We start from the raw sequence: 144,179 nt of genomic DNA, 5'->3' as shown, positions 1-144,179 counted from the left end.
GCATGAATTAATTAAGTGAAGTGAAAAATTGGACTTTCAAAATAAACATCTCCAATGATTTGTATCACTTGGAATGGTTCAGAAATTGCATTTGGAGTTTGTCCAAGGCCCAACTCGTGCACTTTCATGCACCCCATGTGATTTGGCTTGGTTTTAGCAAAATTGGTCCAAACATGTCATTATGCAAATTGTGCTTAACATTTCCATTAACCAACTTAAGCCAACCTTAAACAGAGGATATATACCTCATTTTGACTCTGAAAAGCCCTAGCACACAATTGAAAACCAGATCAAAATATCAGTTTCTCTCAAACCCTCATTTTGGCATTGTGGAACTTTTCTTGAAAAAACTCCAAAGAGCACGAGCTGGTCTTGTTTTGCTTCATCAATCACCACCATTTTGAGCTCATTACAAGTGGCATATCTCAGCTGTAAAGCCTCCTTCATGGACTGCATTAAAGAAGCTCTCCCATGGCAGTTCAAGTTCTGAGCACAACCAAGCATTGCTGAGCTAAAACATCTTGACCATTCATCATCTAAAGCATATTGGGGCATCTGTTTCAGCTGTTTGGAGCCCAAGAACCATTGCATCACAACTGCTCTTCCAACTTGGTAAGAATTCGACCCTCTTATTTCACTAAATTATTGCATGCTTTGTGAAGGTCCTTTTATGCTGATTTCAATGGGCTTTAAATCACTTAAAATGGTCGAGTAATTAGGGAGAAATGTGGAGTTGAAACTTGATGTTCAAACTTGTTTTTGTATCATGCATGCTGTGAAGCTCGATTCAGTGAAAATGAATGTTAGTTTCTTGATGTGTGTTGTTTGATGGTTCTATTGGTATGCTTATTGTTCATTTCTGGGCAAATTATTTTTTCACGATTTGGGATGAAGATGATGATGTACTGTACACATAAACCCTAAATGCAAATTTCCAGATTTTCTGTTTTGAACGCGTTTGCATGGAGACACTATTCCATTTGCCCATGACCAATGGCCGAGCGACACGTTTACGTCCCATACGCTGCGTTTCATTTTAAGTTCCACTTAATTGCAAAAATGCCATTCCGTGCCACCTTGTCCCATTAAGTCATGTTATTATTTCAATTATTATTTCATTTTGTTACCCGACTTACAAAATTCATAAGTCATCCAATTTTAATCCAAAATTAATGAGACTTTTTGCAAATTGTTCATCATGATCCCTAATTATTTATCATATTTTTTCCAGAATTTTTGGATGAATGGATTTTTAATTGTGCTAGGGTTTGTGACATGTGCTCATTTTTTGTACACTTTGCCAAATCAATTGTGAAATGATGATGCTTTATCCAATGGCTTCCAAATTTTTTGTGCTTAAACTAGACACATTCATGGTGATTTTGGTGTAGAGTTTGTGAATTTATCATTGCTGGTTTGTGAGTTATGATTTTTTGAATTAGGGTGTGACAATTTGTGTCACACCATTGATGTCCAATTTCATGATTTTATTTACCTTGCCTAATGAACTCAATTTGGTCTGATTTTTTGCATGAACATACTTGTGAGTGTCTAATTTACACATGATTTTTTATGGAATTATTGATGGCATTTCCTAATTGTTTGGAATTTTCTCCTCTGTTTTACCAAAATGTTGACTTTTGTGACACTTGATGCCATTTGATTTGTGAAATTCTCATACATTATTGGATGGACATGAAATTTGACATGTGATTAGTAGACATCTTAAGGTTTATCATGGTTTTAGTCCCATTCATTTATCATTTGCTATCACTGATTTATGACTTATTGAAGTTGATGTATGTTTGGTTGACTTCTTTGAGCATGTTTGAACTTGCCCTGCCTTTCTGATTTTCATTTCCCTACTTCCCATGATCCAAATAAGCTGAAATTTGATATGCATACCATGCTATGGATTAAGTTTGATCATGAATTATTTGAGATTTTTTTTGAACTGTTTCTGATTGGTTTTGAATTGAGTCTTGCTGTTGACTTCTATGAGCTTCCATATGCCATGCCTTGACCTATTTTGCTTATGAAATGATGATGATGAATGATATGATTGTGGAACCAATTGAGTTTGTTTCTTGATTGTTTGAACTTGATTTTAGACACTTGCCACTTGCTGTTTTGACTTTCTCATCCCCTTTTGACCCTAGGCTTGTCCTAGTGGTCCTGTTGCTCATGTTTGAGTTCATTTTTTCAGGATAAGAAGCAGTTGCCTTAGAGAGATCAATACAAATTGATTGATGCTTGATTGATTATCATAACTAACTTGTTTGTTTTTTAGCTTGCTTGGCTCATATGCTTGAGCCTTGTGCATTGCACAGTTAAACTGATTGTGTAGACTGTTGATCCTTATCTCATTTTGCTTTAACTTTGACTTGTATACTGATGTTGTCTGACTGGTTTCAGGTACCTTTAGTTGCTTATAGTTCCTTGTGAACTTTGCTTTGCTTTGCTTAAGAGCAATTTGCATTGAGGTATAATTTCTTATCTTCATGTAGTCTGGAAGACCTGGCCTGTTACTTGGCCAGGCAACTGTCTGAAGTCCTCCTTAAGAGGCAATGTTTGTGATTGTTTACAATTGTCCTTGTACATATTCAAAGACCTCCTAAGTGAAGAGGCAATTGGCAGAACCCAAGGGATATGCAATCTATCCCCTGCTATTCTGTGTGTCACTCACCTTGCTCACACTACCTGTGTTGATGCATAATGAGTAAAAACCTAAGATCTATAGAGTCTAACTTGTGGAGAGAGTTCCTACTTTCTGAACTCCCACACCTTCTGATATTCAAATGCTCTCCCTGACCAGGGATAAGAGCAATGAGGCACACCCCTCATCTCCTCTCATCTGCTTCACCTTAGCCCCTCAATGGCAAGGTTAAGAGCACCATTAACCCTATTCCAGTTGGTTTCAATGCCTAACCTTTGTATGAGCCCATTGCTTGTGTATAGTGTGTGCTACCTGTGCTTGTGTGTTTGTTTGACTTGCTTCCTGTGCAAGTTAGGTTGAGTTTAGCTTGCTTCCTGTGCAAGTTAGGTTAGTTGTGGCTTGCTTCCTGTGCAAGTCATGTTTAGGATAGGCTTGCTTCCTGTGCAAGTTAGCTAGAAACCTTAACTTAGGGATGATTTGCATGATAACATCTAGGCTCGAGTCGTAGTCTCCCTAGTTGTGTCTCCCTCTGTTATCTGGTTAGGCTAGTCCTGTATCCCTCCGTAGGGGAACTACGTCGCCCTGATCCTCATACCAGATGAGGTACGTAGGCAGGAGATGAGCAGATCTCTCCGGGCGCCCTTTTGTTTTGTTTGTGTGAGTTGTTTCTCCTTTTCTAGTTGGAGTCCGACGTAAGTCCAGCGATTGGCAGTTGGTTTCCTGTGTGTGTTTTGGTACGGATGCTGATGTAAGTCCAGTGATTGGCATTCAGGCTCCCCGTTTGCCTTTTCCAGTGTTTGTTTGTGTGCGTGTCAGCCGAGCTACGAATGCTCTGATTCTCCTTCGTCCAAAGGAGATACGTATGCATAGGATGCGATATCCTAGCGAGCATGTGTCGTTTCCCAGTCCGAACTACTTTGACTCTGATGTCTATGCTTGATAGACTAAGTAGGCCCAGGATGCGGTATCCTGTCGAGTCAGTTTCAGTCTATTTTCTTGCGTCTCTTTCAGCCAGTGTGTGTGTGAGCAGTGTTTTAGCAACCATTTTCCTTCCTATTGTGCGTGGATCCCGTCGAGTACGACGGATGCGTAGGGGTGCTAATACCTTCCCTTCGCATAACCGACTCCCGATCCCATTCTCTTTGGTCGCGAGACCATGTCCTTTCCAGGTTTACTCTGAGCGTTTCCTTTCCCTCTTTTGGGATAAATAACGCACGGTGGCGGCTCTGTTGTTTTCGTTTCCCGTCGGTTTTTCACGTAATGCGACAATATGGGAGCCAGTCCAAGCTGAAACCAGAGATGTCAAAGCCTTGAGCTTCTAGATCTTGCAATTAACAAGCAATTCTGGAGGATCAATCTTTGATAAGAGATACATATTATTCACTCTCTCTCTCTATCTCTCTCTCTCTCTCTCTCTCTCTCTCTCTATCTATCTGTCTCTCTCTCTATGGTCCTTCAGAGCTTCCCAAGAGGTAATTCTGGTGGGTTTGACTCTGACCTTATCAATCGGACTCATGCTCTTCAGATTCCTCCACTGAGAGGTTTCCTCACATCCACAGTGACGTCTTTCATCAAATTCAGAGAGATGAGATGGTCCACCAAACCACTCTCAATCAGACCATCGAAGATTAATCGTCCCAGAGGGATGTAGTTCCTGGGTTTCATGTTTTTCCTGGTGTCTCTGATAGGATCTTTGAGATATTTGAATAGGAGAGAAGAAAGGTTGAGTTTCAGACCTTTGTGCAAATAGTAGAGAATGCACTTCTGATCTGTGTTGACGTAATCAAAGGAGATGGATGAAGGACGGCGGTGAATGCATCCCAGAATGATCTTGAGCCACACCCTTAACTTTTGGTGAAGCTCTTGATTCTTGGGTGTTCTTCCTTCAAGGTTCTGAGAGAAGATGGTGGGGATAACTTCCTGGGACATGTACTTGGCCCTAGGGTTTATGTTGTAGATTTTTCTTCCCCCGGCCTTTTCCATATTCAAAAGCGCAACTATTGATTTCTCAATGATTACCATATTGATTCCAAGAATGTGAGAAACAATGTAGTGATCATCGTAGTCAGTGAATCTCTAGAATTCCTTCACCAAGTTTGTGTAGATAGGGCCATAAAGACGGTTAAAGTAAGTAAGCCACCCTTGATTCTGCAGTTCTGGTGTTAAATCCATACCATTTTCCTTGAGGTTGTCGAAATTTACCAGTAACTCACAAAGAACTTGTTGATAGGAATTTGTTGATGGAGTAGTAGTAGAGGATTCAACATCTTGTTGAGCTTCAACATGTTGTTCAATGGCATTCATTTGTTGAGAGAATTCAAAAACCTGTTGTTCTTGAGCATTCATGATGATGTTGTAGTGAAGTTGAAGAGAAGTTGCAGAAAAAGTTTGAGGTTTGGGTTTGTGTAAGTTGTGAGTAGAGAAAGTATGAATGTGGGAGTCGTGGGAGTATATAAACACAAGTGCAAGTAATGCAAAAACGCCAGCGTTAGCTGAGAGGGAACATAAAATTTTATTATTGCTAAAACCGAGTTTTTGACAAACGTGGGAAGAATTAAAAGTAGTTAATGATGGGTGTCTAATCTCAAGATTTGCACACTGCTCGAGGGGATCTCAACAGTTTGGCCCTTGAGTTCTGAGATAGACAGGTGTTTAGAAGTTCCATAGCCACACATTTTAAGGGACCACGTGTTGATGTTTCTGGAGTCAAGAATACCAAAAGGTTTCTGACTATAGAGGTTTCTGATAAGGATATCTTCTAACTTGTAAAAGTATCAGAATTAGAATCAGATAAGCATCATAAGGTTGAGTCAAAATCTAATTTTACATCAAAGATGAGAAACACAGGTTCAGAGTCATTCTAGGCAATTAGCCATATTTAAAATTTTCAGAATGAAGAGAAATCTATCTTCAACTAAGGGTTTTATAAAAGTATCAGCCCATTAATGGTCTGTATCTATAAATTTTAAAATAATTGTCCCTTTCTGAACATAATCTCTAATAAAATGTTGTTTAATTTCTATGTGCTTCGCTCTAGAATGTAAAATTGGATTCTTACTTAAGCAGATAGCAATAGTATTATCAAAAAAGATAGGAATGTTACTCTCATAGATCTGAAAGTCCTCGAGCTAATTCTTCATCCAGAGCATCTGGGTGTTGCAAAGTGAAGTTGGGATGTACTCTTCTTCTGCAGTTGACAGTGCAATGGTTGATTGTCTTTTGCTTGCCCGTGAGATGAGGTTTCCTCCTAGAAATTGATAGTTCCCAGATGTACTTTTGTGTTCTAACCTATCTCCAACGTAATTTTCATCACAATACCCATAAAGCATTTACTCTGATGTTTTCTTATACATAAAGCCGATATTAGGTGTTCCTTTCAGATACCTAAGGATTCTCTTAACAACAGATAAGTGAGATTCCCTTGGATCTGACTGAAATCTAGCATACAGACATACGCTAAATAATATATCAGGACGAGAAATGGTCAGATAAAGGAGAGAGCCTATCATACCACGATAGAGTTTCTAACAAACCTTTTGACTTACCTCTTCCTTCTCTAGAATGCAAGTAGGATGCATAAGAGTCTTGACTGCCTTGCTTTATGACATGTCAAATTTCTTCAGAAGATCTTTTATGTATTTTCTTTGATAGACATACGAGACTTCTGATGTTTGATTGATTTGAATGCCCAGAAAGAACTTTAGTTTTTGAATTAAACTCATTTCAAATTCTGCCTGCATTAACTCAGAAAATTCTTGGCAGACTGGGGGGTTAGCAGAACCAAATGTTATATCATCAACATAAATCTAACAAATCATAATATTTTTTCTGATGTTTTTACAAAAGAGAGTGGAGTCCATTTTGCCTCTGATAAAATCATTTTCCGGAAGAAATGAATTAAGTCTTTCATACCAAGCTCTGGGAACTTGTTTTAGACCGTAAAGAGATTTCTTAAGTTTGAAAACATGTTCTGGAAGTTTTGAATTTTCAAAGCCAGGAGGTAAATGGACATACACTTCTTTATAAATGTAACCATTTAGAAACTCACTTTTGACCTCCATTTGATATGATTTAATAGAATAATTAACAACAAAGGATATAAGGAGACGAATAGATTCTAACCTCGTGACTGGATCAAGGTTTCATTGTAGTCAATTCCTTCTTGTTGACTATGACCTTGTGCCACTAGCCGTGCTTTATTTATGACAACTTCACCCTTTTCATTTAGCTTGTTTCTGTAGACCCATTTAGTTCCAATCACATGGGTTTCCTTGGGTCTTGGTACAAGGTCCCAAACATCATTTTTGGAAAACTGATCAAGTTCTTCTTTCATTGCCAGAATCCATTCTTTATCTTGAAGAGTTTCTTCATAGGATGTTGGCTCTATCAGAGATACTAGTCCTAGAAGTGTTTCTTCATAGACTTTGAATGTTTATCTTATTATGACAAGTTCATCCTTGTTTCCCAGAATCAGTTCTGCAGAAACATTCTGCATTTCTTTGTCTTTTCTGATTGATTGTGTGTTCAAGTGCTTCTGAAGTTCGTCTTCCATCTTCTTCAGAATCATTTGTCTTTTCATCAGAACCTGCAAGTGTGATGTCCAGATCTGCAAATTTCTCAACTAGCTTTGACTTTTCAAAGTCAAGTTTATCATCATATTTGACATGAATTGATTCTTCCACAATTTGTGTTTCTGTATTGTATACTCTATATCCTTTAGAACATTTTGAGTATCCTAACATAATACACTTTTGTGCCTTAGAGTCAAACTTGTTCAGATTTTCTTTAGTGTTCAGAATAAAACAAGAACATCCAAAAGGATGAAAATAAGCAATGTTAGGTTTTCTTCCCTTGCACGGTTCATAAGGAGTCTTCTCCAGAATAGGTATGATAGAGATTCTATTCTGAATGTAACATGTTGTATTCACAGATTCTTCCCAAAAGTGCTTAGCCACATTAGTCTCATTGATCATGGTTCTGGCCATTTCTTGGAGTCTTATTCTTCCTTTCTACAACTCCATTTTGTTGTGGAGTTCTAGGACAAGAGAAATCAAGGGATATTCCATTAGAGTCAAAACATTCTTCAAAAAGTTTGTTTCCAAATTGAAATTCTAGTATCAGATATGAGATGTTGAAGGTAATGTCACGACACTAATATCTGAATAATACAAACAGGATAAAGATAAAGAATAGTAATGCAAGAGACACAAGCAATTGTTAACCTAGTTCGGTCCAACTCACCTACATATGGGGGCTACCAAGCCAGGAAGGAAATCCACTAAATAGAATCAGTTCAAAGACTCTTCGTACACCTCAACAAGTTACAGTCTTTCTCACCTAATCTCTACCAGTGCGACTTCTACCTAAGCATTCTTAGATATGAGAACCCACTCACTCCCCGTCAATCATACCTGTGATTTTAAACAACAATTACTCTGAAAAGAAGACACTTTTCAATTACACACACTTGATCTTCAATCAAGTAGACACACACTTGATCTTCAACCAAGTAGACACACACTTGATCTTACTTAACAGCTTCAATCAAGTAGACACACACTTGATCTTGCTTAACATCTTTGATCAAGTAGACACACACTTGATCTTGCTTAACAACTTTGATCAAGTAGACACACACTCTTGCTTACAAGCTTAGAGTGACAATTTACAATCCACAAATCAGACCAATTCAATCATCTATGGATGAATTGAATGGCTTACAAGTCTCACGACTAAACAAGACATAAACCCTTATATTCTCTCAATATTTCGCTCAGTATTGGTTGTGTAACAAATCAGGTTTTCCATGTCCTATTTATAGAAGCATTCAGCTGGGCTTGGACATCTTGAAAACCCTAACACTATTTTCCAATTAAATCTTTTCATGACAGCTGGTTAGATCTCCTTGGAAGATAAGTAAATCAGGTTGTATTTAATTATTGAATGCGCCTGCAAATCAGATCTTCAATCATACATAGATTGCCATTAAATGCGCAATCACAAAACACATAACATTCACCCTGAATGTTCTGTGTACAGGATGTCATGACATCGGGTCTGACATCCTGGAACAATCCTGCATAATTCCATTTATAATTTCCAACAGGTACATAATATCAGATGCCATGACATTGTGTATGACATCCTGAAACAATCCTGCATAATTATATTTTTTAAACTCCAGCAGGTACACAGATATCTTAAGTTAAGACATCACATGCAACATCTTGTGAACACTCTTTGTTTTACCAAAATTGCTGCCAACACTTAGAACCAACAAACTCCCCCTTTGGCAAATTTTGGCTAAAACATATATCTGTCCTTTTTGTTCACAAGAAAAACTATCAGCAGTTAAACAACAGTTTAAGCAGCAGCAGAAGCAAACAGAGTTACTAGTTATAGAAGAAACTAGTAAAACACACAAATGCACAAGGGTACTTCTTCTCCCCCTAAGTCTGTTCAATACAGACATCTCCTTTACCAATAACAGCACCTGTAATAAACAGAGTCACCCTCTGCCATCTCCTTCAACATCTGTAACATTCAGAATCACATTCTGACATCTCCTTCAACATGTTAACATTCAGAATTTCCTTCTGACATCTCCTTCAACATGTTAACATTCAGAAGTTCCTTCTGACATCTCCTTCAACATGTTAACATTCAGAACCTCCTTCTGACATCTCCTTCAACATCACTTGTACAACACAGAGCATGCATCAGACATCTCCTCCAACATCTCAGAATAGAACACCATTATGTCTTACATCAGACATCTCCTCCAACATTACAGAACAGAACATCATTTTGTCTTACATCAGACATCTCCTCCAACATCACAGAACAGAACATCATAGAACATCATTCTATTCAACATCATCAGCTGTCATCTGTTTAGCCTAGCTAGCTACTGCACATCTCCACAACCATATATTTAACTGCAGCTCTCCACATAATCACTTCTCCCCCTTTTTAGTCAAAAATGACCAAAGGTGACCAATTAGACAAAATAAATGTCAATCAGCCTAGCAGAGAATGTCACAAGAGATGTTATAACATATAAAATGTTAAAACATAAATGCTAGGAGATACAAACCATAATTATACACAGCTGTAATAGCTGAGATAATTAGAAATCCATGGAACTCATTTAGAGCCCAAATATTACATCAAGGCATTAGTAAGGACTGCCACAAAATACAAACATTTCAATAGAAACAAAACATCCAAGCTTCCAAAACAGTCATAACAGCATCCAGAACAGCACACATGTCATCATAACAGGGGGAACATCAACACCACAACTTAGTCTGAGGAGGTAGCATCTTCTTTACATCAGATTCAGAACTGCCACTAGAATTGTCTTGAGAATCAGACCTCTCACTTGAGGTATGGGCATCTGTCTCCTTGGCTTCCAATTCAACAGCTCCTTCTGTTCCTCTTCCTAGGAACTTATCGATTACAGTTAGGGAGACCCTTACACACCTTCCTCTAACAAACACTTTGCAAAACCCTTTGATGTTCTTGTCAGCAATATCCTCCGGAATGTTCACCACAAACTCCTTCACAACACCTTCAAAACATTGGGGCAATGCACTAACTGTTTTCATCAAACCAGCAGACTTGATCAATTCCATAACCTCCTTCACTTCCACAGCCTCCTTCCCTAGCTCCCTTTTCACAGCAACTCTCCTCTGTATAACAAATTTCCACTTGGCTGCACCATCTTCCACATGAAAGGAAATGTTGTCCAAATGCATAGTTGCAACCTTAATATGAGATTTTCTAACAGATTGCCTTTTAGCAATAGAGATGTCTAGGACATCGTCTTCGACATCATCTTCGGAGTCAGAACTTTCTCTGACCTTTCTTTTCTTAACTTGCACTTTACTCCATGATTTATAAGGACCTACAACAGCAACCTTCTTACTGGTTCTGGCTGTCATCATCTCAACCACAAACCTCCCTTTCCTGGTCTTCATTTTCTTTGTAACACTTGGTTCCAAGTGATGAAGCAAGGTGTCATCTTCACTATCTGAGCTGGTAGTTCCAATATTTGGTAATGATTTTCCATAAATGGGGCACTTTCTTTTAAGTGGGCAGACAATATTTTTATTACCTTTTCCACTCCATATTAATTACTATAAATTCTGATGGATACAAATCCCCAATTTCCCTCTTAAACATTCAAACTGATTAGCATCCAAAGCCTTTGTAAATATGTCAGCTAATTGCATTTCAGTAGTAACATGCTCCAGTGCTATGATTTTCTCTTCCACAAGTTCTCTAATGAAGTGATGACGAATATCAATGTCCTTTGTCCTGCTATGCTGAATAGGATTTTTAGAAATATTTATAGCACTCAGGTTGTCATAGTACACTGTCATGACATCTTGTGTAACATTATATTCAGTCAACATTTGTTTCATCCAAACCAGTTGAGAACAACTACTTCCAACTGCTATGTATTCAACTTGATATATAGCACAAACACCTACAGCAAAGGCAATGTCAGGTATACTTGCTGTGAGATAAAGCAGACTTCCTATCATGCTTCTGTACAAACTTTGATCTACACTAACACCATGTTCATCTTTGGAGACTTTCAAATGTGTAGGAGCAGGTGTCCTTTTATGACTTGCATTCTCCATGCCAACCTTCTTAACATTGTTCTTAGCATATTTGCTTTGAGATAGAAAAATAGAATCTTTTATCTGCTTGACTTGTAGCCCAAGTCCTGCAAGGCTCATCTTAAATTCAGACTGCATTTGTCTAACAACATGTTCTACCATCTGAACTGACATCCCATCTTCCCTTGTATTTTCTTGAAGTTTTAGACAGAAATCTTTAAAGACTTCAAGCACATCAGATTTGTTATTGATCCAGGTGAATCTGAAGAAGTCATCCACCACAGCATACTTCTTCCCACCAGGGCTTCCCACCTGCATGGGTACCATTAAATCCATATCGAGGAGTTTCAAACCTTTGGAAGTGATGTCATGTCTGAGTTTCTGGTGTGACATCCTTGTCTGACATTTCCCACAGACTTTTCTTTCATCAATCTTCAATTTAGGAGTTCTTCTAGCAGATATAATCATCTCTTTAAGATGCAGATGGCTCAAACATTTATGCCATGTCTTCACTTCTTCTTCTTTGACTAAGGTACACTTTGAGGAATAACCAATTTGAGAGCTCCATATGTAACAGTTGTCTTTGGTCCTGACTCCTTTCATGATCACTTCACTTTCTTTGTTAGTAATCAGACATTCAGTCTTAGTGAAGTTAACATTTAGACCTTGGTCACATAGTTGACTGATGCTTATTAGATTTGCAGTCAAGCCCTTAACAAGTAGGACATTGTCAAGGTCAGGAATTCTAGGACAATTAAGCTTACCAATCCCCTTGATCTCACCCTTTGCTCCATCACCAAAGGTTACAGAACTCATGGCATGAGGATGAAGGCCAGTTAACGAGTCTTTGTTTCCAGTCATATGTCTGGAGAACCCACTGTCAAAATACCAATCTTCTTTGGCTGGAACTCTTAAGGAAGTGTGAGCTATTAGACTTGTAACATTAGTCTTAGGAACCCATTGCTTCTGGTTGACAGACCTGAGATGTTTGGGTCTTGGTTGATAGTGAGTCTGATGATGAACAGGGCTAGGATAACCATACAGCTTATAGCAGAAGGGCTTCAGGTGGCCAAATTTTCCACAGTAGTGGCATCTCCATCTTTGGTGTTTCCCTTTCTGTTGTCTTCCCTTCTGATGTTGTGACATATGATGTGACATCTCAGGTTTTCTTTTAATATGGCTGCACTTAGGTTTGGATTTAAGTTTGCAACCAGTGTAACTGTACTCAGGCTTAGATTCATTATACCCAATGCCAGATTTGTCTCCTGTTATTTGTCCAGTTTGGAGAATCTTGTCTAAGGAGTCAGATCCATTGTTTAAAATTCTTACATACTTGATCATCTCTTCTAGTTTAGAATTCAAGAACATAGCTTCAGTTTTTAACTTGGAGATGGTATCCACATGTTCTTCCTTCTCATTCTCCAGCTGTGTTATCACTTTCTTCTGGCTGTCAACTTGTTGACTCTCATCTAGTTTGACATTCAGTAACATAACTTTAGTTTTTAATTTAGAGATGGTTTCCAAGTGTTCTACCTTTTCATTCTCTAGTTGTGCTATCACTTTCTTCTGGCTTTCAACTTGTCTACAAACTTATGCACTTCTGTGACACAACTCTCTATAGGTAGTGGCCAACTCTTCAAAGGTTACTTCATCATCACTTGAGTCTTCATCAGAACCCCATCTTCCAATCAAGGCAGTCACAAGATTTATAGACTCTTCTGTTTCACTTTCATTTGACCAAGTGGCAGCAAGACTCCTCTTCTGTTTCTTGAGGTAGGTCCCACATTCATTTCTAATGTGTCCATACCCATCACATTCATGGCACTGAACTCCTTTTTCTTCTTTGGTCTTTTCATCTGACCTTGTTCTTCTTCCAATATTGTTGGATTTACTAATGTCAGATGTGATGTTCTTGATATTAGCCTTATATCTTACATCCATATTTTTCACAAGCTTGTTGAACTGTCTTCCCAGCATTGCTACATCATCTGCCAGATCTTCATCAATATCTGGACCACCTTCCTCCTCAGTGTTTGACTTGAATGTTATGCTTTTGGCTTTCTTTTCAGACCCATCACACATTCCAATCTCAAATGTTTGAAGGGATCCAATTAGCTCATCAACTCTCATATTGGAAATGTCTTGAGACTCTTCTATGGCTGTCACTTTCATGGCAAATCTCTTAGGGAGTGACCTGAGTATTTTCCTCACTAATTTTTCATCTAACATCTTCTCACCCAGGGCTCCTGAGGCATTAGCAATTTCATTGATATTCATATGAAATTCATGAATATTTTCATCTTCTTTCATCCTTAAATTTTCAAACTTGGTAGTGAGCAGTTGCAGTCTAGACATCTTCACTCTAGAGGTGCCTTCATGAGTGGTTTTGAGAATGTCCCAAGCATCTTTAGCCACTTCACAATTGTTTACCAATCTGAAGATATACTTATCTACACCATTGAATATAGCATTCAATGCTTTAGAGTTCCCAAGGGCTAAGTTAGCCTCCTCCTTGGTCCATTGTTCTTCAGCCTTCTTATCAATAGTAGCTTCTTCATTCTTGGTAACAACTGGATGTTTCCAGCCTATTAACACAGCCTTCCAAGCCTTATTATCCAGAGATTTTAGGAAGGCTACCATTCGAGGTTTCCAGTAGTCATAATTGGATCCATCCAAAATAGGTGGCCTGTGAACAGACCCTTCATCTCTCTCCATAGTACCAGAAAGTATCGTCCCTAGATCTTACCCAGAACCAGAGCAGGATGCCTACTCTGATACCAATTGAAATTCTGGTATCAGATATGAGATGTCGAAGGTAATGTCACGACACTAATATCCGAATAACATAAACAGGATAAAGATAAAGAATAGTAATGCAAGAGACACAAGCAATTGTTAACCCAGTTCGGTCCAACTCACCTACACCTATAGGCTACCAAGCCAGGAAGGAAATCCACTAAATAGAATCAGTTCAAAGACTCTCCGTACACTTCAACAAGTTACAGTCTTTCTCACCTAATCTCTACCCGTGCGACTTCTACCTAAGCACTCTTAGATATGAGAACCCACTCACTCCCCCTCAATCACACCTGTGATTTTAAACAATAATTACTCTGAAAAGAAGACACTTTTCAATTTAACACACTTGATCTTCGACCAAGTAGACACACACTTGATCTTACTTAACAACTTCAATCAAGTAGACACACACTTGATCTTGCTTAACAGCTTTGATCAAGTAGACACACATTTGATCTTGCTTAACAGCTTTGATCAAGTAGACACACACTCTTGCTTACAAGCTTAGAGTGACAATTTACAACCCACAAATCAGACCAATTCAATCATCTATGGATGAATTGAATGGCTTACAAGTCTCACGACTAAACAAGACATAAACCCTTATATTCTCTCAATATTTCGCTCAGTATTGGTTGTGTAACAAATCAGGTTTTCCATGTCCTATTTATAGAAGCATTCAGCTGGGCTTGGACATCTTGAAAACCCTAACACTATTTTCCAATTAAATCTTTTCATGACAGCTGGTTAGATCTCCTTGGAAGATAAGTAAATCAGGTTGTATTTAATTATTGAATGCGCCTGCAAATCAGATCTTCAATCATACATAGATTGCCATTAAATGCGCAATCACAAAACACATAACATTCACCCTGAATGTTCTGTGTACATGATGTCATGACATCGGGTCTGACATCCTGGAACAATCCTGCATAATTCCATTTATAATTTCCAGCAGGTACATAATATCAGATGCCATGACATTGTATATGACATCCTGAAACAATCCTGCATAATTATATTTTTTAAACTCCAGCAGGTACACAGATATCTTAAGTTAAGACATCACATGCAACATCTTGTGAACACTCTTTGTTTTACCAAAATTGTTGCCAACACTTAGAACCAACACAAATTCTCCACCATGATCACTTCTGACTCTGATAATCTTAGAATCATATTCATATTTCACTTTTGAACAGAAACTGGTGAACATAGAATGTGACTCATTCTTGTGCCTTAAGAATTTCACCCATGTCCAACGACTGTAGTCATCAACAATGATAAGTCCCAACTTCTTACCATTAACTGGCGATGTCTTAACAGGTCCAAAAAGACCAATGTGTAGAAGTTCCAGAGGTCTGGAGGTGGAAACAACATTTTTGGTGTTGAAAGTGGTTTTAGGAAATTTATCTTTCTAACATGCTTCATAAAGAGCACCTGAAGAAAACTTTAGCTTAGGCAGGCCTCTGACTAACTCAAGTTTATTTAGCTGAGAAATCCTCCTCAAGCTAATGTAACCCAAGCGTCTATGTCACACCCATTGCTCTTCATTAACAGACATCAAGCATTTCACGTTTTGGTTTTCAAATCTAAAATTTTTATTTTATAAATGTGGTTTTTCCTATTTCCAATGAAAAGGACTGTGCCATTTTGTTGATTGACAACCCTACATGTTTTTTGATTAAAAAAATATCATAACCGTTATCACTTAATTGACTTATGGATGATAAATTATTCATTAACCCCTCAACATAAAAAGCATCAGAAATGGATGTAAGAGATCTGTTACCAACTATTCCAAATCCTCTGATCCTTCCTTTCTGATTTCCTCCAAAGCCTACGAAACTAGCATCTTTAAGCTCCAGGTCTTGGAACATATGCTTTCTTCCAATCATGTGTTGCGAGTATCCAGAGTCCAAGTACCATGACTGGTGTTTTAACTCTGCTGCATAGGATATCTACAACATACACTACTTTATCTTTTGGATCCTTTAGGATTAGTTCTCGTAGAGTTTATGAAAACTTTGGGTTTTCTAGTGTTATTGAACTTCTGTGTCTGTCCAGGTGTATAATGGTAAGAAAAAGGAGATTTTGGTTTATTTTCTATAGTAAGTTTATGATCATCGTCATCAGAGTCATAACCAAAGCCTCTTTTTCTATTATGGCTTACACCATAGATCATAGAAGCCATTTTGCTTCTTTTTAGGCTGTTGTTCAGAAATTTCTGAAAGGCTTTATCATATTTGTATATGATAGTGTCAGAAGCAGGTGGAGCTTTAGAAAGAGTTTCATCAAGTTTTGAACATTTCTTAGTTGAAAAATCTTCTTCTCTTTCAAGAATAAAATTATTATTTTTTAAGTTCAGAAACTTCTTTATCAAGCTTATCACACTCTTCAACAATTTCTTCATGAACCTTTTTTAGGTCCTTGAATTTTTGTCGAAGCTTATGATACAAGCTTAGAGATTCTGACAAACAGGCTTCCAGATCAGAACGAGAAAAGTTAGAGAATACCTCTTCAGAGTCAGACTCAATTTCAGATGAACTTCCAGAGGTAGTGGCCATGAGTGTTACATTTGCCTGCTCCTCTTCAGAATCAGATTTTGGAGCTTCAGATTCAGAATCATCCCATGTTGCCACGAGTCCTTTCTTCTTTGCTTTGAAAGAGTTCTTCTTGAATCTTTCTTTTCTTGAGCTATCATTTTTTAGCTTTGGACAATCATTTCTGTAGTGTCCAGACTCTTTGCATTCATAACACGTTACTTCCTTGTTGGGTATGCCTCTAGAGTTTGAATTTGGATGGTCTCTCTTTTGTCTAGGCCTTCTGAAGTTGTTTTTTTTCTTTTTCTCCAGAGTTATTTGATTCTTTTGGAAAGAAGAGATAATTCTTCTTCATCATCATAATCTTCATTCTCAGAGTCATCAACTTCTTCCTCTTCAGCTTGAAAGGCTTTGTTCCTTTCTGGCTTTCTTCTTTTTGATCTAGACTTTAGAGTAACAAATTTGCTTTTCTTATGAGGTTAATCTTTTTCTATCTCTATTTCATGACTTATGAGAGAGCTGATAAGTTCTTCAAGACTTATGATGTTCAGATCCTTGGATAACTTTAGAGCAATAACCGTAGATATCCATTTCTTGGGAATACTTATGATTATCTTCTTGACATGATCTTCTGTAGTATATCCTTTGTCAAGAACCTTGAGTCCTGCAACCAAAGTTTGGAACCTTGAGAACATCACTTCAACAACTTCATCATCTTCCATTTTGAAGGCTTCATACTTCTGGATTAAGGCCAGAGCCTTAGTCTCTTTAACTTGATTGTTGCCTTCGTGCGTCATTTTCAAGGATTCAAAAATTTCTTTGGTTGTTTCCATGTTGGCTATCTTCTCGTACTTGTTGTAGGAAATAGCCGTTTAACATAATGATTCTTGCTTTATAGTGATTCTTGAAATCACACTTCTGATCGTCACTCATTCTGCTTTTTGGAATAGAAATACCAGTTGTATAAATGGGTGGTTTATAACCATTTATAACCATATCCCAGAGATCAACATCGTTTCCTAGGAAGAAACTTTCAATTTTGTCCTTCCAGTAGTCAAATTTTTCTCTATAAAAAACTGGAGATTTTGCATTATATCTATCTCTTTCATTTGTGTTAGCCATGAAGTTTTTCTCACCCTAGGTCTCTCTACACGATTAAGTTTTTGATTCAAAAATCAATAACAGAGCTTAATCTCTGATACCAATTGAAGGTAGAGAAAAACAAGAAAGGGGGATTTGAATTGTTTGCATAGTAGTTAAAAACTTTTTGCAACACCACACACACAAAATAAGAACTAACAACATAGACGATTTATCCCGATTCTCTTGAAATTCAAAGCTGCTTCAGTCCACCCGACCAAGGTGATTTCTCCTTTAATAAGGACTTAATCCATTAATCTCAACAGATTACAAAAACTCGTCTAAGAGTTTAACAACCTCTTAGCCCTCTCAAGTTTACAGGCCTAAACAAGTCACTTGAGGAGTTACAAACAATTTCAAGAATTAAAAGTATTTCACTAGATGCTTCTAGATAAGCAGTATAAACACACTTTAAGACCAAAGAGAGACAACCATATAATATTGAGCAACAACTCTTGTATGGAAGCTTTTTCTTTTAATAATAATGGTGACGAATGTTTAGAGTATGAGAATGTTGTTGTATCAAAGTTGTATATCAAAGTCGTGTTTCAGCAAGTTGTAAGGCGTCCTTTTTTATAGCACTTGAGATGATACCATTGGGAGGAAATCAATAGAGATTTCGTGCTAGCTGTGGGAGTTAAAGGTAGTAAATTTCGTGTCCTTCCCATACCAGTCTTGGAACATAATCAATTATTTCCTTAAAAGGAATTATACTACACTTTGAATGCTTCCAACTTAAGTTTCTAATCAGGTGGTATCTGATGGCATGTTTTTGAGCATGTATCAGAGTGAGTATGATCAGAGTCTTCAAAGTCAGGGTCTCCAAATAGCTTTTCGGAGAGTCTTCAGATATCTCCTGCAGAGTCTTCAGAATCAGAGCTTGAACTACAGAGTCAGATTCTTCAGTAGATTGCTCTTCAGATGTATTCTGTTCAAAGTCAGATATGATTTCTCTTTGTGTTGGGTTAGTGTTTCTGGACTAATGAAGATTCCCGATATTCGTTTTATCAGAGTCATTTTAACTTAGAGTCCTGCGCACTTAAGAAAATTATTAGGGTACTAAAATGTTTCATTCTTTGTTATCATCAAAACTTAGGGAGGGGGATATTTTGATGAAAGACATGTTCTTATATCCTCTGAAGAAGTATGATATCTATAACTTGGGTTTCTGATTACAAGCACATGCTTATGGTTGTGATTTTAGCTAACATGTTGATTTATTTCACTGCTCTATGATAACTCTAATAATCATGTCATGAATAATATTTGTAAGATTATGCATTACATCTTGCATGTTATATTTGTCTAAAAAATGATCAAAGGGGGAGTTTGTTGTTCCATTTGATTGACATTATTTTATAGGAAATATGTGTAGTAAGATGACGTGACATTGTGTAAGACATTTTGTCTCTATGTGTTCTAACAAGAAAGTAACGTGTTGAGCATAATGTTCCTCAGTCTATGAGACATTTGTTTTGTTCAGATGCTGCTCAATATTGAGTAAATCTCGCGCTGATTTAATACTTGATTCTTTATTTATCTAACCATGTTTAATATTTTATGCGCTTTTTGAAATAAGGAAGTTTTTTCAAAAGATCTTTATAAGTAAAATTAAAATATAAGAATTCTGATATGATCAAGATTTAATCAATCAAATATTGTCAATCATCGTAATGGAAGATTGGTTACTTGCACTTGTGAAATGTCCAGCCGCATTCGAAGACAATACCCTTAGTGGGCTTTGAAAATGGACCTTGTTGTTATTTAAGGAAGAGTTATTCATTATAAAGACTCGGACCTTGAACAATTAAGCTAGGCATGTTTATATGTTTTTAGTCTATTTGATTTGTGTTTATACTACTTTATTCTTGATTCTTATTCCTATGTAAAGAAATAAATTATTTGAGTTGTAATTTTTTTCTATCCTTCATAAACTCTTGTAACTGTCCAAACACTTGGGAGAGTATTTGAGTGAAAGTGAGAGAGATCCCATATTTAGGGAAAGTCCTTAATACAAATTCACTGGTATTATTTGAAAAAGAGACATTGAACTAGTAGAGTTCAAATAATACAAATTAGTACTTCTGACTATTAAGAGTAAATTTTCTTTCTTGGGTTAACGCCCTCCAGATGTAGGTGACTTTGCACTAAACTGTGTTACCAATTCTTGTGTCATTTTATTTATTGCCATTATTTTTTTTTCGATTGCGTTTTATACTTGTCATACACATTGTTATGACATTGTGTATGATATGTTGACATTCGGATAAGAGAGTTTCACAAATACCACTAGTGCATTGCATTGATAAAATGGATTTGTAATTCATAGTTGTTCCCAAACATAATCATTGGCTAGTCTAGGCATCATCAAATCCACTGGGATTGAACTAGTGCATCAAACCATGTAAGGTATGTTGTGAGACTAAGAGACATAGGCGGGTAACTTCCCAGTTTATTGAATCGATTAATCTATAATTGATTTTATATTCCTACTATTGAGCCAACGACTTTTCCTTCGTAATAGGACATGTTATTCGTCGGTATAGTATTTTTATAAGGAGATATTTTTAGCTTTAGTTGACCTCCCATACTTGTCCATATTAAAAACTAACATGATTGTATATAATTCGCTACTAACTAGTGCAATCATATATCATTGGACATTGATACACATTAATCCTCTATTTGATAAAATTAGCGGTTGACTGATAAGTTAGCTGATATCTTATAGTTTATGATTGATGACTGATAGCTTATAGCTTATGACTGATAACTTATAGTTGATAAGTTAATTGAAGTGTTTGATAAAATTAGCAGTTCACTTAGTAGATAAGCTAAAATGACATAAAAGACATTTAATATATAATTGTTTTATTTTACATTAAAATAAATTTTAAAGGGTAATAATGGATTTTAATTAAATAATAAGAACAAAAATAGAAGAAAAAATGACGAGCTTAAAACTATAAGTTAAAACACTATTTAAAATAGTGTTTGTAAAAATAAGTTATAAATTAGTAAAATAAATAATAAGTTTATAATTAAAAGACTGTTACCAAATCGACCGTTTATTGTCATATGAGTTTATAAACTATTACTATAAAATATAAGTTAAAAAAAATATCTTCCTAAGTAAAAGAAAATTATTATACGTAAATGCCCCCTTAATTTACAACTGATTTTTCTTCTTATTTATTAATTACTAATATTTTTGCTTGAAGTGTTACACGTGATACTAAAGGGTTAGAATACCACTTTAGTTGAGATACTTTCCACTATTGTCACGCCTTTGCACCTCTTAACCCTTTAATAATACAAAAATAAAAAACAAATTAACCATGCACATCATAAACATTCATAGAATTTCATAATCATCGTGATATGTTAAAAAAGAAGTTGCACATTGTTCATGCCTTGTTCTAACGAACCTATCAAAGAATATTATATGAAAAGTCATACCTTGCTAGCTAATGATGAAAAGGATATACGATCAAAGGTTACTATAGAGTTGAAAAACCCATAATTCAATATAAGTCCATTTTTTGTATTTAACATTTTTTCACTTATTGTAATTCCATTTTATATGTAAAGTGAACCAAATAGCTTTATAACTAACTATTAGAATCTCTTGAAAATTCTTCCAAAACAAGGTAATGATCATGCCTACTAATGATTGAACTCCATTTTACTTGGATTTAGTTAGGACTCTACTCTAAAATGTTTATTCAAATTGGCTTCTTAAATCTCAATGATAACCCAATTGACACATAACTTTACTTACAAAAATTCCAACAAATATTTTGTATTTATCTATCATTTCCATTTACTTTCTTTGCCATTATGATATCACAATTGGTACTATATGTACTACCCTTGTCATTATTATCCTATAAAACTCAATGTTTTAAGCTTTATAGGCATCTAGCTATAAACTTAAATATATGTAGCTCCATGTGTAAACATATATAGCTCATTCACATCCAATTCTATCAATGCATTTTTTTACTTGTTTGGTTTGAATTTCACTAAGTTACCAAATCAAATCTTAGGCATTATTAACTTTTGTCAAAACTCACATGCTAGTTTCAAAAGAATATGTGGAAAATAGGATGATCCATAAACTAAATTCCAAAAATGAGATAATGAATATTTTTAGATTCCCAAAGCTTACTTGTGTTTGCATCAAAGAAAATCATATTATATATGTGCATGCAGCTGTAAGTTCTGTTCTGTTTACAGTTGTGAATCTGGATTAGGTCATAGGGTTAACATAATTTTTCAACATTTTAATGGACAATAGTGTTTCACTTAATTTCAGAAGCACAAACTAATATATAAAATATGTATGATGTGAACATGAGAAACTATATTCAACTCTTCTATATAAACAAACAAATTAATGTCTATCGTGTTCTTCACCATCAAAATAATAATGAAGGTTTGATGTGAAGTAGCAACTAAAAATAAATATATATTTAAGACTACTCTCAATAAATATATCTCTTTTAAGGACACTTTTACATAATCTATGTAATAAATTACTTCTAATTTATTCCAAGTTCCATAAACATTAATTTTTTTTTGTGTTAAAGTAGAAGTTTAACTCAAAAAATAACGTTATTTTATGTTTTAGTCATTGACTTTTAGTTAATCTTTTTTTAAATTGAATTTTTATAAAGAATCTGATTTTAATGAGGTTTAGGCATAATAAATTTTTGAAATCAAATAAAATCTAATATGATTTTATTCGAGTTTTTTTTTATATTTAGGAAAAATTAAATTTTGATTTTTATAATGTTTTAAATTTTATTATATTTAGAAATTTATGAAACTCCTTTGTTTTAGATAAAAAAAATTTTAATGTTTGTATGAGTTGATAGAGTATTTATCTCGTTTAACCTAAGCTATGATCATAACACTTTATTATGATAATTTTATATATTTTAATTTATATATAATTGAGAGAGAGAGAGAGAGAGAGAGAGAGAGAGAGAGAGAGAGAGAGAGAGAGAGAGAGAGAGAGAGAGAGAGAGAGAGATAGAGAGAGAGAGAGAGGAGAGAGAGAGAGAGAGAGAGAGAGAGAGAGAGAGAGAGAAGAGCGAGAGAGCGAGAGAGAGAGAGAGAGAGAGAGAGAGAGAGAGAGAGAGAGAGAGAGAGAGAGAGAGAGAGAGAGAGCGAGAGAGAGGGAGAGAAGAGAGAGAGAGAGAGAGAAGAGAGAGAGAGAGAGAGAGAGAGAGAGAGAGGGAGAGAAAAGAGAGAGGAGAGAGGAGAGGGAGAGAGGAGAGAGAGGAGAGAGGAGAGAGGCGAGAGAGAGAGAAGAGGGAGAGAGGAGAGAGAGAGAGAGAGAGAGAGAGAGAGAGAGAGAGAGAGAGAGAGAGAGAGAGAGAGAGAGAAGAGAGAGAGAGAGAGAGAGAGAGAGAGGAGAGAGAGAGAGATAGAGAGAAACTCAATTCTGTAAATCTTGTATTATTCAATAATAAAATAATTATGCAACTAAAATTCAATTGGTAGTTGTAAGGACATTAGTAATATGTCATCTTTTTTATTGAAGGAAATTTATGAGTTGGATTTGGGAGGTTCACTTAAGTGTCTCAGAAAAATATTTACATAAGTACTTACAAATTACTCATTAAAGAGATCTTTATATCAACGTCAAAAATCATACTTTCTTTCGAAATATAAATTAATTTCATAAAAATTGAAATCAACTACTTATCTGCGGTTCATCTATGAAATTGAGTCGAGTTTAATATTTTTTTTATACTATAAAGTAAAAAGCATTAAAAAAAAATTGATGTGGATCCTGAAAAAATGGGACCTTAGGCTATATAACACACTTCAACCATGCACACCTATCCACAATAATGCAATACGAAATCATCTTAGAATATGACTTCTCAACATATCACACAAGCTACATCACTATCACTCACTCGTATCCAACCTACACACGTGCAACTCACATCTATATAGGGACTAGACATTGTTTCTTCACTATTTCTTTTCGACATTGATTTTTTAAAAATGGCAATAGTTTGAAAAGAATATAACCCTCTCTCGACAATGTTTAATGAATGATTATTTCAAGGTTTATCCTAACAAAACTTTGAATTGATTAGTGCATGGTGTGGTGTTATGATTGGTTTCTTGAAGAATCTGTTACGTGATTAAATCCATGAAATAATTAAAAAGACGTATAATTTGTTTGTTCGTACTATTGTCAGATTGAGTCAAGATTCTCCTTATTATAGCATGAAACGACATACTATGAAATATTCCAAGACAAAAATACCAAATAGAGCCTTGCTGGAATCACCCTAAAACAAACATGGGCCACGTAAACTAAACCAAACTTTGGAATTAATTTTGTATAAATAAGATATTGAGGATTAAAGCAATCGAGAATATGGTTTTGATTTGTTGAGATTAGGGAATCTAAGCTCATTCTTCTCCATGACACAAATTTGTTTGTTCTCTTTGAATAATGTGAGGGGAATATATTCCCTAGTTTATGAGAATATATTATTCATATATGTACTATGTTAATATACGTTTTAATTAGAGAAAATATTTGGACATGGATAAGCATAAGGTTGGTGTTTATTCATAATGGGTGGTGGTGTGAAAATTAAAAAGAATTAAGTGGGCAAATACGATCAGTCTTGTAGTTGGGCCGAAAACTTACTCGTGCTTAGAATTTAGGAAAATTTTACCTCATACCCCTACATTTATCCTTCCACCCCTACATTTTATAAAAAAATACCAATTTTATCCTTATATAAATTTATTATTTTATTTTTTAAATATTTTTAAAATTTTATTTTTGTGTACCGGAAGACTTTGCAAAAGAGTTCCGGTAGTCATTTTTCAAGTATTTTTTTAATATTTTTTTTATGTACCGGAAGACTTTGCAAAAGAGTTCCGGTAGTCATTTTTCAAATATTTTTTTAACATTTTTTTGTGTGTACCGGAAGACTTTGCAAAAGAGTTCCGGTAGTCAAATTTTATGTACCGGAAGACTTTACAAAAGAGTTCCGGTAGTCATTTTCAAATTTTTTTTTAACATTTTTTTGTGTACCGGAAGACTTTGCAAAAGAGTTCCGGTAGTCAATTTTTGTGAACCGGAAGACTTTACAAAAGAGTTCCGGTATTCATTTTTCAAATATTTTTTGATTTTTTTTTTTATACCGGAAGACTTTGTAAAAGAGTTCCGGTAGTCAATTTTTGTGTACCGGAACTCTTTTGTAAAGTCTTCCGGTACATAAAAAAAAATTAAAAAATACGTGAAAAATGACTACCGGAATTCTTTTACAAAGTCTTCCGGTATGCAAAATAAATTTAAAAAATATTTAAAAAATAAAATAATAAATTATTTAAAAATATATAAGGATAAAATTGGTATTTTTTATAAAATGTAGGGGTATAAGGATAAATGTAGGGGTATAAGGTAAAATTTTCAGAATTTAGTTGCTTGGTCTTTGAGTAAAATTTTACTTTATACCTCTGACATTATCCTTGTCTCTAACATTTATAAAAAAAATCAAATTATACTTTTTTACTAAATTTTTTAAAAATTGAAGAATTTTGCACCCCTACACCAATTATTGTAAAAACTTTACGTAAAGAATTTTGATATGTAAATTATCTTAATAAGATAATTTATAATAAAATATTTTGATAGGGTTATATATTTACGAGATAACTTGATTATAAATTTTCCGATAATTTTTATATTACTCGCTCAATAATTTTAGTTATCCAATAATTTTGATATTGCTCACCGGATAACTTTGTTAAAATTTATGGGGATTTTTTTTTCAAGACTTTTAACTTTACGCAATGATTTAAAAGTGTGGCAAAAGTGGTGTGGTTTGTAAAAAACCATGAGGTGAATAGCGAAATAGTTGGTTGCCTTAGGCCACGCTTTTCTTATATTGAGGTGGGGGTATAATATAGGATATAGGGTAAGGTTTTTGTCTTCAAACCCTTTATTTTTTATTTTTTATCTTTTACAAATACTTTATCCAATAAAGAATAAATCAGAGATGTTAAACGAGTATGAATGTTGATCATTATCATTTGAATAAGAAGTCTATGATGACGATGATAATAATGATAATAATAATAATAATTATAATAATAGTATTCAGTTATGAAACCATAATTGATCAGAAAAATGACGGATGTGATGTACTACGGTGGATCTAATCTCAGGTTAACACCCAAATGTTCAAGTCAGTGTGTGGAGGAGAAGAGGTGGAAGAACAACTAAGGGATTTTGTCCCTTAAAAAAAAAGAATGAAATTTGAATTTGAAATTGTATACCTAAAATTATTCGTGTGTATCCTTTATATAATGAAATGATTATAAAAGTCGGATATTCTCTAGGCGCAGGATGCGATGAGTCGTTGTATGTATCATGATCCTGGATCGCTTGTACAACTAGAAATGTGACGCCATTTCATACAATAATAATAATAATAATAATAATAATATGATAATAATAATAATAATAATAATAATAATAATAATAATAATAAAAGTATTTAAATATAATAATTCAGATTCTCACTGATTTAGAATACCAAACAATTTAATCAAAATCACATTGATTACATTCTTATAAAAAACTACAAAATTTGTAAACATATTCTGCAATATGCTTAATTTGGATATAAAATTCTAGAATTTTCTCTTTGATAAATAAGTATTGGATGTCAAAATATTAAGTGTGAAGAGTTCTTAGTGTTTTTTAGAAAAATGCACAATAACAGTATTGTTACAAATTACACGAGTTGTTTAGATCCGCTTCAACAACTTTGAAGAGAGAGATTAAATTCTTTAGCTCATAGTTTGACAAGTAACCTCATATCAATCAACATGCTATATATAATTAAAATAAATTAAAATACATGTAAAAGCTGAAAAAACTTGATAAAATAATAATAAATTAAATTTTTATTCTTCTAAAAAAATTGTATTTTTTTCGTTATTAATTTGAAAAATGCAAAAAAAAAGTGATCAATTTCTCTAGATAAAAAAGTTGACAATATTTCTTATTTTGTTCTTGAAATCCAAATCAAAGAAATGTAGTAAAAATTTCTTAAAATCAATTTAATTAACATACACAAATAATACTATTTCAGATAATATCTTTCGCTGTACAATGTAGACTCGAGTTTTCACAATTTTCATAAATACCACATAGGTTGAAAGTAGTTACAAAAGAAATTTTCAATCAAGTTCAAGATAATGTATTCAAATATACTTTGTGCAACAACAATCACATAGTTTTAATACTACTATGAAAAATCTCTTTTATCACAGTTGTAAAAAGTATACTATCATGTGTGATAAGTCATAGTGAAATAGGGGGTGGTTGTAAGTTTGCTATTTATCATCAGTTTTATTCTAATTAACCGTTGTTAAATAGTTAAAGGTTATGAGTTCGATTCCCATCATTCGTATGTTATATTATATTTGACGCGTTATCTATCACCACGGTCCTCTGAATCGACAGTGATGAAATAATTTATTTTTTTATATTATTCCATATATATCCTTTTTTTACCTGTATTTTATACATATATTACAAACCTAAATATTATTTAAATCAAAAGTGAAAAATATCATTTACATCAAAATGCAAAAATATCATTTACATCAAAGCCAAAAAAATATTATTTATATCAATCTCAAAAATATATCAAACATATATTACAAAATCATGTTTGATCACCCTTTGCCTTAAGAGAATTGAAGCAAAACGGGCAACGTTTAGAAGGTTTTTATAGCGGCCAATGGAGAATGATGTAGTGTCAGAAATTTGAATATCACAAGATTTTAAATAATAGCAAACTTAAACATTAATATGTTATTATAAACATTTCATGACATATATATATATATATATATATATATATATATATATATATATATATATATATATATATATATATATATATATATATGTTTGATCACCCTTTGCCTTAAGAGAATTGAAGCAAAACGGACAACGTTTAGAAGGTTTTTATAGCGGCCAATGGAGAATGATGTAGTGTCAGAAAATTGAATATCACAAGATTTTAAATAATAGCAAACTTAAACATTAATATGTTATTATAAACATTTCATGACATAATATATATAATGGAGAATGATGTAGTGTCAGAAAATTGAATATCACAAGATTTTAAATAATAGCAAACTTAAACATTAATATGTTATTATAAACATTTCATGACATAATATATATATATATATATATATATATATATATATATATATATATATATATATATATTATAGCGGTAAATTCATGATCATCAAACTATGGATAAGTTAGACGTCAATTAAACCAGAGTCGCCACCGCGCTTTTATTGTTTCCAAGGGAAAAGGGAAAAGTACAAACAAAACCCAAAAGATAAGAAGTTTTCAAATCAAAACTAATAAAATGCCAGAGATTACAAGTAAGGGGGTTGGTTACATAGAGGGAAGGTGTTAGCAGCCAAAATGTCTTAGGTACTCCTAGGGAGCCCTTTCTTGTGTGCATATGTGTTTTTGTACAAATGATGTTTGCAAATAAAAAAAGTGTGGGGATGAGAAAAGAATTTATTAATTATATTTTTGTGTTTGACAAGACCTTCGGACTTGTGCCTACGTACCAACATAAAAATGAGGGATCAAAACCTCGTAGTTCGTAGTATCAATTTTAAAGTGAGTGCATTGCTTTTAACAAAAATTTAAGTTTAAAAGGCACAAGGGCCTAAAAATGGTTTGAATGAGTGTTAGTTCTTTTTGGCTTTTGGAATTTTTAAGTCAAGTATAGTTAAGTTTATTCACAAGTTTGATTAAGAAAAGGAGTTTGAAAATGCAATGGCATAAGGCCAAAGTTTCTAATTTGCAATATGGTCAAAGTTTAGAAATCAACAAACACAAGCAAAGAAGATTTTAAAAGGAGAGAGAGATTTTGAAATTAAATAAGTGGGGAGGAGATGAAGAGACTAATCCTAAGCATGAATTTAAAAGTTGAGAGTTGAAAAGATCTGACCAATGGATTGCAATCCAATAGACAAGAATGTCATATAGAAACCCAAATATCCCTTGGACTTTTGAATCAAGCAACAAACAATAAACAAATAGCAAGTTAAAGAGCAAGACATCAAATAAAGATAGTCACATCCAAGCTTAGCAACTCCATGATCTTCTTCATAATTTCCCATGTGTCAGATGACTTCAAAGATGGCATAAGTCACAGGTTCAAAATAACAGCTTCACAAGGATCATGTTGCAGATGAACTCAAATGGATCTTCAATATTGTATCAGATGAATGTTCTTCACAAGTACTTGGTACATGAAAATTGGCATTGGCCAAGTCCTTTGCATAGGGAGTGTTGCCTAGATTCTAATTCCAAGTCTCATATCAAACCAATAGTCCACAAAAGATGTTTTTTAGGACTTTTGTTCTTATTATGTACATTAAGGTCAAAAGACCACACAAACAAACAAATATATACAAACACAAAATATCACAAAATATGGTCCAAATGGACAAAGTGAAAATGACATTAAAATAAACAACTTGAATGGTATGAATAATGGCAAATGAATAAGGCTTAAAAATTAAAGTGCATTAAAAGTAAATGACTTGAAATTAAATGTTAGTTGTTAGTAAATTAGGAGTTAGTATTGCTTTTACTTTTCTTTTGTTTAAGTCATTCTTTGGAGAACACTCAACCCACTTATCACAAGCATGGATCCTTGAACCAAGACATCTTCCAAAGGAAGGAAAAAAGGCCAAGTTTCCACATAATACCATGAAAGAGGGGAGACTTACAATCTCACTAACTAGAATGCTATGCCTTTTTGTGTCAAAATTTAGCGCTATGTTAAGCAATCATAATTGGACTTATGTAGAAGTCACAACTATTTGAGGCCGGACAATAGAATTTAGGTGTTAATGCATGTTAGAGACATAATATAATGGCTTATGCTCATGGGGACTGGTTCTCTCATCACCATCACATAAATGAAAAAAGAGGACATGATCTCAAAGAAAAATGGCGTAGATCACGAATATGACCTCAATTCAACCTAACTCCAAGTATATTGAGAGATACATGGAGTTGAAATTTGAGGTACATGAACTGAGTTGCTTCGATTTGACCTCAAAGCAACTCAATCTTCTTGCCTACATTGGTAGGACTTCAAACAATCAAGGATCCAAGAGAATTGAGAAAGAATCGAAGAGAAATCTTTTTTGGAAAAATACTTTCAATGTTGTGTAGAACTTGATCTCTATTGCTTCAATTCGTGTTTGATCTTGCTCAAGAAGCTTGCAGAAGTAGATTAAGATTGGTACAAGACTTTGGATCCTGGAGTTTTTGAATCTCCAAACAGTGAGATTCAAACTCAAATTTCAAGTGAAATTTCTCAGGTTTTCCTTTTAATGGTGAGGGTTTCAAATGTGGGAGGCAAAGATGGCGCGCAAGGGTCCTCAAAACTGATGCAATTGACCTCTATTTATAGCAAATGCAAGTGATATTTGCACCTTTGAAAATTCTTCCAAATTTGGCAATGTGGAGTGCACGCTTGCATGGGCATGTACAGGCCCATGAAGCAACTCAATTAGGTCCAAATGCAAGTGAGATTGAGTCTGAATGTGGATTGTGATGCAAGGCAAAAATGTATTGATGTTTGAAGAATGATTCTTGCCAACTGCTACAGTCATGTTCAGGCCATGCGCAGACCCCTCAAACCTTCTCCAAAATGGATGAATTTGGACTCTTTGGAAAGGTTAGATCAAGAGGAATAACTCTTATGTTGAACACTTTTCCATTTGGAGCTTGTATCATGATGAATTTTAAGGTGGAAGTTTGTAAATTTCAACATGTCAAAATATTTTCTAAGTGTTAAGCCATATGTTCAATTATTCCACCTTGGCTAACTTTTTATGTGAGCTTCAAATGAGAAACGTATCTTCATAAAAGTTGTATATATTTCAAAAACCTTCAAAATGGTCACAAGTTTGAACTCATTTGGATTTGGGATGAATGAGTTATGCATTTTTGAAGTTGAGGGAAATCACTTGTTCAATGGTATTGGTCCAAAATGACCTATAATGTATCCTCATATCAAATGCTCATAAAAGTTGAATTAGCTCTTCCTCCATACATAAAAGTTGAAGTATACACCTTGAATTTGATTGTGAAACTTGGAAATATTTCATATCATAAAAATTGAGCAAGTTATGGCCTTTGGAAGTTGACTTTCAAATTAGGGTTTAGACAAAATGACCTATAATCTTTCAACATAAAAAATGACTTTCAAAGCAAAACTAGCTCTAGACCTCAACATGAACTTTGTTTGGAATGTCATTTAGAGTTACTTTTCTCTTGTAATCATTTCCATATTATGAAAATTGTAGGATATAGGGTCTAGGGAACCCCAATTTTGATCAGTTGAATTCCTCTGGTCAACCACCATCAACCACCTTGCTAACTTGAAATTCTCTTGATTTTGGGACTCATGGGAGATCATATATGCATAATATGAAGAAATTTTAGATGACCCCTTGAAATATTTTCTCAATTGGTGAAGAAGCTTGTTGAAGAAGTTACACAAGATACCCAGATGAACTAGGGTTTCCAAGTCAAACCAACTTCAAACTCTTGATGATTTGATGATCAAAATAAAATATGAAGCTCATGGGGACTCATGAATGATGTCCAAAGCCATTATGGATCCTTCCTTGGTTGAGCTCTTAGCAATGAGGGTCTTAAACCCTAGATGTGAACTTGATAGATCAAAGGTGATCAGGTGCCTTACCTACAAAAGAAATAGACAAGTGCAAGGACATATTTTTGGTATTTTGGTTAGTAAATGATAAAATAAAAAGTATGATACAATCACATGGTGCTTGGTGATCTCTCCCAAAACAAACCCAATGAGTAAGGGGTACAGAGGATGCCAAGGTATGATCCCAATGCTAATGCATATGGTGTGAATAGCATGAGAGATCTTAGGGTCAAAATTGGGTTCTTACAGTTGTTGGTGTAAGCCCTAGAGGCCAATACTTTTGGTACTTGTATCAAATTATTTATTAATAATAAAAGGCTTTTTCTTTATTATGTTTGTCTAATAAAGTCCCTAGAATAGATAGTCCGTTTAATGCATCAAGTGACTTAATCATGAGATCACATTAAACATAAGGACACTATTATTAAAGTATCCATAGTCGAGCTTTATTGTGAAGTGGGATAACATTAAAGCATTAAGACTATTATGTATATAGACTGATGATCACATCTCATGGATCATGGATAAGGAGTTATCAAGTCTTAAACATAGGTATGAATATTAATAGTAATATTTATACTGGATTGACCCGCTATGAGAATACTATATAGAATGTTAGGCAAAGTATCATAAGTTATTCTCATGGTGATAATGGTGTATACCACCCTTCGACCTAAACCCACTATGGACCCTAGATGTAGAGTCGAGTGCCTTATTGCTGATCAAACATTGTCCGTAACTGGATGACCATAAAGACAGTTGATGGGTACTCCACGAAGCATGCTAAGGGACATGAGTGACCTAGATGGAATTTGCCCATCCTGCGTAACATGATAAATGTCTATGGGCCCAATATTGAACTGGACAAGGATGACACGGTCTATGCCTTGTGTTCAATATAGACATAAGGGAAAATGGGTAATTGTACATATAAGTATTATCATAAAAGGATTTGTTAGATCACATGACATTTTCGTGTCTTGGGTAGCAGTGATGTGTTGCTAGATACCGCTCACTATTTATTATGTTAAATACGTGATTTAATATAATTGTCAATGCCGCGAAAACCTACAGGGTCCCACACAAAAGAACGGATTGATGAGAGATAAAGTAACTAAGGAATACCGTAATGTACGGTGCCCTTAAGTGAATTGTAGAACATCGTAAGGTACGATGTACTTAAGTAGAATACGAAATATGGTAAGGTACCACGCGCTTAAGTGATTTTGGCATATTATAAGATATGGGCCACATACACTTGAGTGGGATTTTTAGCTTACAGCCCACACAAGTGGTTCTATAATTAGAACCCTTGTGTAGAAGCATTTGTGCAGTTGCAATTTCGTTTCTCTCTCTCTCTCTCTCACTCAAAGCCTTCATTCGTAGCAGCTAGCACTGAGATTGAAGGAATCCGTTCGTGTCGACTGAGTAGAGGCGTTGTCATCGTTCAACGTTCGTGATCGCTCTGTAGATCTGCATCAAAGGTTACAATTGCCACAAGAGGTAACAATTATATCACTGATCATGCCCAATCGTAAGGATCACTAAAGGAGAAATTTTAAATTCCGTTGAGTTTTGGATCGCCCTTCTCCTTCAGTGGTATCAGAGCCACTTACGAAACCATGCATCTGATAGCTGTTTATTTTCTGTATTTTCTGTATTAATAAGATTAAAAGACATAATGAATCAAAGAATAAACGAGTAATTAAATTCGGCATCATGTGTGTACGATTTGGATGATTGATGTTGACTATGCTTCGGGATCCGACATTAGTATGGTGAAGCAGCGATACATCGATCGTCCATAGGTTATGCAATTGAGATCGATCAAGTTATATATATGATATAAGTAATCCTGATGCGAAATACGGTATATATGATATACTGTTTCTGTTTCGTTCATTCAAACACTTAATGGTTGTTTTCCTTTGAGCGATCAATGGTTGTTTGCTTCTTGATCCGACATTAGTATGGTGAAGCAATGACGTGTTGATCAATCATACTGAATCAACAATCGAGATGTGTTTGACGGTCTGAAATTGGTGCATTAGGGTTAATGACGGCACAAGGGTTGTGTTGTCAAAGAGTTATGCGATTAGGGTTGTGACTGCGCAAGATTTGTGCCTTAAAGTATCAAGTGTTGATGCGAAAAACGACGTCGATTTCAAATGAATTGTTCATTAAAATTTTTGGCGCGGACCCTCGTTCCCGCTGACCGGGCAGTGGACCCCCGGCTAACTCTGCGTAATATGATTGGTCGCTGAAATATATACCGAAATATATAATGTAACTTCTTTTCTCATCTCACTCCCTCGTATGTAAAACGAGTTGCTTTTATGTAATGTAATGTTATGAAGAAAGAGAAGAATTCAATATCAAAGGAGGACAACCTTGAAGATCTTGCTTGGAGAAGCTTAGATCGTTATTAGGTTAGCTTAGGTTCTCTCATTGGCTTGGGAGAACAATTGCGCTAGGGGCCATAACTGTTTCATTATGTATGTTGATGCATGTGAATGTATGTTGATGCATGTGAGAGACGATTTATATGATAAATAAGCCTGTGAGATCAGAATAATTGCAAATTCCCTCAAATTAAATATTAAGTTTATGCTTTCCAAGTTTTAGCACTCATCAAGACTAGTATCGAATAATGAAGGTTTCGCCTACGCGAGGTGCATGTTCTATATTAGTAAGGTGCGGTGGGATAATTGTAATATCCAATTGCTAAAACAATGGGTCAAACTTAACTAAACAAATTATAATAAGATTATATATGTTTAGAAGCAAGAGTTGGAAATGATCCATGTGATGGATTGGAATAAGGAGTTATTCACCCAACTAAAATATTCGAGAGTTGTATTAGATACAATTGGAAGGAGTTCCTACCTAAATAACCTAGTTTTATGTAATCCGCCTACGCGGACTTAAAACAAAGTGAAATGTGGATCTCGACCCACTAGAAAATCTTCCAACGGGATTTTCCGAATCAAATGGTGAGGGTCATTTGTTTTGAGTAAAATAGTGGGAGCATATTTAATTAAAGGCCTAATTAAATATGTTATTGATAATTATATTTTCATGTAGATTACCATGACAACAAACACCTCTAACAACATTTTGCGATCAATCCTTGACAAGGAAAAATTGTCTGGGACAAATTTTCTGGATTGGCACCGAAATCTGTGGATTATCCTCAAACATGATAGAAAGCTGTATGTCTTGGAGAAACCTGTTCCTGAAGAGGAACCTCCTAGTTCTGCACCTAAGGCAGAAAGAGATGCTTATAAGAAGCATGTCGATGATGCCAATGAAACTGCTTGTCTCATGCTAGCTACCATGAACTCAGAGTTGCAAAAGAAACATGAGAACATGGCAGCATTCGATATGATCGAACACCTGAAGATGCTCTATCAAGAGCAAGCAAGGCATGAAAGGTTTGAAGTTTCAAAAGCCCTTTTTCAAGGCAAGTTAGCTGAGGGAGCCCCTGTAGGTCCCCATGTGCTCAAGATGATTTGGTATGTGGAGAACCTTGAGAGGTTGGGTTTTCCCCTCGGAAAGGAACTTGCGAATAATTTAATCTTGCAATCGTTGCCAGATAGATTCAGTCAATTTGTCCTAAATTTCAATATGAATGATATGGACAAATCTCTTCCTGAACTGCTAGCCATGTTAAGAACTGCTGAGCAAAATCTGAAGTCAAAAGGGAAGTCCATTCTGATGATCAGAAATGGAAAGAGACAGAACAAAAGACCCACCATGCAGGGTGATAAAGGGAAAGGCAAGGAAGTTGCCAAACCCAAAACCAATGTTGCTGCTTTGAAGCATAGTGGAGGCATAACAAAGGAAGGCACCTGCTTCCATTGCGGTAAGACCGGACACTGGAAGAGAAACTGCCCAAAGTACCTAGAAGATAAGAAGAATGGAGTAGAGACTTCAACTTCAGGTATTTTTGTTATTGAAATTAATTTATCTACTTCTGCATCATGGGTATTAGATACTGGATGCGGTTCTCACATTTGTACCAATGTGCGGGGGATAAAAAGGAGTAGAGATTTGGCAAAAGGTGAAGTTGACCTACGAGTTGGCAATGAAGCAAAGGTTGCTGCTTTAGCTGTAGGAACTTATGTATTGACTTTACCTAGTGGTTTAATAATTCAGTTAGAGAACTGTTATTATGTACCTACAATTAGCAGGAATATTATTTCCGTTTCTTGTTTGGACAAGTTTGGTTTTTCATTTATAATAAAGAACAATTGTTGCTCAATTTATTTGAATGATATATTTTATGCTACTGCACAAATGAACAATGGACTATATGTCCTTGATCTTGAAATGCCTATTTATAACATTAATACTAAAAGGATGAAACCTAATGAGTTAAATCCAACTTACCTTTGGCATTGTCGATTAGGCCACATAAATGAGAAACGCATTTCCAAACTCCATAAAGATGGACTGTTGGACTCTTTTGATTATGAATCATATGAGACATGCAGATCTTGTTTAATTGGAAAGATGACAAAGTCTCCATTCATAGGAAAAGGTGAAAGAGCTAATGATTTTTTGGCCCTCATACATACTGATGTATGTGGACCACTGAACATACCAGTCAGAGGAGGTTTTCAGTACTTCATCACATTTACTAATGATTTCAGTAGATATGGTTATGTGTATTTAATGAAACACAAATCAGAGTCCTTTGAAAAGTTCAAGGAATTCAAGAATGAAGTACAAAACCAACTAGGTAAGAATATTAAAACTCTTCGATCAGATCGAGGTGGTGAGTATTTAAGCCTAGAGTTTGATGACCATCTGAAAGAGTGTGGGTCCTATCCCAACTTACTCCTCCTGGAACACCCTAATGGAATGGTGTATCTGAGAGAAGAAATCGAACCCTGTTAGACATGGTCCGATCCATGATGAGTCACGCCGATCTTCCAAACTCCTTTTGGGGACATGCACTATTGACAGCAGCTTACACACTTAACCGTGTTCCATCCAAAAAGGTTGAGAAGACACCATATGAGATATGGAGTGGTAATAAACCACATATGTCTTACATGAAGATTTGGGGTTGCGAAGTTTATGTGAAACGACAAATTTCAACTAAGCTTGAGCCCAAATCTGACAAATGCTTATTTGTGGGGTATCCTAAAGAAACAAGAGGGTATTACTGAAGGAGAAGGACGATCCAAAACGCAGCGGAATTTAAAATTTCTCCTTTAATGATCCTTAAGAATGGGCATGACCAGTGATAGAATCGTTAGCTCTTGTGGCGATTGTAACCTTTGATGCAGATCTACGGAGCGATCACGAATGTTGAACAATGACAACGCCTCTACTCAGTCCACACGAACGGATTCCTTCAATCTCAGTGCTAGCTGCTACGAATGAAGGCTTTGAGTGAGAGAGAGAGAGAGAGAGAGAGAGAGAGAGAAACAAAATTGCAACTGCTCTAATGCTTCTACACAAGGGTTCTGTTTATAGAACCACTTGTGTGGGATGCAAGCTAAAAAGCCCACTCAAATGTATATGGCCCATATTTTATAATATGCCAAAATCACTTAAGTGCATGGTACCTTACCATATTTCGTATTCTACTTAAGTACATTGTACCTTACGATGTTCTACAATTCACTTAAGGGCACCGTACATTAAGGTATTCCTTAGTTACTCTATCTCTCATCAATCCGTCCTTTGTGTGTGACCTTGTAGGTTTTCGCGACATTGGTAATTATATTAAATCACGTATTTAACATAATAAACAGTGAGCGGTATCTAGCAACACATCATTGCTACCCAAGACACAAAAATGTCATGTGATCTGACAAATCCTTCTGTGATAATAATTATGTGTATAATTATCCTTTTGCCCTTATGTCTATATTGAACACAAGGCATAGACCGTGTCATCCTTGTCCAGTTCAATATTGGGACCATAGACATTTATCCTATTACGCAGGATGGGCAAATTCCATCTAGGTCACTCATGTCCCTTAGCATGCTTCGTGGAGTACCCATCAACTGTCTTTATGGTCATCCAATTAAGGACAATGTTTGATCAGCAATAAGGTACTCGACTCTACATCTAGGGTCCATAGTGGTTTCAGGTCGAAGGGTGGTATACACCATTATCACCATGAGAATAACTTATGACACTTTGCATAACATTCTATAAATTGAATGATATACTGGATGTTATGCAAAGTGTCATAAGTTATTCTCATGGTGATAATGGTGTATACCACCCTTCGACCTGAACCCACTATGGACCCTAGATCTAGAGTCGAGTGCCTTATTTCTAATCAAACATTGTCCGTAACTGGATGACCATAAAGACAGTTGATGGGTACTGCACGAAGCGTGCTAAGGGACATGAGTGACCTAGATGGAATTTGCCCATCCCGCGTAACAGGATAAATGTCTATGGGCCCAATATTGAACTGGATAAGGATGACACGGTCTATGCCTTGTGTTCAATATAGAGATAAGAGAAAAAGGGTAATTATACATATAAGTATTATCACAAAAGGATTTGTCAGATCACATGACATTTTCGTGTCTTGGGTAGTAGTGATGTGTTGCTAGATACCGCTCACTGTTTATTATGTTAAATACGTGATTTAATATAATTTCCAATGCCGCGAAAACCTACAGGGTCACACACAAAAGGACGGATTGATGAGAGATAAAGTAACTAAGGAATACCGTAATGTATGGTGCCCTTAAGTGAATTGTAGAATATCGTAAGGTACGGTGTACTTAAGTAGAATACGAAATATGGTAAGGTACCACGCGCTTAAGTGATTTTGGCATATTATAAGATATGGGACATATACACTTGAGTGGGCTTTTTAGCTTGCAGCCCACACAAGTGGTTCTATAAATAGAACCCTTGTGTAGAAGCATTTGTGGAGTTGCAATTTCGTTTCTCTCTCTCTCTCTCTCTCTCTCTCTCTCTCTCTCTCTCACTCAAAGCCTTCATTCGTAGCAGTTAGCACTGAGATTGAAGGAATCCGTTCGTGTGGACTGAGTAGAGGCGTTGTCATCGTTCAACGTTCGTGATCGCTCCATAGATCTACATCAAAGGTTACAATCGCCACAAGAGGTAACAATTCTATCACTGATCATGCCCATTCGTAAGGATCACTAAAGGAGAAATTTTAAATTCCGCTGCGTTTTGGATCGCCCTTCTCCTTCAACAGCTGCCCCTATTTAAGGACATTCTAACTGAGGAGGAGAAGGTTAAAATCTTCATATCGAATCAGTAGAATGGGCTTAAATAACAACATATAGAAACAAATTTTGGTCCCTAAGAGACCTCATGATGCATATGATATGAATGTAAAAATAAATCTCCTGGGGAAATATTGCCACAAAGGAAAAGAAATTAGAGAGACCGAAAGTCCGCAGGAGTGTTATGCATCCCTTAAGGAAAAACTCACTGGGGAGACAGAGACTCTGGGGGGATAAAGGGTTATGTGTAGGCCAGGCTACGACTTGAAAACTGCTGGGGGACTAGAGGAATTCCATGAAAATGGAAAGGCTCAGTTGGGAAACAAAAGGAACGTCTGCAGGGGAACAGGTGGATCAGAATAAAACTGAAATACTCGAACCATGCAGGAAAAAAGATTTCACTAAGGAAATACACGCTCAACTCAACTAGGGAAGGAAGAAACTTTATCGAAGGAGGAGAAAAAATATATTATCCACTACCTGCTAGGGATAATAAAAATCTGTCAGAGAGGACATCCGTTACCGGTTAGGGTAAACATATCAAGGATGACTCACTGAGGGTCTCCAGGTGGTGAATTCATTACTGGTTACTGGGTAAGAATAGACTTGCTGGGGAAAAGCTAAAAATAGGATCTATAACTATCGGTTACTAGGAAGAAGACCAAAGGGAGAGAATATTTGTCACGGGTTAAAGTGAACATATCAAGGATAGACTCAAAGGAAAGAAAATCTGTCATCGGTTAAGATGAACATATCAAGGACAGACATGCCAGGGGATGTTGAGGAGGATAGCCGTTATCGGCTAGGATGAACATATCAAGGATAAACCACCTGAACAACAAGAATATGAATTACATCTATCGGATACTGGATAAAATACCATCAAAGAGAATATCCGTCACCGGTTAGGATGAACATATCAAGGATAGACTCCGAGGGGAGAAAAAATAGGATTTACAACTACCGGTTACTGGGCAGAAGACCGCAAAGAGGAGAAAATATGTCATTGGTTAGGATGAACATATCAAGGAATAACTCTCTAGGAAACAAAATAGGGATTACAACTACCTTTTTACTAGGTAGAATACCAAAGATGAGAATATCCGTCATCAGTTAGGATGAACATATCAAGGATAGACTCAAAGCAGGGGCAAAAAATATTTGTCACCGGTTAGGATGAACATATCAAGGATATACTTCCTAGGGAAACATGAAAACGAATCTGCTGGGGATAAAAGGAGTTACTTTTGCCGGGTATTGGACAAGAAGTAACAAACTGCCAACTAATAAGAATATCACCGGTTACTGGGTAATAAACTCTTAGGGGACCAAAAGCATCTATCTAGGTAAGATCTAGAAAGAAACAGTCAATCAAGACTCAACCCAATGAGGATGTAGCTCAAGGGGAGTGGTTCTATCCAGATACTCAACTGGGGAGGAAACTGAAATAATAATCATCCATGAGGAGATAACTCGGTGGGGAAGAGAGAAAGTTTAAAGTCTTTCTGCTTAGGGGGAAAACACTCTACAATTGAAGGAGGACAGACACACCAAATTTGTTCGGGGATAAAGTACCACCATAACAGAGAATAAGAATTACAAGAATGAAGTAACAAGTGCAAAGATGAAGTTATATGAATGCATATATGTGTATGTATATGTGATTATGCCGACAAAACAATCTCAAAGGATACAAAGATGTTGCAGACTTAAATCATCGATACAATTCTCGGCCAATCCACACAAGATGGAAATGACTGATGGAGAACAGAGAGATCAACATCCTAAAGGATCAATCCTAGCTAGGGAAAGAGGAGATCTGCTGAGGAAAGTGTTACCAATTCAGCGGGGAATTTTAGGTCAACATCATATCAAATGGGAGACAATCTTGCAGGGGATAAACGCAAATAGTTTCTTGGAAACCAGGAGGAAACTCTGACTGGGAGCGAATCTGATTGAGACTAGCGGGGAAACCAAAGTCCTGCCGGAACCATGCGAACTGCTGCATTCCGTTGGAGAATAAGTAAACTCGGCTGGGGAATAAACACCAACTCAACTGGGGACAATGGAGAATTAACCGCCTGGAGAAATCAACAAACACCGGGTGCCGAACACTGTTGACGGGAATGAAAGAGAAATCGCGCCTACTGCTTAGGGAGAACCAATAATATTCCACACTTAGGGCTTACTGCTTTCGAACCACTGTTGATATTCCTTTTAAATGAAATTGATTGCTTAAAATTAGTGTTTTTATATGTTTAAGAAAATATGATTTTGATTAAAATTTTAATTTTCAAAATGATCATAATAAAATTTAAAACTATTTGGCTGAATTAAACAAGAGTAGAAACAATTGGATAAAAGCTCAACTTTATTTAATAGAATGGTAGTCTGTAAATTACAAGACTCCATAGATCTTTACAAAGTTGAAAATGGTAATTTACATGGAAAAGGGTTACATTGAATACAATGATCACTAATCCTTCTACCGCCTATTGATATCCACCATGCTCTTGACTGTTGTTAGGGACGATGAATCAAAACCGACTGTTGTGCTCAAGAATGTCTTCAAATATGAAGTTCAGCAGGATGCAGTTACTTGCCATAATCCCTAATTTTTGCATAAATTTCCCCAAGGTGGGGTACTCAATTTATCGGGATAATCCTTTCTGTTTTATGTCTCTAATTTTTGCCTGGACCGCCCTTTCGAGTTTTAATCCACCGAGACGCTCATTTTTGCCTAAGTTGCCCTTTCGGGTTTTCAACTTAGCAAGATGTTCTTTTCTTTTTAGGTGAAGTATTTCTTGACTGCATCAGCATTCATAGGATGAGTGAACTCTTCACCATCCATAGTTGTAAGAATCAAAGTACCTCCTGAAAAGGCTCTCTTAACAACATATGGGCCTTCATAATTAGGAGTCCATTTTCCCCTAGAATCTGGTTTGAAAGATAAGATCTTCTTGAGCACAAGGTCACCTTCTCTGAACACACAAGGTCTGACCTTCTTATCAAAAGCTTTCTTCATCCTCTGCTGATATAACTGACCATGACACATGGCAATCAATCTCTTCTCTTCAATCAAATTCAACTGATCATACCTGGTCTGACACCATTCAATCTCAGTCAACTTGGCTTCCATCAGCACACACAATGATGGGATCTCAACCTCTACCGGGAGCACAACTTCCATGCCATATACAAGAGAGAAAGGGGTTGCCCCTGTTGAAGTGTGGATGGATGTACGATACCCGTGCAAAGCAAATGGGAGCATCTCATGCCAATCTTTATACATTACAACCATCTTCTGAATAATCTTCTTGATGTTCTTATTTGCAGCTTCAATATCCCCATTCATCTTAGGCCTGTAGGGAGAAGAATTATGATGTGCAATCTTGAAGTCCTTGCAAAGAGCTTCCACCATATTGTTATTCAAGTTCGATCCATTATCAGTAATGATCTTACTTGGCACACCATAACAACATATAATCTGGTTCTTGATAAACCTCACAACAACTTGCTTGGTTACATTTGCATATGATGCCGCTTCAACCCACTTTGTAAAGTAATCAATAGCCACCAAAATGAAACGACGTTCGTTCGACTCCTTGGGTTCAATCATGCCAATTATATCGATTCCCCACATGGAGAAGGGCCATGGGCAGGAAATGACGTTCAACAGTGTCAGAGGAACATGAATCTTATCTGCATATATTTGACACTTGTGGCATTTCTTCACAAACTTGCAACAGTCAGATTCCATTGTCAGCCAAGAGTAACCTGCTCGCAACATCTTCTTTGCCATTGCATGTCCATTGGAATGAGTACCAAAGGAACCTTCATGGACTTCAGTCATCAACAGGTCTGCTTCGTGTCTATCCACACATCTGAGCAAAACCATATCGAAGTTTCTCTTATATAACACATCACCATTCAGGTAAAAATTGCCGGCTAATCTTCTCAAAGTCTTCTTATCTTTCAAGGATGCCCCAGACGGGTAAATCTGACTTTGGAGGAAACACTTGATGTCGTAATACCACAGCTTCTCATCTTTGATCTCTTCAACAGCGAACACATGAGCTGGCCTATCAAGACGTATTACAGTCAAATTGGGAACCTCATTCCAATATTTTACCATGATCATTGAAGCTAATGTTGCAAGAGCATCTGCCATCCGATTTTCATCTCAAGGGATATGATGAAACTCAACCTTTGTAAAGAAAGTTGAAATCCTCCTCGCGTAATCTCTATATGGTATCAAACCGGGTTGATTCGTCTCCCATTCACCTTTGATTTGATTCACCACCAAAGTTGAATCTCCATAGACGTCCAAATTCTTGATTCTGAGATCAATGGCCTCTTCAAGCCCCATAATGCAAGCTTCATATTCTTCCATATTATTTGTACACTTGAAAGTCAATTTAGCTGTAAACGAAAAATGAGTTCCTTGAGGAGTAATAATCACTGCCCCAATGCCATTACCATACTAATTAACAACTCCATCAAATACCATACCCCAACGGGAACCAGGTTCTGGCCCTTCTTCAAGCAATGGTTCATCACAATCTTTCATTTTCAAGTACAAGAGATCTTCATCAGGAAAGTCATACTGCACTGACTGGTAATCTTCAATTGGTTGGTGAGCCAAATGGTCAGCCAAGACACTACCTTTTATTGCCTTCTGAGATCGGTATTCGATATCATACTCTAATAACAACATCTGCCAATGGGCAAGCCTCCTAGTTAAAGCAGGCTTCTCAAATTTGTACTTGATTGGATCCATTTTGGATATCAACCAATTAGTATCATTCAACATATATTGACGCAGATGCTTAGCAGCCCATGCCAATGCGTAACAAGTCTTTTCTTGCATAGAATACTGAGTCTCACAGTCGGCGAACTTCTTACTAAGGTAGTAAATAGCATATTATTTCTTTCCAGTCTCATCTTGATGACCTAGAATACAACCCATACTCTCTTCAAGCACAATCAAATACTTGATCAATGGTCTTCCTTCCATAGGCGAAGACAGAATCAGAGGTTCAAGCAGATACTCTTTGATACTATCAAACACTTTTTGGTAATCTTCGGTCCAATCACAAGACTGATCTTTCTGAAGAAGCTTGGACATAGGCGCACATGTGGCAGTCATGTGTGAAATGAATCTTGAAATATAATTCAAGCGGCCGAGAAAACCTCTGACTTGCTTCTCAGTCTTGGGCGCATGCATCTCTTGTATTGTTTTGACCTTGGCATGATCAACTTCAATACCTTTCTCGCTGACAATAAAGCCCAACAATTTACCAGAACGAACACCAAAAGTGCACTTATTGGGATTCAAGCGGAGTTTATACTTCCTCAAACGTTGGAATAGCTTCAATAAATGCTCAACATGTTCCTCTTCATCAATAGATTTAGCAATCATATCGTCAACATAGACTTCGATCTCTTTATGCATCATATCATGAAAAAGAGTAGTCATTGCTCTCTGGTAAGTTACACCAGCATTCTTTAAACCGAAAGGAGTCACTCTATAACAGAATGTTCCCCAGGGTGTAATGAATGTGGTTTTCTGCATATCTTCAGGTGCCATCTTGATCTGATTATATCTGTAAAATCCATCCATAAACGAAAAGACTTTGAATTTAGTTGTATTGTCTACCAACATATCAATGTGTGGTAGAGGGAAATCATCTTTCGGACTAGCTTTGTTCAAATCTCTGTAATCAACGCACATACGGACTTTTCCATCCTTCTTCGGAACAGGTACAATATTGGCTACTCATTATGAATATTCAGCGGTAACAAGGAAACCATCATCAATCTGCTTTTGCACTTCTTCTTTGATCTTCACTACCATATCAGGATGAGTTCTCCTCAACTTCTACTTGACCGGCGGGCATTTTGGCTTCAACGGCAATCTATGCTCCACAATCTCAGAATCCAAACCAGGCATGTCTTGATAGGACCAAGCAAACACATATGAATACTCTCGGAGAAGATCAACCAACCCCTTCTTAACATCAGGACACAGTCGAGACCCAATCTTGACTTCCTTCACAGCATCCTCGGAACCCAAGTTGACTAACTCAATCTGCTTTTCGAACGAATGAATGGCTTTTCCTATGCTCAAGAAGATGAGACAATTTGTCACTTACTTCTTCATCACTTTCCTCCTCAGCCTCAAACACAAGGAATTCAAAATTTGGATAAGGAGAAGGATCATTGTATTCAATGGGTTTAGAAACCAACCTGCATAATGATTTGATTTTGATTTTAGAGAAGTGATATGTGACCAAATATTATGCAGATGGACAATTTATTGTTTACTTATGTTTTTTGTGATTACCATTTTCAGAATAAAGCAAAAAGTAAAAACAAAACATCATAGATGTGGATGAATAGAATTATATTTTATTGATGATTGAATTGAAAATTCCCAACAATGTTCACTTCTCCCTTAGGCATAGGAGAAGGATTTTCAAAAACAAATAAAAGCAATGACTTAGATCGATGCATAATAATAGGAATATCAACAGCAGTCCAATTGTCACAAGCTTTTCCATGCGTCACAAATTTGGTGCAGTCTTCCTCTTCATCATCCTCTAGCACAACAGCTAAGTGTTGTTCATTACTATGAATGAACCCTCCGCTATGGAAACTGAGTTGTACATCTTCAGATCTAACCACTGGTGAACCTTGTTGGAAACCCAATCTGGCTCTGCTCTTGTTATCAAAGACCTCTACCATCTACCCCCACCGATCTGACTGACCATCTTCAACAATTCTCCGCACATCTTTAAATGAGGACATGGGTGCCCCAACTCTCTTTTCCTTAGTGTAAGACCCTAATTTTGACCCTAAGATCCCTCATGGCATCATATCATTGCACAAGTGCATTACCTCGAGGATCATAGCATGTTTGGCTCCTTAACCCTAGGGTTGGGACTTGCGTGAGTGGTTTGAGACCACCAAGCATGGTTGTATTGTCCATTATTGTTTTTTTATTTATTTATTTGATTACTAACCAAAAGCACAAAAATATGTCACTAACTCTTTTTGTTTTGAAGCTCAAGTGATCATGTGCTTCAATGCTCCTAGGAGGCCCCTGAGCCCAATGAAATGGCTAGATGAAAATGAGAAAAAGCATGACAATGGTCCACAAAGTTCCTAATTATCATATGTGTCTCTCAAGTATCTCAATTTTCCAATTTGATCAAGACAACCCAAAGGGCTTGAGGATTGTTTCCCAAGGAAACCCTAATTCAACAGTGCTTTGACTGTGCCTTGCCCATGAAGCAACCTCAACCTATGATCAAATTTAATCAAGGTAAGTTATTTCATTCATAATTTTATGCATATATGAGTCCATTTGAGGATCCTCAATCATTTATTCATCAAGTTTGGAAGTTTGGCCTTGAGAAGTTGACCAGTCAAGTCATCTGACTAAGCTAAGCACCATTGAGATATAACTTTTGATGTGTTTGTCAAATTAAGATGACCCCAAGAACAACAGTGTTATTAATAACCATATGAACAGATTTCATGTTCATCAAAATTCCATTTGGAACTTGGAAGGTCATCATTCATTTCAAAACATTATAGGTCATTTTGATTGAAACCCTAATTTTAGGTCAACTTACCAAGGGCATAACTTCCTTATTCTTTATGATTTTGAGGTGAGACCAAATGCATTGGAAAGAGTAAGATGTCTACTTAAAATGTTATGTTGGACAAAATTTCATAATCCTAAAATAAATACATGTGATAATACAAAACATTATAGGTCATTTTGGACCTAATTCATTGAATTTGAAAAAGTACCCAACTTCAAATGCCCATAACTTTGTCATAGAAAATCCAAATGATGAAAATTTTGAGTCTAAATTAATTATCTTGAAAAGATATACAACTTTGATGTTGGACGTGTTTCCATTTGAAGCTTGCATCATGAAAACAAAGGGGTTTGAATAGGCTTGCTTTTGGTGAAATTTTTCAAAGTACTTTGAACATGTTTTGTACTTGGATTTTCCATGCCAGTTTTCATTAATTTTCAAATGCCAAATGAATTTTTCCCAACATGACTTTTGTTCCTTATTTCAAGGGCTTTCCAACCATTACTCACATTACTTTTTTGGACTTACCATTGGTGAGTTCCGAAGACGTCTTCATTTATGTGCATTTTGGCATTTCATGATGTAACTTGGTATGCAAGCTGATTCCCTTTCATATACACGTCCAAATTCATTCCATTTGATCTCAGCAAGATGTTCCATTCATCTTTGGGCCTGCTACACGCTTGCACAGGCCCATGCAAGCAAAGTTCAAAATTCATGCACACGAGGGAAGTATGATGCACAACCACTTTCAGCTATAAATAATTGCTCCTTCTCATTCATTCATCAACCTTTTGGAGATCTGAATTGCTGCAGCACTGAAACCTTAGCCATACCAAAGGAATTTGATCAAAAATTTTCTCACTTTCGAGCTTGAAATTCAGCATCATTAGCTCATCTTCAAAGCTTAATTCCTTAGCCTTTCATTTCCACTGCATCCTTAGAGCAAAGAGGAGCCAAGATCTTGAAGAAATCATGGCCAGAAAAGCTTCAATTCAGAGGTATACCTTCAAACTTTTTGGATCTAGAACTCTCATTTCAATGTAGCTTTCTCTTGTTTGTGTGGTTTTCTGAAGTCCTCACACTTGAGGCAAGCCAATGGTGGTTTCAATTTTCCATTTCGTGCACTTTCAGTTTGGACACCATGATCTTCCACTTCACATTTCTCTCAACATAGGAAGAGTGAGGAAGATCCATGGATATAGTGTTGATCTCCATCACACAAGCTTCAATTTCATGTCCTTACTTTCCATTTTTGTTAAGCTTTTTTTCTCTGCAACTGGTGGCCGGAGGTTGTTGTTCCACCGGAGAAGATGGTGGTTTCCACCACCATCACCATGTGTACACCTTCGTGGCCTTTGGATTATGTTTCCACGTTCTAATCTGGATCCTCCATTGTGTTTACTTATTTTAATTCAAAATGTTGCACGCTTGACTTGGTTGCACCGTGTTCTCCATGATCTGAGCCATCCAGCCTTGCCACTTCAATTAATGAATCCATCCTGTGGCGCTGGATTTTTCTAGTTATTCTATTTTCTTTTAATTTCAGTTAATTCCTTTTATTTTCAAAAATTCATAAAAAATTTATTTGAAGTCATAAAAATATGAGACCAATTCCAAAAAATTTCTTGAAAAATCTAGTTTCATATTTTGATTTTTAATTATTTTTGTGACTTCATTTAATATTTTTTTATGAATTATTTGGTTTTTAATAGTTTTAATTCATTTTAAAATACTTTCTGACTTTTGAAAAATCCAAAAATATTTCCCTAGCATTTATGGATCATGATAAATCAATGAAAAATAGTCTCATCAATTTCTTATTTGATTTGAGATTTATTTGAGATTTTAATCCATTTTATGCTATTTTTAATTGTTTTTAATTGTTTTTAAATACTTTATGATTTCCAAAATTGTTGAGAAAATTAGTCAAAGCTTGTTTGACCATGTTAGACCTACGACAATTTAATTGGACTTGTTAAAGTTGATTTGAATTGAATTTGAGGTTTGACTTTATTTGATTATTTTTTATTTGCATTTTATTTTATTTCAAAAAATACCAAAAAAAATATTGTTGACTTGTTGATTTGTAATCTTCATTTCTTTTCTGTTTGGTGTTGATTGACATTGGTTTGATCCACATTTGATCAATTGGAATTTGATTGATGTATTCTTTTCCCCTCCCTTTCATCTTGTCCCCATTCTTTTCATCAATGGCCAATGAGTTAAGTTCTTATGGTTGGTCTTGACAAATGAGAGGTTTAACCTTCTTTGATCCAAACCAAACTCAACTTGATCCATGATCAAGTGAGTTGTTTTGTGTCCAAGATAGGTTGCTTCTTGGTCAAGCAAATAACCTAAAGACAATACAAGGCCCTTCCCCTTTTGTTTTGGCATGGCAAGTTTATGGAGCTTGGCTTACTAGTCATGATCTCTAACTTGTGTTTATTTTCCTATATTTTTATTGACCGACCTCAGATAGGTGTGACTACTACATTAGTCCACTTACGATTGCTTAACATAGCGCTACATTGTCTTATGACAAACTAACATAACCTCACTAATTACTAACTTTAATTTGAGCATTTAATTTCTTTCCATTTACTTTTAATGTCATTTATTTCTTGCTCATTATTCATATTCATTTTCCCTTTTCTCACTTGAGCACATATTTTATGTTTATGTCATTTTTTCTTTTGCTCATTTGAGCCCATTTTTGTATATAAATATATTGCTATCTTGTGTTTGTTTTGTGTGGACCAAATGCAAAAAGGAGAAAGGACTTAGAATTAGGACTTACCTATGCTTAAAGGAGTTCAAGAGCAACTAGGCCTCATGCCTTTAGAATTCTAAATTGTTGAAGAGAAACTAGGCCTCATGCCTTTAGAATGCTAAAATCCAAAGTTGACTTCAAAGGACTTCTCCTCCAAACTTATTCTTTGTCCATTCCCCTTATTGTGTTGTGAACTTTTTGATGTTTGCTTTTGTGTGATAGGGATCCCACTTTGAGATTGTGAAAGGAGGACCATTGTCATGAGTAACCAAGTTAAGAGACAAGCCAAATGGAAATCCTAGGAGCTTGAGTTCAATTTGTTTGATTGCTTGCTCATGTGCTAAGTCCAAAGGAAAGGAGCATCTTGAATCATCTTTATGATTCCAAAAAAAGGAACTCCAAGGGTTTATCTTTCCCCTCTTATCTTTGTATGATTTAAGACTAGCCCTTCTCTTCTTCTCCCCACTCTAACCAAGCCAAAAATCATTTTCTAAACTTTGACTTTGTTTCAAATTAGAAACCTAGGCCTTAAGCCTTTGACTTTTTCAAAACCATTTTCATCAATACTCATTTGTGAATAAATCTTAATTCAACTTTGACTCATTTGTAAATAAATCTAACTTGTAAATATAACTCACTTCAAGTTGTTTTTGTGGTTCCAATGGCCACCTTATTAAAACCTTTTCAAAAACATTAGTCATAGGTTTGAGTTATCATAGTGGTTGATGTAAATCTCACCTCATCCTTAGTGGTTGGATTATAAGTCTTCCATGCTTATTATAGGGTTAACCACTTACTAGCATGTTGAAGCCTTCCTCGCATGGTGGATTGTTGGTTTAGGTTGAGTTTTCTCCCTTTGATAACAAAAGACCTTAAGGCTTTTGATCAAATCAATTCACCAATCTTTGAGATTTTTACCCCGAACTACGAGGTTCATCCATTCAAACAACAAAATTTGTAAATATAATCTATTCTCTTCTCATCCCCCCAATCTTTTGTACAAACCTTTTCACAAATACCAACCTACAACACATATTTGCAAAAAGGGTTCCCTTAGAGTACTAAGGTTGTTTTGGGTGCGTAGAACCTTCCCATTTCATAACCAACCCCCTTACCCAGATCTCTGACATTTTTATTAGTTTTTTATTTGAAAAACTTCTTACCTTGGCTTTTGTTCGCTTTTTAGCCTTTCCCTTGGACAAATAAAAGTGCGGTGGCGACTCGAATTGTATGTTTACTTTTGGTTTAGTCAATAAACCTTAAGGTAACGAAACCCCGCTACAGAAAAATGGTGACTCTGCTGGGGAGAATCAATTCTCTAGTGGGTTTAGCCTACTTTTTGCTTATGTGTGTTGTATGTTTATATTTATTTGTGGCATATTTTTTGTGCAAATTTGGGATGAATGTATTGTTTGTAATGTATGAATTGCTTGATATATTAATTGCTTGTATGCTTGGTGGTCTCTTGTGAGATGAGTTTTATACCCGAACTCGAGTGCACTTATGATAGGAGAGTGGCATAGTCTTGTTGACTTGTGTGGAGTTATTCCTTAACAAGTTAACTTGCAAGTTCATTCACTTGGTGGAGGTCTTGTTGGGATCAATAATGTTACACGAGTAGTCGTGGTTAAGCATTACTCTTTCCAATAGGAACCTTAGAAGCCAAGGACCTTAGATACCTAGCCCATCTTCGCCTATTTTAGGACGTAGTGCGAAGGTCGTTCAAGTGTAAGACTTGAGGCGATTGTTACGCGATACTACACTCATAAGAGTCCCTCTTGAGAATATTTTTGGAAGACGAGTAGTCGTTTTATCCGATAATATCCAAAAGATGAGATGATGACTGTGGGAACCTTTTTAGAACATGATTGTCAGGTTTAACCATAGTACACTCCTGTTGGGTGGTTCTTAACCAAGACCCCATGCTCGTGACTCTCAACAAACCTTTGATTCGCGGTCGATCCGTTCTAGTATATCCTTAATATCAATGGAACTTGGGTGATGATAAGGTGTAAACCATAATCCACCAAAATGGATGATTGATATTGACGATGACTTGAGCCATCCCATGACCTTTATGTGGTGTGACTTGCTTGATCCTTGAGTGTGATTGTTGCATCCATGCATTCATGCATTCATCTACATCCATATCATCAACAATAAAGGTTTTTCAAGGAACTTAAGAGGTCTATTTGCAAATTTTCAGACATGGATAAGCAAAGAAAGAATACGAAGAAGTACAGTTTTAGACAACCTGACTTGAAAGAGTTAAGGAGTTTGGCATCTTATGTATTAGAGCGTTTGGAGTTCAAAGCTCACCATGGGAAAATTCTGTCTATTCTTTCTACCAAGGTGGATGAAGGTCTAATGAGTGTGTTGGTACAGTTCTATGATCCTCTGTATCGATGCTTCACTTTTCCGGATTTCCATCTTTTGCCTACACTTGAGGAGTATGCTTATCATGTGGGTATACCTATTCTTGATCAGCTGTCGTTCAGTGGCTTGGAGAAGATTCCATCTTCACAAGAGATTGCTAATATGCTTCATATGGATGTATCTGACATTGTTGCCAATATGACTACCAAAGATGGAATTCAAGGTCTCCCATATGATTTTCTCATTGCCCAAGCTACTTTTTTTTGGGAAGGCCATGAGTAAGGAAGCTTTTGAAGCCATATTTGTACTCCTCATCTATGGACTAGTGTTATTTCCCAACATCGACAACATCGTAGATGTGAATGCTATTAGGATTTTCTCTTCTCTTAATCCCATCCCAACTCTGTTGGGTGACACTTATTTCTCTTTGCATATGAGGAATGCAAAGGGTGGTGGTTCCATTGTGTGTTGTCTGCCTCTGTTGTACAAGTGGTTTATTTCGCACTTGCCTCAGACTTTTTCCTTCAAGGAGAACAAGGGATGTCCACGGTGGTCCGCGAGACTTATGTCTCTCACTAATGATGATATCTCTTGGTATAATCGTGTTTATGATGGTGTCTAGATTATTGACTCTTGTGGTGAGTTCTCCAATGTACCTCTTCTTGGTACATGTGGTGGAATTAACTACAACCCTGCTTTGGCTCGCCGTCAGCTTGGGTTCCCCTTAAAGGATAAACCTAACAATGTTTCATTGGAAGGCTTATTCTTTCAAGAGGGTAAAGATCCCCAAAACTTGAAGGACAGGATGGTCCGCGCCTGGCGCAAGGTTCATAGGAAAGGGAGGAATGAGCTTGGTCTGAAGAATTGTGTTGCTTTGGAACCTTACACCGCTTGGGTAAGGAGGAGAGCTCTCGAGTACCGCATGCCGTACGAGTATCCGAGACCTACCCCTATGGTTATGGTTGGGCCTTCAACCCTCCCTAATCAAGGAGTAGAGGAGTTGAAAGATAAAGACCGATCGCGTGCTTGGGTTCGTGAGCATGAGAAGCTTCTTCAGCAGCTCAAGGATAAGGATGCAATGATAGAATTTCTAGAGCATCAGGTTATTGATGAGCCTGATGATGTGGTTACTTCTCTCCTTCCTCACTCATCTAGGTTTTGGAAGAGGAAGTATGATCAGCTCGCCAAGGAGAAGGCCGACATGGAAGCAGCTTATGAGAGAGAGGTGAAGAGGCTTCGTGCTACTTATCTTCCGATCTAGAAGGCTTTGGACGATTGCTTCTAGGTCTCCATAGGATATTTATTCTCCTTTTCTCTTGTATTGTATTTGGTTACCAAAACTGTACTACTTCTTTGGTGTAAAACGTTTCCAAATATTATTGCTATGAGTATTCCATATATGTTCAATATTTTCAAACATTTGCCAATAGATCTCTATAAAGTTCCTCTGATAAAAAACAAATCATGAGCACAAGCATTGCATGCATCATATGCATAAGCAGGTTTTGTTCCGAGCTCTTGATTAGTGGTCTAACTCTTTGCTCTTCATTTATTTTGAAGACAAGCTGACGCACCGGTATAACATCCAAGAAAATCACCAGAAGATCATGGAACACCTCGAACAAGAGAACAGGGACCTGAAGGAAGAGATCGCTAGACTGACTGCCATGATGGAGTCAGTCCTTGCTGCGTAAAGTCAAGCTTCTCCGACTCCTGCAACTCATCCCGCAAGGACTGTCATCTCCGAAGTGGCTACTTCACAGTGCCTGCTGCCACAGCCCACTTCGCTCCTACTATGCCAGCTGGATTCCCTTGGGGAATGCCATCTAACTTTATGCCAGAGGGTTTCTCAAGAACCTTCTGCAGTGCTTCTCTGTGCACTTTTGAGTTCATTAACAGTGCTCCACCACGTTGAATTCGCTCTTCTTGATCAGTCTAAGTACCTCATCATCATCACTAGGCTTCAAACTACTGGACTCCGGTGGTATATGGGGCTGGAGAGTGCTAGCATCCGCACTTTCAATGATCTAGGCGAGGCCTTTGTAAAGCAGTATAAATAAAATATGGATATGGCTCCAGACAGGGACCAATTGAGGGCAATGTCCCAGAAAGACAAAGAGACGTTCAAGGAATATGCCCAGAGGTGGCGAGAATTGGCATCTCAGATAGTGCCACCCTTGGAGGAGAAGGAGATGACAAAGATCTTCTTGAAGACTTTGAGCTCTTTCTACTACGAGCGCATGATTGCTAGTGCTCCCTCGGACTTCACCAAAATGGTGAATATGGGGATGAGGCTAGAAGAGGGGGTTCGTGAAGGACGTTTGTCTCGTGATGATGGTTCCTCAGCAAAGAAATATGGAGGATTTGCTAGGAAGAAGGAAGGGGAGACTCATGCTGTGTCTTCCCATGTTAAGAGAAGGCCCTCTGTGAGGAGGAAGGAGGCCCGTCCAACTGTCAACCAACACCAGGTGGCTCATATATCACCTGCTTTCAGAGAGGTTCAACAACAACATTGTCAACAACAACAGGCTTACCAGCCTCGCAACAATAACAACACCAGCACCAGCAACTACGAGAGGAAGAGGGTGACTTTTGATCCAATTCCAATGACGTATGCTGAACTTTATCCTTCCTTAATTGATAGGAAGCTGATAACTCCTCGTGATCCTCCTGCTGTGCCAGCCAATCCCCAATGGTGGTACAAGCCTGAACTTCACTGTGTGTATCATTCCGATGCGCCCGGACATGACGTGGAGAATTGTTTTCCTTTGAAGACCAAGGTGTAAGACCTTGTGAGGAGTGGGATACTATTCTTTGAGGACGTAGGCCCAAATGTAAAGAAGAACCCATTGCCCGAGCATGGGAAGGCAGCTGTTAATATGGTTCAGGGATGTCCTGGTAAATACAAAGTCCTTTATGTGAATGACATAAGGCAGTCCTTGGTATAGATGCATAGGCTGTTGTGTGAACACAGCCATTATGAGCATGATCATGATAGGTTCCAGGTGTGCACTATCAATGAAAGAGGATGTCTTCAAGTGAGAAAGGACATCCAAGAGATGCTAGATCAAGGGATGATTGAGATACTTCAGAATCGTAATGAGGATGAAGTAGATGTTATTACTCCCGTATTCAAAATTCCTGATCCTGTTGTTATCAAGTATGATGGCAGCAAGAAGAAAGTATCGCCAGCTCTTGTGATTAAGCCAGCGGGTCCTGTCTCGAATGTATCAGACAAAGCGATTCCCTACCGTTATAACGATGTTATGCTGGAAGATGGGAAGGAGGTGTCGTTGCCCTTAACTTCTGTCGTGAGCATTTCTAACGTTAGTGGAGTGACCCGTAGTGGTCGTGTTTTCTCGGCTCAGCCGAAATCCCACGAAGACGTTGTGAGGAAAGATGTTATCAGTCCTTCCTGTCCCGTGGGGACTTCTTCTTCAAATCAGCTTGTTCCTGTTGTGAAGGGTGTTGACCCTGTTGTTATTAAAACAAATAATACTCCTATCCTAGTTGGCCAATCTGGCATTTTGAGAGAGGATAGTGATGAGATGTTAAGGCTCATCAAGAGGAGTGAATATAATATTGTGGATCAGTTGCTACAAACTCCATCAAAGATATCTGTTTTATCTTTGTTAATGAATTCAGAGCCACACCGCGAAGCATTGCAAAGGGTGTTGGACGTGGCATACGTGGATCACGATGTCATAATTGAGCAGTTTGATAGCATTGTTGCAAATATAACCGCCTGCCACAATTTGAGCTTCTGTGATGACGATCTTCCTGAGGAGGGAAAAGACCACAATTTGGCTTTACATATATCCATGAATTGTAAAGACGATTCCTTGTCCAATGTGTTGATGGACACAGGGTCATCACTCAATGTATTGCCAAAATCCACTCTTGCCAAACTTTCATATCAGGGGCCTCCCATGAGGCAGAGTGGAGTGGTAGTGAAAGCTTTTGATGGATCGCGTAAAACTATGATTGGTGAATTAGAACTCCCAATCAAGATTGGACCTAGTGATTTTCATATCACTTTCCAGGTCATGGATATCCATCCCTCATACAGTTGTTTGCTCGGTAGACCATGGATTCAAGAGGCAGGCGCCGTGACATCCACCCTGCACCAAAAGTTGAAGTTCGTGAAGAACAAAAAGTTGGTGGTGATAGGGGGAGAGAAGGCTCTCTTGGTCAGCCATTTATCTTCCTTCTCCTATATTGATGTTGAGGATGAGGTTGGGACTCCGTTCCAAGCCTTATCTATTGCGGAGTGAAGTTCTGGTATCAGATATGAGATGTCGAAGGTAATGTCACGACACTAATATCTGAACAATACAAACAGGATAAAAGATAAAGAACAGTAATGCAAGAGATACAAGCAATTGTTAACCCAGTTCGGTGCAAACTGTAGCGGTGTATTCGTCGCTATATGATTTATTGATTAAACCATAAGCAAAGCATACAAAGAATCGAGTCGCCACCGCACTTTTATTTATCCAAAGGACTGGCTAAAAAGCGAACAAAAGCCTAAGAAGTTTTACACATAGAAAACTAATGAAAAGATCAGAGAATCTGGGTAAGGGGTAAATTACGCAATGGGAAGGTGTTAGGCACCCATCACGTCCTAGGTACTCCTAGGGAGCCCTTTTCACACTTGTTGTATAAAATTGTTATTTGTTATGAAACATTTATTGTGCAAACATGATTGGGATGATGAGAAAAGAATATACAATTTTTATTGTTTTTGTGTTCGAACGGATGAACCCGTTGCCTACGTACCTTTCCATAAAAGGTAAAGGATCAAAACGCCGTAGTTCGGCTAAAAGATTTCCAAAAGTTAGTGGATTCAATTTTAAACACAAGCCTTAAGGTCTTACGTTATCCACGGGAGAAAACTCAACCTTATACAAACAACAAGTCCACCATGTGAGAAACAGCTTCAACTTGCTAGTGAGGGGTTAACCCTATAATAAGCAAGGAAGACTTACAATTCAATCAACTAAGGACAAATAGGTGAGATTGACATCAACCAACTAGGATAAATCAAACCTATGGCTAATGTATGAAAACTTAACAAGAATGGACAAAGCCACAAAATAATTGAATGGGTGAAGTTAATTGATTATGATTATTCATGAAAGTAGGGTCAAAGTATGATTAAGATTGATTCAAAAGAAGTATTATGAAATGGAGTTTGAAAAAGTCAAGGACTTGGGGTCCAGGTTTTTAATTTAAAAGCATGAAGATGTTTGCACAATATTTATCTCAAGTTTTGAAAGTAATGTGTGAAAAGGTTTAGGACAAAATGGATGAATGGATGAAGATGGAGTGTAAAACTTCCTAGAAGGTTCACCTCTTGAAATCATATAGAAGATGACTCAAGTGTGTCCTTTGGAATAGGCAATGAGCAATAACAAACAAGCAAAGCAAAAGAAGAAAATCAACCAAAGCGGATACCGGATGCCAATCACTGGACTTATACCAATCTCCTAAAACAAAACTGGATATTAGAGGCCACTCTATGGACTTATACCAATCTCCTCAACAAAGAAATAAAAAGTGGATACCGGATGCCAATCTATCTGGACTTATACCAATCTCCAACAACAAAGCAAACACTTGGATGTCAGATGCCAATCTATCTGGGCTTACTCTAACCTCCAACATATGATCATGGGAAAACAAATGCCAAATTACACGGACTTACAATTGCATCCTCACATACAACAAACAAATGCATCGAGCAAAGAGAAGATGAGTGGCCAATGAAATGGTCTTATACTCACTTCCATATCATAGGAACAATGGCCAATGAATGGTCTTACAATTGTCCTCAATGGGCAATCAACAAAGATATGTCACAAAGACAAATGAAATGATCATGCACTAATGAGCAATTAATGATGATAAATGCATAAATCATACAAGCAAACATGTGCATATGAAATAAGCAATCAATCAAATGAAGTCACTCAGCACACACTATAACCAAACAATGAGGCTCATACAAAGGGTAGGCACTGAAGCCAACTGAAATAGGGTTAATGATGCTCTTAACCTTGACATTGAGAGCCAAGGTGAAGCAGATGAAAGGATATGAGGGGTGTGCCTCATGCTCTTATCCCTGGTCAGGGAGAGCTTCAAATGATAGAAGGTGTGGGAGTTCAGAAAGATGGAACTCTCTCCACAAGTTATTGACTCGATTGATCTTGGGTTTTTACTCACTATGCATCAACACATGTGGTGTGAGCAAGGTGAGTGACTCACAGAATAGTAGGAGATAGGCTACATATCTCTTTTGTCTACCAATTGCCTCACATGAGGTCTTTACCTGCTTGGGACAAAGTTAAACAATCACAAACATTGCCTCTTAAGGAGGACTTCAGACAGTTGCCTGGCCAAGTAACAGGCCAGGTCTTCCAGACTACATGAAGACAAGAGATTCTACCTCAATGCAAATGCTATCAAGCAAAGCAAAGCAAGTTCTTAAAAGAACTGAGCAACTAATGGTACCTGAAACCAGTCAAACAGAATCAGTATACAATTCAAACTCAAAACCAATATAAGATAAGGATCAACAGTCAACACAAACAGTCAAATGTGCAATGCACAAAGCTCAAAGCATATGAGCTAAGCATCCTACAAAACAAACAAGTTAGTTCATGATAATCAATCAAACTTAATCAACTTGCATAAGTCTCCTTAAGGCATTTGCTTCTTAACCTGAAAAGCAAACTTAAACATGAGAAACAAGACCACTAGGACAAGCCTAGGGTCAAAAGGAGATAAAAATCCAAAACAGCAAATGAAAGCTATCCAAAATCAAGTTCAAACAATTAAGAAACAAACCCAAGTGGTTCCATGTTCATATCATCCATCATTATCATTTCACAAACAAATTAGGTCAAGGCATGTCATATAGAACCTCAAAGAAGTCAACAGAATGATTCAACTCAAATCCAATCACAAACATTTCAATAAATCCTCAAATAATTCATGCTCAAACATCATCCATAACATGATACGCATACCAAATTTCAGCTCATTTGGATCAAGGGAAGTAGGTCAATAAAAATCAGAAAGTCAAAGCAAGTTCAAGCAAACTCATACAAAGCATCAAAACATGCACCAACTTCAATTAATCATAAAACAGAAACAACACATGATAAATGAATGAGACCAAAGCCATGACAAACTTTAAGATGTCTACAAATCACATGTCAAATTTCAAGTCCATCCAATTAAGAATTAGAATTTCACAAACCATATAACATCATGTGTCACAAGGGGTCAACAACTTGGTCAAACAGGGGAGAAAATTCCAATCAAATAGGAAATGCCATCAATAATTCCAGAAAAATTCACATGTTTTCTCAACATCCACAAGTATGTTCATGCAAAAATCCAGACCATTTTGAGTTCAATAAGCATGGTAATTAAAATCGTGAAGTTGGACATGAATGGTGTGACACAAATTGTCACACCTCTATTCAAAAAATCATATCTCATCAACCAGAAATGATAAATTCACAAACTCTACACCAGAATCACCATGAACATGTCTAGTTTAAGCACAAAAAATTTCAAAGGCATTGGATTATGTATCATCATTTCACAAGCAAATTGGCATAGCATGCACAAAATGGACAACATGAACAAACCCTAGCACATTTAAAAATCCACACGTGCAAAAAATCTGGAAAAATCATCATAATAAACTAGAGATCATGAAGAGCATTTCACAAAAAATCCCATCAAATTTGGATTAAAATTGAGTGACTTATGAATTTTTGAAGATTGCCATCATAAATGAAATAAATATTGAAAAATGAAATGATTTAATTGAATATTAAAACCGGCAGTGGCAAAACTGTAAATAGCCGGTCCCTTAAGTGAAACTCTGCGTTTCACTTAAGGATGTGTCGCGTGCTGATTCGCTCATGGCAATGCAACAGTAATTTTCATGCAAAACAAAAAGATTCAGCAACCAAACACGACCTGGGTTCAGCAATTTTAGGGTTTCTGCTACTGTTCATCGTGTTCATCAATCATGATGAACTTTTTTCCTAGAATTTGAAAACAAGCACACCATTCAAATCAGCAAACCATGTACATCAATAATCCAACCTCGATTTTCATTAATTCAAGCCAACAAATAAGAACTAAGCACAAACATATTTGACCAACAAACTTTAAATCGATGTTTCTCTCTCAATAATCAATGGTTTTTCATGATTCGAAGCTCATTGTAATCAGCATGGTAAGATCTTTCTAAAGCATAGCATGATTTGGACAATAGTGTGAATCGAATTTTTACCTTGCTTGAAGAACAGTATGGAATTTGTGGTTCTTTGGTCGTGCAAAGTATAAACAGAAGTTTCTTGATGCTCCAGATGATGAATGGATGAGTATTGGAAGTTCAGTTGCCTTGCTTCTAGTTCCAAATTCGAGCTGCCATGGAAGAGAGCTCAATGCAACAGTGTGGATTCTTTGCTTACAGTGATGAAAAGGTACTTGCTAAAGCTTCCAAAAGGATGGTGAATGATGAATCAATGGATAGTAGCACAAGTTCCTTTGAGATTTTCAGAAAAAAGTTCAGATGAAGAATTGAGTGTTTTTAGAGAAAATGAAGTTTTGATCTGGTTTGTGAATAGTGGCTAGGGTTTTCTATCAGAAAATGTCCAATATATACTCTGATTAATGAAGCATAAGCTTGGTTAAGGAAGTGGTAATTGCATTAGTTCAAAAATGAAGTGTTTTGCCAATTAGTGAAATTCACTCAAATGTTGCATGTGCATGTGCTACAGTGCGAAATGGGCCCAAACCACTCTCCAAATATGATTTCTGAACACCTGCAATTGGTAAAATGCATTGGAAATGGTTAATTTGAAAGTCCATTTTTCACCCCCCTCTCATTTTAATTCAAGCCACTTGAAAAAGGCCATTTTGATTGGTTGATTTTTGGTGAATTGTGATGAAGTATTTGGATAGAGCACATCAAATGTGACTTGTAGCAAAAAACCTCACTCAATTTGGCCAAATGGTTTGGAAGATATGCCACTTTGAAGTTCAAATATTTTTGAGAATGATTTGATCATAACTTGCCAACCATAAATGAGAAATGAGTGTTCTTGGACTTTTTGGAAATGGGAGAACAAGATCTTCAACTTTCATGTTGGACAAAAATTCATTTGAAGCTTGTATGATGAAGTAATTTTGAGGAGAAGAACTTTCCATTTTTGGCAAATTCCAATTACAGGTCCACTTACTATTTTTGGCAACTTTTTGTCTGACCTCAAATTCTTCACTGATGATGTTTGACATGTTATATGAGGCTTATATGGACATGAATGAGACCTCTCAAACCAATTCCCACCATCAAATCACTGATTAAATGCACAGTTGACCACAGTTGACTTTAGTTGACTTTGCTAGGGTTTTGGTTGACTGAACCAATGTTCTGATGAATTCCAAGCCCCTACCACTTGACATCTTGATTCAAAATGATGTCACAACTCATATGAACTCTTGATGAATGATCATGGTGCCCAAATTCTTCAAGAATGGCCACCATCCATTGCTCAATGGCTGATTTGACTGATTTGACCTAGCTTGCTTCAGCTGCAAGTAACATGGTTAGATGACAATATTTTTGTACTTTTGGTTAATAGACAGATGAAAAGCAATGATATACAAATGCAATACATGCTTGGTGATCAAGAACCACATTCACAAGATAACCCACCCACTAGGAGGGAAGCAAAGGTGCACAAAGATCCTTGAGGCAATGATATGGTATGATATGATGCCATGAGGGATCTTAGGGACAAAATTGGGGTCTTACAGATGCCCCTATTTAAGGTCATTCTAGCCGGAGAAGTGAAGTTTAGAAATCTTCATCTCGACGCGGTAGAATGGGCTTAAATAACAGTAATGAGACAAATTTTGGTCCCTAAGAGACCTCATGATGCAAATGTATGTATGCAAAAGACACAAACTCTGTGGGGAATATGGTTCACACAGAAGAAAAGACGATCCATCGGAGTAATACACTCACCAGGAACAGAGACTCTAACAAGACTCTTATTGGGGATAGTAAAAGAAAAAGAATGCGTGAGCAGGACACGACTTCAAGTTGGGGAAAACAAAACTGACCCAGCGTGAACAAGACACGACTCAGATTAGGGGAATAACAGAAATCAGACTGGAGACCTCACTGAGGAGTGAAGGACTCACACTGGGGAAAAGAAAATTCCAAAGGAAGAACATCCATTGGAGAGACACAAGCTGACTCCTGGGGAGAAGCAACAGGAAACTCCGCTGGGGAAGCACCAAAGAATGAGGTGTTACCGGTATAAGGGTAACAAACTCAGGAAGAATGAATATCTAAGACCGGTATAAGGGTGAGAGATATCAATCGACCAAGCATCTGAGAAAGACCTGGAAAAGGTACATAAACTCAGGAAAATCTGACTCCACAGGGGACCGAAGTCATAATAGGGAGCAGAAGGGTAGGGACACCAGGGGTACCGAAGTATATAATAGGTGACCGACCAAAGCGTGAATTGGTATATATGCCAAAACACTCATCATCCGAAAGGAGGGCTTGAAAAAGCAAATCGACTTACAGGATGGACATTCGAATCCATAACGGGAAAACGAACCTTACTCAACTGGGGACACAAACCCAAAGAGTGCATGAGATATAATATCCATTACCGGCAGACCGTGGATAAGAAAACTCGCATGAGATATATTATCTACTACCGTCAGAACATAGATAATAAAGTCGCATGGTAAGAAACACCAGAGATACCAAGGTATATAATAGGTGATCTACCGAACACGTGAATTGGTATATGTGCCAACACACTCATCATCCGAAACACAAACTGGTTAAAGGATGGATATTCGATTCTACAAAGAATACGAATCTTGCTCAGCTGGGGAAAATCAACAAAGGATTCCAACTAAAGAGCGCATGAGACATATTATTCATTATCGGCAGACCGTGAATAATATACTCGAAAGGAAAAGACACCAGAGATACCGAAGTATATAATAGGTGACTAACCAAAAAAGAGAGACAATCGATACCAAGCATCCGGGTAAACGAAAGACAACTCAAAGGGATAAATTGCAAGCATCCGGCAATTATCCAACAGCAAAGAATATTCGATTCCGCCAAGGGAAAAAACGAATCTTACTCGACCAGGGAAACACAAAAAGCTTCGACTGAGGAGTGCATGAGATATATTATTCATTACCGGCAGACCGTGAATAACATACTCGCATGGAAGATTATCCACAACCGGTATAAGGGTTAATAAAGGATAAATCGACCGAAAAGAAAGGTATCGGGATACCAAACTAGGTATATAATGATGACCAATCAAAGGGAACAACAACATTACCAACACAAGGGTAAATGAAAGGAGACCCGCTGGGGATGAATTGCAAGCATCCGGCAATTATCCAACTGTACCACAAGGCACAAACTCCGCTGGGGAGAAAGAATCAACACCTGGGATTTACAACTACCGAATACGGGGTAGAAGACCACAGACTCAACTGGGGATAGAAATCACCACAGGGAGACACCAACTCTGTTAGGGATAAAACCACAACAACAGGAATCCACTTACAATCAGGACGAACCACAAAGGTTACTCTGTTAGGGGAAAAGAGATAGGACTTACAACTACCGAATACGGGGTAATAGCCATACTCTGGTGGGGATAACCAATGAATTAGGGTTTACATCTACCGAATACTGGGTAGAAGACCAACAACTCTGCGTGGGGATAGAACAAATCACAAATCCGCACGGGAAACCAAAATAGGGTTCATAACAAACCACAAACTGCTGGAGAGCAGGAAAAATAAGATTTACAACTACCGATTGCTAGGTAGAAAATCAAAACTCTTGCCGCGGAATAAAGGTATATAACCACCAATTCCATCAAAAGGGCAAGGAAAAATAGGACTTACAACTACCGGTATGAGGGTAGAGGCCCGAGAAGACTCCGCTGGGGAACAACCTACTGGGAAGCACAAGACATTTTGACGCATAGCCAATTCGGGAATAATCCGAAAAGACAGACTGAATCAAGAGACGTCCTAATGAGGATGTAACTCAAATAGGAAAATCCATCCCAATATATATGTTGGGAGGAAACGGAAGAAACCGTCATCCACGAGGATATATCTCAGTGGGGAACCGCAGAAGGAAAGACAACACTTTCTGCTTATGGGGCTGACTCTATATGGAGAGATTTAACACCCGACCTCTGCTAGGGGAGATCTATTGGGGATCTGCACCACCATAGCAAGGAACAAACAACAAGAGATATATGGCGAGAAATGCAACATGAATATCTGAATGTTTATGAATACACATGAATATGCATGATCTATGTTTGATGAATGCTGACAAAACAGACATATCTAACACAAACAGGTCCAGGAATCAAACGCCCGATACTATACTTCCAGGGGAAAAACCAACTGGAAAGTCAATCTGCGGAGATCTACATGCTATAAAGCATAGATCTGCGGGTACTGCTGGGGAGCAGAGGATCAGAGATATCAGGAAACACCAAATCTCTGAGTGATGGATCAGCAAACAACCCAATCAGGGTACAGAAAGTCACAACGGGCAAAACAGCCACCAAGACGAATCTGTTGGGGAACAAGAGAAAATCTCGAAGATCCGCAGGGGATCTCAGCATCAACTGAGAAACAAAAGTTCTGCAACTCCAAACAACTCCGGGGAACAACCCACTGAAGGAAAATAACATCATCCAAGTAGAAACCAACTGCATAAGCAACTCTACTGGGGAAAACTGCTGCTGGAGAAAACTGAGTCTTCAACAACACTTTGCTTGCAACTATACTGGGGAACAACCCCATCACAAGATCTGGAGAAAGAAGATACAACCAAACCAGGAATATGAACCAAATGTCTTACCTGTTGGAGATCATGCCACCCTTGGGAGAGCACTGAGATATTCTTTGAGTATCCTTTCAACATTGTGAATATTCACTTTGTTTAAAACAACCATTTTTTTGAAAAATTTGATTTGTTTAAAAACAATGATATTTTATCAATTAAAACATGCAAAACATTTGTTGAATTGAATCAAATAAGAGTGCAAATAATTGGATAAAAGCTCAAATTGATTTGATGGAATGGTAGCCTGCAAATGGCAAGACTCCATAGATTTGTACAAATTTGAAATCAGTGATATATATTGGAAGAGGGCTACATTGAACATAATGATCCTTTCTCTACCAATTTGAATCTCGATGTATTCGAAGCTTCAGTTGACGACGAATCGAGAATCCTCTGACGAAATGACAGCTGTGGAACAGGAAGTCTTGTCAGGATGCAGTTACTTGCCAAATCCCTAATTTTTGCCTAGATTGCCCCAGAGTGAGGTACTCAATCTAGCGGGATGCAAATATTCTTTTTTTTTTTTCAAGTCTCTAATTTTTGCCTGGATTACCCTTACGGGTTCTCCACCGAGACGCTCATTTTTGCCTAAGCCGCCCTTTCGGGTTTTCAACTTAGCGAGCTATTCTGTTTTTTCTTTTGCATATACTTTTTCTAGGCAAAGTATCTCTTGATTGCATCTGAATTCACAGGACGAGTGAAATCCTCCCCATCCATTGTTGTAAGCATCAAAGCTCCGCCTGAAAAGGCTCTCTTAACAACATATGGACCCTCGTAGTTTGGAGTCCACTTGCCCCTGGAATCGGGCGCGAAAGACAAAACTTTCTTGAGCACGAGGTCACCTTCTCGGAACACACGAGGCTTGACCTTCTTATCGAATGCTTTCTTCATTCTCTGCTGATATAACTGACCATGACACACGGCAGTTAACCGCTTCTCTTCAATCAAATTCAATTGGTCATAACGACCCTGAATCCATTCAGCATCAGTCAACTCGGGACTTGAGGGTATAATTTTTCTTTTTTCTTTTGAAAAAATTTGAAAAAAATTTCCTGGTTTTTGATTTTTTCATCTTTTTCATACTCTTTTTTTCTTTTTGATTCCCCTCTTCTTTTTTTTTTTTTTTTTTTACATTACATTTGTAATGCCCCAGTTTAACTGTTCTGCTGATTCTCATGATACAGCTGAATGAGCTTCTTTCGTGCTCAAGGAGTCGGGTAATCTCGTCAGGAATCCCCTTCAACATCATCTTCCTCTGCCTCAAATACAAAGAATTCAAGATTGGGAGATGGCGTTGGATCATTATGTTCAATGGGTTTAGAAATCCCTGCATAATGATTTTGATATGAAAAGCTTTTTGAAATCAAACAAGGCAATCATTATGCAGATGAAAAAGCTGTTTTTGTTTTTCAGGGTTTTTTGTGATCACTGATTTCATGAAAAAAGCAAAAAGTGAAAACAAATGGAAAAACAAATGTTTAACAATGCATTAACTGAATGAAAATATCATTGTATTAAATGCTTCCAACCATGTCATCACTTCTCCTTTTGGCATGGGAGAAGGGTTTTGAACAAAGTGAACAATTCACGCTGACTTATGAATGACCGTAGGAACATCCACAGCGACCCAATTGTGGCAGACACCACCAGGTATGACAAAATTGTTCAAATCTACTGCATCCTCTTCCAAGATAGCAGCAGCTTCTTCTTCAGGTTGATCGTCATGGATGAATCCTCCACTTGCGAACAAACCTTGCTCATTAAATGCCCCAGAACAGTAGCCAATGCCAGCCCGGGATTGGTTAACCAGGAATAAATCCATCAACAGCACTTAGTCTGGCAAATTCCTCCTCTGAGTTCACAATTCTCTCCCTCAGAATGATCCATCAATCTGACAGAGATGACTCTGGTATAGTACCGGCAAAGTGCGTCTCCAAAATAAATGAAGATCGCAGGGTCAGACCACAGGACGGGAGACCGGAACAAAACACCTGCTTATGCAAATGATGCATGAAGTGCTTATGCAGATGCTTTGTTTATTTTCAAGGGAACCCAAAGGTTTTATTTGCAAACTTTGAAATATTTAAGCATTTTGATCATACATGAGAATATCTCATCAGACATATCAGGTGAAAAAAATTTCCCGGTTTTTCCATGTTTGAAATTTTTTGCAAATAAACTCTTTTGAGTTCCTTGAAAATTTTCTTTTTATCTGATGATATGGATGCAGATGAATGTATGAATGCATGAATGCAACAATCACACTCAAGGATCAAGCAAGTCACACCAAACAAAGGTCGTGGGAAAACTCATTGTATCCCTAATATCAATCATCCATTTTGGTGGATTTAGGTTTTCACCTTATCGACACCCAAGTTCCATTGATATTAACGGTACATGAACCGGCTCTGACATCCTTAATATCAACCATCCGTTTTGGGGGATTTAGGTTTTATACCTGATCAACGCCCAGGTTCCATTGATATTAAGGTTGTCTGAACAACTCAACCACGAATCACGGGTTTGTTGAGAGTCACGAGCATGGAGTCTTGGTTAAGAACCACCCAAAGGGAGTGTACTAGGGTTTAAACCTGCCAGACATGTTCTACCAGAGGTTCCCATAATCATCGTTCCATCTTTCGAATATTATCGGAGGAACGAATACTCGTATTCCAGAAATATTCTCAAGAGAAACTCTTATGAGTGTAGTATCGCGTAACAATCGCATCAAAACTTACATTTGAACGACCTCCGCACTACGTTCCTAAAAATAGGCCAAGATGGGTTTGGTAAACTACGGTCCTTGGCTTCTGCGGCACATGATTGAAAGAATAATGCCTAACCACAAATAACTTGTGTGACATTATTAATCCAACATGACCTCCACCAAGTGAATGGGCTCGCAAGTCAACTGGCTAAGGAATACTCCACACCAGTCAACAAGACTATGCCATTCTCCTATCCTAGAGTGCACTCGAGTTCGGGTATAGAACTCATCTCACAGATCACCAAAGCAAACAGCAATTGTATATCAAGCAATTCAAACATTACAATCAATACAGTTATCCCAAATGGTACAAAAATATGTCATATAACAAATAACAATATATCACACAACAAGGGTGAAAAGTAGGCAAAACCACCAAGGATATTTGTCCCCAGCAGAGTCGCCACTTTTCTGTAGCGGTGTATTCGTCGCTATATGATTTATTGATTAAACCATAAGCAAAGCATACAAAGAATCGAGTCGCCACCGCACTTTTATTTATCCAAAGGACTGGCTAAAAAGCGAACAAAAGCCTAAGAAGTTTTACACATAGAAAACTAATGAAAAAATCAGAGAATCTGGGTAAGGGGTAAATTACGCAATGGGAAGGTGTTAGGCACCCATCACGTCCTAGGTACTCCTAGGGAGCCCTTTTCACACTTGTTGTATAAAATTGTTATTTGTTATGAAACATTTATTGTGCAAACATGATTGGGATGATGAGAAAAGAATATACAATTTTTATTGTTTTTGTGTTCGAACGGATGAACCCGTTGCCTACGTACCTTTCCATAAAAGGTAAAGGATCAAAACGCCGTAGTTCGGCTAAAAGATTTCCAAAAGTTAGTGGATTCAATTTTAAACACAAGCCTTAAGGTCTTACGTTATCCACGGGAGAAAACTCAACCTTATACAAACAACAAGTCCAACATGTGAGAAACAGCTTCAACTTGCTAGTGAGGGGTTAACCCTATAATAAGCAAGGAAGACTTACAATTCAATCAACTAAGGACAAATAGGTGAGATTGACATCAACCAACTAGGATAAATCAAACCTATGGCTAATGTATGAAAACTTAACAAGAATGGACAAAGCCACAAAACAATTGAATGGGTGAAGTTAATTGATTATGATTATTCATGAAAGTAGGGTCAAAGTATGATTAAGATTGATTCAAAAGAAGTATTATGAAATGGAGTTTGAAAAAGTCAAGGACTTGGGGTCCAGGTTTTTAATTTAAAAGCATGAAGATGTTTGCACAATATTTATCTCAAGTTTTGAAAGTAATGTGTGAAAAGGTTTAGGACAAAATGGATGAATGGATGAAGATGGAGTGTAAAACTTCCTAGAAGGTTCACCTCTTAAAATCATATAGAAGATGACTCAAGTGTGTCCTTTGGAATAGGCAATGAGCAATAACAAACAAGCAAAGCAAAAGAAGAAAATCAACCAAAGCGGATACCGGATGCCAATCACTGGACTTATACCAATCTCCTAAAACAAAACTGGATATCAGAGGCCACTCTATGGACTTATACCAATCTCCTCAACAAAGAAATAAAAAGTGGATACCGGATGCCAATCTATCTGGACTTATACCAATCTCCAACAACAAAGCAAACACTTGGATGTCAGATGCCAATCTATCTGGGCTTACTCTAACCTCCAACATATGATCATGGGAAAACAAATGCCAAATTACACGGACTTACAATTGCATCCTCACATACAACAAACAAATGCATCGAGCAAAGAGAAGATGAGTGGCCAATGAAATGGTCTTATACTCACTTCCATATCATAGGAACAATGGCCAATGAATGGTCTTACAATTGTCCTCAATGGGCAATCAACAAAGATATGTCACAAAGACAAATGAAATGATCATGCACTAATGAGAATTTAATGATGATAAATGCATAAATCATACAAGCAAACATGTGCATATGAAATAAGCAATCAATCAAATGAAGTCACTCAGCACACACTATAACCAAACAATGAGGCTCATACAAAGGGTAGGCACTGAAGCCAACTGAAATAGGGTTAATGGTGCTCTTAACCTTGACATTGAGAGCCAAGGTGAAGCAGATGAAAGGATATGAGGGGTGTGCCTCATGCTCTTATCCCTGGTCAGGGAGAGCTTCAAATGATAGAAGGTGTGGGAGTTCAGAAAGATGGAACTCTCTCCACAAGTTATTGACTCGATTGATCTTGGGTTTTTACTCACTATGCATCAACACATGTGGTGTGAGCAAGGTGAGTGACTCACAGAATAGTAGGAGATAGGCTACATATCTCTTTTGTCTACCAATTGCCTCACATGAGGTCTTTACCTGCTTGGGACAAAGTTAAACAATCACAAACATTGCCTCTTAAGGAGGACTTCAGACAGTTGCCTGGCCAAGTAACAGGCCAGGTCTTCCAGACTACATGAAGACAAGAGATTCTACCTCAATGCAAATGCTATCAAGCAAAGCAAAGCAAGTTCTTAAAAGAACTGAGCAACTAATGGTACCTGAAACCAGTCAAACAGAATCAGTATACAATTCAAACTCAAAACCAATATAAGATAAGGATCAACAGTCAACACAAACAGTCAAATGTGCAATGCACAAAGCTCAAAGCATATGAGCTAAGCATCCTACAAAACAAACAAGTTAGTTCATGATAATCAATCAAACTTAATCAACTTGCATAAGTCTCCTTAAGGCATTTGCTTCTTAACCTGAAAAGCAAACTTAAACATGAGAAACAAGACCACTAGGACAAGCCTAGGGTCAAAAGGAGATAAAAATCCAAAACAGCAAATGAAAGCTATCCAAAATCAAGTTCAAACAATTAAGAAACAAACCCAAGTGGTTCCATGTTCATATCATCCATCATTATCATTTCACAAACAAATTAGGTCAAGGCATGTCATATAGAACCTCAAAGAAGTCAACAGAATGATTCAACTCAAATCCAATCACAAACATTTCAATAAATCCTCAAATAATTCATGCTCAAACATCATCCATAACATGATAACCATACCAAATTTCAGCTCATTTGGATCAAGGGAAGTAGGTCAATAAAAATCCGAAAGTCAAAGCAAGTTCAAGCAAACTCATACAAAGCATCAAAACATGCACCAACTTCAATTAATCATAAAACAGAAACAACATATGATAAATGAATGAGACCAAAGCCATGACAAACTTTAAGATGTCTACAAATCACATGTCAAATTTCAAGTCCATCCAATTAAGCATTAGAATTTCACAAACCATATAACATCATGTGTCACAAGGGGTCAACAACTTGGTCAAACAGGGGAGAAAATTCCAATCAAATAGGAAATGCCATCAATAATTCCATAAAAATTCACATGTGTTCTCAACATCCACAAGTATGTTCATGCAAAAATCCAGACCATTTTGAGTTCAATAAGCATGGTAATTAAAATCATGAAGTTGGACATGAATGGTGTGACACAAATTGTCACACCTCTATTCAAAAAATCATATCTCATCAACCAGAAATAATAAATTCACAAACTCTACACCAAAATCACCATGAACATGTCTAGTTTAAGCACAAAAAATTTCAAAGGCATTGGATTATGTATCATCATTTCACAAGCAAATTGGCATAGCATGCACAAAATGGACAACATGAACAAACCCTAGCACATTTAAAAATCCACACGTGCAAAAAATCTGGAAAAATCATCATAATAAACTAGAGATCATGAGGAGCATTTCACAAAAAATCCCATCAAATTTGGATTAAAATTGAGTGACTTATGAATTTTTGAAGATTGCCATGCCAAATGAAATAAATATTGAAAAATGAAATGATTTAATTGAATATTAAAACCGGCAGTGGCAAAACTGTAAATAGCCGGTCCCTTAAGTGAAACTCTGCGTTTCACTTAAGGAGGTGTCGCGTGCTGATTCGCTCATGGCAATGCAACAGTAATTTTCATGCAAAACAAAAAGATTCAGCAACCAAACACGACCTGGGTTCAGCAATTTTAGGGTTTCTGCTACTGTTCATCGTGTTCATCAATCATGATGAACTTTTTTCCCAGAATTTGAAAACAAGCACACCATTCAAATCAGCAAACCATGTACATCAATAATCCAACCTCGATTTTCATTAATTCAAGCCAACAAATAAGAACTAAGCACAAACATATTTGACCAACAAACTTTAAATCGATGTTTCTCTCTCAATAATCAATGGTTTTTCATGATTCGAAGCTCATTGTAATCAGCATGGTAAGATCTTTCTAAAGCATAGCATGATTTGGACAATAGTGTGAATCGAATTTTTACCTTGCTTGAAGAACAGTATGGAATTTGTGGTTCTTTGGTCGTGCAAAGTATAAACAGAAGTTTCTTGATGCTCCAGATGATGAATGGATGAGTATTGGAAGTTCAGTTGCCTTGCTTCTAGTTCCAAATTCGAGCTGCCATGGAAGAGAGCTCAATGCAACAATGTGGATTCTTTGCTTACAGTGATGAAAAGGTACTTGCTAAAGCTTCCAAAAGGATGGTGAATGATGAATCAATGGATAGTAGTACAAGTTCCGTTGAGATTTTCAGAAAAAAGTTCAGATGAAGAATTGAGTGTTTTTAGAGAAAATGAAGTTTTGATCTGGTTTGTGAATAGTGGCTAGGGTTTTCTATCAGAAAATGTCCAATATATACTCTGATTAATGAAGCATAAGCTTGGTTAAGGAAGTGGTAATTGCATTAGTTCAAAAATGAAGTGTTTTGCCAATTAGTGAAATTCACTCAAATGTTGCATGTGCATTGTGAGAGAATTCTTTACTTTGAATTAATTTTTAATGATAGCAAATTGTGTGATCATCATCCAAATGTTGGTTGTGCATTATATTACATGATACATTTGTGTTTTTATTGTGTTTTCATCCCACTCTATTGTTGCATAACTGTACATATAGACCTACATTAACACTTCTCTTAAAATAACAATTAAAATGCACTTTGTGTTAGTATGCATCAATACATAAGCCTCTGCATCGATACATACAACATGTGATAAATCACAAAACCTTTCTTGATCAGTATGCATCGATGCATACGAGTCATGCATCAATACATGAAAGGCAAAAGGCTTCATGCATCGATCCATACGATCCCTGCATCGATACATGACCAATTGAAACAGCCTGTGTATCAATGCATACGCATTAGGCATCGATACATACTAGTGAAAAAATCACATGCATCAATACATACGAATTATGCATCGATACATGATTAATCCATTTCACCAAAAATTCACTTATCTTACAGTATGCATCGATGCATACTCTCATGTATCAATGCATAAAGCTGTTTTGCTCACTAACAGTTCTGTTGTTGCTGCATATATAAGATGTTATGACAGCAGTGGAAAAAATACGAATTCTTTGAGGGAAAACAATTGAACACAAGATCAAAAGCAGTGTTGGAGCAATTGTTTGAGAGCACATAGAAACCTGAAAGAGACTTCATCTTCTTCATCTTCTCAATCACTTTTCTTCAAGAACATCAACACATAATAATTCTTGTTCTTTGGATTAAAGGATTATCAAGATAACGTTCAGTGGTACGATCAAGGATCTAGCTGTGGTTTTCAGCGGAACGATCGAGGATCTAGCTGAGTCGAAGATTGAAGGGGGTTTCTAGGAAAAACCTACTGGTTTATCCTTCAAGAACTGAAGCGTTCTTGAGGGTTTGGGAGTCACGTTTGCAGAACAGATTCAGCCGCAGCGTTGCGTTTGGAGATCGGGGGATTTCGCAAGCAGGTCGTGGAACCGGTGAATTGTTTGCAATTTCGTGCAGGAAATTCTTGATCGTGCTCAGATCAAGTGAAGGTTCATACAAGAAGAAGTTCTTGGAATTTAGAATTCTGTCTTTGTATCATAACCTTGTATCAACGGATTCGGCAATTATCGATAATCAAAGTTCTCAATTTCATTTGAAATTGAGAGGGAGACGTACCCACACGCGAGGACGACGTGGGGAACTTCCTTACCAAATCTCTGCGTATCGTATTCTTACCTTACTTCTTTTTACGCTTAAAACAGTTTTCGCAATTTCAGTTAGTGTGTGTTGTGATTATTCCTTCTGCAAGACAGCAGTGGCAAGAAAACAATTTCAATCAAACACTACTGCTGTTCATCATTGATCACATACACACCAACTGTTTGACAAAATTGTTAGCTAGGTTTTATTCATTGGACATAGACTTTAATGATAAGTGCATTCAATTAGCTAAAATTCTGGTGTGGATTGTTTCTGTCATTCTTATTAAAATCCAGCATTAAAACTCGTGTGTCCGGTCTTCTAGTAGCGGTTCAGAATAGACGGAAGTCGATTCGGGACTGATTTTTTCCGCCAACTTTAAAAACTCTGATAAAACTCTAAATCTGTTAAATTTTAAAGAGGTGATCTATTCACCCCCCCTCTCGATCACTAGCCACACCGTCTAACAAGTGGTATCAGAGCGCCGGTTCGCTGGTGCTCTGTGGCTGCCTGTAACAGTATGGATTCTGAACCAAAGGGGGCGTATAATAGAGCGCCTATTTTCAACGGTGAAAATTACGGCTACTGGAAAGACTGCATGCGAGTTCATATAAATTCTGTGGATAGGTTAGTATGGGCTGCCATTGAAAATGGTCTGTTTCAAATTACTATGACAAATGCGGCTGGCGCCATAGTACCTAAACCAGAAGATGATTGGAATGAGAAAGATGAGAAAAAGTGGTTGTGTGATTGGAAAGCTCGAAACATGCTAATTTCAGCACTTGGTGTTGATGAGTATTATCGAGTATCTCATTGCACGACAGCTAAAGAAATGTGGGATGCTTTAGAAGTTGCCCATGAGGGTACTACTGAAGTAAAACAGTCCCGCATTAACACACTCAATCAAGAATTTGAGCTCTTTCGCATGAAACAAGGAGAATCTATCTCCGACATGCAAAAGAGATTCACTCACCTAACTAACCGATTGAATGCGCTTGGAAAACCTATTTCCAATGAAATTGCTACTAATAAAATTCTCAGGTGTCTTAGCAGGGAGTGGCAACCTAAAGTAACAGCAATTAAGGAAGCCAACGATCTTACAAGACTTACGATTACAACTCTGTTTGGAAAGCTGGAAGAACATCAGCAAGCATTGGAAAGTCTTGAAAAATATGAGAATAAAAGTAAGAAGGAAAAGGAGAAGAAAAGAGACAAAGAGGGAGAGAAGAAGCCAATAGCTCTTGTGGCCTCCAGCTCTAAGTCCTCACGAAAAGAGCAAAGCGACAATGATTCAAGTAGTGACAAAGACTCGGATGATGAGGAAATGGGACTGTTTGTAAGGAGATATAATAGATTCATTCGAAAGAATGGAGTCAAGCATTCCGACAAAAATCTCATGAAGTTTCGAAGACAATCTATAAATTAGAAACAAGAAGAGAACAAGAAGAATAGAGGAAGAGGATCCTGTTTTAACTGTGGTAAATCTGGACATTATAAAACGGACTGCCCTATGAAGTATAAGGATCAAAGAAAAGATTCACCAAAAGGGTACAGCAAACAAAGAAGAGCGTATATTGCATGGGAAAGCGATAGTGATTCATCAAGCACACAAAGCTCAAGTGATGGTGATGAAGCTGCAAATATGTGCCTTATGGCTCACACAAAAAATCTGTCCTACCACAAGAAGAAAAACAATGACAAAAAGGTAAAACAAGCCTATTACAATAATTTCTCCTCTATGTCTTTTTCGGAACTAAAAATAGCTTTTGAAAAACTACATAAAGAAGCTGTAGATGCTTTTAAAAGACTATCTTCCGACAAACATATTTTCTCATTTTTGGAAGGTAAAGTAAACAAAGCTGAAATTGATTTAGAAGCCTTGAAAGCTAGTATTGCAGAAAATTCAAAAACTATTGACATTGATGGATGTAGTAGAGTTAGGTATTGTGACGCTTGTTATATTTGGCAAAAAGAGGTAAACACTCTTAAGGTGAAATTAAAGAAGGCGCTACAACCTAAAGTTACTTATGCCGTTGACTCTAGTTTGTTTAAGAAGTCATTAAATCCTCCATATGCAAAATACTCTTTTATTCTAAAGGATTCAATGAACAAGAAACAACAAACACATCATCATGGTTTATGTCATTATTGTTGTCATGCTGGCCATACCATTGAGAAATGCAAGTTTAGGAGATTTCTTGTCCCTAAAGGTATTTATCAATGGAAGCCAAAAGGCAACCATGTTAGCACTTACCCACTTGGACCCAATGAAAATTGGGTACCAACTTCTCTCTTTTGATATTGTAGGATGAGTGCCTTGCCTCCGCAGATAGAAGGTGGTTTCTTGACAGCGGCTGCTCGAGGCACATGACCGGTGACATATCGCTTTTTATAGACTTCAAGGCAAAGAAGAAGGGATATGTTACTTATGGAGACAATAACAAAGGAGCCATACTCGGCAAAGGTAGTGTAGGTAATCCCTCCACCACTACTATTTCAAATGTCCATCTAGTAGAGGGACTTAAACACAATTTGTTAAGCATAAGTCAACTATGCGACATGGACTATAAAGTTTCGTTCACAAAAACTTGTTGCATAATTGAACATGCTGAACAAAACATTGTGTTTAAGGGTGTAAGAGTAAACAATATCTATATGCTTGACCTGTTTGATGTACCTCTAACAAGTACTAAATGTCTAGTCACCTTGAATGATGATTCTTGGCTTTGGCATAGACGTTTAGCGCATGTTAATTTCGATTTGCTTAATAAGGTTGTATCTAAGGATCTAGTAGTCGGTCTACCAAAAATAAAATTTTCAAAAGACCACCTATGTGATGCGTGCCAAATGGGAAAGCAAACAAGGGTCTCTTTTAAATCAAAAAACGTAATTTCAACTTCACGACCCCTTGAGCTTCTCCATATGGATCTCTTTGGACCTTCTAGGACAAAGAGCCTAGGTGGAAATTACTATGGCTTTGTAATAGTTGATGACTACTCTAGATTTACTTAGACTATATTCCTTCATAGCAAAGATGAAACTTTTTCTGCTTTTAAAAACTTTGCAAATCTGTCCCAAAACAAAATGAATTCCAAAATAGTTACAATTCGTAGCGATCATGGTGGTGAGTTTCAAAATTATCACTTTGAGAAGTTCTGTGACAAGTATGGTATTGAGCATAATTTTTCAGCTCCTCGAACTCCACAACAAAATGGGGTTGTGGAGCGTAAAAATCGTGTTTTAGAGGAGTTGGCAAGAACAATGCTTAATGAGGGCGGATTGCCAAAATACTTTTGGGCTGATGCTGTTAGCACAGCCTGTTATGTTTTAAACAGAATCTTAATTCGCCCTATTTTAAATAAAACTCCTTATGAACTTTTGAAAGGAAGAAAACCTAACTTGTCACATCTTCACGTATTCGGTTGTAAATGTTTTATTTTGAATAACGGAAAGGAAAACATTGGGAAGTTTGATGCAAAAGCGGATGAAGGCATATTTCTTGGTTACTCACTGTCAAGTAAAGCATATAGAGTGTATAATAAGCGTTTACTTACTGTTGAAGAATCTGTTCATGTTTCTTTTGATGAGTCTTATCCGAAAAATGTCGGAAAAGGTATTTCTTTTGATGACGCAGGTGTATCTACAGAAGACATACTCAAGGAAGCTATTGAGGAAACTGATCAGTCCAAAACAGCTGCCCATGAGAAGGAGGAAGATACTAGTCATGAAGAAAATGAGGAAGAAAAGACAGCTGATGTGAAGGAGCTTCCAACAGCCTGGAAATCCTCAAAAGACCATCCCATTGACAACATCTTGGGAGACATTTCAAAGGGAGTAATGACCCGTTCTAAGATAAGTAACTTTTGTTCTCACTTCGCGTTTGTTTCACAAGTAGAACCTAAAAATGCCAAAGAGGCCTTGATTGATGAATTTTGGCTAATGGCCATGCAAGAAGAGCTTAATCAATTTAAAAGAAATGACGTTTGGGAACTTGTCCCTCGTCCGCGAGATCATCATATCATAGGCACTAAGTGGGTTTTTAGAAATAAGCTTGATGAAAACGGAGTGATTTCAAGGAACAAGGCACGTTTAGTAGCACAAGGGTATAACCAAGAGGAGGGCATAGACTATGAGGAAACTTATGCTCCAGTTGCTCGCCTTGAAGCTATACGTCTTTTGCTTGCCTATGCGTGTTCTAAGGATTTTAAGCTTTACCAAATGGACGTAAAGAGTGCTTTTCTTAATGGTGTCATAAATGAAGAAGTATATGTTTCACAACCTCCTGGTTTTGAAAATGCTGAAAATCCAGATCATGTTTACAAATTAAAACGAGCTTTGTATGGCCTTAAACAAGCCCCTCGGGTTTGGTATGAAAGGCTTAGCAAATTCCTAATTGATCATGGATACTCAAGAGGTAAGGTGGACAATACTCTCTTTATTAAACACAAAGGGAAGCACATTCTTTTAGTTCAAGTTTATGTCGACGATATAATATTTGGTTCAACTAACATACACTTGGTCGAAGAATTTTCTAAGGTTATGCAGGGTGAATTTGAGATGAGTCTAATGGGGGAGCTGAACTACTTCCTAGGACTGCAAATAAAGCAACTTGATGAGGGTACAGCAGTATGTCAAACAAAATACTGCAGAGAACTACTCAAGCGCTTTGGAATGAATGACTCAAAATCAATTGACACCCCAATGCCTACCAACGGAAATCTAGATAAGGATGAGCATGGTAAGTGTGTAGATGTCAAAAAGTTCAGAGGTATGATTGGATCTCTCTTGTATCTTTCTGCTTCTAGACTTGACATCATGTTTAGTGTTTGCATGTGTGCACGCTATCAATCAAATCCTAAGGAATCGCACCTAAAAGCGGTGAAGCGCATATTTAGATATCTTCACGGAACACCTAAATATGGGCTTTGGTATTCCAAAGGAAGTGATTGTAGTTTAGTAGGGTACTCCGATTCTGATTTTGCTGGCTGCAAATCAGATAGGAAAAGCACAAGTGGTACATGTCACCTGTTTTCAAATTCCTTGGTAAGTTGGCATAGCAAAAAGCAAGTTTCTGTGGCTTTATCAACTGCAGAGGCAGAATACGTTGCAGCCGGTAGTTGTTGCGCTCAGATTTTATGGCTGAAGCAGCAACTGCAAGACTTCAACATTCAACTCAAACGTATTCCTATAAAATGTGACAACACTAGTGCCATAAACCTTACTAAAAACCCTGTTTTACACTCACGCACTAAACACATAGAGATTAGACATCACTTTCTTCGCGACCATGTTGAAAAAGAAGACGTTGTATTTGAGCACGTTGATTCCAAAAATCAGCTTGCTGATATTTTCACTAAACCTTTGGCAACGGAACCCTTCTTCAACATTCGTCGTGAATTAGGGATCCTAGATCTTTCTCATTTGATGTCCTAAGCATGTTGCCTCTTAATTATGTTATGCCTCATCATAGTTGATAAGACTTGTTTTAGATGTCAATTATCCATCACAAGATTACGCCAACAGAGGTAATATCAATCCTTTCTACAATTCTCTTATTGCTAAGTGATTGTGTATGTTAGAACAAATGTTCTTACTCTAGTTGATATAAATTTGATTGCATATACTCCTTGCCTATATTGTGTGCACATTAAAATTCTGACTTATGAATCTTCCTTGGGCATAACCATCATGACATAGTGCATAATGCATATCCATACTGCATCAAAAGTCATCAAAATCTGCTTTGGCATCAGTATGCATCGACACAAAACATGTATGCATCGATCCATATATTCTGAATTTCAATTTTTTTCAAAATGGTTCAGGATGCATCGATGCAGCCATCGCACGTATCGATACACAGGCCAAATGTGAATAATAGGCATCGATGCATGACCATTTGCATCGACACATACTGATGCTATTTGAATTAAATGCTTTTTTTTCCTCTCATGCATCGACACATCAGCCAATCCTATCGCTTCCTATCTCAAGACTTCATATCATCTGTCCTCAAAAACCCCAAAACCAGTGGCTAACCCTAATCTTTCTCATCTTCACTCTCTCTCTAAAACCCTAAATCTCACATCACCATGCCTCCACGCACTATTCCAGCCAGAGCAAAAGGAAAAGGAAAGGGAAAGGAAACAGCCGGTACTTCTCAGCAACCACCAGATGTTCCTTCAAATGCCTTAGACCTACTTCATCCTGCTATTGCTGCTGAATTTGAGGAATCCTTCAAGACAAGGTTAGTCATGAAACCCCATATCTTTGATAAAACAGATGCTATTCACCTGCACCTAAATGAGGTGGTTGACCTCCTACATGCACAAAGACTTGGGTCATTCCTGTCCACAAAAGATGATTATCATGAGGATTTCATCCGGGCCTTTTATGCCGGCTTACAAACTGGTAGAGGCTATATGTTCCGGTGTTCTATCGATGTCAGAACATATACCTTTGAAGCCTCTGATTGGGAAACGGTATTTCAAATTCCGCATCCGTCGATGACTGTCAAGTCCTGGCATGACCTGCATTTTGATCCTGAATTTGACATGAAGGACTTTACTCCATCTATCCTAAAGATAGATAGACCGTTGAGTGAGGATGAACACGTCACGTCAGGTATGATCAAGCAAACTCCGCGTATTCTTCACTGGATTATCACACATATTCTGCGTCCAACGAACAGTGGACATTCTCGGTTGGATAGGCCTAGCATACATCTTCTCTACATTCTGCAAAATAAGGTTCTCTTAAATTGGGCGAACTACTTTGTAAAACGTCTATTTTTTGTGCGAGACAGCTCCAAAAATGTGGCTCTAGGGTATGCTTCTCAAATTATGAAAATTCTTAAGTTTTGGAAAGTTGCAATTCCTATTGTTCCTCTCCTATCTCCATCTGCTGCTCAAGAGTTTGACTCTTCACTCTATCGCATATGGGATATCGGTGGGACAAAGACCGCAAATGCTTTTACTTTTTTGAAAGAAAATCCAAAACCAGAATCTACAACTTTGACGTGCCTTCGGAACGAATCCATGTTGCTGAAGAACAGCCTGATGAAGAAATGCAGGATGCGCCTGAAACAGATGTACCTCAAGCTGAGGCCAATGCTGGTTGGGGAGATTGGGTGCCACGAAGGTGGTCTCCCACCAACTACGTACCTGAACCTACAGCCCCTCCATTCTCAGGTGGTACTTCATCCTCAATACCTACTGCGGACATCACTCATATGCTTCAACAGATGGAAATTGCTAACAAAGAACGCCATGAAGAAGCACGATATTGGAATGTACAACAATCTGAGTGGCACAAGGAGCATCGTGACTGGCATGATGAGCATACACGGATGTATCACAATCAACACGCTTGGCACCAAGACTTGGTTAAATGGCATCAAGTTTTCTACAACGAAATGTCTGGCTTTATGGACGACTGCCGTGAAAATCCTGGTATCATGGACAGCTTTAGAAGCATTGAAGTTCAGAACCGATTTAGGCAATACTCCTTCATGGGCCAAAATCCAGACACAATGCCTCCTCCTCCGCCTCCACCAAGCTACAGAGATCTCGACAGAGATGAGGAATCGTGTGGTGGCCACAATCCAAATTAACCCACCTGCATTTCATCTCACTGCATTTCATTTCATATTGCTCAAGTTTTATTTTGTTGCACAATATATGGTTTAGCTTATGTAATCCTTAAACTCGTTCGAATCTTTAAATGCTTTTCTCTTTCTGTTTATCTCTATTGTTATTGCCCTTATTCGTCATTCTTTGTGAATGATTCGTTACTTTGAAGCTTCCTTCTTTGTGATTGATAGCTTGTTATCCCTTTTTTGCCATGTCCTGCTACACTATGCTACCTTGATAGATCTGTTTCTTCCTCTTTTTGATGTTGACAAAGGGGGAGAAAATGCAGATATGCACAAACTCAGGGGGAGTATCACACATCTTGCCAAGAATTTGCCATCATCAAAACGGGGGAATTTGTGAGAGAATTCTTTACTTTGAATTAATTTTTAATGATAGCAAATTGTGTGATCATCATCCAAATGTTGGTTGTGCATTATATTACATGATACATTTGTGTTTTTATTGTGTTTTCATCCCACTCTATTGTTGCATAACTGTACATATAGACCTACATTAACACTTCTCTTAAAATAACAATTAAAATGCACTTTGTGTCAGTATGCATCAATACATAAGCCTCTGCATCGATACATACAGCATGTGATAAATCACAAAACCTTTCTTGATCAGTATGCATCGATGCATACGAGTCATGCATCAATACATGAAAGGCAAAAGGCTTCATGCATCGATCCATACGATCCCTGCATCGATACATGACCAATTGAAACAGCCTATGTATCAATGCATACGCATTAGGCATCGATACATACTAGTGAAAAAATCACATGCATCAATACATACGAATTATGCATCGATACATGATTAATCCATTTCACCAAAAATTCACTTATCTTACAGTATGCATCGATGCATACTCTCATGTATCAATGCATAAAGCTGTTTTGCTCACTAACAGTTCTGTTGTTGCTGCATATATAAGATGTTATGACAGCAGTGGAAAAAATACGAATTCTTTGAGGGAAAACAATTGAACACAAGATCAAAAGCAGTGTTGGAGCAATTGTTTGAGAGCACATAGAAACCTGAAAGAGACTTCATCTTCTTCATCTTCTCAATCACTTTTCTTCAAGAACATCAACACATAATAATTCTTGTTCTTTGGATTAAAGGATTATCAAGATAACGTTCAGTGGTACGATCAAGGATCTAGCTGTGGTTTTCAGCGGAACGATCGAGGATCTAGCTGAGTCGAAGATTGAAGGGGGTTTCTAGGAAAAACCTACTGGTTTATCCTTCAAGAACTGAAGCGTTCTTGAGGGTTTGGGAGTCACGTTTGCAGAACAGATTCAGCCGCAGCGTTGCGTTTGGAGATCGGGGGATTTCGCAAGCAGGTCGTGGAACCGGTGAATTGTTTGCAATTTCGTGCAGGAAATTCTTGATCGTGCTCAGATCAAGTGAAGGTTCATACAAGAAGAAGTTCTTGGAATTTAGAATTCTGTCTTTGTATCATAACCTTGTATCAACGGATTCGGCAATTATCGATAATCAAAGTTCTCAATTTCATTTGAAATTGAGAGGGAGACGTACCCACACGCGAGGACGACGTGGGGAACTTCCTTACCAAATCTCTGCGTATCGTATTCTTACCTTACTTCTTTTTACGCTTAAAACAGTTTTCGCAATTTCAGTTAGTGTGTGTTGTGATTATTCCTTCTGCAAGACAGCAGTGGCAAGAAAACAATTTCAATCAAACACTACTGCTGTTCATCATTGATCACATACACACCAACTGTTTGACAAAATTGTTAGCTAGGTTTTATTCATTGGACATAGACTTTAATGATAAGTGCATTCAATTAGCTAAAATTCTGGTGTGGATTGTTTCTGTCATTCTTATTAAAATCCAGCATTAAAACTCGTGTGTTCGGTCTTCTAGTAGCGGTTCAGAATAGACGGAAGTCGATTCGGGACTGATTTTTGCCGCCAACTTTAAAAACTCTGATAAAACTCTAAATCTGTTAAATTTTAAAGAGGTGATCTATTCACCCCCCCTCTCGATCACTAGCCACACCGTCTAACATGCATGTGCTACAGTGCGAAATGGGCCCAAACCACTCTCCAAATGTGATTTCTGAACACTTGCAATTGGTAAAATGCATTGGAAATGGTTAATTTGAAAGTCCATTTTTCACCCCCCTCTCATTTTAATTCAAGCCACTTGAAAAAGGCCATTTTGATTGGTTGATTTTTGGTGAATTGTGATGAAGGATTTGGATAGAGCACATCAAATGTGACTTGTAGCAAAAAACCTCACTCAATTTGGCCAAATGGTTTGGAAGATATGCCACTTTGAAGTTCAAAAATGTTTGAGAATGATTTGATCATAACTTGCCAACCATAAATGAGAAATGAGTGTTCTTGGACTTTTTGGAAATGGGAGAACAAGATCTTCAACTTTCATGTTGGACAAAAATTCATTTGAAGCTTGTATGATGAAGTAATTTTGAGGAGAAGAACTTTCCATTTTTGGCAAATTCCAATTACAGGTCCACTTACTATTTTTGGCAACTTTTTGTCTGACCTCAAATTCTTCACTGATGATGTTTGACATGTTATATGAGGCTTATATGGACATGAATGAGACCTCTCAAACCAATTCCCACCATCAAATCACTGATTAAATGCACAGTTGACCACAGTTGACTTCAGTTGACTTTGCTAGGGTTTTGGTTGACTGAACCAATGTTCTGATGAATTCCAAGCCCCTACCACTTGACATCTTGATTCAAAATGATGTCACAACTCATATGAACTCTTGATGAATGATCATGGTGCCCAAATTCTTCAAGAATGGCCACCATCCATTGCTCAATGGCTGATTTGACTGATTTGACCTAGCTTGCTTCAGCTGCAAGTAACATGGTTAGATGACAATATTTTTGTACTTTTGGTTAATAGACAGATGAAAAGCAATGATATACAAATGCAATACATGCTTGGTGATCAAGAACCACATTCACAAGATAACCCACCCACTAGGAGGGAAGCAAAGGTGCACAAAGATCCTTGAGGCAATGATATGGTATGATATGATGCCATGAGGGATCTTAGGGACAAAATTGGGGTCTTACACAAACTCACCTACGTTTGGGGGCTACCAAGCCAGGAAGGAAATCCACTAAACAGAATCAGTTCAAAGACTCTCAGTAAACAACTTCAAGTTACAGTCTTTTCACCTAATCTCTACCCGTGTGAATTCTACCTAAGAACTCTTAGATATGAGATCCTACTCACCCCCCTCAATCACAGCAGTGATATAAAACAAGAATTACAATGAAAAGAAGACACTCTTCAAAGACACATACTTGATCTTACTTAAAAGCTTCAATCAAGTAAACACACACTCATGCTTCAAAGCTTAGAGTGGACAAATTACAACTCAAAAATCAGACCAATTCAATCATCTATGGATGAATTGAATGGCTTACAATACACACGACCACACAAGACTAAAACCCTTATTCTCTCTCAATATTTTGTTCGTTATTTCTTGTGTATAAAACCAGGTTTTCCATGTCCTTTATATAGAAGCAATTGGCTGGGCTTGGACATCATAAACCCTAAAACTATTTTCCATTCATATCTTCTCATGACAGCTGATTATATCTCCTTGGAAAATAAGTCAATCTAGTTGTAATTACTGATTGATAGCGCGTTCAATCATCTCATCAATCATACATAGATTAGCATTAAAAACGCAATCACATAATACATAATATTTAGACTGAATGTTTTGTGTACAGATGTTATGACATCGGGTCTGACATCTCAGTAAAATCCTGCATAATCATATTTTAAACATCCTGCAGGTACATGTTATCTTATGTCAAGACAACACTTGTGACAACTTGTGAACACTCTAGGTTTTACCAAAATTGCTGCCAACACATAGAACCAACAAACTCCCCCTTTTGCAAATTTTGGCTAAAACATACATCAGTCCATTTGTTCACAAGAGTAGAAAAACATATCAGCAGTTAAGCAGCAACAGAAGTAATAAACCACACATTTACTAGTTGTAATAGCAACTAGTACACATCCCATAGTCACTGGTGCCTTTGACATATTTCAGTATCCTCTTCACTTGGTTTATGTGACTGACTTTTGGTTCAGCTTGATATCTAGCACAAACACCTACAGCAAAAGCAATGTCAGGTCTGCTTGCTGTGAGATATAGCAGACTTCCTATCATGCTTCTGTAGAGACTTTGATCTACACTAACACCATTTTCATCTTTGGAGACTTTCAGATGTGTAGGAGCAGGTGTTCTTTTATGACTTGCATTCTCCATGCCAAACTTATTAACAATGTTTTTGGCATATTTGCTTTGAGATAGAAAGATAGAATCTTCCATCTGCTTGACTTGTAGCCCAAGGAAATAGGTCAGCTCTCCAAGAAGGCTCATTTCAAATTCATACTGCATTTGTTTAACAAAATGTTCGACCATCTGATCTGACATCCCACCAAACACAATATCATCCACATATATTTGAGCCACCATGAGTTTTCCTCCTTCATTCTTAACAAATAGGGTCTTGTCAATACCTCCCTTCCTGTATCCATTATTGGTGAGGAACACTGTGAGTCTATCATACCAAGCCCTAGGAGCTTGTTTCAAACCATAGAGGGCATTCCTCAACTTGTACACATGCTTTGGAAGATTTGGATCTGTGAATCCTTTAGGTTGTTCAACATATACTTCCTCATTTAAGTAGCCATTCAAGAAGGCACTTTTTACATCCATTTGGAACAATTTGAACTTCAGAATACATGCCACTCCAAGCAATAGTCTAATGGACTCAAGGCGAGCTACAGGGGCAAATGTTTCATCAAAGTCAACTCCTTCAACTTGAGTTTATCCTTGTGCTACTAATCTTGATTTATTTTTAGTAACCATCCCTTGTTCATCAGATTTATTCATATACACCCACTTTGTTCCTATGACATTTATTCCTTCAGGTCTTGGAACCAGTTCCCATACTTCATTTCTCTTGAATTGGCCTAACTCCTCCTGCATGGCATTGATCCAAAACTCATCAGTCAAGGCTTCCTTGACATTCCTAGGCTCAATCTTGGACACAAAACAGCCATGTGAGATCACTTCCCTTGATCTAGTTGTGACCCCTTTATTTGGGTCTCCTATAATGAGATCTTTGGGATGATCCTTCTGAACTCTGATGGAGGGTCCCTTGTTGATTTTGTCAGCTTCAGGTTCAGCTTGAGGAGGTTCACTCTCATTATTTTTGTCTGGTAAATCAGCTGGGGCATCATTTAGAGATGTCTCAACATCTCCTGTGACATCAGTCTGTTGATCATCAACCACAACATTGATAGATTCCATCATTACTTTTGTTATGGAATTAAAGACTCTATATGCTCTGTTGTTTGTTGAGTAGCCCAGAAATATTCCTTCATCACTTTTGGGATCCATCTTCCTTCTGTGTTCACGATCAGTCAAGATATAACATTTACTACCAAACACATGGAAGTATTTGACTGTAGGTCTTCTCTCTTTCCAGACTTCATATAAGGTAGTAGGAGTCCCTTTCTTCAAGGTTACTCTATTGTGAACATAGCAGATTGTGTTCATAGCTTCAGCCTAGAAGTGGTAGGGCAATTTCTTAGCATGAATCATAGCTCTGGCTGATTGTTAGAGAGTTCTATTTTTCCTTTCTACCCCGCCATTTTGCTGTGGAGTAATGGGAGATGAGAACTCATGACTAATTCCTTCTGATGCACAGAATTCAGCAAATTTGTTGTTCTCAAATTCCTTCCCGTGATCACTTTTGATTTTGATAACTTGACTTTCTTTTTCTCTTTGAAGTCTTAGACAAAGATATTTGAAAACTTCAAATACATTATATTTTTCTCTTATAAAATTGACCCAGGTGTATCTGGAGAAGTCATCCACCACTACATAAGCATACTTCTTCCCACCAAGACTTTCCACCTGCATTAGACCCATCAAATCCATATGGAGAAGTTCCAGCACTCTAGAAGTGGTGTCATGTTTGAGCTTCTGATGTGACATCTTTGTCTGTTTTCCAATCTGACATTCTCCATAAATTCTTCCTTCATCAATCTTCAAGTTGGGAATTCCTCTAACAGCTTCAACAAATATAATCCTCTTCATACCTTTAAGATGCAGATGGCCCAATCTTTGATGCCATATCTTCACTTCTTCTTCTTTAGCTAGAGTACACATTTAAGAATAACCAGTTTCTTGAGAACTCCACATGTAGCAGTTATCCTTAGACTTGACTCCTTTCATGATCACTTCATTTTCTTTATTAGTAATAAGACATTCAGTTTTAGTGAAGTTTACATTTAGACCTTGGTCACACAATTGACTGATGCTTATTAGGTTTGCAGTCAGTCCCTTAACAAGTAGGACATTGTCAAGATTAGGAACTCCAGGGCAGTTAAGCTTACCAATTCCCTTGATTTCATCCTTTGCTCCATCACCAAAAGTTACATAGCTGGTGGCATGAGGGTGAAGGCCAATTAGCAGGTTTTTGTTTCCAGTCATGTGTCTGGAGCACCCACTGTCAAAATACCAGTCTTCTTTGGCTGAAACTCTGAAGGAAGTATGAGCTATCAGGTTTGTAACACCAGTCCTAGGAACCCATTGTTTTCTGTTGACAGGTATGTGATGTTTGGGTCTAGGTTGATGATGAGAAGGACTAGGATAGCCATAAAACTTATAGCAGAATGGTTTTATGTGGCTAAATTTTCCACAGTAATGACATCTCCATCTTTGGTGTTTCCCTTTCTGCTGTCTTCCTTTATCATGTTGTGACATATGATGTGACATCTCTAGTTTACTATCAGTATGGCTGCACTTATGTTTGGATTTAGGTTTGCTACCAGTGTGACTGCACTCAGGTTTAGATTCATTGAACCCAATGCCAGACTTGTCTCCTGCCATTTGTCCAGTCTGGAGAATTTTGTCTAAGGTGTCAGTTCCATTGTTTAGCATTCTGACATACTTTGTCATCTCATCCAGTTTAGAATTCAAGAATACTGCTTCAGTTTTTAACTTAGAGATGGTTTCCAAATGTTCTGCCTTCTCATTCTCCAGCTATGCTATCACTTTCTTCTGACTTTCAACTTGTTGACACACTTTTTCACTTCTGTGACACAACTTTCTGTAGGTAGTGGCTAACTCATCAAAGGTCACTTCATCATCACTTGAGTCTTCATCAGACCCCCATCTTCCAGTCAAGGCATTCACAAGATTTGCAGACTCTTCTGTTTCACTTTCATCAGACCAAGTAGCAGCATGACTCTTCTTCTGTTTCTTGAGGTAGGTTCCACATTCAGTTCTAATGTGTCAATACCCATCACATTCATGGCACTGAACTCCTTTTCCTTCTTTGGGCTTTTCATCTAATCTTGTTCTTCTTCCAGCATTTTTGGATTTACTGATGTCAAATGAGATGATCTTGACATTAGACTTAGACCTTACATCTATCTTTTTCAGAAGTCTGTTGAACTGTCTTCCCATCAATGCTACATCATTTTCCAGATCTTCATCAATATCTTGACCACTTTCCTCCTCTTTCTCCTCAGTGTTTGACATGAAGGCTGGGCTTTTGACTTTCTTTTCAGATCCATCACACATTCCCATCTCAAATGTTTGGAGGGATCCAATTAGCTCATCAACTCTCACATTGGAAATGTCTTGAGACTCTTCTATGGCTGTCACTTTCATGGCAAATCTCTTAGGAAGTGACCTGAGTATTTTCCTCACTAGTTTTTCATCTGACATCTTCTCACCCAGGGCTCCTGAGGCATTAGCAATTTCAAGGATATTCATATGAAATTCATGAATATTTTCATCTTCTTTCATCCTTAAATTTTCAAACTTGGTAGTGACCAGCTGCAGTCTAGACATCTTCACTCTAGAGGTGCCTTCATGAGTTGTTTTGAGAATGTTCCAAGCATCTTTAGCCACCTCACAGTTGTTTACCAATCTGAAGATATTCTTATCTACTCCATTGAATATAGCATTCAATGCTTTAGAGTTCCCAAGGGCTAGATAATCCTCCTTCTTGGTCCATTGTTCCTCAGCCTTCTTATCAGTTGTAGCTTCTCCATCCTTAGTAATAACTGGATGTTCCCAGCCTGTTAAAACAGCCTTCCAAGCCTTATTATCTAGAGATTTTAGGAAGGCTACCATTCGAGGTTTCTAGTAGTCATAGTTGGATCCATCCAGAATAGGTGGTCTGTAAACAAATCCTCCGTTTCTATCCATAGTACTAGAAAGTAAAGTCCCTAGATCTCACCCAGAACCAGAGCAGGATGCCTGCTCTGATACCAATTGAAATTCTGGTATCAGATATGAGATATCGAAGGTAATGTCACGACACTAATATCTGAACAATACAAACAGGATAAAAGATAAAGAACAGTAATGCAAGAGACACAAGCAATTGTTAACCCAGTTCTGTGCAAACTCACCTACGTCTGGGGGCTACCAAGCCAGGAAGGAAATCCACTAAACAGAATCAGTTCAAAGACTCTCAATAAACAACTTCAAGTTACAGTCTTTTCACCTAATCTCTACCCGTGTGACTTCTACCTAAGAACTCTTAGATATGAGATCCTACTCACTCCCCCTCAATCACAACAGTGATATAAAACAAGAATTACAATGAAAAGAAGACACTCTTCAAAGACACATACTTGATCTTACTTAAAAGCTTCAATCAAGTAAACACACACTCATGCTTCAAAGCTTAGAGTGGACAAATTACAACTCAAAAATCAGACCAATTCAATCATCTATGGATGAATTGAATGGCTTACAATACACACGACCACACAAGACTAAAACCCTTATTCTCTCTCAATATTTTGTTCGTTATTTCTTGTGTATAAAACCGGGTTTTCCATGTCCTTTATATAGAAGCAATTGGCTAGGCTTGGACATCATAAAACCCTAAAACTATTTTCCATTCATATCTTCTCATGACAACTGATTATATCTCCTTGGAAAATAAGTCAATCTAGTTGTAATTATTGATTGATAGCGCGTTGAATCATCTCATCAATCATACATAGATTAGCATTAAAAACGCAATCACATAATACATAACATTCAGACTGAATGTTTTGTGTACAGATGTCATGACATCGGGTCTGACATCTAAGTAAAATCCTACATAATCATATTTTAAACATCCTGCAAGTACATGTTATCTTATGTCAAGACAACACTTGTGACAACTTGTGAACACTCTAGGTTTTACCAAAATTGCTGCCAACACATAGAACCAACACGGAGCCTTCTAGGAAAGGACTTTCTTCATTTGTCTCCTATAATGATGCGAAGTTGGTCATTGAGCATGGTGCAACTACTGGTTTGGGGAAAATGATCAAGTTGGAAGATAACAAGTCCCAGGCTGGCATAGGGCACTCTTCTGGTGTTTCCAATGATCTTGGGTTGTTCCAGAGTGGAGGTTTCATCCACACCGTTGAAGATCAGGAGGCTGCTGCCATTGTTGAAGAATATGAAGAGGAAGACCTTGGCAACTTTGTCATACCTGGAGGAATCTGCAATAATTGGGTCGCTGTTGATGTTCCAATAGTTATCCATAAGTCAACGTAATGTGTTCACTTTGTTTGAAAAACCCTTCTCCCATGCCAAAAGGAGAAGTGAAGACATTGTTGGCATAATTTGATTAATACAATGATATTCATTTAATAATCGCATGTTAAATGTTTGTTTTTCTCAAATTATTTTTTCTTTTTGCTTTTTGCATGAAATTGGTGATCACCATAAAACCCTAAAAAAGAGAATAAAATCAATATTTTCATCTGCATAACAATTTGCCTTGGTTGGATTATGAAATCTCTTTTATACTCAAAATCATTATGCAGGTCGATCAAACCCATTAAACATAATGATCAACCACCATCTCCCAACTTTGAGTTCCCTGTATTTGAGGCAGAAGAAGATGGTGTTGAAGAGATTCCTGATGAGATTACCCGTCTACTTGAGCACGAGGAGAAGATCATTCAGCCGCATCTTGAGAATCTGGAAACAATTAACTTGGGGGCTGAAGACTGCATTCGTGAAGTGAAGATTGGAGCACTCCTTGAAGAGTCTGTTAAGAAGGGGTTGATTGAGTTGCTACGAGAGTATGTCGACGTCTTTTCCTGGTCGTATGAAGACATGCCTGGTCTAGATACTGATATCGTGCAACATTTCTTACCGTTGAAGCCTGAGTGTGTGCCTGTGAAGCAGAAGCTCAGAAGAACTCATCCAGATATGGCAGTGAAGATTAAAGAAGAAGTGCATAAGAAAATTGATGCGGGGTTTCTGGTGACTTCTACATATCCTCAATGGGTGGCCAATATTGTGCCTGTGCCTAAGAAAGATGGAAAAGTCTGAATGTGTGTAGATTACCGTGACTTGAATAAAGCTAGTCCAAAAGATGATTTTCCTCTACCACACATTGATATGTTGGTAGACAATACGACTAAATTCAATGTCTTTTCATTTATGGAAGGATTTTCCGGTTATAATCATATTAAAATGGCACCCGAGGATATGGAGAAGACAACATTCATCACACCTTGGGGAACATTCTGTTATCGAGTGATGCCCTTTGGTTTGAAGAACGCCGGAGCCACGTATCAACGTGCTATGACTACCTTGTTTCACGATATTATGCACAAGGAGATCGAGGTGTATGTTGATGATATGATTGCAAAGTCGAAAACGGAAATTGAGCATGTAGAACACTTGTTGAAGCTTTTCCAGCGTTTGAGGAAGTATAAGCTCCGCTTGAATCCGAACAAGTGTACATTTGGAGTCCGTTCCGACAAGTTATTGGGCTTTATTGTCAGCGAGAAAGGTATTGAGGTTGATCCTACCAAGGTCAAAGCAATACAAGAGATGCTTGCGCCCAAAACTGAGAAGCAAGTCCGAGGTTTTCTTCGCCGCTTAAATTACATTTTGAGATTTATATCCCACATGACTGCCACATGTGCGCCTATATTTAAGTTCCTCCAGAAAGATCAGTGTCATGATTGGACCGAGGATTGCCAAAAGGCCTTTGACAGTATCAAAGAGTATTTGTCTGAGCCTCCGATTCTGTCTCCGCCTGTTGAAGGGAGACCGTTGATTATGTACTTGACTGTGCTTGATGATTCCATGGGTTGTGTCCTTGGTCAGAAAGATGAATCAGGAAAGAAAGAATATGCAATATACTACTTGAGTAAGAAGTTCACCGACTATGAGTCTCGGTACTCAATGCTTGAGAAGACATGTTGTGCTTTGGCTTGGGCTGCTAAGCGTTTACGCCAGTATATGTTGAATCATACGACTTGGTTGATATCCAAAATGGATCCAATCAAGTATATCTTTGAGAAGCCTGCTTTAACTGGGAGGATTTCCCGTTGGCAGATGTTGTTGTCTGAGTATGATATTGAGTATCGAGCTCAGAAAGCTATTAAAGGCAGTATCTTGGCTGACCACTTGGCACATCAACCAATTGAAGATTATCAGTATGTTTAGTATCACTTCCTTGATGAGGAGATTCTGTATTTAAAGATGAAAGATCGTGATGAGCCTACGCTCGATGAAGGGCCAGAGCCTGGTTCCCAATGGGGTATGGTGTTCGACAGTGTTGTTAATCAGTATGGAAATGGCATTGGGGCAGTGATTATTACTCCTCAAGGCACACATTTTCCTTTTACAACAAGGCTAACTTTCAAATGCACGAATAATATGGCAGAATATGAGGCTTTTATTATGGGTTTGGAAGAATGTATTGATCTTAGGATCAAACATCTTGATGTTTATGGTGATTCGGCCCTTGTTGTTAATCAGATTAAGGGTGAATGAGAGACGAATCAGCCTGGCCTCATCCCATATAGAGATTATGCAAGGAGGATTTCAACTTCCTTTACTAAGGTTGACTTCCATCATATTCCTCAAGATGAGAATCGGATGGCAGATGATCTCGCTACGCTTGCTTCAATGATTGCTGTCAATTATTGGAATGAAGTTCCCAATATTACTGTGATGCGCTTGGATAGACCAACTCATGTGTTTGCAGTCGAGGAGGTGAAAGATGATAAGCCGTGGTATTATGATATCAAGTGTTTTCTCCAAAGTCAGACTTACCCGCCTGGGGCATCTGTTAAAGATAAGAAGACTTTGAGGAGATTATCTGGCAGTTTCTACCTTAATGGTGATGTGCTTTACAAGAGAAACTTTGACATGGTTTTGCTCAGATGCGTGGATAGACACGAAGCAGACCTGTTAATGACTGAAGTCCATGAGGGTTCATTTGGTACTCATTCCAATGGACATGCCATGGCAAAGAAGATGTTGAGAGCAGGCTACTATTGGCTGACAATGGAGTCTGACTGCTGCAAGTATGTGAAGAAATTCCACAAGTGTTAGATTTATGCGGATAAGATTCATATTCCCCCGACACTTCTGAATGTTATTTCCTCACCATGGCCTTTCTCCATGTGGGAAATTGACATGATTGGCATGATTGAACCTAAGGCGTCAAACGGTCACCGTTTTATTCTCGTAGCTATTGATTACTTCACCAAGTGGGTTGAAGCGACATCGTATGCAAATGTGACCAGGCAGGTGGTTGTGAAGTTTATCAGGAACCAACTCATATGCCGGTATGGTGTGCCAGATAAGATCATTACTGATAATGGATCTAACTTGAACAATAAGATGATGAAAGAGCTGTGTAGCGAGTTCAAGATTGCACATCATAATTCTTCTCCCTATAGACCCAAGATGAATGGGGTTGTTGAAGCTGCTAACAAGAACATCAAGAAGATTATTCAGGAGATGGTTGTTACGTACAAAGATTGGCATGAGATGCTGCCATTTGCTTTGCCTGGCTATCGTACATCTATCCATACTTCAACAGGGGCAACCCCTTTCTCCCTTGTATATGGCATGGAGGTTGTGCTCCCGGTAGAGGTCGAGGTCCCATCAATGAGAGTCTTGATGGAAGCCAAGTTGACTGAGGCTGAATGGGTTCAGAGTCGTTATGACCAACTGAATTTGATTGAAGAGAAGAGATTAACTGCCATGTGCCATGGCCAGTTGTATCAGCAAAGGATGAAGAAAGCCTTTGATAATAAGATCAAGCCTCGTGTGTTTCGAGAAGGTGACCTCGTGCTCAAGAAAGTCTTGTCTTTCGCGCCCGATTCCAGGGGCAAGTGGACTCCAAACTATGAGGGTCCATACGTTGTTAAGAGAGCCTTTTCAGGCGGTGCTTTGTTGCTTATAACTATGGATGGGGAGGATTTCACTCGTCTTATGAATTCAGATGCAGTCAAGAAATACTTCGCCTAAAAATAAAAACAGAATAGCTCGCTAAGTTGAAAATTAGGCAAAAAATGAATATGTATCCCGCTAGATTGAGTACCTCACCCCGGGGCAATCTAGGCAAAAATTAGGGATTTGGAAAGTAACTGCATCCTGACAAGACATTGTTCTACAACTGTCATCTATCAAAGATTCTCGCTCAGTCATTATCAACTGAAGTTTCGAATACAGTGGATTCAGAGTTGGTGGAGAAATGGTCATTATATTCAATGTAGCCCTTTTTCCATGTATATCACCAATTTCAAATTTGTAAAGATCTATGGAGTCTCGCCATTTGTAGACTACCATTCTATTAAATAAATTTGAACCTTTATCCAATTCTTTGCACTCTTATTTGTTTCTGTTTAACAAATGTTTGCATGTTTTTAACTGATGAATATCATTGTTTTAAACAAATAAAGTTTTTATAAACTGTTTTAAACAAAATGAATATTCACAATGACCGAAAGGATAAGTGGAATATCCTCAGTGCTTTCCCAAGGATAGTATGATTACCAAAAGGTAAGATATTTGTTCATATTCTGGCATATTTATATCGTCTTCATTAGCCTTCAAGTTGTCTCCCCAGTGAGCGCAGGAAGAATAGTATGTCATCAGTTTCCCAGAGGGTCTGGTACGAGGAGTTCTCTTTGATGGCAGTGGATTGATCTATCTTATTGGATTGCTTTCCCCTAGCGAGATTTTGGATGCATTCCCTGGTAGTTTGTTTGTGCATACATGCTTGTTTCCCCCGTGGAGTCTTAGCAATCCATGATTGGTTGTATGGTTGATTTGTGGATGATCCCTTATGTTCCAGTTCTTGCCTCGATCTTTCAGAGACGTGTATCCCTCTATATCAGGCACTAGCATTTGTGTTTTATCAATTATATGGTTGTCATCCCTTGTGTGGACTGACCTAAAATCCCTTATAGATTGATAAACGTTGATATGCTATTCTACTCACGAGGAGGTTCGTCTTTCCCCAGTCTGAGTAGAAGTTCCCAGCGGAGTAAGCATGTGTTCCCCGCAGAGCTATCTTTCCAGATAATTGTCTCCTCAACAGGAAATTGCCTAGAGAAAGTGATGAAGGGCTTGTCCCCCTTTTCATACCCAGCATGTCGTTTGTTGATGCAGGATTCATTTCCATTTCCTCAGCCAGGGTAGTTCCTTCGAGAGCATTTACAGCTTGTCCCCGGTAGGATTGCCAGATCAGAGTTTGATGTTTGTATCTTCTCCGGGTCTGAAGATTTCTTCTAGCATTGAGAGCTGGTGTTGAAGATGTTTATTTCCTTCCCCAGTGTAGCAAAATGCTATTTCTCCCCTTTGCAGAGTTTCCTCTCCAGCAGATAGGAGGGAGTGTTTTGAATGATGTGCATCTAGTTGGTGGTTGTTCCCCACGGAGTTTCGTATCGTCCCTTGATAAGTTCCCCAGTAAAGTTTCTTCTCCGGAGGATCTTATTGTTATTCAACCACCTATCCCCGACTGTGGTCGACGTCTTCCCGTGATTATTCTTCTTCCAGGAATAATCCCCGACAGAGTTGAGTTCTCTGTCTGATCGTCTTTTTTCGCTGCTCCTGAATATATCTTCTTTGTATCCTAAGCGAGTGTAGCTTTGGGATAGGGTTCAATATCCCTGATGATTTATTTTCATCCTGCTCGGGTTGTTCCCCAGAGCTGAGTTCTCCAGCAGGCTTTGCCTTTCTCGTAGAGACGTCGTGTCGGGTGCTTGCTTGTGATTCTCAGACTTGTTTGTGTTAGACTTGTCTATTTTTCAGCATTAATCATACACCAATCATGCACATAGATGCATAATTATAGCATTAAGATATTCATGTTGCATTCTTTGCCATATATCCTTGCTTGTTATCTCCTGCTATTGGTGAAATATTCTTCCCCAAGCAAATGTTTGTGTCTGATCTCTCCATATAGAGTCAGCCCCATAGGAAGAAAGTGTCTATCTTTCCTTATTTATTCCCCACTGAGTTATGTCCTCGTGGATGGTTATTGTTTCAGTTTCCTCCCCAATTGTGTATTAGGATGGAATTACTCCCCTGAGTTATATCCTCATCGGGTTGAGTCTTGTTTGATTGTGTCTTTCTAGTTTATTCCTAGATTGATTCCTTTCTTGTTGTCCCCTGCAGTTCCATATGGTTTAGTTGTTCAATTGCTCAGTAACCAGTAATTGTCCATCTTTTCCCCAGCGAATCTTTTGGCCTTCTACCCAGTAACCGGTAGTTGTAAGTCATATTTCCTTGGTTTTCTACCCAGTAACCGGTAGATGTAATCCCCTCTTTGTTGGTTATCTTTACCCAGTAACCGGTATTGATATTCCTTCATTTTGAGTATACCACCCATTAACTGGTGATATATCTCTTGGGTAATTGTTTTTGTTAGGAAATTTATCCCTTGCGAGTCATCTTTCATTTACCCTTGTTTGATAATGATTATTTCTCCATCCTGATTGGTCATCATTTTATACCCGGTAACCGATATCCCGATGTCCTTTATTTTTGGTCGACTTATCCTTCATTAAGCCAGTAACCGGTTGTGGATAATCTTCCATGCGAGTATGTTATCTACGTTATGATGGTAATAGATAATATGTCTCATGCGCTCTTCAGTTGAAGTCTTTTTCTTCCTCAGTCGAGTAAGATTCGTATTTCCTTGTGGAATTGAATGTCCATCCCGTAAGTCGAGTTTGCTTTTTCAGCCCTCCTTTCGGATGATGAGTGTCTTGGATATGTTCCCAATTCACACCTGGTTAGTCACCTATTATATACCCAGTAACCGGTATCCCTGGTGCTCCTTCCTTCTGCTCCCTATTATGACTTTTTGTCCCCTATGGAGTCAGATTTTCCTGAGTTGAGATGTCCCTTTTGGGTCCTCCTCAGATGTTTCAGATGATTGATATCTCTCACCCTTATACCGGTCTTAGATATTCTTTCTCCTTGAGCGTGTTGTTCTCTCACCCAGTAACCGGTGTTTGATGACATGTCTCTCTTTGAGTTTATTACCCAGTAGCCGGTAATATCTCGTTGTTTCTTTCTCATCTGGGTCCTTTGTGGGCATCCCCGTTTGAGTCCGGATTTTTATCCGATGTATCCTTTGTGGATAGTTGTGCTGTATTGGCATTTTCCCCAATACATGCATCTTTGCGTCAGCTCGAGTCTTTCCATCGATTTATTTTTGCGGAATCCCTTCGTGTCTCCCAGCAAGTTTTCAAGTCGTGACCTGATGACGCATTTTTACCTTATTTCCCCCCAGAGTCTCTGTCTCCTTAGTGAGTATGTTACTCCTATTGGATTTTTCAGTTTCTCCTGATTTCTTTTCCTTTGTGGCAATTATTCACCTTGAAGATTTTATTTTGCATGCATACCTTTGCATCATGAGGTCTCTTAGGGACCAAAATTCGTCTCTTTGTTTTTATTTAAGCCCATTCTACCTCGTCGATACTTGATGATGATGTTGACGCAGCTACAGACTTCTTCTAACATGAGGCCTCCTTTGCCTCCCCACTGATACTGCATTGGTTTCGCCTTCCTTCTTTCTGGAGAACCCGCTACCATACTTCTTGCTTGATGATACATCTTCCTTAGACAAATGTCCCTCTCAGACTCCTTCCTCTAACCCCATCCCCATGTTTACCATTTCGGTAAAATCACTGGGGGCACTAGCAATCATGCGTTCGTAATAAAACGAACTCAGGGTCTTAAGGAAAATCTTGGTCATCTCTTTTTCTTCCAACGGAGGATTGATCTGAGCAACAAGCTCTCTCCACCTTTGGGCATACTCTTTGAATGTCTCTTTGTCCTTCCGAGACATCGATCTCAGTTGGTCTCTATCAGGCGCCATGTCCATGTTGTACTTGTATTATTTCACAAAAGCCTCCCCCAAATCATTGAACGTGCGAACACTTGCACTATCCAAACCCATGTACCATCTCAAAGCAGCGCCAGTCAGTCTGTCTTGGAAATAGTGAATCAACAACTGATCATTATCAGTTTGCGTCGACATTTTCCTGGCATACATGACGAGATGGCTAAGTGGACAGGTATTTCCCTTATACTTTTCAAAGTCAGAGACTTTGAACTTCATAGGGATTTTAACATTGGGAACCAAGCAAAGTTCAGCAGCACTTTTACCAAACAAATCTTTTCCCCTTAAGGTTTTCAACTCCTTTCACAACTGAAGGAATTGGTCTTTCATCTCATCTATCTTCTCATAAACATCAGGGCCCTCAGACGGCTCAGAATGGTAGATGATGTCCTCAACACGAGGCAGAGTGTGAACAACTGGAGGCAGAACAGACATGACCGGGCTAGATATCGACGTGGAAGCAAAAGTAGGCGCAAACCCTTCAGGCACAAAGTTCGGCGGCATTCCCCACGGGAATCTGGCAGGCATAGTAGAAGCAAACTGAGTGGTAGGCACGGTTGAAGTAACAACCTCCAAAATGACAGTCCTCTGAGGAGGAGGAGGAGTTGCAGGCGTTGGAGAAGACTGGCTCTGAGCATCTAGTACAGACTCCATCATGGCAGTCAAATGAGCCATTTCGTCCTTCAGCTCTCGGTTCTCTTGTTCCAAATGTTCCATGATTCTCGGTTGATTGGCGCGAGTGTTGTATCGGTGAGTCAGCTTGGCTGAAGCACAGAAGAATAACCAATAAGACATCTGGGGAAAGAAAGACATGTTATGCAAATGGTGCATGATATGCAATGTTTTGATTGTTTTTATTTTCAAGGAACATACTATTTTATTTGCAAATATATAATAACAATTATAACAACATGATTGATCATAAAATATCTCTTTTATTCATATAATTTGGAAGGATTACACCGAGTACAATTTCAAAAACCAAAATACAAATATAAGAGAAAAGGAAACTAATCATCCTAAGGATCCTCTAACAACAGTGTCAGATGATTTGGCTACAGGCGCGTACTTCCTTCGGATGCGTCGAATCTCGGACTCAAAAGATATCTTCATCTGAGCCTTCTCGAGGACAAGTTGGTCAACAATCTTCTTCCAAGCACCGGAAGACTGAGGCATACTAGAGGAAGATGTACCCTCTGGCTCTCTCTGTCTCTTCACTGCTCACTCTTCAAGAAGTTCAATAAGTGCATCCTTGTCTTTAGACTCAAGCTGCAACTCCTCATGCTTTCGGCTCAAATCATGGAACCGCTCTTCCCACATATCCTTCTCTTGCTTCATCTTGGCGAGTGCGTCTTCCAACTCCTCTACATCTTGGTTAGGGAGAGTTAATAGCTCAGCCACAACCAAATACATAGGTCTTTCACAAGCATACGACATCTTCAACTCCAAAGCTCTTTTCTTCACCCAAAGAGTGTAAGCTTCCAAAGCTACACAATTGCACGAACCAAGCTCAGATCTTCCTTTCCTATGCACATTATGCCAAGCATGCACAATCTTCTACTTTAAATGTTAGGGATCTTTACCCTCTTGATAGAAAAGACCTTCTAACTGAGTGTTATTAGGTTTGTCTGTCAAGGGGAACCCAAGTTGATGACGAGCCAAAACAGGGTTGTAGTTGATTCCTCCTTCTGTACTAATGAGGGGTACATTAGAGAATTCACCACAACTGTCAATAATATCCAAGATACTCAATGAGGAGTCATACCAAACTATATCATCATTAGTGAGAGACATAAGTCTCTGAGACCACCGTAGACATTGTTTGTTCTCCACAAAAGCAGGTGTCTGAGGCAAGTGCGAAATAAACCACTTGTATAGAAGAGGAACACAACACACAATAGTCCCACCACCTTTAGAATTCCTCAAATGCAAAGAGAAGTACATATCACCCAACAAAGTAGGCACATGATTCCCAATCAAGAAGATTCTAATGACGTTAACATCAACAAAACTGTCAATGCTAGGGAACAAAGCCAAACTATGGATGAGCAACACAAAGATGGCTTCGAAAGCATCCACACTACCGGCTTGAGAAAAGGCAGTAGCTTTCCCAATAAAGAACTAAGAAGTCAACCCAAACATTCCTCCTTTCTTCACCCAATGAGCCTCAATCTCAGATTTCTTTAGATGAAGAGCTTCAGCTATAAGATGAGATATGGGAATCTTCTCCAATCCACTAAAAGGAACCTTGTTAAAAACAGGTATTCCCAAGAGATGGGCATACTCCTCTAACGTTGGCATAAGCTGATAATCGGGAAAAGTGAAGCAACGGTAGAGAGGATCATAAAACTGGACCAAAACATTCAAGAGTCCTTCAACCACATCAGCAGATAACATAGATAGAAGCTTCCCATGACGTTGCTTGAAGTCCAAGGGATCTAATACAAAAGATGATAGCTTCCTTAACTCTTTCAAGTCAAGACATCTGAAACTGTACTTCTTAGTGTTCCTTCGTCCATAATCCATAGTCTGAAAATATTTGCAAATAAAGCCTCAGTTCCTTGAAGTTAATTTTCGTGTGATGAATGTTATGATGTGCATTAATGCATGAATGCAACAATAACAAATAAGAGATCACACACAAGGCAAACAAAGGTCAAGGGATGAATCAAGTCTTTGTCAAGATCAATCATCCATTTTGGTGGATTATGGTTTTCACCTTATCAACACCCAAGTTCCATTGATATTGACAAGACTTGATTTGATCAACCAAGAATCAAGGGTTTGTTGTGAGTCATGAGCATGGAGAAGGTTAAGAACCATCCCAAAGGAGTGTACTAAGGATAAAAACCTATAGATCATGTTCTAAAAAGTTCCCAGAGTCTTAATTCCATCTATCAAATATTATAGGTTAGGATGACTGACTCATCAACCCATAATATTCTCAAGAGAAACTCGTCTGAGTGTAGTATCGCGTAACAACTGTTATCAAGTCTACACTTGAACAGTCTTCACACCACGTCCTAAATAGGCTAAGTTGGGTTAAATGTTCTACGGTCCTCAGCTTCTCAGACCCTAAATCAGAGGAAGTAATGCCTAACCACAAATAACTTGTGTGACATTCATAACTTCAAAAGGGTATCCACTGAGTAGATGGGTCTCAAGCCAACTTGTTAAGGACTACTCCACACAAGTCGAGCATGACTATACCATCTTCCTATCTTAATAGCACTCAAGTTAGGGTTAGAACTTATCTCACCACTCAGAGATCACAAATCACAACAAGCAGCTTATATCATACGTACAAACAGACAAACATCAAATATACAATTATATACACATAAAAAAGTAGGCTAAACCCATTGAGGACTACTCCCCAGCAGAGTCGCCACTTAATTTTTGTAGCGGTAAATTCATGACCATTAAGCTATGGATAAACTGAACGTCAATAAAACCAGAGTCTCCACCGCACTTTTATTGTATCCAAAGGAAAAGGGAAAAGCACGAACAAAACCCAAAGATAAGAAGTTTTCAAATCAAAACTAATAAAATGCCAGAGATTACAAGTAAAGGGGTTGGTTACACAGAGGGAAGGTGTTAGCACCCAAAGTGTCCTAGGTACTCATAGGGAGCCCTTTTTTATGTGTGCATGTGTTTTGGTATAAAATTATGTTTGCAATAAATAGAGTGTGGGGATGAGAAAATAATTCATTAATTATATTTTTATGTTTGACAAGACCTTCGGACTTGTGCCTACTACCAACATAAAAATGAGGGATCAAAACCTCGTAGTTGGTTTCAGAAATGTTGGCATTGGCCAAGTCCTTTTGCATAGGGAATGTTGCCTAATTCTAAGTCCAAGTCTCAGATCAAATCCAACAGTCCACACAGATATTTTTTTATGGTTTTATTTATTTATTGAGTATTTTAAGGTCCTCAGACCACAAACACAAACAAGATACACAAACAAGTATATGCAATCACAATATATGGCTCAAATGAGCAAAGTGAAGATGACATAAACATAAACAAGTTAAATGATATGTATAATGATAAATGATAAATGGCTTGAATTTAAAGTGCATAAAAGTAAATGACTTAAAATTAAAAGTTTGTCAAATGTTAGTTAATTAGAAGTTAGTGAAGTTTTGCTTTTCAATTGTTTAAGTCATTCTTTGAAGAACACTCAACCCTCTATTCACAAGCATGGATCCTTGAACCAAGACATCTTCCAAAGGAAGGAAAAAAGGCCAAGTTTCCATATAATACCATGAAAGGGGAGAGACTTACAATCTCACTTACTAGAATGCTATGCCTTTTGTGTCAAAATTTAGCGCTATGTTAAGCAATCATAATTGGACTTATGTAGAAGTCACAACTATCTGAGGCCGGGCAATACATTTTTTGGTGTTAATGCATGTTAGAGATATGGTATAATGAACCATACTCCTAAAACATACCACACACAAAAAGAAAATGATCAAAGGATGGACCTAATCTCATCCATACTTGTATTGGTTCATGAACCAATTAGCCTTAGGATATTGAGATGTCATTGGCGAATGAGAGGAGTGGGATAGAAAGGGATTGAAGATGAAGAGGGAGGGGAAAGGAGACAAACACAAATTGGTCATGGGAGGAATTTCATCAAATTAAAATCATTCATTCATTTTGGGAGATGAGATGTACATTTCATCAATCCCCTAAATCCAATGATTTTAATCTAACAAAAGTCAAATCAACCTTGACCAAGGCCCAAATACAATAGTCAAACTCCACAAGTCAATAAAAATGACTCAACATAATTTATTCACAACTAAACAAATTAAAAATCAATTAAAAATGCATTAAATTAAATTATGTTTTATCAAAAACCTAAAACCTCTTCAAAACACCAAATAAATCATGAAATGACCTTGGAGAAAAAATTTCACTATTTTTGAAAAGTTAGAAGTATTTTTAAACAATTAAAAATATGCACAAAAACAATTAAATCATGAAAAATATCAATATTAATCCAAAAATTAATTTTAATTCAGAAAATGAAAGAGGAAAATATTTGAATTTTTTTGGTGAAAGTCCCATATTTTTTGGATTAATAATGAAATTAATATGAATTAATGAAAATAAAGCAATTAAAATGAAAATTCAAAAATTCAAAACTACGTGGACCATCTGATCTCCCTTATTAATTGAGGTGGCACGTCACATGGTCTAAAACGCGCGTTCTACATGGTCCTGAGTCAAATGAGCAACACACGTGGTAATCACAAACAACGCCCCAGATTAAAATATTTTGAATGGATCCTGTGGTTGAGAAGCTTGTTAACACATCGCCGGAGCCAGAGCTCCAGTCTTCTTCTCCGGTGGACCTCACCGGACTGGTCCACCTTCAACCATCACCAAAATGAAAAAGCAAGACATGGATTTAAAGAAAGAATGCTCAAGAGCTCGAATCTGGCCTCAATTTTGTCTAACTCCAAGTATATAAAAAGATACAGGGAGTTGAATTTTGAGGATCATGAACTGAGTTGCTTCGATTTAACCTCAAAGCAACTCGATCTTGTTGCCTACATTGGTAGGACTTCAGACAACTAAAAATCAACAAGAATAGTGGAGAAATAAGAGAGAATCGAAGAGTGAAAGTTTCTGAAAATTCACCTTCAAGTTGATCCAATTTGACTTGATCTTGATCTAGATTTGATTGCTTTCTCCTCCTCTTGCTTGCAGAAACCAAATGAACTGAAAATGGAAGTGAATTTCTGGAGTTTGAACTTCCATACAGGAGGTGAAGTTCAAGCCCGATTTCAAGAGAAATCTCAGAAAATTCTATGGCAGTGAGGGTTTGCAGAGGTCTAGCAAAGCTTGGGCAAGGTGTTGATGATGAATCTGAAGCCTTAAGATTGTTTAAATAGGCAATGTGTTTAATATTTGCACCACTTGAAAAGTGTACAAAAATAGTAATTCACTTGCATGGGTGCATGGGAAATCATTTGGGCCTCAAGAGTGATGCAATCCAACTCCAAATCGTGTACAAAGTCTGTTGAAACCATTATGTGCAAGCATGCAAATGGAAATGATCATGTGAAGTTCAATCTTTCCAAATCACTTCCCATAATGAAACCATGCGCAAGTCCTTCAATTTTGGTCCAAATGAGATGATTTTAGATGTTTTGGAAAGGTGAGATCAATGGTAACAACTTTCATGTTGAACACTTTTTCATTTGAGTCTTGGATCATGATGAATTTTGAGGTGGAAGTTTGGGAAATCAAACATATTTGAAAAATTTCTAAGTCCCAAGTCAAATGTTCACTTCTTCCACCTTGAATAACTTTTTCTATGGACTTCAAATGGGAAACGTTCCTTTATCAAAGTTGTATCACTTTAAAACCTCTTCAATTTGGTCATTAATTTGACCTCGTTTGGATTTGGCATGAAGGAGTTATGCATTTTAGAAGTTGGGGAAAATCACTTGTTCAATGGTATTGGCCCAAAATGACCTATAATGTTTTCACTTGGCACGTGCATTTGAAATTTGAATTTGCACTCCTCCAAACATAAAAGTTTAAGTATACATCTTTAAATTGATCATGCAATTTGAATGGATTTCATATCATAAAAAATGAGCAAGTTATGATCTTGGGAAGTTGATCTCCAAATTAGGGTTTAGACAAAATGACCTATAATCTTTCACCATAAAAAATGACTTTCCAAGAAAAACTAGCTCTTGACCTCAACATAAAAGTTGTTTGGAATGTCATTTAGAGTAACGTTTCTCTTGAAATCATTTTCATATGACAAAAATTGTAGTAGATAGGGTCTAGGGAACCCAAGTTTTGACAGTTGATTTCCTCTGATCAACCACCATGAACCATCTTGCTAGCTTGACATTCTATTGATTTTTGGGACTCATGGAGGGTCATATATGCATAAGATGATGAAATTTGGAATATTCCTTGAAATATTTGATCAATTGATAAAGAAACTTGTTGAAGAAGTCACATAAGATACCCAGATGAATTAGGGTTTCCAAGGCAAACCAACTCCAAACTCTTGATGATTTCTTGATCAAAATAACATGTGAAGATTATGGGGATCCATATATGATACTTAGAGCCAATTTAAACCAATTCTTGATTGAGCTCCTTGCATTGAGGGTCTCAAACCCTAGATATGAGCTTGATAGCGCATAGGTGGGCATGTGCACTACCTACAAAAGAGTTAAACTATACAATGACATATTTTTGGTATTTTGGTTAGTAAGAAAAGAAAAATGAAGTATGATGCAATCAAATGTGCTTGGTGATCTCTCCCAATGCAAACCCAATGAATGAGGGGTAAGGAGGATGCCAAGTTGTGATCCCAATGCTAATGCATATGATGAGATAACATGAGGGACCTTAGGGGTCAAAATTGGGGTCTTACAAGTTCTGAGTCTTAGCTTATTATATGTATGTTATGCTATGTTATGCCCGCACGTTATGATATGTTATTTATGCATGTTTAGAGTTTGTATGGCATAATGTTCCATATTTATGGATATGTTACACCTGATATGATGCATGAATGAGATATCGTGGATGATTTTCATATGGATGATATATTCTTTCGAAGAGTATGGCTTATTTTCTTTCAGTGTAAAGTTTAGCGGGCCTTCGGAAAGTGACTTTTGAAGGATGGGTTCTTGAATTGTTAATGATGATGGGTTTGTTTGTAGGGTACCAAGTACAGTTGGGCTTTTATAAGATGTCAATCAAAGTTGGGATTTTGGGTTGAATGCCAAATGAGGTTGGGATTTTTGGATGTAGGTGCCAAGTAAGATCGGGCTTTTGTGTGGTTCCAAGTAAGATTGGGCTTTTGTAAATATTAGATTCATGATATGAGAACGTGCTATATGAATGAGATGATATGCATGATTTGACGCTAGAGCGTAACGACATGATTAATGCATGACAATGATTTAAATGTTTCCACAAGTTCCCCTGTGGTGGGTCGTGGATTGTTAGGGCTTAGAGAGGTTGTTCGTGTAACCAAAATATTTTGTCAAAAGGTGGTAGGTTGTTACGCTAGCATGTCTTCCCGATACTTGTTTTAAACTTGACGATTGTTGATGTATGGCAGAGCTTGTATGCTTCTTGACAGTATTAAGAGGGCATGTCCATGCAGTATTCTATAGTTTTCCCAGTCTGTTGGGGTATTTGAAGAGATTCTCCTCAATATGGGTTTTGAAGAAGCTTGTCTTTACTATGTGCTTAAGACGGCTTGTCGTTGTATAAGCCTTGGAGAGATTCGTCCTTAAATAATCGACCCTTGGAATGATATACCCCCGATGAACTATTTTTTGGAGCGATTTCTTTTCAAGCCTTGATGTGGTCCGCCCCAGATTGATTGAGCTTTGAAGGGTATTTCCTGAAAAGGAACTTGGATCCCATCATGTTGTAGTATGGCTTTGATATGGATTGCCCCAGTATTTGAATCTTTGAAAAGTATGCCCCGAATTAGGTGACTTTTTGGAGTGATTGGCCTCACTATTCCCTTGAGTTGGTATGCCCCAGTATGAGAGTATTGAAAGGTATGCCTCTGATCATGAGGGTCATGGATGTTATTTGACATAGGTGTGTCAAATATTGAAATGTTTTGCCTCTAATCAATAGGATCTTCAGATGATGTGCCCCTAGGATCATAAGGATTTTCCCCCTAATTGGAAGGATCCTTAGGTGACTTGCCCCTAGTCAGGAATGTCTCGAAGTGGTGTGCCCCTGTTCAGACCATTGTTGATATTTTCTTGGTGCTAAGTATTGATTTGTGAGAAAATGTTCTTTTTGAGAAGTAGTTCTAACATCATGCTAATGCAAGTTTTTAAAATTGAAAATTGTTATGGAAAATAGATAAGGTGTATACAGATGATATCTGGCCATGAGGTTGGCATAAATGAAGATGTTAAAATGTAGTTAGTGATGATTTAACAAACATTCAGAGTCAGTTTAACACAAATTTTGTTGAGTATGCTTTCATAGTGAACCTAGCTTCAATTAGGACTTTTAAATGTTATAACATGGCTTGGTTCACGGTTTATGAAACAAAAGATATAAGGCTCAAATTTTAATTTTATCCCACCCCTTCTCCTTAATGATCTTCATTCCTATATCCAATTAATTCAACAAATGCATTTAGTATGCAAGAGAATTTTGATAGATAATGATGGATGTAAATGTAATGGTTCAAACACTAATGAGATTCTTGAGGTGGCAGTCACCTACTTTCACTTACAAGCTTGTTTATGTTTTTTTTTGTTTTTTAATCCCTATTTTTGCATGGACCAATTCTTTTGAAATTATGGTCCATTGGGATGCCCTAAATTTTGCCTAAGTCAACTTATTTTTAGTTTTTGACTTAGCGAGCTTTTTTTTTTAAAATAATGCTCTAACTTTGGCCTAAGTAAAAAAAAATTGGTCGTTTCCTTTTTTTGACTTAGCGGACTCTTTTTGAAATAAATCATGTGTGATTTTTCTTTTGATTAGAAAGTTTTGACTGCCATGTTAGTTATTGCTAGCTTTGTCTTTATTGCTTCCTCGATGTTGAATGATGTGAGGAAGAAGATGTTGCTTGAACCTCTTACTGATGCGATTATGGAATGGTTCTCTTGAGACTATAATGCATCATTGACTTAATTGAAACTACCCTACCCCTGTTTAATATTAAGGGTTTTTATAATTGAAAAAGAAACACCAACTTCTGGCTCGAGGGGGTTGACTATGGATTAACTCCTTATTTCTCCAATGTTTGGGGAAATGAAACAATGCCTTACATCGTCAGCCCGATCTTACTATTAAAGCATACATCAACAAATTCAGTTGTTTATTACATCATTCTCCTCTTAAGTTTGTCAAGAGGTAAAAAGTGAAATGGAAAAGCTTTGTTTTTTATATGTGGTAAGTGATGGCATAGAAGAGAGTGTAAACGAATGGATTGACCTAAAAAACATGCATGCTCATTTTATTTGAATTACTAATCAAAGAGTACAAATACAAACAACCCTTAGCAAATAAGAAATTACAATTGGCAATGATAATGTCTATTGATCTTAAGGACGAGCTTCCTTGTTGATCCATTGACTTTATGAGACGCTTCTTGAAGTTCTTGTACTTGTAAAGATAAGGGATGATTGTTCACCAATGGGACTCCTTTTTCGAAATTCAAATGCAAGTCTTGTACTTTGTTCTCACATCGGGCATTCTCATCATAACTTATAGGATATGGACGAGGAGGGGGATCATGGAGTTGTAGTTCCACTAGGGCACCTCTGAGCAAAGGCTTCAACAATTAACCATAAGACTTTGGTATAGGATCCAAGTTTTTTCCAATATTCCTTTGTTGTGATTGATGGAGCACATGGGGTTGCTGCTGAAGTAGATACTGTTGCAGACTTTGTTGAGACAGCATCATCCAGGGTTGTATTTGAGGCTCTAGGTAGGTCGTGGCTTGCATGGCGAAGGGTTACCTTCTCTATTCAATGGTACTTTTGCCTCTTGAGTTCCTCCATATTTTCTTGAGATATCCTTTGAGTTCGTTTGTGAGTATCGGGAAACCTCTTAGCTCTTGACAGTTTTTTCTCGAGCTTGGGTTTTAGCTTCTCACATATTATCAATCCAAACCAATGACAATTTAATATAATAGAGTAATAAGGAGAATAGAATGTAAAATAAAATGAATAAATGAAAAGCAGTAAAACAGATAAATAAATACAAAGCAACCAATCCAAGAAAACACACAAAACGCTAAAATCGTAGATTATGACATACTCTCTTAAGGGAAAGTGTAAGAACTCCCCAGCAGAGTTACCAACTGTCTCGGCTGAAAACATCACAGAGTCGCCACCATCCTTTATTCGGAAGTCGGTTAAGTAAGGGGAAGTGTAAGACCCCCAATTTGACCCCTAAGATCCCTCATGCTATCTCATCATATACACTAGCATTGAGATCGCACCTTGGCATCCTCCTTACCCCTCATTCATTGGGTTTGCATTTGGTGAAATCACCAAGAACTTTTGATTGTATCATACTTCGTTTTTCTTTATTTTACTAACCAAAATACCAAAAATATGTCAATGTATAGTTTGTTGATTTTGTAGGTAGTGTGTATGCTCACCTATGCTCCATCAAGATCATATCAGGGTTTGAGACCCTCAATGCAAGGAGCTCAATCAATAATTGGTTTACTTTGGCTGTAAGTGTCATATATGAATCCCCATGATATTCACGTGTCATTTTTATCAAGAAATCATCAAGAATTTGGACTTTGTTTGCCTTGGAAACCCTAATTCATCTGGATATCTTGGGTGACTTCTTCAACAAGTTTCTTCAACATTTGATCAAATATTTAAAGGGATACTTAACATTACATCATCTTATGCATATATGATCCTCCATGAGTCCCAAAGATTAAGAGAATGTCAAGCTAGCAAGTTGGTTCATGGTGGTTGACTAAAGAAAGTCAACTGGTTAAAACTGGGGTTCCCTAGACCCTATCTCCTACAAACTTTGTCATATGAAAATTATTCCAAGAGAAACGTTACTCTAAATGACATTCCAAACAACTTTAATTTTGAGGTCAAGAGCTAGTTTTGCTTGGAAGGTCATTTTTTATGGTGAAGGATTATAGGTCATTTTGTCTTAACCCTAGTTTGGAGGTCAACTTCCCAAGATCATAACTCACTCATTTTGTATGATATGAAAGCCATTAAAATGTCATGATCAAATTAAAGATTTCTACTTCAACTTTTATGTTTGGAGGAAGTGCAAATTCAACTTGCAAATACATGTGCCAAGAGGAAACATTATAGGTCATTTTGGGCCAATACCATTGAACAAGTGATTTTCCTCAACTCCTAAAATGCATAACTCCTTCATCCCAAATCCAAATGAGGTCAAATTTATGACCCATTTGAAGTTATTTGGAATAGCTACAACTTTGATGAAGGAACTGTTCTCATTTGAAGCCCATAGAAAACGTTATCAAGGTGGAAGAAGTGAACATATGGCTTGGTACTTAGAATTTTTTTTGATATGTTTGATTTTCCAAATTTCCACCTCAAAATTCATCATGGTCCAAGCTTCAAATGAAAAAGTGTGCAACATAAAAGTTGTTCCTCTTGATCTAGCCTTTCCAAAAAGTCCAAAATCATCTCATTTGGACAAAGGATGAATGACTTGTGCATGGGTTAAAGTTGAAGGACCATTTGGATAATTTCATTTTCCACTTTTCATACACGAATGCATGGCTTGACAACATGATTTCAGCATGGCTTACACTCAATTTTGGACCTTGGTGCATCACTTGATGGGCCTATCACACACCCATGCAAGCATGCAAGAGAGATTTTCGAGTTTTGCCAAAAATGGAAGTGTGCAATTATCAATCCCATTGGCCTATAAATAGAAGCTCTCTTGCTCAGAAATAAGGACCTCATGTGTAAGCTTTGATTCAGCAACCCTAAACCCTCACCATTAAAGGATAAGTTTGAAGATTTTCTTAGAAAATCGAGTTTGAATCTCCCACTGTTTTTGAGATTGAAACTCCAAGAGTCCATCCCTTTCCTTGATCCATTTCTATTCCATTAAGCATCTGAACAAAGGCCAAGCATAATTGAGAGCAAGATCGTACCAATCTGAAGCTCCATTGAAGGTATTTTCCATATTTTTCCACTCTTCGATTCTCTCTTATTTCTCCACTATTCTTATTGATTTTTGGTTGTCTGAAGTCCTACCAATATAGGCAACAAGATTGAGTTTCTTAGAGGTCAAATCGAAGCAACTCAGATCATGATCCTCAAAATTCAACTCCCTGTATCTTCCTATATACTTGGAGTTAGACAAAATTGAGGTCAGATTCGAGTTTCTGAGCATTTTTTCTTTAAACCCATGTCTTGCTTTTTCATTTTGGTGATGGTTGAAGGTGGACCGGTCCGGTGAGATTCACCGGAGAAGAAGACCGGAGCTCTGGCTCCGAAGATGCGTTGGCAAGTCTCTGAACCACATGATTCATTCATTTTGTTTTAATCTTAGGCGTTGGTTGTGATTACCACGTGTGCTGCGCAGTTGACTAAAGACCTTATGGAATGCGCGATTGGGACCATCTGATCTGCCACCTCAATTAATGAGGGAGATCAGATGGTGCACGTTTTTTTTTTATTTTCTGATTTTCATTTTAATTGCTTTATTTTCATTAATTCATATTAATTTTAATATTGATCCAAAAAATATGAGACTTTCACCAAAAAATTTCAAATATTTTTCTCTTTCATTTTCTGAATTAAAATTATTTTTCTGATCAATATTAATATTTTTCATGATTTAATTGTTTTTATGCATATTTTTAATTGTTTAAAAATACTTTTGACTTTCCAAAAATTATGAAATTTTTTCTCCAAGGTCCTTTGACCTTGTTGGACCTATGATAAATCGCTTGGCCATTTATTTGGTGTTTTGATGAGGTTTTAGGTTTTTGATCAAACATAATTTAATTTAATGCTTTTTTAATTGATTTTTAATTGTTTAATTGTGAATAAATTGTGTTGAGATATTTTTATTGACTTGTGAAGTTTGACTATTGTGTTTGGGCCTTGGTCAAGGTTGATTTGACATTGTTGGATTAAAATCATTGGATTTAGGGGATTGATGAAATGTATATTTCATCTCCCAAAATGAATGAATGATTTTAATTTGATAAAATTCCTCCCATGACCAATTTGTGTTTGTCTCATTTCCCCTCCCTCTCATCTTCAATCACATTCTGTTCTATCCATTTCATTGACCAATGATATCTCTACATCCTAAGGCTAATTGGTTCATAAACCAATACAAGTATGGATGAGATTAAGTCCATCCTTTTGCCATTTTCTTTTTAAGTTTTGTATGTTTTAGGAGTATGGTTCATTATACCATATCTCTAACATGTATTAACACTAAAATTTATATTGCCCGGTCTCAAATAGTTGTGACTTCTACATAAGTCTAATTACGGTTGCTTAACATAGCGCTAAATTTTGACCCAAAAGCATAGCATTTTAGTAAGTGAGATTGTAAGTCTCCCCCCTTTCATGGTATTGTATGGAAACTTGGCCTTTTTTCCTTCCTTTGCAAGATGTCTTGGTTCAAGGATCCATGCTTGTGAATAGAGGGTTGAGTGTTCTCCAAAGAATGACTTAAACAATTAAAAAGCAAAAACAATACTAACATCTAATCAACTAACATTTGACTAACTTTTAATATCAAGTCATTTACCTTATGCGCTTTAAAATGCAAGCCCTTTTATCATTTGCCATTATTCATATCATTTAACTTGTTTATTTTAATGTCATTTTTACTTTTCTCACTTGAGCCATGTATTGTGAATATATTGTGATTGTATATACTTGTTTGTGTATTTTGTTTGTGTTTGTGATCTTAGGACCTTAATGTACATAATAATAACAAAAACTCTTAAAAAATTGTTTGTGTGGACTGTTGAATTTGATCTGAGACTTGGACTTAGAATTAGGCAACACTCCCTATGCAAAAGGACTTGACCAATGCCAACTTTTCTGAAGCCAAGCCATTGTGAATTGAACTTTCATATGATGCAAGTATTGGGATCCACTTGAGTTCATCTGCTACATGATCTTGATGAAAATGTGACTTTGAACCTATGTCTAATGCCTTATTTTGAGCCATTCAAGGAGTATGTCATCTGATACATGGAGAAGATTATGAAGAAGACTATGAAGTTGCTAGCTTGGATGTGGCTATCTTTATTTGATGCCTTGCTCTTCATCTGGCTATTTGTGTATTGATATTGCTTAATTTTAAAGTCTAAAGGAAAAGTGGGTTTCTATATGACATTCTTGTCTATTGGATTGCATCCCATTGGTCAGATCTTTTCAACTCTTAAATTTTAAATTTTTGTTTAGGATTAGTCTCTTCATCTCCTCCCACTTCTTAGATTTCAAATTTATCCCCTCTTTCAAAATCTTCTTTGCTTGTGATTTATAAATTTAGACTTTATTGCAAATTAGAAACTTTGGCCTTAGGCCATTGCATTTTTTTAAACTATTTTTCTTAATCAAACTTCTAAATGAACTTAACCATATTTGACTTAAAATTTCAAAAGACAAAAAGAACCAACACTCACTCAAACTCTTTTAGGCCCTTTGTGCCTCTCTTAAACTTAATTTTTTTGTTAAAAAGTAATTCACTCACTTTGAAATTGATACCATGAATTACGAGGTTTTGATCCCTCATTTTTTATGTTGATACGTAGGCACAAGTCCGAAGGTCTTGTCAAACACAAAAATATAATTAATGAATTCTTTTCTCATCTCCCCTCTCTATTTATTGCAAACATTTTTTATACCAAAAACACATACATACATAAAAAAGGCTCCCTAAGAGTATCAGGGACACTTTGGGTGCTCACACCTTCCCTCTGTGTAACCAACCCCCTTACCTATAATCTCTGGCATTTTATTAGTTTTGATTTGAAAACTTCTTATGTTTTGGTTTTGTTCGTACTTTTCCCTTTTCCTTTGGAAACAATAAAAGCGCGGTGGCGACTCTGGTTTTATTGACGTTAAGTTTATCCATAGCTTAATGGTCATGAATGTACCGCTACAGGAAGGTGTTAGGCACCCCTTACCTCCATTGCACTTAATGGGATCCTCCTCTAATTTTAGAGTTAGTGTGTCCTTAAGATGTTTGCTTTATTAATTATTATTGGTTAATTATTTATCTATTTATTGAAAATTATTTTATTATTTAAATGAAAATTGATTAATTGAGAAAAAAATGTTTTTGATTACTGTACTCGCTAGAGTCTTACAACTATATGCCTACATACGCTCAAATTTATTGAAGGATCAGAGTCCCGTAGTTCGTCTTCAAAAATGTTGGTTGATTGATTGTTTTTATCCCTTGAAAGTTCTCACACGCATCGGGGGCGGAGAAGTAATTAATTTTGAAAAATATCTCAATACATTAGGGCAGAGGACTTATAATTTTAGGTGAGTTTAGATTGATTTTATCTCAATTGATTATTTTCAAAATTATAATTATATATTTTTTTAAGAAAATAAATTAAAAGGTAATTATATAAACCTAAATATTATATCCCTTATCCCTATTTTTTTTATCCCTTAAACACTAAAATTTCCTTAGAGATTTATCCCATGATTATCCCTGTTATTGATTAAAAATAAATAAATAAAATAAAATATTTAATTTCTTTCTGAAAATAAATATTATATGTTTATATGACATACCCCTTTTGATTGATTGAAAAAAATCTAACTACTTTGATTTAAGAAAGTAAACCCATAGTGATATTATATATATGTGTGTATATATATATATATATATATATATATATATATATATTATAGATATTATATATATATTATATATATAATATATATATAATATATATATATATATATATATATATATATATATATATATATATATATTATATATATATTATATATATATATATATATATATATATATATATATATATATATATATATATATTATATATATATATATATATATATATATATATATATATATAGTTATTTTAACAAAGATATTAAAAGTTTAATTATATAATATCAAAGATCATATACCTTATCCATGATGTTTGTCCCTTGATTTATCCCTTGGTTTTGTCCCTTGTTTTTATCCAAAAAAATTATTATAGAATTTTATCTTATTTAACTATTAATTTATTTTAAAAAATAAATTAAAAGGATAATTATATAAACTCAAGTATTATAACTCTTAGCCATAATTATTTATCCATAAAATCCTAAAAATTTATCCCTATTTATTGTCCCAAAAATTACCCCAAAATTATCCCTAAATCACCCCATAGTTATCCCATAAATTTGTATCCCTTAAAATCCTAGGATTTTATCCCATAAAATTATCTCATATTATCCCGAAAATTATCCCATTTATTTACATTAATTGATTAATATCTCATAATTAATCTCATTATTATTATTTTATTTATATTAACCAATTTAAGAATTAATCCCTAATTCCAATCTACCTTATTATTCTAAAATTACTCCATAACATTAATTATATTTTTGCTAATTATAATTATCTAAGTAATTATATATATATATATATATATATATATATATATATATATATATATATATATATATATATATAATTTAATCCCTAATTGTATTAAACCCCTAAATTATTTTAATCATTTTATATTATAACCCTAATTAATAATCATTTTAAAAATACTAATTAACCTTAAATATCCAAATAAAATTAACTTAATTAATCACTAATCAATCATAAAATATAAATATTAATTATATTTGCTTTGGACTTTTAATATTTGATTAGTAAAAAATATTTTCTTATTATTGGGATTTGGACTCAAGTTGTTTTTTTCTTAATAAAAAAATGTTACAAATTTCTTTTTAATTTGAAATAGTTTAGAAATAGTTTATAATTTTTTTTTGTTGATACTTTTAGTTTTGATTATGATACTAAAAAGATTTGCTCACAATGTTTGATTTTAAAAAATTAGATTTAGAATATTAACTTAGAAAAAAAAGGATTTATGATATTTAGTTTTTTTGAAAAAGATTTATGATGTTTGTAAAAAAAATGTTATTTATGATATTAATTTTAAAAGGATTTGTGATATTAGTAAAAAAGGATTTGCTTAAAATATTTGACCTCCTAACGTTTATTAGAAAAAATTGATTTAAAAAGTTATTTTAAAAAAAGGAATTAGATTTATAATACTAATTTAAAATGATTTTAAATTTGAATAGAAAATTGTTATGTTCTTTTATTTTATTGTTTATTTGAAACATTTTATTTGAAACGAGTAGTGATTTGATACGACACACTCTGTAATTCCCCGTATTTCCTTAAATACTCAAATTCCTATTAATTAGGATCAATTGAGTTCCTATGTGCTCTAAAAAGTTATCAATTGGGATAAATAGAGTAAATAGTGAATTCAGATTGACTTAATTAATATTAATTGGGATTGACCTTTTATTATTTGGGACATTTTGATAACACTGATAATGGGTTAATAGCTCTAGTAGAACAAATATTACAAGTGTAGTGCCACTTGAGATATTTATTATTGGGTAACCTTGTTCTAACCACATGTTTCTTGTGGCAAATGGTGGCCACTTGTTTATACCTCTTACGACCTACCCATATGCCATTTATTTTCTCTATGCATCAGACAAGTGAATAGAGAGAAAGAAGAAGCTCAAGAGAAGAAGAGGAAACAAGCTAGTAGAGAAGAGGAAGAAGAAAAGCTTGGACAAATCAAGGGCTTGGAATCATCACCATCATCTTCATATCATCATCTCATCCTCAACAACTTCTCCTCTTCCATTTATTGAGGTGGGTTCTAGTTAGAAACCCTAAGATTTCTAGGGATTAAGGTTGTAGAATCATAGGTTGATTATAAGAATCCATGCTATATGATGAATGTTTTCTCTTGGTTTTGTTGATTTCCATGAACAAGTGCTTGATATGCTCTTCATGATTGTTGTGGCTAAATGATTAGTTATAGTTGTGGTTATGAACTTGAAACCCATGATATATATATATATATATATATATATATATATATATATATATATATATATATATATATATATATATATATATATATATATATATATTATATATATATATATATATATAAAGTATGTTGAAGGATGGGTTTTGTTGGAAGAAGAAATGTGTTATTGGTTAGAAGAGTGACAAAGTTATGCAGGTGGAAATCTATGTGATACAGAAAGCATTTATGAGGAAATGGTAAGGACCAATTGATTGGTCCTGAGTGTTTCCTCCAAGTCAACCGATTGGTCACACACTCAAAGCTGGAAAATATGGAATTTTGCTGAGAACCAATCGATTGACATACTCCTCTAATTGATTGGCCAAACTTTCTGTTTTGCAGAAAAGGAAATTTTAGCAGGACCAATCGATTGACAGGGGATTACAATCGATTGCATAAACTTTCTGCTTTGAAAAATTGGAAATTTTTCATGAGCCAATCGATTGACACTGAGGATCAATCAATTAATCCTTTGTAATCTTTGAAAAACTGAAATGTGAGAGGAACCAATCGATTAGGCTTCCCCAACCAATCAATTGGCTTATGCCAAAAACTTCAAAATCCATTTCTTAAAGGTTTCTAAGTGCATTCCTTCAACCATTAATCATTTGTGATGCTATGGTTGTATTGAATCTATGTTAATTGTGAAAATTACATAATGAATCTAGTGAGTTAACCTAGGATTGGTATTAGGCCGTAAGTTAGGTTTATAACTTAGATAACATTAAAAGGCGACATTCATTCGTACGATGCTTATGTGGAGGTCGTGGACGAATGGTTGCCATAGTTGAGAATGAGACGCTTTGTATGGAACATGCCATGTTGTTGCTTGTGTATTTTGGTGAATGGAGTCACCTGTGATTGATGAATCTTATTATGATTTGTGGAATCGATCATGTATTCAGAATGTTTTACCCTTGGTGGTGCACATCTCTATTTGATATGCTTAGATGAGTAAGCAATAGGATGTGAGACCGATGATTCGTGCCTCAATTGGGTTTGATCCCCAACCACGGCGGACGTGGGGGAAAGGTGGACACCTAAGTGGGTTAGTGTCCTATACGGTGAAAGATACCTTAAGTGGGTTAGAGTCCCATACGGTGAAAGATACCCTAAGTGGGTTAGAGTCCCATACGGGTGACGGTCGCTTGAAATGAGTTTGGAACTCATAGAGGACCCGATATCCACCGCGAAAGTTGAATCATATGAGCATGCATGAACTGGGCTTGCCCTAGACGTAGGTCCGCCCAGGGATTGATGTTTCGTGAATCTAAATAATGATCTTGTTTGAGTTGCGAGAACTCAGGTGCATGTTGCCATACATTATGAGTTAGTTCCCCATCACTTAAGTTTTTTTCCCTTGTTGACTTGAATTGGATATTGATTAGAAAACCCTGTAGAGTCGAGTGAACCCATAAGATAGGGAATCCACTGAGATTTTTATCTCACCCCATGTTGTTGATTATTTTTAGGTGGTTCTGAGCAGGTGAAGGGTAAGGACAAGATAAAGTGATGTCTTGCTTACCTGATGTTCGGATGGTTACTTCGCTGTGTATATATTTTTGAGATCATTGTATAATAATCTAGCTCCTAGTTTTATTTTGGGCACTTTTGTGTACGTTTTGTGTCATGTTATGTTTCTTTTGGGCATGCAAATATGTACATTGTTGCCGCTAGGCGCTTATGTATTTCAGTACCAATATTATACTATGTATAATATGTATTATAGACATGTATTATATGTGGGTGTTACACACTCAAAACGTACAATTTACACAGCAGGTCCAAAAAAATAAGGTTAAACAACAACATATTTTTATACAAAATAAATAAATATGGATGAAGGACCAACCTACAAGAAGGATTTCCCTGGTTTTAGCACAGCTAAAGTTTCTCTTTTCTCCTTTCTCCTTCTTTCCACTTTCTACCGCTTTTCGTCTTGATGCTTGTTGGAATTTGAACTGCCGAGATGTCCGAAGCTTAGGGTTTTAGTGTTGTTGTTCTTCGATGTGAAGAACAACGACTTTAGGGATAATAAATTTGTCAATTGTGGATGATGAAAAGTGTGAAAAATATGTTCTATTTATAGGTAAAATTAGGTAAAAAAAATTAAATGAAATTGAATTGTTTAGGAAAGATTTCATTTAACCCGATTCTACCTATTTCTTAGAGCCCAAGCTAATGAATCTGGATGGATTCATGGCTTTGTGAATTTACAAAAAAAAATATTTTATATAAATAAAAATAATCTAATAATCTAATGATGATAAAAGATTTTTATTTTTTTTTATTTTTATATGATATTTTATGCATAAAATAATGATTTTAATGAAAAAATAATATTTTAAAAAATACATTAATAACAAATACGAAAATTAATAATAAAATGATAAAAAAATACTAGAATTGAGAAAGGTGGGATTTGAACGCATAATCTCTCATTCTTACAATTCCTTGCCCATGCTCTATCATCCATTAGACCATTGCACTCATTTAAAATAAAATGACACTTCTAAATACTTAAATAAAAACAAACAATTTTATAATAATTTAAATACTTAGATAGCTAAAATATTTTTAGCAAATAATAACTAAATTGTTAGCTTAACTTTTAATAATATGTAAAACCTCCTAAATTATTAATCTATAATTTTATTAAATAAGTAACATCCTAATATAATATTTATATTTAATTTCCTTCTAAATAATATAATCTAATGAGATATAATATTCTAATTACCAGTCCTATTTATTTTTTATAAAAATTAATTTTAATAGTTATAAACTCTTTTTTTAGCATAATCCTACAAATTATGTTATTTTGAAAAATCTAAATAATACCTCTAAACTAAAATCAACTCATAATAGGGATTAAGAAGTCAAAATGGTCCCCCCTTAATTTTTTAGGTCCTGAGGTTGAATAGCTGATTGGTATGTCCCAGACATGTTAATTTTAATTGAATAGTAGAAAGAAGATGTGGTCAAAAATTAGGGTACGACATAAAGGATATGAACAAATCTTATTCCATTATGAATAGTGACAAACTGGACACAAACTCCAATAAAAATAAGCTTTGAATGGAGATAATAAACAAAAAATGTGATAAATGTCATCAAAGTAAAAATACTTTAATTAAAAATACTTGAAGAATTTAAAGAGTGGACGCAGAATCACACATCATCTCACAAACGGTTTCTCTCGGTGACTTGGATACTTTAGTTCTATAAAGAATATATGAAATTTGCGACCTTGATACCAACAATGAGATCGACTATATATATTAATAAAATAGTAAACATCACCAACGACTATTTCCACAGAATTTGACACGTCTACCATTATGTGGGCTTCAACGCTCTAACTTGCTTCCATGCGTCATTAATGTTTAAATGACTACAAACCATCAATTATGTTGATAACTGCCTTTGAACAATCTATCTGCTTATGGTCGAATCCTATAATGTTGTTGAGACATATTCACATCACCTAATCTTTGGACTTGAGAATATCTTAAGTCTCTAACATCTGGTAACGTTGTTCAACGAGAGAAAGAAGTGAATGATTGCAGAGGAATTGGTGACATTAGGGTTATATATAAAATTGAAAATTGAAAATTATTATGCGAAAAAATTTGTTAATTCATCCCTAAAATCCCAAATACATAAGAAATCTAAAATTAGGTCAAATGAAGAGTTCAGATGGTTTAAAAAAAATCTCTAAAACCTTACTCTCTTACAATTTTTTTAATAGTGATATTTACAATTGTTCGTATTTATGTTTTTTTAAAGAAATTTAAATAATTTATTTAAAGATAAAAGAATTACTATTTTTAAACTAAGCCCATTTATATAAGTATTACTAGAAAAATGGAGTACTATTTACCAAAAAAACTACTAGTAAGTTAGAGCAATCATTGATGTTACTTGTTAACACCACTTCACACCTATTTTTGTCAGTGCATTAAACTGTACTTCAACTCAGTCAAAGTAGCAAACTAAACTAACCAAAAAGGCAAAAGATGTTGCATCATCAACCAACTTCCATCTTCTTCTTCACACTCTTACTCATCCACCTCCCTCAATTCACCACACCAACTCCATTTCCCGATTACCCATGCAAACCACCGCACCACAACCACCCATTCTGCGACCAATCTCTTCCAATTCAAACCAGAGCAACCTCCCTCATCTCCCTCCTAACCCTCTCCGACAAAATCAACCAACTCTCCAACAATGCTTCCTCCATCCCCACTCTCGGCATCCCGTCTTACCAATGGTGGTCCGAGTCTCTCCACGGCATCGCAACTAACGGTCCCGGCATTAACTTCAACGGCACAATCAAATCCGCAACTGATTTCCCTCAAGTTATTGTTTCCGCTTCTTCGTTTAACCGTTCGCTGTGGTTTTTGATTGGATCTGCTGTGGCTGTTGAAGCTAGGTCTATGTATAATGTGGGACAAGCTGGGTTGACTTATTGGGCACCTAATGTTAATATCTTTAGGGATCCTAGATGGGGGAGAGGACAGGAAACTCCTGGGGAAGATCCTATGGTGGCTTCTGCTTATGCTGTGGAGTTTGTTAGAGGGTTTCAAGGTGTTGAGGGAATCAAAAAGGTGTTGAGTGATCGCGATGATGGTGGTGGTGATGATGAGATTATGTTGTCTGCTTGTTGTAAACATTTTAATGCTTATGATTTGGAGAAATGGGGACAGTTTGCTAGGTATAATTTCAATGCTGTGGTGAGTTTTTTTTTTTGTATTTTTTGTTTTGGTCTATGTAGCATCAATGTTTTAGATGTGGTTGGTTGCATATGTTTGGATAAACAACTTAATTAGTGAAGTGCTTATGAGTTATAAGTTATAACATAAACTCTTATTAGTTAAGTGCTTATAACTTATAAGTAATTCAACTGGATTCATTTGTCATATTCATAGGTATCACAGCAGGATTTGGAAGACAGTTACCAGCCACCGTTTCGTGGTTGTGTTCAACAAGGGAAAGCGAGTTGCTTGATGTGTTCGTACAATGCAGTTAATGGTGTTCCCGCTTGTGTTAGTGAGGATCTCATGGGACTGGTTAGAAACAAGTGGGGATTTGAAGGGTAAGGATTTGAGGTATTTCTGAAAGTTGAATTTGTGTGGTTGAGAAAACACTAGAAAAATGAAAAAGAAGGATTTTTGTTGATTATTAAGATTGGTGAATTTGAATTTGAGTGTAGGTACATTACCTCAGACTGTGATGCTGTGGCTACTGTTTTTGAGTATCAGCATTATGCGAAATCTCCGGAGGAAGCTGTTGCGGATGTTCTCAAAGCAGGTATTTCTGTTTGTTGTCTTTTTAGATGAATGTTTGTGATGATTAACTGCAGAGCATTATATGAATTGGATAGTTTCCTAGTTATTTTAATTCGTCATTGATATTTAGGTGTGGATATTAATTGTGGAACATATATGCTTCGACACACTCAATCTGCCATTGAACAAGGAATGGTGAAGGAGGAAACTTTGGATAAAGCTCTTCTGAATCTTTTTTCTGTTCAAATGCGCCTTGGACTGTTTAATGGAGATCCGAGAAATGGCAAATTTGGCAAACTGGGACCTCAGAATGTTTGCACACCGGAACACAGAAAACTAGCACTTGAAGCTGCAAGGCAGGGAATTGTTCTGCTGAAGAATGACAATAAGTTTCTTCCCTTGGATAGGAGCGCTGGTGTATCCTTAGCTGTCATTGGCCCAATGGCAAATACAAGCAAATTAGGTGGCGGTTATTCGGGTATAGTTTTTCATATTGGAGCAATGTAATTTGTCAATCTTCATTTAACTGTTCAGTTCAATTCATGATGCTGAAAGTGAACCTTATATCTTTTACCTTATAATGTAGGAATTCCTTGCTCCCCCAAAAGTCTATACGACGGACTTAAAGAATATGCAAAGACGACATCCTACGCTTTTGGTTGCCGTGATGCACAATGCGACTCTGATGATGGTTTTGCTGAGGCTATTGACGTTGCAAAAGAAGCAGACTTTGTTGTTATAGTTGTCGGACTTAGTACAATACAAGAGACGGAGGATCTTGATCGAGTTAGTCTTCTTTTACCTGGTAAACAGATGGACCTTGTATCGCATATTGCTGCTGCTAGTAAAAGACCAGTGATTCTAGTTCTTACTGGTGGAGGACCCCTTGATGTCTCCTTTGCCGAAACAAATCAACTAATCGCAAGTATTCTTTGGGTCGGGTACCCTGGGGAAGCTGGTGGAAAAGCACTAGCTGAAATCATCTTTGGAGAGTTCAACCCAGGTAAGTATTTTATTAATAAATGAAAATGTTAGTCGAAATGGGTGTTGTTAATTCGATACACATAGTAAACATTTGAAGTTGATTTTGTTCAGCTGGAAGGCTTCCGATGACTTGGTACCCTGAGTCGTTTACCAGTATTCCCATGAATGACATGAGAATGCGTGCTGATCCTTCGCGTGGTTATCCTGGAAGGACCTATCGGTTTTACACTGGAAGTAGAATATACGGATTCGGGCATGGCTTAAGTTACAGTGATTTTTCATACAGGTTTTTGTCAGCTCCAAGTAAACTTAGTTTGTCTAGAATAACCAAAGGTGGTTTTCGAAAAAGTTTATTAAATAAGGCAGATCAAGAGGTTTATGAAGCTGATCATGTTCAAGTTGACGAGTTGCAAAACTGCAACTCATTGAGCTTTTTAGTGCGTGTTTCAGTGATGAACCTTGGTCATTTAGATGGAAGTCATGTGGTGATGTTGTTCTCAAAATGGCCTAAAGTTATATCAGGTTCTCCGGAAAACCAGCTCGTTGGATTCAGTCGAGTGCATACTGTTTCTAACGAACCTATTGAAACAAGCATTTTTGTGGATCCTTGTGAACACTTGAGCTTTGCAGATGAACAAGGAAAAAGGATATTGCCCTTGGGCAATCACATTTTGAACATAGGGGATGTAGAACACATTGTTTCTATTGAAATTTATTAATTATTACTCCTTCAGTTTATTTTTATTTTTACATGTCGTTTTTAACTTTTTTACACATATTACAACAATTAATAAATTGTGTTATGACATAGAGGTTTGCACTGAGGCTGTTTAGTTTCAAGGTTGTAGTCACAAGACAGAGACTTGTAATAAAACCTAGTAACATTTATTGGTCTACTTTTTCTCGATAAGGACGCATTTAACATGAAAAATAAACGTACAAAATTTAGCACGAACTCAAGATTTTATTATTCATTTTTAAGATAGAAAATTTTGCAATCAAACTCTGAGTATCACACATGGTCAAGAAGAGAGAAAGCAAAGAAACCTTCAATCTTTGTTGATGAAAACTGAACTCAGTTACAAGTAAGAGTCAGTTACAAGAATATATATTTATGCTACCTCTAACTAACTATAAACTAATTTGAGTTATTAAATATACTTAAAGTTATGAGACATTCTAACTATAGGTAATTTAAATAACTGCGATATCCGTGTAGATTACAAAGTCCTAACTTGGTTACAAATGATTGAAAAGAGGTAGCATGTAAGGATTTTGTGAACACGTTAAGACGCTGAAGGGTCCGGAAGCAGCTTTATGACACCTTATTGAATCTTTTCTCGAATACATGACTGTCAATTTCAATATGTTTGATGCGTTCATGAAATGTGGGATTATGTGCAAGGTGGATAGTAGATTTGTTGTCGCAATATAAAATAGGTGTAGCAACATGAACTTGTAAATCAACCAGGAGATACTTATGAAATGTGGGATTATGTGCAAGGTGGATAGTAGATTTTTATTGTCGCAATATAAAATAGAAGGTGTAGTAACATGAACTTGTAAATCATCCAGGAGATACTTTGTAAGTTTGGCCAAAGCCATGTATTCATCCTCCGAAGAGGAAGAAGACACAATTTCCTGCTTTTTAGATTTCCATGAAATAATGGTAGAACCTAGGAAAACACAACATGCATAATCCGACTCTTCAAAACCAGTCAATTGCAGGGAATTGGTAGATGAGAAAAACAGTCCCTGAGAAGGAGCAGATTTGAGATACCTAAGGATGTGAATTACAACTTGAAAATGGGATTGAAGAGGCTTAGATAAGCAATGACCTTGATCCAATAATCTTGCTATCCACAATAACCTGCTTTAAGCTTCCTTTATGCAACATTCTCCCCTTGAATCTGATGAAGGCTTGTCTCTACGATTGTCATTAGCCTCGATTAATTGGATAACTCATAATTTTGTTATGCGACAATCTTCACATGGTTTCACCAAAGTCTTCAATGAAGTATAGAGTCACTCTTTTCTCTTTGTGAACAACACACAATCAAAATCCATGTCCAAGAAACGATACTTCCACCTAATACACAAAAACATAACTTCAAAGAAAAACATTAGATTCCCTAATGTACCTTTTACCTATCTATGATACTCAATCTTTAGAGTTGAAAGTCCATAATAGTGGTTTTTGACAAAGGTTAAAGATGATGAATAATATATGAAGAATCTCACACACACACAACTAAAATTTACAAGATCCACATTCTAGGAGGTTAATCACAAGGTATCAACAAGGAATTAGGTGTTGGTGAATGAAGAACAACTCTAAGTTCTCTCGAGGTTCTTGGCAAGAAAATGGGTTTTTAGGTTCTTTAATGATTGTTCTAAGATTGATCAATTCTATCACTTGGTTTATAAAATCCTTTCACTTTCTCTGGGATTCTTGGTCTTCAACAAGAACAACGATGATTCTAGAGATGTGATTTTTCATGCTTTTTCAGAGTTTTTCTCTTAAGGGTGACATTCACTCTCTCATTGACAAAAAAAAAAGAGATGATTAATGGTGCAAGAGGGTACACACACTCTCTTAGGAATACTTCTCTCAATGTAGGTGTTTAATTGGCTGCATTGTATGGTAAAACACTAGCTGGATTCTAATGTCTTGACTGATGTCATGACATGGTGTGAAGGTGTGACTGCATTGTAGGTTAGAATATCTAACTGTACTCTGATGTCTTGACTGATGTCATGACACACTTGAGTAGCTTACTGCAGGATTAGCTAATACAGGATTTGTTGAATGTCAAATTGGATGTGGTGACATTCATCCCTGTCAGCAAATACTGAGGAATAGAACAGTTGGTGTACTGTTAGAACTCAGTGTTCAATTCCAGTCTGGTTATCAAGGAAATACCAGACCTGGCATAAGGCCTACTATATGAATGTCAAACTGGATGTTATGATATTCATCATGGACAACATATACTGAACAATAGACAGAGTGGTGTTCTGCTACACTTCAGTATATTTCTCAGTCCGCCCTTCAAAAGGATAATAGAACTGACTTAAGGCTAAATGTGTAAATGTCAAATTGGATACTTTGACATGTATTACTGTAAGCTGCTACTGTAGAATGGACAGTTTGGTCATGTACAGTTCAGCAAACTTGTACAGTCTGTTTTCAGGAAAAACAGACTTAGCATATGGTCCTTGATGTCAAGCTGAATGTTGTGACATTCATTCCTGACAGCATATGCTATATTGTAGGTTGTTTAGTTTTCTGTTTCAGCTTTTTCTCAGGCTATTCTTCAGGGATTCAACAGCTGAGAGAAAATCCAGGAAAACAACAACCAAGCTACATTTAATGAACCTAACAAATAGCCTATTTGTTAGTAACCTAGATGTGGAATTTAGGGGAACTCGCGTGACCTTAAATTCAGGAGAATACAAGTGCAAAGGCCCAAGTACTGCAATATAAAAGGAAGTCGTTCCTTCATTCAGAACTGGGGATTTTGAGGCGTGAAGATTTAGTGTGTCCATCATACTTCACTGTTGTATGTTTGTGAGTCTTGTATTAGACATATCTTGTAAACCAAGCCATTATCACGTAGATGATCGCATTGGCATAGGGTGTTCATTGAGTTGTAAGTGTTGTGTCGCTCAAAGCTTTTAAGCGTGAGTGCTATGTATCTTGATTAAAGCTGTTAAGCACAATCAAGAGTTGTTTGAAGTGTGACTTCAAAATTGTCTTTAATATTGATTAAAGGTAGTAATGACTGAGGTGATTGAGGGGGAGTGAGTAGGAACTCTGATCTTAGAGTAAGATTGAAATTGCATTGGGTAGGGATTAAGTGAAGAGTTGTAAAAGGGTGAGTTTAGCTTTGAATTAATACTACTGATAGTGGATTTCATCCCTGACTTGGTAGCCCCCAGATGTAGGTCATGTTGGACTGAACTGGGTAAACAATTTCTCGTGTTATTTACTGCACTTACTTTTAAGTTTTGCATAATTCTTGTCTGTGCAGATTTGGATGTCATAACAACCCGTGTGACATCGAAAGTCTGATAACTAGAATTTCAATTGGTATCAGAGCAGGCACCCTGCCTGTTAATTTCTGGGTGAGATCTAGGGAAGTTACTTTCTAGTACCATGGACAAGGATATATGACACTCAAATAGACCACCCATGTTGGATGGCTCTAACTATGATGACTGGAAGCCTCGTATGATAGCCTTCTTAAGGTCTCTAGATAGCAAAGTCTGGAGAGCTGTCAACAAAGGATGGGAACATCCAACGAAGACAGGTGAAGATGGAGTCAGTGTGCAAATTCCTAAGAAGAATGGGACAAGGAGCAAGAGGCTTTAGCCCTTGGAAATTCTAAGGCCTTGAATGCATTGTTCAATGGAATCAATAAGAACATCTTCAGGCTGGTACACCACTGTGAACTAGCTAAGGAAGTTTGGGATACCCTCAAGATAACTCATGAAGGTACTTCCAAGGTGAAGATGTCCAAACTTCAGATGCTGACCGCCAAGTTTGAAAATCTGAGGATGAAAGAGGATGAGACTATTCATGACTTTCACATGAATATTCTTGAAATTGCAAACACCTCTGATGGATTAGGTGAGAAAATGGCTGAAGAGAAACTTGTAAGAAAGATTCTCAGGTCCCTGCCTAAGAGATTTACTATGAAGGTCACAGCCATAAAGGAGGCTCAGGACATCTGCAATATGAAGGTGGATGAGCTCATTGGTTCTCTCCAAACCTTTGAAATGGGCTTGTGTGAGAATGCTGAAAAGAAAAACAAAAGCGTAGCTTTTGTATCTAATGCTGAAGAGGAGTCAGAAGCAGGATATACTGGAGGTGATGAAAGCATATCAGAAGCCTTAACCATGCTTGGGAGACAGTTCAACAAGTTCGTGAAGAAGATTGATCAAAGAGGTAAACTTAATGTCAAGAACATCTCGCCTGACATCAAGAAAAGATCAACTTCTGAAGAAAAGTTCAACCAAGGCAAGGGAATCCAATGTCATGGTTGTGAAGGGTATGGACATGTCAGAGCTGAATGCCCTACTTACCTCAAGATGCAAAAGAAGGGGCTAGCTATCACATGGTCTGAAGGAGATTCTGAAAGTGAATCTGAAGGAGAATCTGCTAAACATGTCACTGCACTAACCAGTGTTTGTGCCACTTATGATGACTCAAGTGCAGATGAACTGACCTTTGATGAACTTGCTGCAGCTTATAAGAAGCTATGTGTCACCAGTGCAGAAGTGCGTGTACAAGGAGAAAAGCAGAAGAAACTCATCAAGGAGCTGGAAGATGAGAGACAGAAGCATCTGACGGCCATAGAGGGTCTGAATGGTGAGATAACCCTGCTGACCTCCAAGCTGAATCAGATGACTAAATCCATCAGAATGATGAATAAAGGAACTGACACCTTGGAAGAGATCCTAAAGGTGGGACAGAAGTCTGGAACCACATCTGGTTTAGGCTTTGGGAAAAGATCCTCAGCTGAACACAAACGCCCAAAGGCTAAAGTTCAGAAATCCAAACGGAGGTCACATCCAATGTTTCAACATCGGGGTATCAGGATGAATAATCATCAGAAGAGGAAATTCCAGAAATGGAGATGTCACCACTGTGGTAAGCTTGGGCATATAAAAGCCTTCTGCTACAGGCTGCATGGTTACCCGAACCAAGTCCATCATGTCAGGCCTAAGCATAAGACATATAGGCACCATGTCTCAAACAAGAAGAGACAATGGTATGCCAGGTTAGCTCACACAGCTCTAAGGGCTTCTACCAAAGAGGACTGGTACTTTGACAGTGGATGCTCAAGACATATGACTGGTATGGAAAATCTATTGGTAGATATTCAACCTCACACGACCAGCTATGTGACTTTTGGTGATGGTGCTAAAGGAAAAATAAAAGGTGTGGGTAAACTGGACTGCACTGGAGTTCCAAAACTGAATAATGTGCTGTTAGTAAGAGGGCTAACTGCAAACCTCATCAGCATAAGCCAGCTGTGTGATCAAGGGTTCTATGTTCAGTTCACTAAGGAGCTATGTATTGTGACAAATGGTGACAATCAGGAAGTTATGAGAGGATCCAGGTCCAAAGATAACTGCTATCTGTGGGAACCTAAAGTCTCAAACTTCTCCACAATCTGCTCTTCAGTCAAGGAAGAACAGGAGGTGAAGCTGTGGCATAGACGCCTTGGACATCTCCACTTACGAGGAATGAAAAAGATCATATCCAAGGAAGCAGTCAGAGGAATTCCAAAGCTGCTTATTGATGAAGGAAGAGTCTGTGGAGAATGCCAGGTGGGCAAGCAAACCAAGATGTCACATCCGAAACTGGGACATCCTACTACTTCCAGAGTTCTGGAACTGCTGCACATGGACTTAATGGGACCTATGCAGGTTGAAAGTCTGGGTGGAAAGAGATATGCATCCGTGGTGGTTGATGACCATTCCAGATACACGTGGATAAGCTTCATCAGAGAAAAGTCAGATACATTTGATGTCTTCAAAGACCTGTGCATCAGACTCCAAAGGGAAAAGGACAGTTGTGTTGTCCGAATTAGGAGTGATCATGGTACGAAATTCAAAAATTCCAAGTTTGATGAGTTTTGCTCGTCTGAAGGAATAAGCCATGAGTTCTCTTCCCCTATAACTCCCCAGCAGAATGGGATAGTTGAAAGGAAAAATAGAACTATCCAAGAATCTGCCAGAGCTATGATTCATGCAAAGAAGCTCCCTATGCACTTTTGGGCTGAAGCTATGAATACCGCGTGCTATGTTCACAACAGAGTCACTTTGAGAAAAGGGACCTCCTCCACTCTGTATGAAATATGGAAAGGCAGAAAACCCACTGTGAAGTACTTTCATATCTTTGGAAGTAAATGCTACATTCTCACAGATCGTGAACAGAGAAGGAAACTGGATCCCAAAAGTGATGAAGGTATATTTCTAGGATACTCCACTAACAGCAGAGCTTACAGAGTGTTCAACTACAGGACCAATGTCCTGATGGAATCCATAAATGTTATTGTGGATGATAAAGAGGAAGGAATCGATGTCATAGAGGATGTTGAAACATTCCTTGACAGTTCATCAGACATTCCAGTCAAGTCTGAAGAAGTACAGGAACCTCCTTCTGAATGTGAAGTAGATGCAACCAACAAAATACCATCTATCAGAATTCAGAAAGACCACCCTAAGGATCTTATCATAGGGGATCCCAATAGTGGTGTGACTACCAGGTCATGGGGAATAAGCTCAAATTCCTGTTTTGTATCCAAGGTTGAACCAAAGAATGTGAAAGAAGCCCTGACTGACGAATACTGGATCAATGCCATGCAAGAGGAACTTGAGCAGTTTAAGAGGAATGAAGTATGGGAGTTAGTTCCAAGACCTGAAGGGACCAATATCATTGGTACCAAATGGATCTACAAAAACAAGTATGATGAGAAAGGAGTAATTACTAGGAATAAAGCAAGACTAGTAGCTCAAGGATATACTCAAGTTGAAGGGGTTGACTTTGATGAGACGTTTGCTCCTGTTGCTAGGCTTGAGTCCATCAGATTGCTGTTAGGTGTAGCATGCATTCTGAAGTTCAAACTGTTCCAAATGGATGTGAAGAGTGCATTCTTGAATGGCTACTTGAATGAAGAAGTCTATGTGGAACAACCTAAAGGGTTCTGTGATCCTAACCAACCTAAGCATGTGTACAAGTTGAAGAAAGCCTTGTATGGGTTGAAGCAAGCTCCTAGAGCATGGTATGAAAGGTTGACTGAATTTCTTACCTCAAATGGATACAGAAAAGGTGGGATAGATAAAACCCTGTTTGTGAAAGATGAAGAAGGGAAAATCATGATTGCTCAAATCTATGTGGATGATATAGTCTTTGGTGGAATGTCAGAACAAATGGTAAAACATTTTGTTCACCAAATGCAATCTGAGTTTGAAATGAGTCTGGTTGGGGAACTGACTTATTTTCTTGGAATGCAAGTCAACCAAATGGAGGACTCTATATTTCTCTCGCAGAGCAAGTATGCCAAAAACATAGTTAAGAAGTTTGGTATGGATAGTGCTAGGCACAAGATAACTCCTGCTCCTACTCATCTAAAGTTAACCAAAGATGATGGAGGGCCTAGTGTTGGTCAATGCTTGTATAGAAGCATGATAGGCAGTCTGCTTTACCTAACTGCAAGTAGACCTGACATTTCCTATGCAGTTGGAGTGTGTGCTAGATACCAAGCAGAGCCCAAAGTGAGCCACTTGAATCAAGTCAAAAGGATTCTCAAGTACATCAATGGGACTTGTGACTATGGGATGCTGTACTCACATGGTTCTGAACCTGTACTATCTGGGTACTGTGATGCTGACTGGGCTGGGAGTGCTGATGACAGAAAAAGCACATCAGGAGGATGTTTCTTCTTGGGAGACAATCTCATATCTTGGTTCAGCAAGAAGCAGAATTGTGTATCTCTGTCCACTGCAGAGGCTGAATACATAGCTGCTGGAAGCAGTTGTTCCCAACTGGTTTAGATGAAACAGATGCTCACTGAGTACAATGTCACTCAAAATGTCATGACATTGTTCTGTGATAATCTCAGTGCCATCAATATTTCCAAGAATCCCATCCAACACAGCAGGACCAAACACATTGACATTAGACATCATTTCATCAGAGATCTGGTGGAAGACAAGGTGATCTCCTTGGAACATGTAGCCACTGAACTTCAACTGGCTGACATATTTACAAAGGCTCTGGATGCTACTCAGTTTGAAAATTTAAGGGGCAAACTGGGAATATGTCTCTCTGAGAACTTATAGCAACCAATGATGTTTAGAATGTATTGTTTAATATCTCTGCCTATTAAACAATTGGATCTATGCTCTGATTGGTCAACAGATCATAGCTATGCCACTTACAACAAGTGTGGAAACAAGAGGATACTGAGATATCCTAACGTGAGGCGGCCTAGGCACCTGCAGGAATTCAAGGACGATGTTCATGCAGGAGTGGTTCTGGATGTCAGAAACAAAGTCATGGCATCTGATATGGCTGTACCTACTATAAAGCAAAAGTGGGTGATTACTTGATCAAAGCTATGAAGCAAGATCAAGTGGGTGCTAACTTGGTTGAAACTGTGAGACAAAACCAAGTCTGTAATTCTGTCATTTGTGTGTAATTCTGTTTTTTTCTGTGGTCTGTAATTTAAAGTGTTGCTTTGGCAACATTTTTGACAAAAAGGGAGTAACAGGTGATACCCCAGGACAACAGATTAGTGTGTTGAAACAGATATTCATGACAGATTCAAGATCCCCTCCCCTGCAGCTGATGAAGTTTTTATTTAACTTCTGTTTGTGTGCTGTTATGTGAAGTTTTTACCTAACTTCAATATGTATGAGTGTGCTGCCACTCTGAGTGTACTAGCTAGGTCTATTTCCTGCTAGATGTGTGATTTCCGCTGCTATGAACTCTGTTATGGGGATCAAAGTGTTTTAGCCAAAAATTTGCCAAAGGGGGAGTTTGTAGGTGTTTAATTGGCTGCATTGTATGGTAAAACACTAGCTGGATTCTAATATCTTGACTGATGTCATGACATGGTGTGAAGGTGTGACTGCATTGTAGGTTAGAATATCTAACTGTACTCTGATGTCTTGACTGATGTCATGACACACTTGAGTAGCTTACTGCAGGATTAGCTAATACAGGATTTGTTGAATGTCAAATTGGATGTGGTGACATTCATCCTTGTCAGCAAATACTGAGGAATAGAACAGTTGGTGTACTGTTAGAACTCAGTGTTCATTTCCAGTCTGGTTATCAAGGAAATACCAGACCTGGCATAAGACCTACTATATGAATGTCAAACTGGATGTTATGACATTCATCATGGACAACATATACTGAACAATAAACAGAGTGGTGTTCTGCTACACTTCAATATATTTCTCAGTCTGCCCTTCAAAAGGATAACAGAACTGACTTAAGGCTAAATGTGTAAATGTCAAATTGGATACTTTGACATGTATTACTGTAAGCTGCTACTGTAGAATGGACAGTTTGGTCCTGTACAGTTCAGCAAACTTGTACAGTCTATTTTCAGGAAAAACAGACTTAGCATATGGTCCTTGATGTCAAGCTGAATGTTGTGACATTCATTCCTGACAGCATATGCTATGTTGTAGGTTGTTTAGTTTTCTGTTTCAGCTTTTTCTCAGGCTATTCTTCAGGGATTCAACAGCTGAGAGAAAATCCAGGAAAACAACAACCAAGCTACATTTAATGAACCTAACAAATAGCCTATTTGTTAGTAACCTAGATGTGGAATTTAGGGGAACTCGCGTGACCTTAAATTCAGGAGAATACAAGTGCAAAGGCCCAAGTACTGCAATATAAAAGGAAGTCGTTCCTTCATTCAGAACTGGGGATTTTGAGGCGTGAAGATTTAGTGTGTCCATCATACTTCACTGCTGTATGTTTGTGAGTCTTGTATTAGACATATCTTGTAAGCCAAGCCATTATCACGTAGATGATCGCATTGGCATAGGGTGTTCATTGAGTTGTAAGTGTTGTGTCGCTCAAAGCTTTTAAGCGTGAGTGTTGTGTATCTTGATTAAAGCTGTTAAGCACAATCAAGAGTTGTTTGAAGTGTGACTTCAAAATTGTCTTTAATATTGATTAAAGGTAGTAATCACTGAGGTGATTGAGGGGGAGTGAGTAGGAACTCTGATCTTAGAGTAAGATTGAAATTGCATTGGGTAGGGATTAAGTGAAGAGTTGTAAACGGGTGAGTTTAGCTTTGAATTAATACTACTGATAGTGGATTTCCTCCCTGGCTTGGTAGCCCCCAGATGTAGGTCATGTTGGACTGAACTGGGTAAACAATTACTCGTGTTATTTACTGAACTTACTTTTAAGTTCTGCATAATTCTTGTCTGTGCAAATTTGGATGTCATAACAACCCGTGTGACATCGAAAGTCTGATAACTAGAATTTCACTCAACTTACTGAGACAAAAGGTTTTTTTAATCAAATTATAAAATAGTGATTCTAATCAAAGAGATAATCAACTTAAATCAAAGGTTGGAAAGAGGGGAAAGAGATCATGATTCGAGTCATGTATACCTCAGGATTTGACTCAAAGAAGTTGTGATTCAAATCACACTTTGCTTTGGTTTGACTCAAATGAGGCAAAGTCAAATCCCACCTTTCATGATGCTCCATGATTCGAGTCACACATATGTATTACTCGAATCATACATCCTTACAACCTTTATTCAAGTGTTATAACTTGTGATTCAAGTAACACTTGTAATTTGACATAAAACCAATTACTAGGTTTAAAAAGAGACACAAATATAGACTAAAACAACTAAGTCAATGAGTCAAGAGGTCTCTCAAAGGTACAAGGACATAAAATAGCCTAAGAGAATGAATACGAATCATATTATTCTAAGTGAATTACAATAGCAATGCTACAATAAAAATGCAGATAAATTCACATAGTGGAGAAGGATATAAACACGAGATAAATAAAATAGTATATTGCCCATAAAAATTGGCAAACAATCAAAACTAAAAGTGATATCGATGATGACTACAATTTCAAAACAGACTTGATATAAGAAGTTTTAGACATATTATTTCCTGCTAACACAATATCATCAACATATACTAATAAGTCTGTAAAAGAAGTGTTAGTGGACTTGATGAAGAGAGAATAATCAACAAAATATTATTTTTATCCAAAAGATAAGATTAAGTGTGTGTGTGTGTGTGTGTGTGTGTGTGCGTGTGTGTGTGTGTGTGTGTGTGTGTGTATGTGTGTGTGTGTGTGTGAGAGAGAGAGAGCATGTGTGTGTGTGTGATTCTATTGCGTACTAGCATGTTTGAGGCTATATAAAGACTTATGCAATCTACAAACTTTGTTGGACAAATCCGAAGTTGAAGTGGATAAAGTGTATGGGATTGTCACATAGACCTCTTCACATAAATAAACATGTAAAAAATGCATTGTTCACGTCATGTTGTTCCAAAAACCAGCCTTTAACAGTAACAAGTGCCAAAGGAACCCTAATTGTAGTTATTTGGAAATTGGGCTAAATGTATCAAAGTGATCTACACCTTCAAGTGGAGTATATCCTTTGGAAACAAGGCATGGTTTGTGCCTTTCAATAGAACCATCATCGTGGTATTTGATTTTATAAACCAACTTACAACCCATGGACTTTTACCACTAGGAAGTTCTACAATGGACCATGTTTTATTCAGAGCCAATGTGAAATTATGTTCTATGCATAACATATGTTTAACACAATGTCTTAGACAATGACTACCACAAAACACAGATTAAACATTAATTATCACAGTCTAAGGAAATTAAATAAAGCAATAAAGAACATAAAATAATTGTTATCCCAATCCAATGCAACATCCCATACATCTGTATTAGTATAATTAGACTTAGATGGACGAACCTTGTTCAATGCTTACTTCATAATACTATCCGTGTCTTTCTATTTAGAACTCCCCTTAAATATGAGAACCCCCCCACTTTCTTTTAGTCATTACCCTAGTGATCAATGCTTTCAACAGTTTAAAGATGTTGAATTACAATTTAACTAACAATCAACCTTTATGCCTTTAATATTCAGTTTAGACTATTTTAGAGGTGTATAACAAACAACAAGAATACAAATACTCAAAGAACACAAACCTAGCACACTTGATGATTGATGGATCATGACATCGATGAAATCTTGAAAAAGGCCTTGGATCAGATGAATCCCCAAGTAGGTAGGTCAAATGATAATCTTGTTTGAATGATTTCCATGCACAAAAGCACACTTGATGACTGTTGGATCATGAATGATGGGAAATAACCACACTCCAAGGCTTCCTGATTAGGGTTTCATGGTGCACACCATCTAACCAAGGTATTCAAACCAAGCATGGGTCCTCACAGACAAACTCCCAACACATGATCCCATGACTAGGGTTTAGATGATCAAACCAAAGCCCAAGAAGCAACCACAAGGTCCTATAGTAGCATAGCCAAGAATTAGGGTTTTGATACCCAAAAGAATGCAACGATGAGGTCTTCTTGAATCCATATCTCAAAGATCAATAATTTAGGGTTTCACTCCCATGATGGACATATGAAGAGCCATGTCCCACTTCTAGAGCTTGATCCACAAGCAAGCCCTAGATTTGCAAGCCACGAGCTTTGAATCTATGATGATTAGTTAACAAGTGTCAATGTGAATGAATGATGTATATAAATGGATACAGATGAATCTTAATTCAGGTTGGATGAAAAGATGACAAGGGGGCAAATTTTGGGGTATGACAGTCAACACCCGATTTATCGATGGAGTTCATGGAGGTAGCTTTAGTATTGGGGGTGGGCAATGTTTAATGTATCATTGTTTTGTTATGCCATGATTTATTTTCACGGTATAACCAAGATACCAAACTCACCAAGGAGATCACACCTGCTGAGGAGAGAAGATCGTTCTTCCGCTGAAGGGGGGAGTGGTGAACATCTCAACAAACAACTCTGCTTAGGGGTAAACCCAAAAGTCTCAGCTGATGAATGGAGCTTAATGCGCAAGTAGAATCTGCTACAAAAGCAACTCTGGTTGGGGAAACTGTCATCACAGATAAAATCCACCACCAAAAACTCTACTTGGGGATGAGCTATCACAGATAAAATCCACCACCAAAGACTCTGCTGTGGATCAGAGATACCAGGAAATAGCAATATCTCTGAAGGGGATAACATCATCACAGATAAGATCCAACACACCAACAACTCCGCTGGGGATCTATCTGAGGAAATGAAGGAATTCTGGGGATCAACCACCAAATACCGAACCTTCCAAAGGACACATCTGCTGAAGAGGGAAGTACCACTGCTCTTCTGCTAGGGGAGGAATCAATGAACATTCCAACCGAGGATGGGAGTTAATATGAGACCACTTCTACCATATGAGCAGCTCTACTGGGGGAGTCTACCCGATGGATAAAGGGATTCTGGGGGCCCACCACCAAAACAAATCTTCCAGGGACAACACATCCGAGGAGAGAAAATTGCTGCTTTGTTGAAGTGAAAAGGGACGAATCCTCCCAACACTTGGTAGGGGAAGAAGCCAAGAAAGGCACCCTGCTCGGGAGAAAAACCACAGAAAGTTCCAAAGGAAAAGGATACAATCATGCCAGGGATATGAACCAATGTCTTACCCTGTTGGAAATCATACCACCCTTGGGAGAGCACTGAGAATCTCCTAAGTATCTTTTCATCATTGTGAATGTTCACTTTGTTTAAAAATAATTTGTGAAAAATTCGTTTGTTTAGAACAATGACATTTTATCAATTGAAAACATGCAAAACATTTGTTGAGTAGAAACAAATAAGAGTGCAAATAATTGGATAAAGGCTCAAATTTATTTGATGGAATGGTAGCCTGCAAATGGCAAGACTCCATAGATTTTTTCAAGTTTGAAATTGGTGATATATATTGGAAAAGGGCTACATTGAACATAATGACCATTTTCTCCACCAATTCCGGATTCGATGTATTCGAAGCTTTAGTTGACGACGAATGAACAGGAATCTCTGACGGATGACAGATGTAGAACACAGTCTTGTCAAGATGCAGTTACTTGCCAAATCCCTAATTTTTGCCTAGATTGCCCCAGGATGAGGTACTCAATCTAGCGGGATGCAAATATTCGTTTTTTTTTCATGTATCTAACTTTTTCCTGGATCGCCCTTTCGGGTTCAATCCACCGAGACGCTCATTTTTGCCTAAGCCGCCCTTTCGGGTTTTCAACTTAGCGAGCTATTCTGTTTTTCTTTTTAGGCAAAGTATTTCTTGACTGCATCTGAATTCACAGGACGAGTGAAATCCTCCCCATCCATAGTTGTAAGCATCAAAGCACCGCCTAAAAAGGCTCTCTTAACAACATATGGACCTTCATAGTTTGGAGTCCACTTGCCCCTGGAATCGGGCACGAAAGACAAGACTTTCTTGATCACAAGGTCACCGTCTCGGAACACACGAGGCTTGACCTTCTTATCGAATGCTTTCTTCATTCTCTGCTGATATAACTGACCATGGCACATGGCAGTCAATCTCTTCTCTTCGATCAAATTCAGCTGGTCATAACGACTCTGAATCCATTCAGCATCGGTCAACTTGGCCTCCATCAAGACTCTCATTGATGGGATCTCCACCTCTACTGGGAGTACAGCCTCCATGCCGTAAACAAGAGAGAAAGGGGTTGCCCCTGTTGAAGTGCGGACGGATGTACGATATCCATGCAAAGCAAATGGCAGCATCTCATGCCAATCTTTGTACGTGACAACCATCTTCTGGATAATCTTCTTGATATTCTTATTAGCAGCTTCAACATCCCCATTCATCTTGGGTCTGTAAGGAGAAGAATTATGATGTGCAATCTTGAATTCGCTACACAACAACAAGGTAGTCATAGCTCGTTGATACGTGGCTCCGGCGTTCTTCAAATCGAAGGGCATCACTCGATAACAGAATGTTCCCCAAGGTGTGATGAATGTTGTCTTCTCCATATCCTCGGGTGCCATTTTGATCTGATTATATCCGGAAAATCCGTCCATAAACGAGAATATATTGAATTTAGTTGTATTGTCTACCAACATATCAATATTTGGTAGAGGGAAATCATCTTTCGGACTAGCTTTATTCAAATCACGGTAATCCACACACATCCGGACTTTTCCGTCTTTCTTAGGCACGGGCACAATATTGGCCACCCATTGAGGATACGTAGAAGTCACCAGAAACCCCGCATCAATTTGCTTCTGAACTTCCTCTTTGATCTTCACTGTCATATCAGGATGAGTTCTTCTGAGCTTATGCTTCACAGGCACGCACTCAGGCTTCAAAGGCAGGAAATGTTGCACAATATCTGTATCCAGACCCGGCATGTCTTCATACGACCAAGCAAAGATATCAGAATATTCTCATAGCAATTCGATCAACCCCTTCTTAACAGACTCTTCCAGGAGTGCCCCAATCTTCACTATTCGAACACAATCTTCAGACCCCAAGTTGACTGTTTCCAGATTCTCAAGATGCGGCTGAATGATCTTCTCTTCATGCTCAAGAAGACGGGTAATCTCATCAGGAATCTCTTCAACATCATCTTCCTCTACCTCAAATACAGGGAATTCAAAATTGGGAGATGGCGTTGGATCATTATGTTCAATGGGTTTAATTAACCTGCATAATGATTTTGGATATGAAAAGCTTTTTAGAAATCAAACAAGGAAATCATTATGCAGATGAAAAGATTGATTTTATTCTTTTTTTAGGGTTTTTGGTGATCACCAATTTCATGCAAAAAGCAAAAATGGAAAATAGTTGGAAAAACAAACATTTAACATGAATTTATTGAATGAAAATATCATTGTATTAAATGTTGCCAACAATGTCATCACTTCTCCTTTTGGCATGGGAGAAGGGGTTTCAAACAAAGTGATCATTACTCTGACTTATGAATGACTGTAGGAACATCCACAGCGACCCAATTGTTGCAGATCCCACCAGGGATGACAAAATTGTCAGAATCTTCTGCATCCTCTTCCAAGACAGCAGCAGCTTCTTCATCCTGACCGGTGTGGATGAAACCTCCACTCTTGAACATCCCTTTCTGATTGAAGACCCCAGAAGAAAAGCCAATGCCAGCCCGGGACTTGTTGTCTTCTAGCTCGATCATTTTTCCTAGACCAGCAATTGCACCATATTCAATGGCCAGTTTCGCATCTCTATAGGAAGCAAATGAAGGATCTCTCTTCTCAACAGGCTCGGCTATAGATAAAGCTTGGAAAGGAGTTCCAACTTCATCCTCAGCATCTATGTATGAGAAGGAAGACAAGTGGCTAACCAGGAAAGATTCCATCAAAGCACTCAGTCTGGCGACTTCCTCTTTGAGTTCACGGTTCTCTTGCTCTAGATGATCCATCAACTTGACAGAGTTGGCTCTGGTGTAGTACCGGTGAGTCAGCTTGTCTTCAAAATAAATGAAGAGCACAAAGTTAGACCACAGGACCAGAGGCTGAGAACAACACCTGCTTATGCAAATGATGCATGCAATGCTTGTGCACATGATTTGTTTTTATTTCGAAGGAACTTTAGGGTTTTATTTGCAAATTTTGAAATATTAAGCATTTTATCGCATATGGAAATATCTCAATAAAATCAGGGGAAAGAAATTTTTTGTCCTTCCATGTCTGAAAATTTTGCAAATAAACCCCTTAAGTTCCTTGAAAATTTTCTCTTTATCTGATGATATGGATGCAGATGAATGCATGAGTGCATGAATGCAACAATCACACTCAAGGATCAAGCAAAGCACACCAAACAAAGGTCATGGGATGGATCATATTATCCTTAATATCAATCATCCATTTTGGTGGATTATGGTTTACACCTTATCAACACCCAAGTTCCATTGATGTTAAGGATGCATGAACGGATCAACCATGAATCACGGGTTTGTTATGAGTCACGAGCATGAAGTCTCGGTTAAGAACCACCTGTGGCATTACGCGAAAAAACCGGCGGGAAAAAGGAAACAGAGCCGCCACCGTGCGTTATTTATCCCAAAGGAGGGAAAGGAAACGCTCGAAGTAAACCTGGAAAGGAAATGGTCTCGCGACCAGAGATGCAAGGATCGGGAGTCGGTTATGCGAATGGAAGGTATTAGCACCCCTACGCATTCGTCGTACTCGACGGGATCCACGCTCAGAAAGAATAGAAGAAAGGTTGCTAAATAACTGCTCAAAAACTAGAATGAAACACAGACGAAAGACGGAGAAAGCGGACTCGGCAGGATGTCGCATCCTGGGCCTACGTAGTTTGTCATACACAAACATCAGAGTCGACGTAGTTCGGGGGGAAACGGGAAACATGCTCGCTAGGATGTCGCATCCTATGCATACGTATCTTCTCTAACCAGAGAAAGAATCAGAGCACTCGTAGCTCGGCTAACGCACGCCAAACAAAACACAAACAGGAAACTAACTGCCAACCGCTGGACTTACGTCAGACTCCAAACCAAAAACTCACACAGGAAACCGACTGCCAATCGCTGGACTTACATCAGACTCCAAACAAAGAAACACAGACAGGAAACCGACTGCCAATCGCTGGACTTACATCAGACTCCAAACAAGCAAACAAGAGGGCTGAAAAAGAAAAAAGGGCGCCCGGAGAGATCAGCTCATCTCCTGCCTACGTACCTCATCTGGTATGAGGATCAGGGCGACGTAGTTCCCCTTAACAGGGAAAGACTTCTATCCTAACCAGAGACTAGGGAGATAACAGACTACTAGGGAGACTACGACTCGAGCCTAGAAGTTGTCATGCAGATGATCCCTATGTTGAGGTTTCTAATCCTAACTCGCACAGGAAGCAAGCTAGCCTAAACATCAATCAAGCAAACACAAGCACAAGAGCAAGCACACACAATATATGCAAACAAGTGGCTCATACAAGGCTAGGCTTTAGTCAAGGGGTCAAATCAACCTCGACAAACAAGTCAACTAGAAAAGGGTGTTGTTAGCTCTTAACCCTAACATTAAGAGTTAGGGTGCAGCAGATGAAATGGGAATGAGGGTAAGACCTTACAACTCTTATCCCTGGCCTGGGAGAGCTTCAATCAATGAAAGTGTGGGAGTCCAGAATGTGGGACTCTATTCCACATGACTGACACAACAAGATTTTGGGTTTTTATTCAAAGTGCATCAACACATGGTGTGAGCAAGATGAAAGACACAACTGAGTAGCAGGGGATGGATTGCACATCCCTTTTATCTGCCAATGCCTCTTCACTTAGGAGGTCTTTGAATGTACAAGGCACAAAGATAAACAACCACAAGCATTGCCTCTTAAGGAGGGCTTCAGACAGGTGCCTGCCAAAGTAACATGACAGGTCTTCCAGACTACATGAAGTCAGAGGTCATTACCTGGGTGGTATGCCAGCCACAAGCAAAGCAAAGCAACTCAAATAATGAGTTAAAGCTACTAAAGTACCTGTGTAAACAACCAACCAATCAGTATGGTATTCAGACAAATAGTCAACAGACAACAACAGTCAGACAACTAATATACACAACAAGTCAAGCCAACAAGTGGCAAACAATCAAGTGAACTCCTCTCCAAGGAACCTACAACACAACAAATGTTAGTGAATCACATCATTTTGCATCTCAATTTATGAGATCCGCATCAATCATCAAGACTTATTGCTTGCACCTGAAATGCACAATTCAAAATGTGAGTCCAAACCACTAGGTCAAAGCCTAGGGTCAAAAGTGGATCAAAAAGCCAAAACAGAACTTGATATTCAACATGAAGCAACTTTAAACAAAGGAGAGCATGTCCTAAAAAGGACCAAGTCAAAATCATCAAGCAACATCATTTCAGGTGCAAGAGAAGGCAAAGGAAAATCCAAAGCTCATAATTGATCATCAAGAATGAAAATTCCACATCAAAACAGAAATGACTCAAACAATCATGGAAAAATTCATGAGCAATCAACATGTCCAACATAATCATCATGCCAAAAATCATAAACAGAGGAGCTCAATTGGCTAGGCAATAAAAATGGAGAAAGTCAACATCAAATTGTGTGACACACATTGTCACACCATATTAGCATGTGCATAAAACAGAAATGACAAATGATAAAATTGCACAACCAAGCCTCAAAAGTCATGCTATGTGTTAGGAATCAGCATGCAAAATTTCATGGCAATTGGATCATTATTGAGCATTTCACAATAGTTTGAATGAAGCAATGTCCAAATGTACACATGTTCAAAGAATGCAACACAATTTAATTTCCAGCAATGATAAAATCATGCAATCAACACCATAAAATTCTAGACATTCATAGGATCATGTGAAAAAAATTTGGAGATTATTTGGACTTGTCTTCTATTTTTGGTGATTTTTTGAAGTTCATGGAAATATTGAAATAAACATTGAAATATTATAAAAATAATAAAAGGAAATGATTAAAATGGCAAATGCGATCACATGGAATCGAAGTGTGTACATGGCCTCAAAGCAGCGCTAGCTAAACGCTGCGTTTCATTTATCTAGGTGGCGTCCTAGTCAATGGTCATGGCCTGCGTGTACAAAGTCAAAGAAGCCTGGCCAATTGTTTTGCCAACTATGCGCACGCGTGGCCTGCACCAGTAAGCCCTAGCCTTCACTTGCAGACGGCGGAGGGCACTGTAGCCCAACGGTGGAAACAACCGTCTCCTTCGTGGAGACGGTGGCGGTGAACAGTGCTGGTCACGAAATTTTTCCAGAATTTACGAAATGATATACCATTGGACTCGTCTTGATGAGTAGAACATGGATCCATCATTATTTTCATCTAAAACGCCATGAATAGAGAGAATCGAAGGAAAACCTTTTTGACATTCAAACTTTAATCTCATATAACTCACTCAATTCTTATCCATTTTTCAAGTTCTTTATATCAGTGTAATCAGGAGAACAAGCACTACAAGACTAGGGCAATAAAAACAAGAATTATGATGCGCGAAATTCTGACCTTCTTGAAGCTTCAACAATGGCAGTGGCAGATTCAAGTGTCCAGCAGCATCCAAATCCCTTCTATCAACCTTGTAATGACTTCTGAAGTTGAAATTGAAGCTTGGAATGTCTTGGATCTAACTTAGATTTGAATCTCCATTATCATGTTCTTGATCTTCAAGTGCTCAATTCTTCACCAAATTTTGCAATCAATGGCTTGATCTATACTGAATGATGATCCAAGAACACAAATATGCAATAAAAATCAAGTGTTCTTTGAAGAATTTTTGAATTTGGAAGAAGAGGAATTTTGGAGGGAAATTTTCAATCTAGATCTAGAATTGTGAAATTCTGAAAATTCTGTTATAATTAACTATTTATATGACATGTTAATCCATTTCCTAATCATGCTTAG

The 144,179-nt window shown here is 37.2% G+C and overlaps 1 protein-coding gene across 1 annotated transcript; it reads left to right on the top strand.

Annotated features, from left to right (window-relative positions):
- Positions 1–120,767: 120,767 nt before the first annotated feature.
- Positions 120,768–124,032, top strand: LOC127119716 (probable beta-D-xylosidase 6). Its single transcript, XM_051050018.1, has 6 exons — positions 120,768–121,597; positions 121,793–121,959; positions 122,077–122,174; positions 122,283–122,630; positions 122,739–123,155; positions 123,248–124,032. The coding sequence occupies exons 1-6, from the start codon at positions 120,878–120,880 to the stop codon at positions 123,853–123,855; spliced, it is 2,358 nt and encodes a 785-aa protein (XP_050905975.1). The 5' UTR covers positions 120,768–120,877; the 3' UTR covers positions 123,856–124,032.
- The last annotated feature ends 20,147 nt before the right edge of the window (positions 124,033–144,179 follow it).

The sequence above is a fragment of the Lathyrus oleraceus genome, chromosome 2 (genome assembly GCF_024323335.1).
Source record: "Lathyrus oleraceus cultivar Zhongwan6 chromosome 2, CAAS_Psat_ZW6_1.0, whole genome shotgun sequence".
NCBI lineage: Eukaryota > Viridiplantae > Streptophyta > Magnoliopsida > Fabales > Fabaceae > Lathyrus > Lathyrus oleraceus.
This window is presented reverse-complemented; position numbering and strand designations above follow the sequence as displayed.

What these genes read in the sequence shown, in the direction of transcription:
- LOC127119716 (XM_051050018.1), top strand. Translation starts at nt 120,878, where the DNA reads ATGTTGCATCATCAACCAACTTCCATCTTCTTCTTCACACTCTTACTC. An exon ending in AACAAGTGGGGATTTGAAGG is followed by an intron (nt 121,960 to 122,076) that starts GTAAGGATTTGA and finishes ATTTGAGTGTAG; the next exon opens with GTACATTACCTCAGACTGTG. An exon ending in ATTAGGTGGCGGTTATTCGG is followed by an intron (nt 122,631 to 122,738) that starts GTATAGTTTTTC and finishes CTTATAATGTAG; the next exon opens with GAATTCCTTGCTCCCCCAAA.